Here is a 144,179-nt window from a genome sequence, read left to right as displayed (position 1 = left end):
TCAGTTTGGTCAGGATGGTTTCTCTTTACAGACAGGTGCTGACGTGGTCCCTACTCTGCACATATTGGGTGATCAGGTCAGTCCTGATTCTGGAAGGGAAGAGATCTAGGTTCAAGCAGTTCGAGTCTTTACTTCATCTGTTGGCAGATCTTGTCTCTTACAGGGGTGTGCAGGTGACCAAAGTCACAACTTTGTCATTACCTCTGCATCACTCCAGATTAAATTTAACTAGTTCTTTTTGATTCCTTTGAGTAATTATGTAACAGAGTTAAGCCTAGGTCAGACAAATACTTGTTCCATAACTGTGTACATAGGTCAAATACAGAGTCAGAGGTAGAATCACCTTGGCTTATAATGCTGCACTTTCAGAGGAAGAATCATGTGGCCTGATTTTAAGCACGTGATGCCAGAGTTGCTGAAGATCATCTTTCTACACAATGGAGAGAGACAGAGGTTCCTCCAGAGAGCAAAAGGAGGAGCTAGCCATTGTACTAGGCCAATGGAGACTACAAAGCTAAAAGAGGTGTCTAAACCTAGTTGGTGACTCTTCCTAGGATATCTTTTTCCAGTATACTGAAGTGGGTTACTTAGTAATAGTAGTTTTGGCATTTCCCTAATGAAAAATTATGCAGAAGCTATAAAGCTGAGCCATTTATATTTACTGTGAATGCTTGTTCTTGTGTATTTGTGCTAAATTATTTAATTATCTCAGAAAAGCCTGATTTTAAATTATGGTTTACTTGGGAACATTACATTTATTTCTACCCTTCTTTCTAGAGCAGTATCTATGTTTAGCATTATAAAGAATGAATTTTTACCATGACAGAGCATGAATCTGTGAAAGGTCAATCACTGCATGCTGACTTTAATGGCAAATACATGTTTTTATTTCATTTACTGTTATTTGTCCTGAGCTAATATGATCAGCTAGAGAGAGCTGCTTTCTATTCCTTCCTTTGCATCTTCAAAAGAATTGATTATTGATTTTCAAATAGTTGCCGTTATTTCATCTCATTGAAAGTGATGAGGTTTTTATATGTGGTACTGAGGGCATGAATTGAAGACAGCTATATATTCATTTACAAAATCTTTAAGAAAAGTGGTAATGTTTGCAAAAAGAAGACAACCCAGTCTGATGCAGAGAACACAGTCTTAGTATGCAGGAGTAGGAGTTTCAAACAGAAAGCATAGTTGTTTTTTTTTTCCTTTTCTCAGCTGATTTGATTTGATTCATAAGTCATTGAGACATAAGAAATATGGTGCTCTGTAATGCCATTGAAAATAGAACTGCAGTACTTTTCAAAATAGCATTAGACTTTAATTTCTGGCTTACAAGTAGAGTGTTCTGGATAGAGTGGCTGTAAAAGTTAATCTGTATATAGAAATATGTACATGTATATATACATGTATATGAGTGTGTGGATTCAGATATAATTTTCTTTTCCCTCCCTAAGGTTTTTGACAGCGTTGTATTACAGCAAAACTGAGTAAGATGACTGGCTGACTTTCATCTGAAGTACCTCTTGTTTGTGTTTAATATCTTCTTTTGGGTAAGTATGGTTTCTTGGTAATGCTAGGAAATCCCTGTTTATAAAGTCACATCTTGCTTCCTTCTTTGCTTCTACTTTTCAGGATGACCCAGGCAAGGGTAAGAAAGGTTTATGGAAGCCATACTTAAGCTGGTAGTACTAGAGTGACTGACTAGCAACCATATTTAAACAGTTCCATGGTCATGTTAAGTTCCTTTTGTTTCTAGCAAGAATGTTGGATGAGACACCTGAGACAGTCTTGTTGATCTTTTTCATCACCTCCTATAGCTTGCCTATGACTTTGCAGTTCACTGAGTTTTATGTTGTGCTTGCTGTGTCTAATGTTGTGTCTAATTTTTTTCCTCTCCCAAAATTTTTTTTTGCAAATTCTTAGGGCATCAGAACTGTAAGCCTTAACTGAATTCTTATTTTTAGTCACTAGGAAGTTTTCCAGAGGAAACAGTGAAACAGTGAATGAGGACTCAAGGATCTGGCCTACTAAGCACTGTAGTTTTGTTACTAGGATATTTTTACTCTAGTGAATATCTCAGAAGTAATCACTTTACACACTGAATGTTTGGCACAGATGGACTACATAATCAAAGTTTTAAGTTGCTGTTACTTTTAAACTATTGTTATTTTTAAAATTAATTTCAAAATGAATTTGCAACTGTTTATTCCCCAAAGTGAGAGCTCTACTTGCAATTTATTTTTGGCAGTCACTGCATTTTAAGAACATATTCAGCTCTTAATAACATAAAGGGAGAAAACAGGAAGCAATTCAGGGTAGGGTCAGCAGGATGAAAGGATAATCAGCAGAGGCACATGCTAGTTTAACACAAAAGCATCCACTAATTTTGGGTATCCATTTTTGTGAGTTCCACCTGAAAACTCTTCAGCTTCATTTTCAGCAGCAAGAGAGCTACAGCTGCAATGACATTCATTTGGTCCTGTAAGGCTAAGTGTTTAAGTAAAGATTTAATATTAAAAATTATGTCTTGGAGGAGTCTAATTGAATGCTCCTCTCCCAAAGATATGCTCCAAATTGGATGGCTTTGAAACTATGGTCTTAATCTGTCTTTGCTCTGTTTAGTTAATTGCAAAAATGGAAATATGCACATGTTGCGAGGAGTTTCAAAATCATTTGATGTAAAAGCAAGCTTTGATGTAACAGCAAGTAGCTACTACATTAGGCTACTCTGTTGCACTTGTTACATAGCATTGGCTGAGATAATGAGACTGGTTTAAAGTAATTGTGGTCATAATCTAACACAGAGCATTGTAACTTGAGTTCAAACATGAGTTGCTTGGGAATTAGGTATCTAAATAGGAATTATGTGTTTAAATATCTTTGTGGATCTTGCAGTAAGGGTTCATACTGTGAAAGAGAACTTCTGAAAGTTGCTTTAGGGCTGTGCTTAGTGATTGGTGATACCCTCTGAATCTTTCATGATACCTATATAAACAGCAGTTATTATAACAGCTTGTATCACAGTAAATTACATGCATCACTTTGCTGGATTAGGAGAAGTCACTGCTTCATGAAGCTGGCAGCTCTCACCCTATCCTGAACACTCTCCTTCTGAATGAATTTGATCTCTTGGGGAGCTGAAATACATTCCTCAGAAACTTCCCCAGCCAATACCTATGAAGATTACTACACACACATTTGCCTCTGGCAAAGTCGTGGCACCAAGGAAGAGCTGTGTGGACTCCTGAAGATTCAGAGCACTAAAATCTGAAGGAATAAATGTCTCCAGATCAGTCATCATCCATCAGTGGATTATTTTGGTTTCAATTTTATGCTCATGTTTTTCTGAGTGGGACTGTACCCAAGATGACTCAATGAGGAGGAGGAACAGCTGAAAAGAAGGTAACTCATAATAACCTTGCCATTAAACTTTCTGAATGACTTCAGACAGCCCATGTGCCAAAGCCTAGAGACTTTAGCAATCAGAAAGACAAGTAAAGTTTAAATCAGAAAGACAAGTAAAGTTTAGGATGTTTTCAGCAAGCTGGAAAGAAAAAAGTGGGAAAATTAAACTTTCTAGACTCAACATGGATTAACAGCAGCTGATTAGGATATCTCATTAGTATCAAAATGGATATACACACAGTGCAGAATAAGGTTTGTGTGTAGAGTGGGAAAATGTAGGTGAATAGGAAGACCCTAAATGTCAAAGGCACCTGAGATGTAAAATACAGCCCAGGGCAAAAGAGAAAACAAGATGTAAGAACAATGCAAAAGGAATTCTGAAACAGAAATACCAAAAGATTTAAAGACAAATAATTAGATCTTTTTCTAAAGTGCAGCCAGGAATAGGATGCCTTCAGGAGAGGCAATGAATTTATTACCTTGTTGGTAGGAGGCTGGGGAAGAGGTTGCAGTTAAGGAGAAGAAGGAGTTTATTGAGAAGTTAAATTATTTTTTTGCATTTGTCCTCACAGCAGCAGGTGACAGGGAAATATCTTCCCCAGTTCTGTTCTTCACAAGTTGAAAAAATGATGGAGCATCTCAGGAAATTGAGTTGTATGCAGTCCCCAGGATACGACTGTGTCCGTCTGAACATTCTTAAGGAAGTAAAGACAGAAGTATTAGAGGTGCTAGTAAAGACAAGTACTAATATTTTAAACCCCAGTGCTGTGTGGGAGGCAAGAAAAATAGTCCATTTTATACACGGTTTTAAGGGCTTCCTTCTGGAAGGTTTTGCCTTACTTCAACTCCCATGGCTGCAGGCAGGACTTGAGGATGCTGAATATCTTGTGAAGACAAGTTTCACAGGAGCTGACAGCAGTAATGCTCAGCACAGTGCTTTTTCACCCCTAGATCTCTAAATGCTTCATTAAGAGGGAATTTAGTCTCAATCAAGGTCATGTAGGCAGACAGTAACAGAACAAAAATAGAAAGCAGGTATTTATATTGAACCTGGATTCTATTTTTGCTCTGCCACTCTCCTGCTACATAACCTTGAGAGTTAGGCAGCTTTTCTACAAATGAAGCTTGACTAGTGAACAGTATAGACCAGAAAACCCTCAGCAGCCATGGTGTTTGTCATGGCATAATGTTATTCAGAAAATTTAGAACATAGCTAAATATCTCTGAGTTGGGTTGTGTTCCCCAGTTTTGCCTATTTCTGCATTTTTTCTCCACTGTAACATCCAGTTCTTTTGAACTGTGAAGTCCTGTTGTTGTTTGATTTTTTTAGGCAAGGTCCCATGTGTTTTTTTCAGGTATGAGCTCTAAATTTCCTTTTGCATATTAGTAGCAAGCATAATAAATAAAGCAGAGCTGGGTACCAAATCCTATGCTACCTTATTAGAGATGTTTCCCTGTAGTACTCCTCAGTCGGGACTGGAAAGACCACAGGCACTGGAATTAACTTCCTAGATTCTCCCTCTCCCTAACAAGTGTGTAAGGACCTATCTTTCCTCTGCCAGCAAAAGTGTCTTTGCACTCTCTTCCAATCTGTCAGGTACCTACAGGTTTTTAATAATCAGTGACTGAATGGTATATTCTTTGTAAAACGTGTTAGGACCTGAGCAAGGTACACTTCACACTAGTGTACCTATTTACGCTTATTATTTATTCTAAAGTATTATTCAGGAACATCAGGTGAGATTAGGGCACATTGTTTCCAGGGAAGAGAGAGTCCATGCACTGAAGAATTTACAATCAACATAAATAAACTAGAGTGGGGGAATTGGAACACTCTTTTTAGAATGTAAACACAAAGGCCTATGTGGAATCCACATATCCAGTCCATATCTCCAGCACATTTTCCTATTTTGTGAAACACATAGCGACATGCTGTGTCATTCTATTTCAGTGTAAAAGTCGTCACTGCTCTGCGCACAAGATCATAAATCAACCAAGACATAGACTTCATCATTTTTACAGGCACATTTGCTTAGTAAAGCACAAGTTATGTGATTGAAATAAATCACTGTGTGTCAGGACAAAACAGATCAGAGTGGGGTGTTTCTGAGGGTGTTGATGATACACTGATATTGTGGTTCAGGTTTGTAGATCCTGGCCTTTTCTCTTAATCAGGGTAAAGAAGGGTAAAAGCTGGGGAGAGACCCAGTTTGATTGCAAAATGCAGATGGATGAAATATTCAAGAGGTAACACTGGAGTCAGTGTTTGCTGTAAATGTTGCTTTTCAAGGAAAGCAATAATTATTTAAAAAACTGATGCTTTGACAGTTAATTTATCTACAGAGACCATAAAATCCAATGAGAGTGATGGGGAAAAATCCATACTTCTAATTATATCTTTTAAGGAAATCCATTCTTCATCCATTTTACTAGCACAGTGTCTTTGAATTGCTGGAACATATACTGGTTCTTGAAAATCAGCTTGGAAGTGATACCTCTTCTGTAATAAAAACTATAAATCAGTCTATGGTAAATTTTGGAAATCCCACAAGACATGCCTTTGCATCTTTTAGCTTTTATCAGTGTTTGAAAATGCTGTCTTGGGATATGAGCTAGAATGTTCTCATACTAACTGGAAGACCTCCTTTGGTCATTAGAATTCGGATGAAGTACAGCATCTGTTTCCATCTCTTTGAAAGGCTGGGCCCCAAAGATCTTACCCGTCTTTATTAAGAACTGAAAACCTATTTAATTGGGGAAATTAGTTCAGGAAACTTCAGATATGGTGTCTGGCATAAGCTGAAGAACTGTTTTGATTGGCTGACTTTTGCACTTGTGGAAATGGAAGGAAATACTTAGCAAAATCTTGTTGGAGTTATATAGCATGCTGTTGGTTCTTTGCTGAAGCATTCCAGAGTTTCTCACTGAACTTTCAAATACATTATCTAAAAACTGCTTTAGTATAATAAACTGTAAAGAAAATGAATTAGATACTTTTTTCCTTGCTTCAATAATTTATTGTTGCCTGGTTTCTATTTTCTGTGCTACCTTGCTCTTAAGGAAAATTCGTGTTTCAATTCACAGAGATTTACCAGAGATCTTTATGTGCTACTTACTGTTTCCATATTATGATGCATAGATCTCATGTAGCGCACTTCCTATAATATGCTATTATGATTAAGCTGCACTTTAGTCTCTGTACCTTTATCAGTGTTTTGTTGAGATATTTACTCAGTTTTTAGCAGCACAAATTTTACATGGCATAAATCAATCTCTCTTCACTCTCATTTGTCATCCTGCTTTTCTTTGCAGTCCTGGTCTAACCACATCATGTATTAGATCTGTTTCCTCTTCACAGTTGCTGGGATAAAATAATGAAAATAAATACTCTGGGTGATAAAATTGTAAGCAGAGAGGCACTGTAGTTCCTTCTGCACCACTGACACCATTTCTGAACAACTAGCATTACAGGAGGGTGAAAAACAATCACTCTCTATTTAGCGATATTTGAAAAATTTGTGACTGCATTTGAATATGTAATGGATGCAACCTTGACCAACAGCCAGCAATACATTATCTGTAGTGTAGGATAGACTTAGCAAGCGGCTATGCTGAATTTTTCAATTATAAAATTTGGAAAGGATAAATTCATGTCCATTATATGAGCAAATATGGTAGTTATTCTATCAATACTTATTTATCATCATTTATTCACTGCTGATCCATTTGTCATTTATAAACTGCTTACTTTTGAACGGAGTGAATCAGGATCTTAAAAAGTGCATGAGAAATAGCAGTTGCTTCCTTGGCTTTGCAAGCCATGAAGGCACGCTATGCTCAGGGCAGGCTTTCCCTTATTTTTTAATCTTTGAGTAGCCGATTTGCCTTTTCTAGCAATTGTTTTTGCTAAATCTCTAGCTGTTAAAATAATTTTATTAAATAATTAGCATACTGGAGGAGAGTCACTGCTTCAGTATTTAGCAATACTGAAGTCTCTTTAGTTATAGGATCATAGAGCAATTTAAATTTGAGGGACCCTCTGGGGGCACCTTGTCCAGCCCAGATTCTTGGGAAGTATCATACATGACTACATAGCTCAGGGGATGATGGTCAGGGGTATGGGGGCCCAGGTGGTTTTGTCCTCAGTCCTGCCAGCGAGAGGGAAAGATGTGAGGAGGAGTGGACTGATACTGTGTTTCAAGAATTGGCTGCACAGCTAGTGTCAGCAACAGGGCTTTGGTTTCTGTGACCAGGGGACGCAGTTCGAGGACTGATGTCTGCTTAGGAGAGAAGGAATCCACCTCACTAAGAGGAGCAAAAGTATCTTTGTCAACAGGCTGGCTAACCTCGTAAGGAGGGCTTTAAACTACGAACAACAGAGAGAGTGCATTACCAGCAGCCGTGTGAGGGATTGATGGACAGGGTTGACAAGCAAAGGCCCAGGGGTGATGTGAACAAAAAGGAACATATAATCAGCAAAATAGGGTTTAAGTGGGGCACTCGAGCTTTTGCATGTAGGCAAGGTAGTGCCTACAAGACAGCATTATGGGGAAACCTCTCACACTTTCTGGGAAACCAGCACGCTTGGGTGACTCTCTGAGGTGCCTGAACACTAATGAATGCAGCATGGGGACTAAACAAGAGAAATTAGAGATCTGTGTGCAGTTTCAGGGCTATAATCTCATTGGGATCATGGACATGTGGTGGGATAGCTTACATGACTGGAGTGCTGTGTTGGATGGATATAGGCTCTTTAGGAAGGAGGGGCCAGGAAGGTGAGGAGCAGGAGTTGCAGAGAGAGCAGCTGGAATGCATGGAGCTCTGCCTAGGGGTGGATGATGCGCCAACTGAGAGCTTATGGATAAGGATTAAGGGACAGACCAGTAAGAGTGACATTGTTGTGGGGGTTTGCTACAGGCTGCCTGATCAGGAAAGTGAAGTAGAAGAGGCCTTCTACAGAGAGCCAAGTAGAGTAACGTTCACAGGCCCTGCTCTTCATGGGGGACTTGAGCCATCGCAATATCTGCTGGAGGGGCAACATATCAGGCCACAAGAAATCCAGAAGGTTTCTGGAGAGCACTGATGACAACTTCCTGACACAGGTGAGCGAGGAGCCGATGAGGAGAGGTGCTCTGCTGGACCTCATACTTACAAACAGGGAAGGGCTGGTTGTGGATGTGAAGGTTGTGGGGGGGCAACCTTGGCTGCAGTGACCATGAGATGGTGTAGTTCAGGATCCTGTGAGGAGGGAGCAGGCCAAAAAGCAGGATCACGACCCTGGACTTCAGGAGAGCAGACCTGGGGCTGTTCAGGGACCTGCTTGGAGGAATCCCATGGGATGGGGGCCTGGAGAGAAGAGGGATCCAAGAGAGCTGGTTGATTTTCAAGGATCACCTCCTCCAAGCTCAAGAACAGTCCCTCCTGATTAGCAGGAAAACCTGCAAAGGTGGCAGGAGACCTGCATGAACAAGGACCTCCTGACTAAACTCAGACATAAAAATGAAGCGAACAAGAGGTGGAAGCAGGGACAGGTGACCCAGTAGGAATACAAAACTCTGTCTGAGCATGCAGGGATGGGATTAGGAGAGCTAAAGCCCACCTGGAGTGGATACTGGGAAGCAATGTGAAAGGCAACAGAATGGCTTCTGTAAGTACATAAGCAGCAAAAGGAAGGCATGGGGAAAATGTGGGCCGGCTACCAAATTTGGGCAGGGGCCCTGGTGACAAAGCACACAGAAAAGGCTGAAGCACTGAATGCCTTCTTCACCTCAGTCTTTACTGGTCAGACCAGCCTTCAGGAATCCCTATCCCTTGAGACCAGAGGGCAAGGAGCAAGAAAGACTTTCCTTTGGTGGATGAGGATCAGGTTAGGGAATACTTAAACAAACTGGACATACACAAGTCCATGGAACCTGACGGGATGCACCCACAAGTGCTGAGGGAGCTGGCTGATGTCATTGCAAAGCCACTCTCAATCACCTTTGAAAGGTCATGGTGAATGGGACAGGCGCCTGAGGACTGGAAGAAAGCAAATGTCATTCCAGTCTTCAAAAAGGGCAAGAAGGAGGCCCCAGGGAACTACAGGCCGGTCAGCCCTGACTTCAGTCCTGGAAAGGTAATGGAGCAACTAATCCTGGACACCATTTCCAGGCACGTGAAGAATAAGAAGGTGATTGGGAGTGGTCAGCATGGATTCACCAAGGGGAAATCATGTTTAACCGTGACCCGAGAGCCCTCTGTGGTGGAATGACTGGCTGGGTTGATGAGGGGAGAGCAGTGGATGTTGTCTCCCTTCACTTCAGCAAGGCTTTCGACACCGTCTCCCATAAAAACCTCGTAGGCAAGCTGATGAAGTACGGGCTAGATGAGCGGACAGTAAGGCGGATTGAAAGCTGGCTGAATGGCTGAGCTCAGAGGGTTGTGATCAGTTGTACGAAGTCTAGTTGGACGCTGATCATTAAGGGTGTCTCCCAGGGGTCAATACTGGGCCCAGTAGTGTTCAACTTATTCGTTAATGATCTGGACGATAGGGCAGAGTGCACCCTCAGCAAGTTTGCAGGTGATATGGACCTGGGAGGAGTGGCTGGTGCACCAGAGGATTGTGCTGCCATTCCGAGGGACCTCAACAGGCAGGAGAAATGGGCAGAGAGGAACCTCCTGAAGTTCAACAAAGGCAAGTGCAGAGTCCTGCACCGAGGGAGGAATAGCCCCATGCACCAGTACAGGCTGGGGGCCGACCTGCTGGGAAGCAGCTCTGCGGAGAAGGACCTGGGGGTCCTAGTGGACAGCAAGTTGAACGTGGGCCAGCAACGTGCCCTTGCAGCAAAGGCAGCCAAAGGTATCCTGGGCTGCATTAGGCAGAGAGTTGCCAGCAGGTTGAGGGAGGTGATCCTTCCCCTCTGCTCAGCAGTGGTGAGGCCACACTGGGAGTGCTGTGGCCAGTTCTGGGCTCCCCAGTACAAGAGGGATGTGGATTTACTGGGTCAAGTGCCACAAAGGGCTGCTAAGATGATCAAGGGACTGGAGCCTCCGTCATATGAGGAAAAGCTGAGAGCTGGGATTGTTTAGCCCAGGGATGAGGAGGCTCGGGTGGGATCTTATCAACGTGTATAAATATCTGGGGGGGGCGGGGGTGTAGAGAAGACAGGGCCAGACTCTTCTCAGTGGTGCCCAGTGACAGGGCAAGAGGTAATGGGCGCAAACTGAAAGACAGGAAGTTCTGTCTGAATCTAAGGAAAAACTTCATTGCTGTGAGGGTGACAGGGCACTGGAACAGTTGCCCAGAGCGGCTGTGGAGTCTCCATCCCTGGAGATATTCAAAAGCCATCTGGACAGGGTCCTGGGCAACCTAGTCTAGCTTATCCCATTTGAGTCTCTAAGGCAGTGTGCTGGACTCCAGAGGCTTGACAGAAGTTGGATGCGGATTCACTTAGGAGCCTTGGGCTGGGCGGGGTGGGTGGCGCTCTTGAGATATCAGAGTCCTGGACCTGGCTGGTCTCTCAGGACCAGTTACAGGGGCATGGCCCTGCACAACGACAGGCCAGGCTTCATGGTGTTCAGCTGCTTTCTCAGGATGGCCCAAGCTAACTGTCAGGGAGCACTGAGGGCAGGCTGCTTCTTATGGGATGAGGAGTCAGGAGTTGAGCATGATAACAAGGCTGGCAGGGCCAGGGCTCCATGAGTCAGGGCCCAGCCCCACAGTACCTGAATGAGATGAGTCAGACAGACCTAGAGATAGTAGCCAGGTTCAATCACGAAGTCACATGCATCAGGCAAGTTTGTGCTGACGAGGCAGGTCTGAGGTCAATATGGGAAGGCAATCCACGTGTCAGGATCAGGCCTGGTGATGATCTCCAGGGTCAAACACAGTCAGTGATTACCAGGCAAATCCATAATGATGAGATAGATCCAAGATCAAGGCTGGAAGTCAGTCTGCAGTCAGTGTCCAGGTCACTGGGGTCCACAGCCAGGCACAGCTGTGGCTGAGCTGGAGACCAATATTCCTATGACGTAGTCAAGCAGGGACTGAATGCCCAAGAACTGAGGTTAAATGGAGCTCCTGGGCCCATGGGCAGGGTGTGTGAGTGGAGTCCCCAGGTTAGGCTGATCAGCGCCATGAAGGTTTATTTGTGCACTCAGGGCCCTGACACAGGAAAGGATTCTGCACTTTCTGGTTTGGTTTAGGAAAGAGAGAGGCAGAAGGAGAGGTGCAGGAACGATACGGTGGGTTCTACTTAAGTCAGTTGTATGGCACCAGGGGGCCGTTATGGGAGTCATCCAATGCTCCTGGAAGAACTGGCAATGTGACTTCAAGGCTTCTGTCTGTCAACTATGCAACATCATGGTAGTCAGTTTCCATCTCTTGCTGATAGATGGAAAAAAAAAGCTAACGCTACGTCCTTTTTTAAAAAGAGGGAGAAAGACAACATTGGGAACTATAGGCTGGTCAGTCGCACCTCAGTCCCTGGAATGTTCATGGAGTGCATTCTCTTGTAATCCATTTCCAAACTCATGAAGGACAAGAAGGTGTCAGGAATAGGCAGTGCAAACTTACCCAGGCCAAATCATGCTTGACCAGCCTGATTGCCTTCTAGGATGAAAATGTGGTTACATGAAAGAAGACTTCAGTAAGACTTTGGACCCACTCTCCCGCAGCACTCTTATTTGGAAGCTGAGGAAATATGGGCTAGCTGAACAAACCCCCAGATATGTTGAATATTGGCAGGACCACCAGGCTCAATGGGTAGTCATCAATGGCTTGATGTCTAGCTAGGGGTCTATAAGAAATGGGATGTGCCTGACTCAATATTGGAGCCCATACTCTTCAATTTTTTCATCAATGCCATGGGTGCTGTCACAAACTTCAGCCTCTGCAAATATGTGAATGACATTAAAAAAGGGAGACAGTCTACGTAATGAATTCAGGGCTTCAGTTTGCAGGACCTTGGGAAATTCGAGGAGCAGGCCAACAGAAACTTCATGAAGTTCCACAAGAAGTACAAAATTCTGCACCTGAGGTGGAATTGTGATAGTTAATTCCAGGTATCACTACAGGCTGGGGATCCCTGCTGAGAAGACCTTAAGGTTACAGTGGACACCAAGTTGCATGTGAGCCTGCACTCATTGCACTATCATTGCAAGTAAGACAAGTTGCATACTGTGCTACATTAGAAGGAGAGCGATCAACCAGATCAAGGGAAATTACCATCCCTCTCCACTAAATGGTGAGGTTGCACCTGGAATGCTGTATTCAGTTTTGTCCCACTCTCCCTGGTCCAAGAAGGATGCAGAGAAACTAGAAGGGTCCAGTGGAGGGTTAGTACAATCTCTAGGGAAGTAGAGAACATCTTATTAAGAGAGGTTGAGGGAGTTGGGTTTGTTTATTCTGTTTATAATTACCTGAAGGGTAGTTACAAGGGTGACAGAAAAACTCTCCTTGGTTGGAGTAGATGATACAACAAGGACCAATGAGCTACAAATTGCAGCTTGGAAAATTCTGGTTGGACCTTAGAGGGAAAAAATAACAAATACAGCTCTGGAATGCATCACCTAGAAAGGTTGTGGAATCTCCATCCTTGACCATTTTCAAGACTCGGGTAGACAAAGCCACAGTGACCCGATACAGTGTTGGCAATAGTCCCACTCTACGCATGAGATTGGGGTAGAGACCTCCAGAGATTCATTCCAACTACCAGTTCTGTGCTTCTATGATTAATGTATCTCCAGCAGTCACAAGAGCTCTGGAATCTAAGTGCTTGTTTATTACACTGAATCTTCTTCTTGTATTACATATAATGGTAGTGGCTTGGAGCTTAAAATTTTCTTACTTGCATCACAAATTCATAACAGAACATCAGTCTATTGGGCTCAGTGTGATGCCATAACTCATAATAGGTACAAAATAAAATGGATAAATGGTGTTTATGAAACTGGGAAGAAATGAAAATGGTTCATTTTTAAGTATGCTTATGAAAGTGTTACGAAAATTTCCACTATACTCCAGTTTTTGCAGAGGAAGAACATGCAAGGTCATGGCGCCCTGCAGGCAGAACATCTTATCTGACATTGCCTTAGCCCTGTTTGTCATACAAAGTTGAATATCTGCAAAGAAACCAGTTTAATCCAGCCAGCAGTACAAAAGTTGTTCAAAGGTAACACCAGAAAAGGTGAAAATCAGCTAATGAATAATTATAAGATGGACCATATAAGGCTGGCATGGAACTATCTCGTACCGTAATACGGCAAGGGGACTGGTAGAGCATAGATAGATCTGGTTGGTTATGTAAGCTAAAGTATTGAATATGTAACAGCTTACTATTGCTTAAAAGTTGTAACAAAAAGCTGCTCGGGGTCCCTTCTTGTGCTCCCAGCCAAGAGGCACCTTATTACTAGCAATAAAACTTTAAAAAATTAGAAATCTGACTCCTGCTGCTCATTACTGATGCTCGCAAATGAACAAAAGAGAAAAGATGATTTTAACAAATGAATTTTGAAATACCTTTGAACATTAAGAATATTCGAGACCCAAAAACCTATTGATTAAGTACAAACTTTAATATCAGGCTTTGGTCCCATTTAGTTCATGTGCCAAAGCACTCTTTCTGACCAGGATATTCTAAACGGAGACTTAGAAAAGTAGGTTAAGGAGATGGACTTAATTTTCTCCTAGCTCACCATGATGTAAGAATGGAAAGGTTTGATAGTGAGACACTAATAAACACCAGATCCACTGACCACAAGGAAAATGAAACAGATCAGCTAGCTTTATCTCATTGTCCATGTAGAGTGAATTGCAAAATGTAGGCTAAAATAAAAAAAAAGAAAGCATGAACAGTGGAGTGGTATATATTTCAAACTAATGTGTTCATCTAACACATTGTTATAGAATACCATAAAGGCTATCTGTTATAATATGCCTAAATAAGAGAGAGACCACAATATGACTCTTAGCTATCTTCTTTAGCTCCCTGACACAAAATATTTTAAAATTCAGCTTTTTATTGTAGAATATTTCAGTTTCAAAAGTTTCCAAGTGAAAATGAGAAAGGAACTCCTATGACAGAATATAAAACCTGCCAATATTTCTATTTTAGATTTAGGAATATTCTTTGACAGGTTGCAATCAATATTCCAGACTGATGCAGTCTTAAAACTCAGGATTTGCAATTTTACTATTAAGCTCACTCTGTTGCCAATGTATGTTAAGTATTGTCACTATATATTCTCTCCATGAGAAAATATCAGATCACTATAGCTGGATTCAATCACAGAAGTGCTGACAAGTCACTTTGCACCTTAACAGGAGAACATCATATTCCCAAAAGCAATGGAAAAATGCAAGTCAGGCCATGAGCACTGCTAAGTAGAACTGTACTGTGTCAAATTTTATTTGTAATTGTCAGGGTTAATATGATGCTTTTCTTGGTTAAATTTAATCCAGTAGGATATGATTTTAATTACTAAAGGTTGACACACCTCAATTTTTATTTCCATCAGCCCACAAGGCTGTTCCTTTTCTTGAGGACCTGGTAGATGTAATCTTCTGCTCAGTTTTGGTATCTGTTCCCTTCCCTTCTCCAAGCTTTCCTTGTCCCATGCAAAACCTCTATCATTTTTACAGTCAAAAAATATAACTAGAGATGAACAGCTTCATTCAAAAATAAGGGTTGATTTTAACTGACAATTGTAAATAAAGAAGAATGACAAATGCAGCAATCCTAATTAGACATGCAAGCCCTCATTCTCAAATCCTTTGAGCTAAAGGTACAAAGCACTGGTTCAAGAGCATGAAAATGTTTCCTCAGGGACATAAATTCCAGTTGGAGGTCAGTCATTAGGGGTGTCTCCCAGGGGTCAATACTGGGCCCAATACTGTTCAACTTATTTGTTAATGGTCTGGACGATAGGGCAGAGTGCACCCTCAGCAAGTTTGCAGGTGATATGAACCTGGGAGGAGTGGCTGGTACACCAGAGGATTGTGCTGCCTTTCTGAGGAACCTCAACAGGCAGGAGAAATGGGCAGAAAGGAACCTCCTGAAGTTCAACAAAGGCAAGTGCAGAGTCCTGCACCGAGGGAGGAATAGCCCCATGCACCAGTACAGGCTGGGGGCCGACCTGCTGGGAAGCAGCTCTGCGGAGAAGGACCTGGGGGTCCTAGTGGACAGCAAGTTGAACGTGGGCCAGCAACGTGCCCTTGCAGCAAAGGCAGCCAAAGGTATCCTGGGCTGCATTAGGCAGAGAGTTGCCAGCAGGTTGAGGGAGGTGATCCTTCCCCTCTGCTCAGCAGTGGTGAGGCCACACTGGGAGTGCTGTGGCCAGTTCTGGGCTCCCCAGTACAAGAGGGATGTGGATTTACCGGGTCAAGTGCCACAAAGGGCTACTAAGATGATCAAGGGACTGGAGCCTCCGTCATATGAGGAAAAGCTGAGAGCTGGGATTGTTTAGCCCAGGGATGAGGAGGCTCGGGTGGGATCTTATCAACGTGTATAAATATCTGGGGGGGCGGGGGTGTAGAGAAGACAGGGCCAGACTCTTCTCAGTGGTGCCCAGTGACAGGGCAAGAGGTAATGGGCGCAAACTGAAAGACAGGAAGTTCTGTCTGAATCTAAGGAAAAACTTCATTGCTGTGAGGGTGACAGGGCACTGGAACAGTTGCCCAGAGCGGCTGTGGAGTCTCCATCCCTGGAGATATTCAAAAGCCATCTGGACAGGGTCCTGGGCAACCTACTTTGCATGGCCCTGCTTTAGCAGGGGAGTTGGACTAGATGATCCCCAGAGGTCCCTTCCAACCTCAACCATTCTGTGATTCTGAGATTCTTGATTTAAAAAAGAGTAGAAACTGATGTGTCAGTGTGACTGGGTATCTTGTTGGTGATTCATTAAGAGTCAGAGTCTGAAACTAAACTGGATATGACTGCTCTCTCTACTGTGATGGGTTTCTTGCAATTGCATTGAAGGAGCTAATTTAACTTAAATATCGAGTTTAAAAAGTCCTGTTAAATGAAAGCTTCTCATAACTCTGAGAAAGAAAGTATTTCTTTTCTCCTCCGTACAGGAGAAAGAAATATTAGCCTTTCTTCAGGGCGTTAAGGCAATCATGTATACGTCTGAGACTACTATTCATTCAGTAGTAAGGAATCTCCTTGAGCACTGTGCATAATAAAGCTTGGTGAAATAGGCTTACTCATACTTGGCTATTAAATATTTGGTTCTGGTTTACCTGGTCTGAAAGTATATATATGAGAAGTTCTTTGCAGGACATTAATAGTTTAGCTTTTATGCTAAGTAGAAATTTCCTTGTAAGAGACTGAGATTGACAGACCATCAACTCCAGGCCTGGATGGTATATTTATTCTCAACTCTTATGTGTAATTTCTTTTAACATTTAATGTAGGCATAATCCCTTCTTACCAGGGACTTAATGCTAGTTCCAAAGCACAATAAGAATGCTTCAAGACCACAGTTGACTTTAATGGGTTTTCAGCAATTATTTAGTGCTTTGCCCTAGTTTGTCGAGCAACATAGATATATGCTTAACTTTAACACGGGTAATCCCACTGGTTCCAGTGAAATCATTTTTTCTGTAAATTGTACAGAGGGATGAGGATATCCTGCCAGTCTAGGACTAGATTCTACAATAAATAATCATACTGAATGCTACTGGCACACATGAGCAACCCAGTGTGCTCAGCATTTCTTGCATTAGTAGTGAAGTGCTCAAAAATCCTCGGCAATCTATGTTAACTCCAGTAGGTTCTGAACTGCATCCATTAAAAGGTATCTGCTTATTGCATTTCAAAAGCAGTTGTTGATAACAACATAAATACAGGCATACCTCGTTTTATTGCGTTTTGCTTTATTGCGCTTTGCAGATATTGCTTTTTTTACAAATTGAAGGTTTGTGGCAACCCTGCGTCGAGCAAGTCTATCGGCGCCATTTTTCCAACAGCATGTGCTCACTTCAGGTCTCTGTGTCACATTTCGTACATTGTCTTTTTAGACATAATGCTATTGCACACTTAATAGACTACAGTATAGTATAAACATAACTTTTATATGCACTGGGAAACCAAAAAAGGTTTGTGTGACTTGCTTTATTGCGATATTCGCTTTATGGCAGTGGTCTGGAACCAAACCCACAATATCTCCGAGGTATGCCTGTAAGGCTTTTATAGCTCTGTGTTAATAAGAGAACAAGATTTTTCTATTTCAGACCCATCTTTTAACACACCTAAGATAGGGATACAAGAAATTATGCTGCAAACACTTTTATACAATCATGAAACAGAATGCAGAAAAATGAATTCTTTAACAAAAACACTGCTGATTCGTCCTTTTTAACACACTCATTACATAAACATGTGAGCTGATTTTGAATCTGTATAAATCACAGATAATTCTGCTGAAATTGATGCATTTACACGAGGGTAAACCTGCCTTGAGATCAGAATGCCTTTGTTTCCAGCAGGCACAGCTAGAATAATCAGTTGCACCTTTTGGAAACAGATCTTGCAAGCAAAAATACTTCTGTCTTCCGCTTCATAAGGTCACAACTTAAAGACATATTTTACGGGCACTGAGGGCATTATTGGTTCGCTGTTGAGAAAGGAACAGACCTATCAGATAGAAAGAAGGAATGAAGGGGACTTTTTTTCTTCAACAGAATAATTGACTTGAGGCTATATGAAAGTATGTCTTCCGCAAAAGAAAAAAAAAGTTCTAGAATAGTATGGTTTCACATTTTCATGAAAACCCCACAGTCATGAGTGAGAGCACTTCTTTGCTTAAAATCCTTATCTAACTATCTTTGTCTCTCATTAAGTGCACTGCTTAAACAAACATTCTCTAAAGAAAGCAGGACAGAAATTGAAAGTCAAATATAAAGAAAACAGAAATATAATACACACTGTCACAGCACTACTTCCTTTGCTCTTAATGCTTAAGGGAGTAATAGCATCTAGGAACATGGACAAGATAACTGTGCATAAAGAAGAGAGACTGGCCATCTATAAGTAGTTCACATTGACATCAATTTGGGGCATTTTTCTATTGCTGTTTTTGTTACTGTTACATTGCCATATTGCAAGTAGGAGACACTGTTATAGATCAAGATGCCATTATCCTAAACGTTAGGCCCCCAAAAGCTTCCAAGACACTATCGAACCGTGGGAGAAGTTAGATGATGAAGTGCAAGGAAACAGTCATGCAGAATTGGTCTTCATGTTCATGTATTGGTCTGTGTTTCTCAGTAGCCTAGCCTTTGTGAAGCATACTTGGAGATATAGCAAAGGACAGATTCCAGAAAGGAACTGAAGTGGAGCAATGAATTATGGTGACTGAATGGTGTTGTTCTCACATATGATGGAAGAAAACATTAAAGTATGTTTGAAAAAATCTAAGAAGTGTGAGATGGAGTTTGGCATTAGAGGCTTGAGTTAACTTCTTGATGCTCAGTGAGAGGATAGATAGCAGGAGACATGCTTTGAAAGGCCTTGAAAATGAAGACAAGTAGCTTTTTTTGGATTCAACAGAGAATAAAGATTCAGCAAATAGATGTAAATAGGAGGGTAACGTAGTTAAAACAATAAGCTAGGAAAATGATCTTTTCAATAATGTTCAGAATAGATACAAGATTGTCAAGACTTTGTGTCAGGTTCAGCAAGGAAGATGTGATTGTGATCAAATATATGGTGAGAAGAGCCAGTGTGAGCGTTTTATATGTTTGGATGGACAGGACAGCTGGCATCATAAAGATCTTATAGAAAAGGCACCTGTACAAGAGTATCATGGCATCACCTTGACCAAGAGCTGGTTACAATGCAAATAGGGGCTAAGTGTGGTAAGCCACAGCCATCAGGACAATGCAAACAAGCACTGAGTGTTGGCGTGGACCATGGATCAAAAACTGACAGGATAACAATGCCTGAAATTGCTGGAAAGGTGTACTGTCACATCATGATGGACTGATTTGATTGGTGGTCTGAACTGATATCTGTCTATCATCCTTGTGATAGAGACTGTGTGTATGTGTGTGGGGGTGGGGGGCACGTTTTTATGTGAATGTCTGAGACAACATGGAAGCAGAGTGCCTGAGTTGGAGCTGTTGCGTGTTGGAGCCAAGCTCCTGCTCAAGAGCTGGACGCTGACACTGGTGGGAGGGAGTGTTGCATTCTCTCCTGGCTGTACTCACTGGAGTGGTTATAGAGCTGGGTTTCAGCAAATGGTATGCATGTGTGAATGGATGTGAGAGTGAGTGAAAACCTTTCCCTGACAGTCTATCCCTCTCTTAATACATTGAGTCTAGCAGTGTCATGTTGTTGTTGTTGTTGTTGTTGTTGTTGTTGTGTTCCTTTTGCCCCTCTGACAGCAAGACTAACGTGTAGTTTGGAATTGAACACCTAAAAAGAGACCTGAGTTGAATGCAATGCCTGTGCTACAGGTCTGTGAGATAGGAGGAATGTACGATCAAGGAAAGAGGAAGCAGGAAAGGCTTGAGAGAAAGAGTAAGATAACTCCAAGACTGAGATGATGGCTAGACATCTTTATCTAAATGTCAGAGAGAGAGGCCTAAATTTTAGTTTGGAGACACTATGAATCATCTGTGCATCATCATGAAAAAGATGGTCATTGATTTCCTGTTGTGGAGAAGAGGAGGAAGTTATAAGATATACATGAAGAGTGAGTACTCTCCAGGCCATGGACTGGATCCATTTCCTGCTGCCCCTTCTTTTGTGGGTCTTTAAACATGGGAAGGAGCATGCTGATTCCAGATGAATTGCTCTTAAAGCTCACTGCCACTACTCTGTTTCCTGAGGATCTTAGAGCCCTTCACATGACTGAAATTTGTTCTAATAATAATAACTTTCAGATATTAGGTATTCCACAACCTCTTGTGTTCAACTACGTTGCTTAAGTGTTCTTGCAGTTTCTCAGGAGGTTAATGTCTCAGCTTTCAGTTGGTGGCTAGTAATGAACATCCTAGGTGTTGACGCTGGGGACGTCATTCAACATTGTCATCAGTGGCCTGGATGATGGCACACACTTCACCCTCCACAAATATGCTGATGACACTAAACTACAGGCAGTGGCTGACACAGTGGACGGCAAAGCTTCAACGCAGAGGGACCTTAAGAAATTTAGGACTGGGCCAACACAAACCTCATGAACTACCTCAAGAAACCTGAGGTGAAATAAGTCATTTCCATGCATTAGTACAGACTGGGAATGGTCTGGCTGAGTAGCAGTCCAGCTGGTAAGGAATGGAGAGTTACAGTGGATGGTAAATAGAATATGAGCCAACTGTGTGCTCTCATTGCCAGTAGAACAAACTCAGTACTGGGCTACATTAGGAGGACAATACCAGTAGAGTGAGGGAAATTACTAAACCCTTTCACTTGACACTGGTGAGGCCACACCTGAAATACTGTCTTCATTTAAATGATTCACACATGCTAAAATTGTTCTGTGTAGTCCAAGAGTAATAGAAGCACTGGCAAACACACAAAAATAAAACTTGCAAATGCAATTATTTGCTTCTTATTTAGATTTATTTCTTCTGTGCAGTATTTCTGATTTCAGAAACATCTATGAATAATTAGGGCAACATTCTGAAATTTTAGTACCTGCAAGACAGTTCTACTAGGAAGATACTTGATCTTTCACATTTTAACATGTAATTTTGTATGGAAAACTAAAACTCGTGCTTATATAGTTTACACCAACACATATATGTGTCATAGGCATAGTTGTCTGGGTATTTATTTGAACATACAGTTTGTAAAAGTAATTTAAGTGCTTGTGGTTCTAAACATTCGGTCATTTTGATCTTCAGTTTTTATGCAGTATGACACAATGGGAAATTTCTGATCCATTTGTGGTTTTGTATTCCATTGGTTCTCCTTTTCTGGTACTCAAGTCATTGCAAATCATTTCTGTTTCACTGTAAGGTCACAGGGTACTTTCAAAAATATTTCATTACTTTGATGACTGCTCTTTTGTTCTAATGTGCTTAGTCAAAGCATGCTGTCAAGTAAGGCTGTAATGGCTGTTGCTGCTTCACAGAATCACAGAATGATTGAGATTGGAAGGGACCTCTGGAGATCATGTAGTCCAACCCCCCTTGCTCAAGCAGGGTCACCTAGAGCACATTGCACAGGATTGCGTCCAGGCAGGTTTTGAATATCTCCAGAGAAGGAGACTCCACAACCTCTCTGGGCAACCTCTTCCAGTGCTCTGTCACCCTCACAGTAAAGAAGTTTTCCCTCATGTTCAGATGGAACTGTCTGTATTTCAGTTTGTGCCCGCTGCCTCGCATCCTGTCGCTGGGCACCACTGAAAAGAGTCTGGTCCCATCCTCTTTACACCCTCCCTTCACATACTTGTACACGTTAATAAGATCTCCTCTCAGCCTTCTCTTCACCAGGCGGAACAGGCCCAGCTCTCTCAGCCTTTCCTCATAAGAGAGAGCTGCTCCAGTGCCCTCATCATCTCTGTAGCCCTTCGCTGGACTTGCTCCAGTAGTGCCACATCCCTCTTGTACTGCGGAGCCCAGAACTGCACGCACTACTCCACATGTGGCCTCAGCAGGGCTGAGTCAAGGGAGAGGCTCACCTCCCTCCACCTGCTGACAACACTCTTCCTGATGCACACCCCTCCCCCCTCCGCTCCCCCACCCCCAGGATACCATTGGCCTTCTTGGCCACAAGGGCACATTGCTGCCTTGTGCTTAACTTGGTGTCCAGCAGCACTCCCAGGTCCTTCTCTGCAGAGCTGCTTTCCAGCAGCTCAGCCCCCAGCCTGTCCTGCTGCAGGGCCTTATTTCCCCCCCCCCTCCTCGGTGCAGGACCCTGCAATTGCCTTTGTTGAACTTCAGGAGGTTCCTGCCTGCTCATCTCGCCAGCCCCCTCTGACCGGCAGCACGGCCCTCTGCTGCATCAGCCACTCCTCCCCGGTTTGTATCATCAGCAAACTTGCCGAGGAGGCACTCTGTCCCTTCAGCCAGGTCGCTGATGAAGAAGTTGAGCAAGACTGGACCCAGGACTGCCCCCTGGCGCGGCGACGCTAGCTACAGGCCTCCACCTAGACTCTCCACATCAGTGGAGCACAACCCTCTGAGCTCTGCCAGCCAGCCAGTTCTCAAGCCACCTCACCGGCCACTCATCTAACCCACGCTTCCTGAGCTTACCTATGAGGATGTTACAGGAGACAGTGTGGAAAGCCTTCCTGAAGTCAAGGTCGACAACATCCACTGCTCTCGCCTCATCTACCCAGGCAGGCATTCCAGCATAGAAGGCTGTCAGATCGGTTAAGCATCATTTCCCCTCGGGGAAGGCACGCTGACCACTCCTGCTCGCCTTCTGGTCCACCACAGCCTTAGAGATGGCCCCCAGGACGAGCTGCTCCATCACCTTTCGAGGGATGGAGGTGAGCCTGACTGGCCTGTAGTTCCCTGGGTGCTCCTTCTTGCCCTTTTCGAAGAGTGGGGTGACGCTGGCTTTCCTCCGGTCCTCAGGCACCTCTCCTGTTCTCCAGGACCTTGCAAAGATGATGGAGAGTGGCCTAGCAATAACATCCGCCAGCTCCCTCAGCGCTCGTGGGTGCATCCCAGCGGGGCCCATGGATTTGTGGGTGTCAGGTTTCACTAAATGATCTCTAACCCCATCCTCCTCAACCAAGGGGAAGGCTTCCTTTCTCCATCCTTCCTTTCATGTAAGATAATATTTTGTAAACAACCAGTGTAGTAGTGTAGTTGAACTCTGTTAAACTTACTGCCTAGGTTCTGACTGAAATGCATCAAATACTTATGTATAGAATAATGGGCAGTGATATTGCATCCAAACATACACGTGGAAGACAGTAGTGCAAGTAGATTATGTAGAACTCAGCTTAGTGTCTTTGTCAGCATTATGAAAATGCATTTTTTAGATGTTGGGAAAGACTATTGCTATGATCTCCCCTTGTTCTTATCCTGTTTTTAAAGTTGATTCACATGTTCTGTATGTTCTGTTTAAGAGAGAGATTATCTAGCAGACATCATTTTACTCAAATTTTGATCATTTACTGTCGCAGGATGACAGACTACCTTACAGTCCCAGATCGTGTGGGTTTCGTGTGGCGCAAGGGAGGGGAAGAGGGGGAGAAGGAGATTTACTGCACGACTCCACAACTTGTTTCAACGATCAAAATTTACTGCACAAGTTACAATGGTGCAAAGCAACAATTCTTATCAACAGAAACTTAGCTCAACTAGAATACTTACTTTCTAATTACACTAAAAGTTATGCTAATGGCAACTACTTAGTAAACAGACAAAGCTAGCTATTTTATACTAACTATAACTACCCAAATGAATGATCTGGGCAAACCAATTCTGATTGGTCTTACCCACATGTTGCCTCAGCAGCCAATGTACACTCAATCCCAGGGAAGTAACTGCGGGAGGACATCCCCATCCTGAGGGGTTCTGCAAGTTGGCAGACCCACTGTCACCCATGAAGAGCCAAAGATGGCCTCCGGGGCCAACCTATTTATACCCTTCAGGGAAAGGAGGAGGTGGAGTCGCTAGGCATGTTGCAGTTCTCTTCATGCAGGCGCAGTCCCTAGCTTTTGGCTGCTGCTGGGTTCAACTCTCCTCCGTGGTTGTTATGATGATCTCACCCACAGTCATGGGGTGTGTGTGGGGTGGCCGAACACCCCCAATGGCAGGCTAGCTGCCTTGAGCACTCTTCAGCACTGAAGAAAGGAGTTTGAGTGACTGCGAATGACTTCTTTACTCTTGCAGTGGTGGTCCCAAGGAGAGATCCCATAGCTGGGATAAGGAGGAGTTAATTCCAGACTGCAATGATTAACACTGCCCCAGCGGTGAGAGCAAGTGTTGTCTCTCAAGGTCCCGACAAGGAGGAGTTAATTCCAGGCCACAGTAATTAACACTGCCCCAGCAGTGAGAGTAGGCTTCATTTCCCAAGGTCCTGACATCCAAGCAGGCCTTATCTCAAGGTCTTGACATCCTCCCTTTTGGAGTGTGAGGCACAGGAATGCAGACTGCTTGTAACTGGCACAAGATAGGGGGGAGGCTGGGAGCATCCCCCAACATTTACATTTCCTCTACCTTTTCTGATTGTGCAACATTCTTGCCACTACGACAACAATGGGCATGCAATCGGTAATAACACAGACCCTTATGAAGAAAATGAGCAACATTTCTTTTCTTGTAGAGTTACTGTATTCCAAATTTCTTTCAAATGTAGACTGGCTAGTCTTCTTCATTCCCTCTGAACTTGCTATAATTCTGTGCTGACTGATGCATGGATCTGAATTTATAGGTTTACAGGTATTGTTTATATGTATATCTCCCTAATAACCTGGTGATGCTGCTTTTCAATTGTATTTTTAAATAAGACAAATTTAGAAGGATCAACCTAAGGTTTCCTTAGTCACAAAATTATTAGCCTAGCATATCTGTAATATTCAGTTATTAGGGACAATTCCTAAATTATTACTGACCAGCCGGCAGTTCCCGGAATCCTCCTTCTTGCCTTTCTTGAAGAAAGGCGTGACATTTGCTTTCTTCAGGTCCTCAGGAACTTCCACTGATTGACATGACCTTTCCATCTTGGGAATGAACTTTGAAGCAAAAATTCATTCCTGTGCTCCTCCAATGTATTTTGGCTATTGAGAAGTTTTATTTTATTATTTCCAAATGAAGGAAGCGGACTGTGAGGGATAAACAATCTTTAATCAATTATACATTAAATGCTCAGTTTCTCTAGCTGCTCTAAGGATGAACTTACTCATTTCTAAAACTTTGTTAGGAGAGTTGTTATAGGGAAAGTAGTCCCTTTGAAAGACAAGGAGGTTCATGGGAAATCTCCCAGCCCAAGTAAGTTTTCAACACATGCAGCAAAAAAAAGACTCAAAGCTACCATATTCTGATGACTTAGGGTATCCCCCAGGATCTAGAGTTCCTTATTTTAGCAGGCTTTTCAGTTTTAACAACTTTTTTTTTTTCTGATTGTTCTATGTACTAATCAATTTGTGCTGCTAGAAGCCAACCCCGATTTCTTTAGTGGAACAGCTAATTCATCTGACTGAAAGAGGAAGAGCAGAAAGGATTGGGAGAAACTTCTGTTGCTTTCTGTACTCTAGATACAGATTAAATAGAGCCTTGTGATGGAGGGTAGTGTGACCATTCAGAAACACCTCAACAGACTGGAGAAATTAGCTGACAGGACCTCATTAAGGCAAATGCAGAGTCCTGCAGTTGAGGCTGAAGAATCTCATTCAGGAATACAGGCTGGGAGCTGACTGGCTTTGCAGAAAATGACCTGGGGATCCTCATGATTCAGCAGTGTGCCCTTGGAGAGAACACAACCAAGATCAGCATTACCAACAATGTAGCCGGGAGGTCAAGTGTTTATTCTCCTCTACTCCCTGCTTGAGAGACCACATCTGGAGTATTGTGTTCAGTTTTGGGCTTTGCATTGCAAGAAGGACATTGACATACCGGAGCAAGTACAGCGGCGAGCCATTGAGATGGTAAGGTTGCTGGAGCATACGGCACACAGGGAGAGTATGGCTGAGAAGTAGGTTTGTTCAGTCTTAAGAACAGAAGACTCAGGGGACATATTTTTGCTGTCTTCAGTGACTTAATAGGGGGATATAGTGAAGATGGAGACAAAATTTGTTGAAACGTGAGATATTCGAATTAGATATCAGGAAATCTTTTCCACAGTGAGGGTAGTCAAATACTGGTAGATGTTGCCCGGAGAAGTTTTGGAATCCCTGGAAATGCTAAAAATTTATGTGGATATGACCCTGAGCAAGCTGGTTTAACTTCATAGTTGGATCTAACTTCGAAGTTGACCTTTATTTGAACCGAGGTTTGTACCAGCTGACTTCTAGAGGTCCTATCCAATTTAAATTATTGTATGATACTGTTTCTGCACAGTATTCTGATTAGCATATGGAAGACTTCTGCATTATGCAGAATTTGTGCCTTTTACCTGCCTGTCTTGCTCTCTGCCTGAACAGAGTGAGTGCCCACTTGACAGGCCCTTTGTTGCCTCTATGTTGTGCACGACTTTTAGTCTATATTCATAGCATGGTTTCAAGCCCTTCTCTTTTCTCTTGTCTTCTCACCATGCCTCCTGAAAACGAATCCAGCATATGTTTCACATTAATTTGGTAATAACAAAAGGCCATGTCTTGAGAGGAAAGAAGTGTTGCATCTATTTAATTTTCTCCTTATTGGTCCACTCTTGTAGACATCTGTTTCAATGACAGTAGGTTATGGGTTCAGAAATTCCAGATGAAAGAGAAAAATGAGTTTACTGCAGCAGGCAAAGAAACTGCAGTATTACTACATGCCTGAGCATATCACCAGGCTCTATTTGCCCTTACCATCTTGAACTATATTTATCTCTAATCTTCCTCAGCAACTATTTCCCCCCACATGTTAGCTCAGGCCATCCTGAGCCCTAAGATGAGCACCCTGGAGTCTGGCCCCCAGGCTGGACAGGAGCCTAAGGCTCCCCCACAGCTCTGAACTGACCTCCAAACCCTGCAGGAGGCTCTGGCAAACATACCTAGGCAGGTCACAGCCACACAGGCTTTTGTAACAGCCCCTTCAGCTACAGTGACCCCCTGTATCCTACCTCCCCAAACCCTCCACTGGGGATTGGATGAGGGTATGGGGATTTATGTCAGATGTGGCTAATCTTTGCCACTTCTCTGGGGGTTACCTGACAGACATTAGACACAGCAGTAATAATCTCCTGCCTTTCAGGGATGGCCCTAGCTTGAGTCACTCCCTATGTTAAGCACAATGACCCATGGCCCTAAAATGTTATTCAGTGCTCTGCAGTTCTTTGGGAACTGCAACCATGTGGCCATGACTGTCTTGCTGGAGCTCTGGCTGAGAGCCAGTTGGCCCATAACTACACAGACTAGTTCACTAAGTAGGCTGTGGAAAGTAAGTGGGGCAGCCTGTTGATGCACACAGGGCCATGACACAACACCAGAGGTAGAGAGGCAGGTCGTAAAACTCAGGTGACATGTTATCCAGCATCAGTCTGTATTCAGACCAGCCTCATCAGTTAAATATGTTGGTCTTTGCTTTTTAACATTAAACATCCAGCTCCATTCTGGATATCTCTCAGGCCCAGGAGCCTCTAATGTTCTTTTGAAAATTGCAATTTTGGATTTTATACCATGTTTCTCTATATATTATCTAAACACTGAAGACAGGGTAGTGGTGAGAAGGACTGTAGACAAAATCCACTGACATTCGTGAATTCAAAACACTGCTCATAGGTAAGAGACAGAATTGTGAAGGGATTATGGTGAATGGCTAGAGTACTTGAAATCTGAAACTCAGAACATATAGGTTGTACTGCTCAGCCATATCTCTGAGTTTGTCCTGTGGTACCCTCCAGTATCCTTAAGTGTTAAGTTTGCACAGAATATTTTTCTCCTGGTTATAACTTTCTCCTGACTGCATCCATGTACACTTCATGGCAAACACTGCCTGGAAGACTTAGATGTTTGCTTGTCATACCTATGTAAAAATACTTTGGGAAACAAACTTCTTATATTTTAGAACACTCATAAATAAGCTGTGTAAGTTTAGAAAGAAGCTTCAGGGGCAGGGGGGAGAGGAGAAAGAAGAATTAGACTGGGAAAAACAAACCTATGTGACAAAACAAATTGTCATTCGTAACAGAGAGGTTGTCATTTGGATTCTTGCTACAAAGAAACAGGACTTAAAGCGTCATAGTGTAACTGAATCAGCCCATTCGTTCATAAATGTTCTGTAGCAAGGAATTTGTATAGTGTAGTAGCAGGCACCAAAATTGGATTAGAAAGAAACAATCAGTGGTGGGCCTGTTTTAATCATTGTTCCTGGCCCATTTTGTTGGTTCCTGTACTGCTGTAACCAGCAAAGGAAGAGTCGGCATAACAGATGGCCTCTGGTGATGTTACACTGTGCTTGCTGTGTGTCCATTTTTGTGGCACTGGTAGCTTCTACCCAACCTTTGCAGGTCAGCTATTCATGGGAGGACAAATCAGTAATAGGGAGCTTGAATGTACTCAAAGAGTAACTTTCTTTAGTCACGCGAGTATCTTTTGCTGAAGCTGGATGACTGAGATCATATAAAGCAACTTTTATCCAGGAATCTCTGCCTAACACCATTGTCCTTCTCTCAGAAAGCAATCCTGCTTCATTCTATGCAGAACCAAAGACAGAAAACACAGTCTTATTCATGCAGTGCCACCTGTTACCAAATTGCTAGTACAAAAAGCCTTGTATGGCCCAACATAAACAGCATAGCATATCTTTATAAAAGTCAAAACTTTCTTGCACATTAAGAATTTGGGAGACTGTGATCGAAAGTACCACTAGATGAGATCTGTTAACTCAATAGCTAATGAAGTAGACCGCAAAGCTAAAAACAATATGTGTGTTTTGCCTGATTGCCTGATTATAGCAATTTGTTGGGTGCATTTTCTTTTTGCTTGTGTGTCACAGGTTGGGGAATATGCAGTGATGGCAACCGGCATATGGACCCTTGTTGGGAAAAGTGATTATATGAATATCCTGGTGTCTGGTACATTTGTTGTTTCTGCTTATATCCTAATCTTTGAAGGAGGTCCTGAGGTGACTGGCTTTTCTGGGATTCTGTGCAGTCATCAGAAGGGAAAGGAACTGTCTTTCCACAGTGAGTTAAGTGGATTATATCTTTAATGAAAGCAGACTGCTAATGAGAACATGTGTAAATGGCTTCTCTGCCTAAAAGAGCGGAGATACTGCATTCTACGTGTGCCTTTACTTATGCTGTAGAAGGAATACAAGACCATAACAAAGAATGTCCTTCAGCAAAAACATAGCATCTTTTCAGGGCTGCTTCCAAATGTGCTGATATTTTCTTTTTTATTTGAGATGCAATGGAGAAGCTTTCAAAAGCAGATACTGCTGGAAACCCTTAGGATAAAGTTAGCTAAATTGTCTTTTAGTGATTTTTTTAAAAATCATGATTGGATTTCTAAAAGGTTCAAAGTTCCTCATTGAAATGGACAGAAAGGGCGCTAAAAGTATTGACTGCTGTGTTATAAACCTAAAGAAAAGTGACAGTATGAGACTGCCCCTTCTGAGTTGTTTGATTTGCACTATTTTTTTTATTCAAAAGGGGAGTGACAAAAACAGTTGCTTTTTGCTTTCCTTGTGGAGCCAACAAAGCTCAGGAGCCTGGATTTGTTTGGATTTGTGCTTCAGCAATTTCTTACATGTTATCAGTCAGTTGTAGCTGAGCTTGCATTTTGCAAAGTATAACTGCATAACTCATTAAAGACAGAGTATGTCTTCTATAGCCGTTGCTGCAGATGGAACAGAATGCATGGGACAGAAACCAGGAAGCTTGACTATTGCTTGAGTTGGAGGATGAGAGTTTTAGGGAAAAAGCAGTTTAGAAGCACATTTAGATGGAATTATGGAGAAATAATACACAGGGATCCCCTAGACACCATTTTCACAGTCTGTTTTCTAAACAAATCATACTTAACAGCTAGTCTCAGATAGGAAGTACCAGAGACTAGCACCTTGTACAGGTGATTAAAGCCAAGAGGCAAGTCAGCATGAATAGATCATGGCGTGTATAGGCTGAAATTTATTATGGGAGAAAAGATGGGAGGGCTGTGCTATAGTCACCACAAGTGGGAGGACTCTCCAGCCTCAGCCACAGAGGCCATTCACAGCTCTTGTCAGCCTGGGCTACCATCTCTCTCAGGGGCCTGTTCACAGAGACCTCATCAGAAGCTTTTCCCTGTCGCAGTTCATAGAGCTTCTCTTTCACAGCTTTACCATTTGGACCTGGAGTAGGTCATTCTCTTCTTCTTTTTTCCCCCTTTCTTTTCATTTTTCTTCTTACCCCTGAGGCATGATAACCCTCTTGATTTTGATTCCTATTAATTTTGCACATTTTTGCAGTGTAAAAAAAAATTCCCTTATAACTACAGTTGTTTTACAGACTCTTTCAGCATCAGAGCTTTGTAAAGGAAACAATATAAATCCAGATTAGACCATTTATCTCTGAGAAGAGAACATTAACTTTTGAAGAAGGAACAAATTTCTCTTTTCCAAGTATAACTGCTTATGTTATGACTAGTGCTTGACTTTGGTTAGCAATCAGAGGTTAGAATAGAGGTAATTTTAAGAATGAAAGGTCACATATTCATGAAGTGTTATGAATAATAAAGAACAGGAAGGAAATCCAAGTAAAATGTGATTATGTTCATTTCAGCCATCCAAAATGTATCCACAATTGCAGAATCATAAATTTATGTAGCAGTTAATCTCATGTATACATATCTGTAATCATCCATATTTATATATGTTTCAGAAAATAAACTGTATTTACCTGCCATGCTTATCATGTATTATTAATAAAAAAACACTTCTAAAAAATCATTAGATTTTAAAAGGTTTTCACAAGGTGCTAGCAGCTTTTATATAATTTTTCAGTATCTTCCGGTCCTTTTCCTCTCAGACCAGAGTTTTGTTGTCTTTTTGTATCACTATTTAAGGGTAGTGACCAACATTTATTTTAACCTAGCATGTTTCAGATGTTTTGTAAGCACAGTAGAAATCTGTGAGACGTACAGGGAGAGTGAAAATAACCTGGATCAGTCATGAATGTCTGAGAGTAGCAGGGATTTGCAGAAACAACCTGCAAATTTACACTCTTAAAATTTTGGGGAACCTTCTAACATTTATTACCTTTGTCCTTCTGAGATCACTTTCTCACTGGAATGTCTACCAGCATGGTCCACATTAAATAACATCAGCAATCCAATTCTAGTTGTTTATAGAAAACTTTGGAAATACAGAGTAAAGATAAAGAAATAAAAAATATGATTGCTACTCAGACACTGTGGGATAATTTGATAGACCTGTTGTATGCTATTTACTTAAAATCTCACTACATACATAGGTGTGCTGTCTCTCATGGGCTACAGTTTAAACTTTTGCTTCCGGTACCTCTCTCAGCTTGTCAGTCCAAGGAGATATGCAAAACAGGAAGTATTTTCCTTCTGTAGGGAGCCTACACTGTTCTCTTTGTGAAACTTGACTTTACTCTAAATAGGTCCAGTCTAAATTCTGTCAGTGACAATAGATTTTTACTTCCATATCCTTGGCAAAAATCTCCTCTGAAATCAATTACTACCAGTGCTGTGATTCTACTTTTGGAAGAACAGAGCAGTCATCAGTTCCCATTAGCCAAATCCCGCTCTAATCATTCAGATATAGGTGCCCTGAAAAGACAGAATCCATTGTCAAAAAAGATTGTAAATATTACTTCGTTTTATTAGTCTGGGTTTTATCATTTAAATAAATGAATCATGATTCCTGTTCAAAAGGAGAAGAAAAAGACAATAAGTAATTGAAAAATGATAGGAATTATATTGAAATGAGGGATTGGGTTTATTTTTTGCTTACCAGAAGCATGATTTAAGGCAAGCTGAATGTCAACAACCATCTCAATATTTGAGACACAATTTAAGGAAAAAAGTGAATAAATTGCTGAAGAAAAAAAAAAAAAACGTTTGGAGAAAGTTCTTTTCCAAAAATACTGATCTGCTCCAGTTGTGTGGGATTAAAGAAAGATAGAAGACTTCTGGGCTTGATTCCTTGACTTCAGGCATAAGCCTAAGCTCAGAAACTTTCGAGCAACTTTCAAGCTAGCCCACAAAATAGCTTCATTCAAATGGTCTGAGACCCTAGGTTATGTGATAAAAAGCTTGTCTGAAGAAACATGAAGGAGCACTGAGGAACAACGGCAGATGGGGAACCTGGCTACTCCCAGGACCATCACAGGAGAGTGGTCAACACATCTCACACAGATGATGGTGTGAAGGAGCAGATGATGTGAAGGAGCACAGAGAGACCGTGGCAGGTAGAGGAAACCAAATAACCCAGTGAGACAAATGGGCAAGCGCAAGCCCAAGCCCCAGGGCTGTCCCAGAAGAGTCATCAGCCCCATTGTCCAGGTGTGAAACCCATCAGATGAGTCAACAGGAACAGCTCTCCAGATTACCTTTCGGCCTGGGGGTATGGGATATGTTATGGGATGCATGAGAAGCGATCTTGGGATTGTGCAAGACCTATGGTATGTTAGGGAGGAATCAAAGCCAGGGAAAGGGAGGGATCAAGGTGGTTTGAGGAAGAACAAATGTGGGAAAACAGAGGGATAGGGGGGGTAAGAAGGCCCAGCTGCATGTAAATGGTGGTCAATATGCTTGTCTGGCCATGCTCTGCAACTGAATAGTGCAGTCTGTCCTATCTTCTAACTATTTTGCTGGGTGAGGGACTCTCTCTTCTTTGTGAATGTGTGTATTCAGGTTTAAGTGCCAGCAACTGGAGTCAGATCATGGGTTATAAGGCCTGCGTATCTGTGCTGCCAGCAACTGCAGAGACCAGAGTGAGTGAAATTAAGTGCCAGCAACTGGAGTTGGACCACAGGTCATAGGGCCCCTGTGTCTGTGTTGCCAGCAACTGGAGCGAGCAAAGATATGCAAGTCAGTGTGTGATTGGTAGCAAATTATCAAGCTGACTATCCAGTGAGTAGGTTAAGTGGCTTGGGAGCCAGGTATGCATGTGTGTCTCTAAGAGACACACATCTAAGAGATATCACAGAAAGAATTGCATGCTACAGGGACCAGGGGAGTCCTGGCCAACTGCCAGAGAGGGGGATCAACTGAGACCACTGTGCTTGTCTCTCTAAGGGTGCGACCACAGGAGGAGTTGGCTACCGGAGAGACCAAGAGGTCCAGACCAGCTGCCAAAGAGACCATAAGGTTAGGGGTTGAATGAGATCCATTTGTGTGTGTGTGTGTGTGCATCTCTAGGAGTGAGGCACCTGGAAAGAGCAAGGATCCAGGACAAGCTACGGGATAGGCTGAGTGTCTCAGCCCAGCTACTGGAGAGATCCACTTTGTGTATTTGTATATATTTCCCACTAATGGACCTTCATTCTGATCAGCCAGAGAGGAAAAGGATGAGGCAATTGGTGCTGTTTGTGTTTGTCTGAGTGCTACACGTGTCTGCCTGTGTTGAGCTGCATGGCTGGCAGTATATATATATATATATATATATATATATGTATGTGTTGTACATGTGTGTCTGTGTGTACTGGGAGTACATGCTCAGCCTCACTACTGTTTGGATCTGCGGGCATGGAGCTGCATCAGTCTTGCCTCTGTCGAGCCTCCCCTTAACATAACTGTTCTCTCTATCCCTTTAGAAAAGCCTGATAATGAGTCTGTGACTATTTAAGACCATTAGTCATGTATGATTACATATGACTGTGTTAATTAATAATGCTTTATAAGACCAAAGACCTAAGAATTTCTAAAGTGGTTGCTCACAAATGCCCAGAAGTTTCTAGATCTATTTTTTTTTGCCTGATAAATTGATAGAAGCACTTAAGGAAAGATTTAGAGCAGATATATTTCTAACTGGGATCATTGGCACAGCACTTTGATCAGACTTTTATTTCTAGATGTTGGTTTGTTATCATCTCTATAGCACTTTGTACTTGTAGATAATGAAGTGCATCATTACAGAAGATTCTTGACTCAGTCCAACATGTTATTACTCCTGGAGGCGATACTTTGGTGCATCTCAGACAATGAAGATAATGGCTTCAAAATTCCTAAACGGATCAAATTGCATCTGTTGCAAAAGTTAAAAAAAAAAACAATAATAAAAAGCAAATCCCCAAACACGTGGGAGAGACTCAACTGGTAAGAACAGAGGCTCCTCACAGTAGAGGGCGTTATACGGTTAAACAGTTGTTGACCTCTTGATGACACTTGCACAATCCTAAGAAAACCTTGGAGCTATTGGCAGAGAAGCTGTGGCCTTTAGACTCATTTTCTTTTCTGTCCACATGCCCATTACAAACATGTCTGTGTACAAAAGAAAAAGAACTGACAGACAACTATGTAGGAATGTTGAATAAAATCTTTAGCTACTGTGTGTAATGCAGTATATAAAAATACTGTCACACAGAACCAACGATTATCCCTATAAGTGGGGAGAATGGAGGGGAAGGGAAGAGAAGGATACATGCTTCCATTGAGAAAAATTACTTTTCAGTATACTGCAAGGCAATACTGAATAACTGTTAAAGTGAAATCCACAATGAACCAGAAAACAAAATGCATCTGCTGGATTTTCAATAGCAAGAGAGATTTCACAAAGCAGATGTCAAAAAAACATAGGAAGCTTTGCCTATCAGATTAATTGTGCTTCTAAGCTATGAAACTCCCTTAGATCTCTTGGCAAGTCAAGCAAAAGCATGCGTATATCAAAATCATCTGTCTGTTTTAAGTGATTTTTAGGGCTTGTGTCAAGCATTGACCTATTTGACAGCCCAGGAGGCTGAAATCATTCAACAGTAGATCAGGAAGCAGCTGCACAGAATTTCCCACCTTACTCCTGCTAATGTGTCATGTTTCTATTCTGAAAGAGCTGTCTCAATATACTATTCTTCAATTCACTCTCTAATTCTGTTTAATCCAAAACCTTTCTGATAAATAGTGTTTAATCCTGCCACTACACAGGGTCACACTGCACTTAGCATGGAGTGGGGAGTGCCAAATTTGTTGTTGAGATAATACATTGCATTCTTGCAAATCAAGCAATATGCCCTTTCTGAAACCATGAAAATGGATTTTCATCTGCTCTTACCCTGTGAGTAATTCTGTTTGAAACTTAGACAAGAATGATGTCTTAAATTTAGGGAAATGCAGCCTGTGCTCCTGTGCAAACCCTGGATTCCTGCTCATACTTTGTATTCCCACAAATGGAAGATTTTTATCAAGGGCCAGCACATGGAAATTCATGGGCCTCTTTCCCCTTCCCAGACTAAGCCTAAAAGTCACTCTTAATTTTAAACAGTTTGGAACTGGTTATAACATGATTTTGCTATCTAGCATTCCTGCTGAGTCACAGCTACAAATAGTTAAATCCACTTTATGTACGAATTACAACACCAGCATAAATAGGCTTACGTAAGTCACATTTGGAATTACATTAGTGAAATCTGCAAGAGAAAGTTGTGTTGTCTCATTTTGCAGAGTAGAGTAAAATAAATCTAGCCAAATGAAACAACTTATTTTGAGTCTAAAAAAAATCTGAAATGTTGATTCACATAATCTGATTTTGCATTTTGTACATTTTAGATACTTTCTTTTATAAAGAGGGCTTCTGAGTTGGTTTGTATAATACAGTCCTTTCTTTTGCTAACCAAGAAGACACATTGTCTCTGTGTAAATTTGTTACAACAGTCATGCCTGTATTCAGATCAGATTTTCATTTTTGACAATCTTAGCATCTTAAAAGTGGTGAATTTCCTATTTGGTAGATGAGAAATTTTCTTATTCATCATTTATGTTAAGCAGCATTTTGAAAAAAATTGGAATTCAACTCAAAATTCAAAGAAAGGATTTTAATTATGTTTATGTTAGAATAAAGCTGCTGTAAAGACATTGGCTATATAAGAATAAAGCAGTTTATCATATTATTTGCACTGAAAGTGAATTTTTAGTAAGAAAGATGAATATTGTCTGTAGTTATCTGTAGAAATACAGTGATTTTCATCAGCGTGCCTTTCAGAATTTGAAAACAAATGTATTTGCACCTCGTGTTTATACCTAAACCGGAAGAGAAAAAAACCTAGCTTTATTTTGGGTGGTCAACGCAAATGAAGTGACAGTTCTTTCTGTACCTAGAGGATGAACAAGTTGCCAAAGACAACTGCTAGATCAATGGGAACATGAAAAACCTGAATAGAAGAGAGTGCAATACAAGAACAGTGCACTGCCAGCTGACGTATTCTATACAGAATCTGATGATCACTGACTTTGAGGGATTTTATGAGGCTGAGGAAATCTTTTTTAAAGATCTCTATCACATTTTAAAGAGTTTGTAAGCAGAACCACTTAGTTAAATATTTTAATAGGATATGATGTTGGAAAGCATGGTATCACACGATCACAGAATCACAAAATGGTTTAGGTTGGAGGGGACCTCTGGAGACGGTCTAGTCCAATCCCTCTGTTCAAGCAGGATGACCTAGAGCAGGTCTCCTTCTCTGCAAAGAAGCTTTCCAGTGGGTCGGCCCCCAGCCTGTACTGGTGCATGGGGCTATTCCTCCCTCGGTGCAGGACTCTGCACTTGCCTTTGTTGAACTTCAGGAGGTTCCTCTCTGCCCATTTCTCCTGCCTGTTGAGGTTCCTCAGAAAGGCAGCACAATCCTCTGGTGTACCAGCCACTCCTCCCAGGTTCATATCACCTGCAAACTTGCTGAGGGTGCACTCTGCCCTATCGTCCAGACCATTAACAAATAAGTTGAACAGTATTGGGCCCAGTATTGACCCCTGGGAGACACCCCTAATGACTGACCTCCAACTGGAATTTATGTCCCTGAGGAAACATTTTCATGCTCTTGAACCAGTGCTTTGTACCTTTAGCTCAAAGGATTTGAGAATGAGGGCTTGCATGTCTAATTAGGATTGCTGCATTTGTCATTCTTCTTTATTTACAATTGTCAGTTAAAATCAACCCTTATTTTTGAATGAAGCTGTTCATCTCTAGTTATATTTTTTGACTGTAAAAATGATAGAGGTTTTGCATGGGACAAGGAAAGCTTGGAGAAGGGAAGGGAACAGATACCAAAACTGAGCAGAAGATTACATCTACCAGGTCCTCAAGAAAAGGAACAGCCTTGTGGGCTGATGGAAATAAAAATTGAGGTGTGTCAACCTTTAGTAATTAAAATCATATCCTACTGGATTAAATTTAACCAAGAAAAGCATCATATTAACCCTGACAATTACAAATAAAATTTGACACAGTACAGTTCTACTTAGCAGTGCTCATGGCCTGACTTGCATTTTTCCATTGCTTTTGGGAATATGATGTTCTCCTGTTAAGGTGCAAAGTGACTTGTCAGCACTTCTGTGATTGAATCCAGCTATAGTGATCTGATATTTTCTCATGGAGAGAATATATAGTGACAATACTTAACATACATTGGCAACAGAGTGAGCTTAATAGTAAAATTGCAAATCCTGAGTTTTAAGACTGCATCAGTCTGGAATATTGATTGCAACCTGTCAAAGAATATTCCTAAATCTAAAATAGAAATATTGGCAGGTTTTATATTCTGTCATAGGAGTTCCTTTCTCATTTTCACTTGGAAACTTTTGAAACTGAAATATTCTACAATAAAAAGCTGAATTTTAAAATATTTTGTGTCAGGGAGCTAAAGAAGATAGCTAAGAGTCATATTGTGGTCTCTCTCTTATTTAGGCATATTATAACAGATAGCCTTTATGGTATTCTATAACAATGTGTTAGATGAACACATTAGTTTGAAATATATACCACTCCACTGTTCATGCTTTCTTTTTTTTTATTTTAGCCTACATTTTGCAATTCACTCTACATGGACAATGAGATAAAGCTAGCTGATCTGTTTCATTTTCCTTGTGGTCAGTGGATCTGGTGTTTATTAGTGTCTCACTATCAAACCTTTCCATTCTTACATCATGGTGAGCTAGGAGAAAATTAAGTCCATCTCCTTAACCTACTTTTCTAAGTCTCCGTTTAGAATATCCTGGTCAGAAAGAGTGCTTTGGCACATGAACTAAATGGGACCAAAGCCTGATATTAAAGTTTGTACTTAATCAATAGGTTTTTGGGTCTCGAATATTCTTAATGTTCAAAGGTATTTCAAAATTCATTTGTTAAAATCATCTTTTCTCTTTTGTTCATTTGCGAGCATCAGTAATGAGCAGCAGGAGTCAGATTTCTAATTTTTTAAAGTTTTATTGCTAGTAATAAGGTGCCTCTTGGCTGGGAGCACAAGAAGGGACCCCGAGCAGCTTTTTGTTACAACTTTTAAGCAATAGTAAGCTGTTACATATTCAATACTTTAGCTTACATAACCAACCAGATCTATCTATGCTCTACCAGTCCCCTTGCCGTATTACGGTACGAGATAGTTCCATGCCAGCCTTATATGGTCCATCTTATAATTATTCATTAGCTGATTTTCACCTTTTCTGGTGTTACCTTTGAACAACTTTTGTACTGCTGGCTGGATTAAACTGGTTTCTTTGCAGATATTCAACTTTGTATGACAAACAGGGCTAAGGCAATGTCAGATAAGATGTTCTGCCTGCAGGGCGCCATGACCTTGCATGTTCTTCCTCTGCAAAAACTGGAGTATAGTGGAAATTTTCGTAACACTTTCATAAGCATACTTAAAAATGAACCATTTTCATTTCTTCCCAGTTTCATAAACACCATTTATCCATTTTATTTTGTACCTATTATGAGTTATGGCATCACACTGAGCCCAATAGACTGATGTTCTGTTATGAATTTGTGATGCAAGTAAGAAAATTTTAAGCTCCAAGCCACTACCATTATATGTAATACAAGAAGAAGATTCAGTGTAATAAACAAGCACTTAGATTCCAGAGCTCTTGTGACTGCTGGAGATACATTAATCATAGAAGCACAGAACTGGTAGTTGGAATGAATCTCTGGAGGTCTCTACCCCAATCTCATGCGTAGAGTGGGACTATTGCCAACACTGTATCGGGTCACTGTGGCTTTGTCTACCCGAGTCTTGAAAATGGTCAAGGATGGAGATTCCACAACCTTTCTAGGTGATGCATTCCAGAGCTGTATTTGTTATTTTTTCCCTCTAAGGTCCAACCAGAATTTTCCAAGCTGCAATTTGTAGCTCATTGGTCCTTGTTGTATCATCTACTCCAACCAAGGAGAGTTTTTCTGTCACCCTTGTAACTACCCTTCAGGTAATTATAAACAGAATAAACAAACCCAACTCCCTCAACCTCTCTTAATAAGATGTTCTCTACTTCCCTAGAGATTGTACTAACCCTCCACTGGACCCTTCTAGTTTCTCTGCATCCTTCTTGGACCAGGGAGAGTGGGACAAAACTGAATACAGCATTCCAGGTGCAACCTCACCATTTAGTGGAGAGGGATGGTAATTTCCCTTGATCTGGTTGATCGCTCTCCTTCTAATGTAGCACAGTATGCAACTTGTCTTACTTGCAATGATAGTGCAATGAGTGCAGGCTCACATGCAACTTGGTGTCCACTGTAACCTTAAGGTCTTCTCAGCAGGGATCCCCAGCCTGTAGTGATACCTGGAATTAACTATCACAATTCCACCTCAGGTGCAGAATTTTGTACTTCTTGTGGAACTTCATGAAGTTTCTGTTGGCCTGCTCCTCGAATTTCCCAAGGTCCTGCAAACTGAAGCCCTGAATTCATTACGTAGACTGTCTCCCTTTTTTAATGTCATTCACATATTTGCAGAGGCTGAAGTTTGTGACAGCACCCATGGCATTGATGAAAAAATTGAAGAGTATGGGCTCCAATATTGAGTCAGGCACATCCCATTTCTTATAGACCCCTAGCTAGACATCAAGCCATTGATGACTACCCATTGAGCCTGGTGGTCCTGCCAATATTCAACATATCTGGGGGTTTGTTCAGCTAGCCCATATTTCCTCAGCTTCCAAATAAGAGTGCTGCGGGAGAGTGGGTCCAAAGTCTTACTGAAGTCTTCTTTCATGTAACCACATTTTCATCCTAGAAGGCAATCAGGCTGGTCAAGCATGATTTGGCCTGGGTAAGTTTGCACTGCCTATTCCTGACACCTTCTTGTCCTTCATGAGTTTGGAAATGGATTACAAGAGAATGCACTCCATGAACATTCCAGGGACTGAGGTGCGACTGACCAGCCTATAGTTCCCAATGTTGTCTTTCTCCCTCTTTTTAAAAAAGGACGTAGCGTTAGCTTTTTTTTTCCATCTATCAGCAAGAGATGGAAACTGACTACCATGATGTTGCATAGTTGACAGACAGAAGCCTTGAAGTCACATTGCCAGTTCTTCCAGGAGCATTGGATGACTCCCATAACGGCCCCCTGGTGCCATACAACTGACTTAAGTAGAACCCACCGTATCGTTCCTGCACCTCTCCTTCTGCCTCTCTCTTTCCTAAACCAAACCAGAAAGTGCAGAATCCTTTCCTGTGTCAGGGCCCTGAGTGCACAAATAAACCTTCATGGCGCTGATCAGCCTAACCTGGGGACTCCACTCACACACCCTGCCCATGGGCCCAGGAGCTCCATTTAACCTCAGTTCTTGGGCATTCAGTCCCTGCTTGACTACGTCATAGGAATATTGGTCTCCAGCTCAGCCACAGCTGTGCCTGGCTGTGGACCCCAGTGACCTGGACACTGACTGCAGACTGACTTCCAGCCTTGATCTTGGATCTATCTCATCATTATGGATTTGCCTGGTAATCACTGACTGTGTTTGACCCTGGAGATCATCACCAGGCCTGATCCTGACACGTGGATTGCCTTCCCATATTGACCTCAGACCTGCCTCGTCAGCACAAACTTGCCTGATGCATGTGACTTCGTGATTGAACCTGGCTACTATCTCTAGGTCTGTCTGACTCATCTCATTCAGGTACTGTGGGGCTGGGCCCTGACTCATGGAGCCCTGGCCCTGCCAGCCTTGTTATCATGCTCAACTCCTGACTCCTCATCCCATAAGAAGCAGCCTGCCCTCAGTGCTCCCTGACAGTTAGCTTGGGCCATCCTGAGAAAGCAGCTGAACACCATGAAGCCTGGCCTGTCGTTGTGCAGGGCCATGCCCCTGTAACTGGTCCTGAGAGACCAGCCAGGTCCAGGACTCTGATATCTCAAGAGCGCCACCCACCCCGCCCAGCCCAAGGCTCCTAAGTGAATCCGCATCCAACTTCTGTCAAGCCTCTGGAGTCCAGCACACTGCCTTAGAGACTCAAATGGGATAAGCTAGACTAGGTTGCCCAGGACCCTGTCCAGATGGCTTTTGAATATCTCCAGGGATGGAGACTCCACAGCCGCTCTGGGCAACTGTTCCAGTGCCCTGTCACCCTCACAGCAATGAAGTTTTTCCTTAGATTCAGACAGAACTTCCTGTCTTTCAGTTTGCGCCCATTACCTCTTGCCCTGTCACTGGGCACCACTGAGAAGAGTCTGGCCCTGTCTTCTCTACACCCCCGCCCCCCCCAGATATTTATACACGTTGATAAGATCCCACCCGAGCCTCCTCATCCCTGGGCTAAACAATCCCAGCTCTCAGCTTTTCCTCATATGACGGAGGCTCCAGTCCCTTGATCATCTTAGCAGCCCTTTGTGGCACTTGACCCGGTAAATCCACATCCCTCTTGTACTGGGGAGCCCAGAACTGGCCACAGCACTCCCAGTGTGGCCTCACCACTGCTGAGCAGAGGGGAAGGATCACCTCCCTCAACCTGCTGGCAACTCTCTGCCTAATGCAGCCCAGGATACCTTTGGCTGCCTTTGCTGCAAGGGCACGTTGCTGGCCCACGTTCAACTTGCTGTCCACTAGGACCCCCAGGTCCTTCTCCGCAGAGCTGCTTCCCAGCAGGTCGGCCCCCAGCCTGTACTGGTGCATGGGGCTATTCCTCCCTCGGTGCAGGACTCTGCACTTGCCTTTGTTGAACTTCAGGAGGTTCCTCTCTGCCCATTTCTCCTGCCTGTTGAGGTCCCTCGGAATGGCAGCACAATCCTCTGGTGCACCAGCCACTCCTCCCAGGTCCATATCACCTGCAAACTTGCTGAGGGTGCACTCTGCCCTATCGTCCAGATCATTAACGAATAAGTTGAACACTACTGGGCCCAGTATTGACCCCTGGGAGACACCCTTAATGATCAGCGTCCAACTAGACTTCGTACAACTGATCACAACCCTCTGAGCTCAGCCATTCAGCCAGCTTTCAATCCGCCTTACTGTCCGCTCATCTAGCCCGTACTTCATCAGCTTGCCTACGAGGTTTTTATGGGAGACGGTGTCGAAAGCCTTGCTGAAGTGAAGGGAGACAACATCCACTGCTCTCCCCTCATCAACCCAGCCAGTCATTCCACCACAGAGGGCTCTCGGGTCACGGTTAAACATGATTTCCCCTTGGTGAATCCATGCTGACCACTCCCAATCACCTTCTTATTCTTCACGTGCCTGGAAATGGTGTCCAGGATTAGTTGCTCCATTACCTTTCCAGGACTGAAGTCAGGGCTGACCGGCCTGTAGTTCCCTGGGGCCTCCTTCTTGCCCTTTTTGAAGACTGGAATGACATTTGCTTTCTTCCAGTCCTCAGGCGCCTGTCCCATTCACCATGACCTTTCAAAGGTGATTGAGAGTGGCTTTGCAATGACATCAGCCAGCTCCCTCAGCACTTGTGGGTGCATCCCGTCAGGTTCCATGGACTTGTGTATGTCCAGTTTGTTTAAGTATTCCCTAACCTGATCCTCATCCACCAAAGGAAAGTCTTTCTTGCTCCTTGCCCTCTGGTCTCAAGGGATAGGGATTCCTGAAGGCTGGTCTGACCAGTAAAGACTGAGGTGAAGAAGGCATTCAGTGCTTCAGCCTTTTCTGTGTGCTTTGTCACCAGGGCCCCTGCCCAAATTTGGTAGCCGGCCCACATTTTCCCCATGCCTTCCTTTTGCTGCTTATGTACTTACAGAAGCCATTCTGTTGCCTTTCACATTGCTTCCCAGTATCCACTCCAGGTGGGCTTTAGCTCTCCTAATCCCATCCCTGCATGCTCAGACAGAGTTTTGTATTCCTACTGGGTCACCTGTCCCTGCTTCCACCTCTTGTTCGCTTCATTTTTATGTCTGAGTTTAGTCAGGAGGTCCTTGTTCATGCAGGTCTCCTGCCACCTTTGCAGGTTTTCCTGCTAATCAGGAGGGACTGTTCTTGAGCTTGGAGGAGGTGATCCTTGAAAATCAACCAGCTCTCTTGGATCCCTCTTCTCTCCAGGCCCCCATCCCATGGGATTCCTCCAAGCAGGTCCCTGAACAGCCCCAGGTCTGCTCTCCTGAAGTCCAGGGTCGTGATCCTGCTTTTTGGCCTGCTCCCTCCTCACAGGATCCTGAACTACACCATCTCATGGTCACTGCAGCCAAGGTTGCCCCCCCACAACCTTCACATCCACAACCAGCCCTTCCCTGTTTGTAAGTATGAGGTCCAGCAGAGCACCTCTCCTCATCGGCTCCTCGCTCACCTGTGTCAGGAAGTTGTCATCAGTGCTCTCCAGAAACCTTCTGGATTTCTTGTGGCCTGATATGTTGCCCTTCCAGCAGATATTCTTTTGCCCTGCTTCATCGGGTCGATCACACCTCATCAATCCTTGTCATTGACACCAGCTGCGCAACCTGTTATTGACCCACAGGAACTTTTTAATTCTCCTCAAACCCTTCTGTTTCCCTGTTAAGATTGAGGAAAAAAACACCTCGGACCCGTTACCCTGCACCATCACCCCGAGCCCTGTAGTCACTCTTGATGTGCTCCAGGTTTCCCCTGGCAGTACTGTTCTTTCCCACATGGAAGAGCACCAGGAATTAATAGGCTGGTGGGCTGGAGAAGTGCCAGCAGCCTCTCCACAACATCACAGATCAGAGCCCTCAGCAAGCAGCAAACCTCCTTACATAACAAGTCAGTTCAGCAGATGGCAGCCTCCGTCTCCCACAGCAGGGAATCTCCTGCTACTAATACTTGCCACTTCCTCCTGGTTCTTTTGTGTGAGCTTCCCTCCCTCAGAGAACACTCAGTTTCTGGGACCCAGTCAGCCAGTTCGGAGCCTCCCTCCCCTTGAGCCGACCTGGCCTCCGGGGCCCAGCAGGGTGCCTTAGAGCCTCGCTCCTCTTGAGCCTGTCAGGATAGCTTTGAGCCTCACTCCCCTCAAGCCAACCCTATCTCCAGGACCCAGCAGGCCACCTTCGATCCTCACTGTTCTTGAGACCGTCCAACCTCTAGGGTCCATTGGGGTGGCTTGGAGCCTTGCTCCCTTCCAGCCCACCTAGCTTTCAGGGCCCAGCAGGACAGCTTAGAGCTTTCCTTTCCCTCGAGCCTGCCTGGCCTCTGGGCTTGTCTCTTATTAAATGCTTGTTTAATGAAAGATAATGAAATTAGTAATTCAAGTTTAAATGTGACTAGGAGAAAATTAATTAAAAAGGAAATACAGGTTCAGGAGCCCCACTTTAAAAGTCTGTTGATCAAATTCTAACAAGTTTGGTCCTGGGTTAGTTTTAGGGAAATGGGCTGCAACAATGATGTGAGGGCCATGAAGTCTGAACATGTTTATGGGGCTGGGGACCAATCCTGTGAGGTCCTCTCAGCCTGAAACGAGATCTTCTTGTTCTGGTGGGTATTTAATTTAATGTTTATCAAGTTTGTGTGCTGTCAGTTCTCTGGCACGTAGAATGACTTGTCATACATCACTGTAATGATCTTGTTTTTGCTGGCAGTTGGGACACAGTGCAATAATGGAACCAAAAAGTCACCAGCCAGCCAGTGCTCCACAAGATCCATGTAGAGGTAGAGATGTGAGGTCTGCTGCATATGGAAATTTCTTAGTGGCAACCCACAGACAAGCCTCAAAAATATGTGCTAACTCCCCCACTGTACAAAAAATGTAGGAATTTTGATCTATTTTAAGCTTTGTTTTCCTGGACAGAGGCTAGTAGACCATCGTATAGGAATGGAGAGATAACAGCTGAAGCTTCATACATTCCATCAACGTGGAGAGGGACAGAGAATGACCTCTCTGCAAAGTATAGTGCCATGTCTTAGCCAGCTGCCATATTTCAAGGGCGATGTCTTTGTTGATGTTATTCAAGCTGTGTATTGTATTTCTGCCAGCCCTCCTTCTCACTTGCCAGAGAGCTCCAGGGGCTTCATAAGCTGTATGGTAAAATTTAAGATGGTGTTTTGTGGGAAAATCCTGGTGCTGGTGTTGCTGGGCAGCATGATACAAATCCTTTTTTTCCCCAAATGCTAAACATTGTAAACCTGGTAAGCTTCTATCCAGCTGTTACTTTTCTGGGGCAAGCCACATTACTTCACCAGCATCTATTTCTTTCAGAGATGGCAAAAAAGTCTTCTGACACTGTGAGTAATCTTAAAGAAGCACCTAGAGCTAACCACCTGCAAGTACTCTGAATTGAGAATGTTTTTTCTTTGCAGAAATGACAACATTCGCTGGCTGATTGTAGCACTGTGTTTTACATTACTCAAAATAAAATAGGAAAAAAATGTGTAAAAAATTCTCTAGCCTCTAATTTGATATTGATCTCTTCTGTGCCAATATTATCTTGTCAGTGCTGAGTATGGCAAGTCAAAATATTACATGTCCATTTATATTATCTCAGCAAACGCTCTGCCCTCTTAATGTTGCTTCTACAAGCCAAACCCTTGCCTGCTTATTAGCCTGAAAACCTTCAGTCAGGGTTCACCAAAGAGTATTGCAAGAGCATGCTGTGATTCAACTTAAACAGCCTCCCCACCAAATGGCACAGAAAGCAGACAGTGCTATCAATCTTTCCAGTAACTCCTTCATATCAAAAATAGTATCTATAGCTGTACTTTCATAATTAATGAAGGTTTAAGAGATACAGCTTGAGGAAAAGCTCACAAATTTTGCTGTTGCAGAATCTGCAACTGAGAATCAAGTCTTTGATGTGTTTGATGCAGTCCCAAGATGACTCCTGCCTAGTTTGAGCATACAATGACATGTCATTAAAGATAGGTTGGGGAAGATTATTGAAACATGGAGACATTATGGGTCATTAGAAATATAAGTGGCTGTAGAGACACAAATACTATGAGGAGGTAGGACATAAAGAGCTTGCTGGATTATTAAGCTCAGTGACCTGAATCACAGGTTCCACATTTTATAACCATTATCATAATATAGAGTGCTGTCTCAAAACCAGGTAGATTGTTTGCCCCACTGTCCCCAGTAGCCCATTGTTCCAGACTCCCTGCTCAGAGGGTTAGAAGATAACTACTAATTATTAACCTAAATTTAGCCATGACAAGTTTATACCTTTTTGTTCTTGTGACAACATTGTCCTTTGTCTGAGCTAGCTCCTTCCTGCTCTTCTGTTTATTCTTAATGTATTTATAGAGTAATTGTTTTCCCTCTCAGCCTCTGTTTTGCTGTGCTAAACAAACTGAACTCTTTCAGTCTCCTTTTGTGCAATAATGAATACTGGTCTCTACATGGCTTTGTAATAGATGCCATGTCCTTGAGGATATCGACCCTCTCTTTCTCTCCTGTCTAAATTCCACATTCACTTCTTATCCCCAGGAATGTTTGCATTGTTGCTTGACACAATTGCATATTTGACACCTGAGAGTGTGCTAATATTTGTTACCAGGATTTTTCAGGCATAAGATTCAAGTTTAGTGCTCAGCAGTTTCAAAGATCTGGCAGATGTCTTCACTGTGATTTAGAAGCATAATATTCAGGTTCTGTTTCTGAATAAAAAAGTGACCTTTACTTTTCTGTCTGCCAACTGAACGTTTAGTCCTCAGTTTAGTTGTGCATGTCTACTTAGAAATATATGGCTTGCTTTCAGATCAGTAGGCTCCCAGAATTTATTCTATGCTTCAGTTCTCAGCCAGTGAAGAAACACTTTAAATAAAATGCTTTCTATTCAAGAAATGTATGAATGGTTTTATTACTTTGAAAAAAAATTCCAGCAACATTTCTACTTCAGAAATGTAGTTCAAAAAGAAACTGCTCTAACACTATTCAATGGGGCATAATATTATTCCCGCTCCACTTGGTGCTGCTTAAGCAGCCATAAATTCTGACTCAGGTAAGTTCCTGTACAGAGAATCTTCAGCAGGCTCAAGGTCTCTTGGGAAACATCAACATGTAATATCATTTAGAACATGCTTGTAACGTTCTAACCTCTAACTGAGTACCTGAGGAAAGTTAGAGGAGCTTTAAATATAGTCTCTAAGGCCATAGGTAGTCCCTTAAGTTATACAAGGGGACTGAAGAAAAGACAGCATGTCTTCAAACAGTTTGAGTTTTCCTCAAACACCATAAACCTGAGGATAGGATGAAGGCATGGGGGGTATGCTTGGAGATCTCTGTCACCAGGATCTCCCATCCTCCACACAGAGATTCCGACTCTGACTATATGACTCAGGTTCTATAGAGGTAAGAAGAAGGCATATGAGCCTTCTCCTCCTCCGCTATTTGTTGGATGACCCTGTGCCTTGCCCTTTGGATCTATCCCTCCAGCTGGTTTGTGCTAGTTCTACTCTTTGTGCAGCCAAACAGTGAATTGATTTAGCAAACTAAAATAGAGTATAAATAACCTCTACAAGAGCAAAATGTCCCTCCCTGTGAAAAAAACAAACGAAAGAGTATTTGTAATTATAATCAGTTCCCCTGGCTGGATCAGCCTGCAGCCAGACAAACAAGTATGCTAGCAAACAAAAAAGTTAACAGTGGACAACCAACCTTGCTGTTGAGAAAATTGCCTGGTGGAGCTGCATTTTGAGCTCATTAGTTCTTTTCACATGCTGACTCAGATAAATGCCCATTAGAGGACAACAATTCTACAACAAACGACTTCAACTAAATCTGATTCTGTGATGTAGGGATTAAAAAGACAGTATTCTTTTGATAATCTCTTGAGCCTTCTGTTCCACTCTGGCATGCACACTCAAATCAGCCCTTGTGATGCTAAGGCAGGAGGATGCACAATGGAAATAATTGCAAATGTCTGTCTGGGAAAGAGGCCTTTCCTTTAAGCCAGCACAGATCCCCTCAAAAGTCTGCATGGGATTAATACAATACACCTGTACAAAAAACAAAATTACAAAACAACTTGCCACTTTCTCCAGAACAGAGTGCACAGGATTTTGTTGTGGTTAAGGTCAGGGCAGACTAAAGCACTCTTTAATTGTTATGCAATATTTGGATGTGTGTGAAGGAGTTTGGATATTTATTGTCTCTGTGAAAGAATGGTTACTGATACATAGAACTCTAAAAAATTACAGAAAAGTGGTTATCCCCACTTCCCCTTTGCTGCCAAGAGCAGCAGTTGTCAGTGGTCAGGAGGAGTAGGGTGTTAAGTATGTCAGTTCTGGTCGTGCAAGCTTGGTCCCAGGCATCCCTGGAAGTCCTCCATGGTCATGTGTCCCTGAAGGTGGGGGGAAGGTCATGCCTCTCCCCTTCAGACTGAGGAGGATGAGTTTTATGAGTTGGAGAGCCCTTCCAGATTGTTTGATCTTTAGTCAGTGGACTGTTCTGAGCTATTGCTGATTGACTGGTGTAGCGACTCGCTGGGCAAACATTCTTGTATAAGTTTAGTTCTGCTATTTCTACCAAATACATGTGTTTTTCATAACATCTATCTAATAGAAGTTGCAACCCTAACAACTACATAGCAACATATAAGGCCAGGAACTAACTGGGGTAGTCTCTGGGACAACAACATGCTAATAATGTCTATCAGTTGGCCTGTGCAGTGCAGGAACTGCCTGGTGGAACCTCCAGGACTGTCTGAAATTCCCACATGGAGAGCTTCTGTAACAGTTCAATACTTCATTGGAAGGCAACTAGGAGTTCAGTCAATCTCCTTGTCTCCAGTTAGTCCATTATGTCAGATCAGTCCATTGTCTCATCCAGGTAGAGACTAGCTCTGAAGTTCCACAGGGAAACCCAGGGAATTAAGGACTATGCTGGGTATGCACACTGTCGCAGGCCTGTTACCTAGCTATACCATGACTGTAACTCATTTCAAATGAGTGTATCTCACGAATATATATATAAATATGTATCAGTTAAGGCATTACAAATTGCTGTGATGGGAGTATTTAGAAAACTGACAGATCAGGTCAGTTTTAAACTGTAAAACTAAACTTTTACTAAATTCAGTCATCAGCAACACACTTGCTAATGGTCAGTTCTTATACAATACTAATCATGATCACCACATACACAAAATTAGCTGTGAGCATACAATACCACAGAGCTGATGCTGTATAGTTAGCACTGATGGTAATGGTCATAAATAGTTCTTAGAGAGGTCAAGATGACCGGGTTTGGGAGCTCATAAAGTTGGAATATCTTGATTAGTACATCTATAATTTATAGGTTTCACAGGCTCTACATTGGCCACAAACTTGAATTTCATTATTATATCACAATTCAATCTTTAAATTCCATAATGGGATTGCTTTATTTTTAGATGTGAGAGTTTTTTTCTCTTTGCTTGCCTCTATACTTGTGCTGAAGATAAAGCACCTTTTAGGTACAGTAGAGTATCACTCAGAGAGGCAACATAATTAAAAAATCTAATCTAAAATCATATAAAACACATTCAGCCCAAGGGAGTAACCAAGATGAAGGCTACTCTATTTGAAAGTGCCCTCTACTTGACCATGCCTTACATCTCTTCTGCTCTTTTTCTCTTGTAAATTACAGTTTGAGAACTTTTGTTTGGTTTTCAGTACTGCAAGTTGTAAGATCATACCGGGCAATGAAGCATTTTTGATTTGCAGTGTATGGGTGTTTGTATGGAATAAGTATTTGGTAAATCATTATAATATATGATGATGTCCTATTAGAGTACCTAATATGATAATCCAGGTGGTTTATCCCCTCCTTCTGTTCCATATAAGGAAGATTTTAAATAATACTTTGCATTTAGAGAGAATTGTGTATAATACAAAGCATGTACAGACACAATTAATTAATCCTTTCCACGGGAGGATTTATTCACACAGGTGAATAAATAGTCTAATATTATACATTAAAAAACTGGAACAGGGAGGAAATCATCACTAATCAGGGGCAGAGACAGGATGAGAATATAACGCTTCTAACCATGTATGTGTTTCACCCATATATGTTAGAAAGTTCAATAACTTTTTCTATTAAAAATGGCCTTCAAGGTTCATTCTTTTGTTTGACCATACTTTACAGAGAACATTTTAGGATCAATGTGGCTTAAGTTTGTTTTTTTTAGTCATCCTGACAGCAAAAGATGAAGATTAGCATATTATTTTTGACAACAGTATGTCCCAAATTTCTCCTGAGCTTATACTCTCACTGAATGAACATGACCTTTCAGATGCCATTTCAAAACCTTGCCTTAAATTGACTTGTAACATGAATCTTCTGTGTTTTAGAATCCCCTAGGTTTCCTTTCTCCTCCTCACCAAGTAAGTATTTCTTTGGAAGCTGGTACACATATGGATTTACTGAATAATCATTTTTATTTTTTTCCAGGACAAATTAGGTGCAAAGGAAAGTTTGTGCCATTTTCTTATAGTTTTTGAAAAGCTATAGTTTTTTGAAGAGATTTTGTTTGTTATCAAACCCCTCACAAACCCCAGGATTTCAGTGAAGATAAGAATATTTTTATTTAGAGTTTTGTTGGTTTAGCCATCTTTTTAACCCCAGCCATTCTGTTCTTCCCTTTTGCGCACTGAAGTAGGCAGTGTTCCTAAAGAAAAAGAATGGATCACACAAACTAGCTTAGTGGCAAGAAGATTTCTCTGCAGTAGCACAATATTTCCAAATCCTCCAATTTTGATTATGTGCCATTTTCATCTAGCAGTCTGAATTTTGTTCCCAGTTTTTCCAGCTTGCTAGGAAAGTCATGCCAGTCCAGGCAGATCCTGTCTACTACCAAAATAGACCTAGCAACAGTTACTGGCTTTGGTCCAGCTCTCCTGGAATTTGTTGTACATTATATATAATTCTCATGAGTTCTGTGACACTAGCATAAAACAAGAAACAGGGAAAGAATGCTATTCCTTATCACTCTCATCTACTTAGATAGCAAACTACCTGAAGCAGAACCTGAAGGGAAATATTCAGACCACTGGGGTCCTGACCATGATGAGCTTCTCTGAGCTGCTACTGTTACAAAAGTAGCTGCTATCAAAAGCTCTCCCTTTAAAGAAGCTTTGCCTTGCCTTTAGTAGTACTAGCTATGATCTTGCTCCACTTCTCCTTCCCTTCTCAGAAGAAAGCTTTCACAATCATGCAAACTGTGACTAACTACTATACTCACTGGCTATACTCTAATTTCCGCAAATGATACTCTATACATCTGTATTCCCAGAGATTCTTTATTATATCCAGCAGGTCTCTGAACATTCCTAGCAAAACCATAATGCACTGCTCATGAAGTGTTTTCTCCCTGAAAGAAGATACAGGAATACTACATATAAAGTTCATGCCCTCCTCAAGTGTGGCTTTTTTAACCTTGCTGCTACCAGCTTTTATTTTATTTGGTTTGAAGAAGGAGAGATGGGCACCATTAACACAAAGATCACTATGATATACCTGTGTTATGCCAATGTACACCATTAGTAAAGGTTGTTGTTTACTGGTTTCTTTTATTGAACAGACAGCCCTTAACTGATCTGTTAATCATCTGATTCCCAATAGGGCATTCAGAAGACTGGAGCCATATCACCCTGGTGTTTTGAAAGGCGAAAGAAAAGACAGAGTTCGGTGTAAATAAATCTATCTTCCTTCTGGCAGGGACCACAGATGAACTAGCAGAATCTCCAGATCAATATTGCCAAAGTCCACAACATGATCAATTAACCTGGAAGGCTGAGCTCTGTTTGCAGCTAGAAAGATCATCATCTTAGGCATCTCAAAGTGCTGACTACACACTATAACCTGGCCAAAGCCTGATTGGATTTAATATATTGCGACCTTCATCAGGCAGTACTGTATGACCTAGCTTTTGCTGAGTTTTATACTGGTTCTAGAAAATAAGTTACATCATTCCCAGCCCATGAAACTCCCGTAGTACTGATCAGAGTTTCTTATTTTTTGTGCTTTAATAAGATGCAACAGAATTTTCAGTTTTTCTTAGTGGAAGAGGAAGGGAAAAATGAACTGGAAAGAAAAAAATTCCAACCCACTATCACTGCCTCACTCACTGGCTTGTCAATAGTGATGGCTGAACTTGTATGTGTTGGAAGGAAACTGTTTGTAACATCAAAAAGTGAGACACATAGCAGAATGAGTTAGTATATAAGACAGTTATACAAAAGGAAGAATGGAGAAGACAGACTGCAGCTTGCTGGGCCTGACAGAGCCCTCTGTTTCTTGTACATCTTCTGTTTAAAATGCTCTCCAAGAGTGTTGTCTAAGCCTTATGCATATCACTGAAAGAGGCAAATATATAAATCTGTCATTTTTCAACCTATCAAGAAGTCTGTATTCTATTTCCCAACAAAAGTGAGAGAAAAAGAACAGAAACTTGAGAATGGGTGAAAAACAGAAGGTGACAGAAACTGATACGATATACGAAAGTGCCAAAAATTGGGCAAAGAAAGAAAGGAGTAATCTCAACTGTTGTAACTTCATCTGTGATCTAGTTAAATTCCTTTAACCCTGTGTGACACAGCAATTAAAAAGATTAACCATAGAGAGTAGCCTAAGAAGAAAAAAATCTACTAAGATTTTATATTTACAAGGCAACAAATCATCTTGCTTGAATTAAATCAGGACAAGTTTTTTCGTATGTTTAAATAGAATTTCCTGTATTTCAGTTTGTGCCCATCACCTCTTGTCCTTTCACTGGATATGACTGAGAAGAGTCAGGGTTCATTTTCTTTACTCCCCACCCTTGTCAGGTATTTATCCACATTGGCAAGATCCTCTCCCCCCAAAGCCTTCTCTTCTTGAGGCTAAATAATCCCAGCTCTCTCAGTCTCTTCTCATAAGAGATGCTCCAATCCCTTAATCATCATAGTAGCCCTTCACTGGACTCGCTCCTGTATATCTGTATCTTTCCTGTGCTGGGGAGCCAATTCCCAGTTCCTTCCATTCCTTCTCAGCTCACTCAGAAGTTTTTGGCTATCACCAGGCTGGCAGTTTCTTATGATTTGAGTACAAGACTGACATGAATGAAGCTCAATTTCTACCTTCCTTCTTTGAAAGCCTCTGTCTTGGATCTATCAGTGATGATAGATGCTGCCGATAGGACTTTTTTGAAGTGTCTCTGGGTTTTAAAAAAAGAAGTTATATTCCCTCTTAATTTCAAAATATATTCCCCGGAGTTCACCTTCCTTAAAGGCTGATCCCCAGTGAAAAGTAGGACAGCAACATTTGTTCCAGAAATGCCCATCGAACTCTGTTTAACAGATGTAAGTTACAACCTTACTCCACAGTGTGCAGAAATATACTGAGTGCTCCACAGCATCACAGTAATCAATACCATTTTAGATTTTATACTGTTACAGTTCAAAGCTTGTCAAGAATCATGTGTGAAATTTTCAGGGTCAAAAGTTGGGAAATTGCTGATCTGCATATGAGATGATAGAGAAAGAAAAGGAGAGAATATGCATGAGTCTACATATTCAATGTGCTAATGATAGGAAGAAGACATAATACTATCATTAAGACTGTTGTGAAGGAGTTGTTTGGGTAAGGATTTAAAAATGAAAAACCAAGAACAAACAGACCTAAAACTGCCATGAATCCTCAGTACAAGAGCTAAGAGCCAGTGTGTCTTCCTAAGATGATGCTCTGAACTCTGAAGTTTAAATTGCAGGCTGCAGCAGAAATGAAAAAGGGAGAGGGAAGTGAAGGGCATTGTTCAACCCGTTAAAGTTAGTAGGAGAAAGGATTCATAAGAAAAGTGACTTAAAGCTATAGCTAAGGACATTAGTAAGGCTGCAAGGAAATTTTATTTATATGTCAGGGAACATAGAAGTAAAAGGGAGGCTCAGATACTACAGTAAATTAGTGAAGATTTGGAAATGGCTAAGACAGTAAGCATTCTTCAAAAGTGAAATTCAACACACACACCAAAAAAAAAAAAAAAGAGAGAGAGAGAGAAAATCACACGGAAAGTTTGAAGGTTGAACAAATAAGGAAGAGGAACTTGCAGAGCCAAATCCAGATAATGATCACATAGGAAACTGCAAATATTCATGAATCATCAGGCCTCAATAAGCACCCTGGAAAATGAAAAAAAGTAGTTGGTAAAATTTCTGTCTCAGGGATAGTCACTTTTGAAAAATCATAGACAATGAAGCTGTGCTGAGAAGTTTAAGTATGTTTCCAGTTCTCAGGGACAGAAAGACTTGATTCTGATAATTCCATCTTGTTATTTTAGCTTTACTTTACTAAACACCAAATGCACACAGTATGGGGAATAAAAAGGAAGAACTAGAGATCTCTGCGCAGTCACAGGGCCATGATCTCATTGCAATTACAGAGACATGGTGGGATAGTTCACATGACTGGCGTGCTGTCCTAGATGGCTACCTGCTTTTTAGGAAGGACAGGCCAGGAAAGCGAGGTGGTGGAGATGCTCTTTAGGTGAGAGAGCAACAGGAATGTATCGAGCTCTGCCTAGGGGTGGCTGAAGAGCGAGTCGAGAGCTTATGGGGAAGGATTAAAGGGCAGGCTAGCATGGGGGACACTGTGGTGGGTGTTTACTGCAGGCCACCTGATCAGGAAGAGGAAGCGGCGGAGGCCTTCTGCAGGCAGCTGGAAGTAGCCTCACGATCATGGGCGCCGGTTCTCATGGGGGACTTCAACCAGCCTGATAGCTGCTGGAGACACAACACAGCTAGGCACAAACACTCCAGGAAGTTCCTGCAGAGCATTGGTGATAACTTTTGGACACAGGTGGTGGAGGAGCCAACGAGGAGAGGTGTGCTGCTGCTGCACCTCGTACTAACAAACAGAGAAGGACCGGCCGAAGATGCGAAGGTCGGGGGCAGCCTTGGGGGCAGTGACCGCGAGATGGTGGAGTTCAGGATGCTGCGAGGAGGAGGCAGGGCAATAAGCAGGATCGCAGCCCTGGACTTCAGCAGAGCAAACTTTGGCCTCTTCAGGGACCTACTTGGAGGAATCCCATGGGTTAGGGCCCTAGAAGGAGCGGGGGGTGCCCAAGAGAGCGGGTTACTAGTCAAGCATCACTTCCTGCAAGCTCAAGGTCGGAGCATCGCTATGAGTAAGGAGGCAGGAGGCCTGCATGGCTGAGCAAGGAGCTCCTGGCAAAACTCAGCCGGAAGAAGGAAGTAGAGAGAATGTGGAAAGGGGGACAGGCCACTTGGGAGGACTATAGGCACGTTGTCAGCGTCTGCAGGGATGCGACGAGGAAGGCCAGGGCCCATTTGGAATTAAATCTGGCAAGGGATGTCAAGGACAAGAAGAAGGGCTTCTTCGCATACATCAGGAGCAAAAGGAAGACTAGGGAAAATGCGGGCCCGCTGCTGAATGGGGTGGCTGTCCTGGTGAGAGAAGGCAGAGTTACTGAATGCCGCCTTTGCGTCAGTCTTTCCTGCTCAGGCCAGCCCTCAGGACTCGCAGACGCTGGAGGCAAGAGAGAAAGTCTGGAGAAAGGAAGCCTTCCCCTTGGTTGACGAGGATGGGGTTAGAGATCATTTAGTGAAACCTGACACCCACAAATCCATGGGCCCCGCTGGGATGCACCCACGAGTGCTGAGGGAGCTGGCGGATGTTATTGCTAGGCCACTCTCCATCATCTTTGCAAGGTCCTGGAGAACAGGAGAGGTGCCTGAGGACCGGAGGAAAGCCAGCGTCACCCCACTCTTCGAAAAGGGCAAGAAGGAGCACCCAGGGAACTACAGGCCAGTCAGGCTCACCTCCATCCCTCGAAAGGTGATGGAGCAGCTCGTCCTGGGGGCCATCTCTAAGGCTGTGGCGGACCAGAAGGCGAGCAGGAGTGGTCAGCGTGCCTTCCCCGAGGGGAAATGATGCTTAACCGATCTGACAGCCTTCTATGCTGGAATGCCTGCCTGGGTAGATGAGGCGAGAGCAGTGGATGTTGTCGACCTTGACTTCAGGAAGGCTTTCCACACTGTCTCCTGTGACATCCTCATAGGTAAGCTCAGGAAGCGTGGGTTAGATGAGTGGCCGGTGAGGTGGCTTGAGAACTGGCTGGCTGGCAGAGCTCAGAGGGTTGTGCTCCACTGATGTGGAGAGTCTAGGTGGAGGCCTGTAGCTAGCGTCGCCGCGCCAGGGGGCAGTCCTGGGTCCAGTCTTGCTCAACTTCTTCATCAGCGACCTGGCTGAAGGGACAGAGTGCCTCCTCGGCAAGTTTGCTGATGATACAAACCGGGGAGGAGTGGCTGATGCAGCAGAGGGCCGTGCTGCCGGTCAGAGGGGGCTGGCGAGATGAGCAGGCAGGAACCTCCTGAAGTTCAACAAAGGCAATTGCAGGGTCCTGCACCGAGGGGGGGGGGGGGGAAATAAGGCCCTACAGCAGGACAGGCTGGGGGCTGAGCTGCTGGAAAGCAGCTCTGCAGAGAAGGACCTGGGAGTGCTGCTGGACACCAAGTTAAGCACGAGGCAGCAATGTGCCCTTGTGGCCAAGAAGGCCAATGGTATCCTGGGGGGGGGAGTGGGGGAGGGGTGGGGTGCATCAGGAAGAGTGTTGTCAGCAGGTGGAGGGAGGTGATTCTCCCCCTCGACTCAGCCCTGCTGAGGCCACATGTGGAGTAGTGTGTCCAGTTCTGGGCTCCCCAGTACAAGACGGATGTGGCACTACTGGAGCAAGTCCAGCAAAGGGCTACAGAGATGATGAGGGCACTGGAGCATCTTTCTTATGAGGAAAGGCTGAGAGAGCTGGGCCTGTTCTGCCTGGTGAAGAGAAGACTGAGAGGGGATCTTAGTAATGTATATAAATATCTAAAGGGAGGGTGTTGAGAAGACAGAGCCAGACTCTTTTCAGTGGAGCCCAGCAATAGGAGAAGAGGCAACAGGCACAAACTGAAACCCAGGAAGCTCTATCTGGATATGAGGAAAAACTTCTTTACTGTGAGGGTGACAGAGCACTGGAAGAGGTTGCCCAGAGAGGTTGTGGAGTCTCCTTCTCTGGAGATATTCAAAACCTGCCTGGACATGATCCTGTGCAATGTGTTCTAGGTGACCCTTCTTGAGCAGTGGTGGTTGGACTAGATGATCTCCAGGGGTCCCTTCCAATCTCAACCATTCTGTGATTCTGTGATTCTGTGATTCTGTGAAAATAATAGACAAGAAAAGAAAAGCAAGATGTCTGGAAGGTAAAAGAAACATGAAGAATCAACAGCCCAGTCATGAGATTTATGAGAAGCTTCACATCAAGGACCTGATCCCTATGTTAAGGAGATCATTTAGAGCCATTCAAATTATCTCATGTGGAATTTGGATATGCCTTATAAAACTGATTTTCAATATCCACCCATGAATTTCAACAGAAGTAAACTGATATCCCAGAAACTGAAAATTCTGCATCACATCCCAGAAGAAAGGTAATCTGAGAACTTTGAGAAGATAGGAAACCAACTGTATTATGTGGAAAAGTATTTTTCATAATATATCTTATCTCATAACTAGTCTCATCTCTGTAACTTGAGGACAACTTTCGTATCAACCTTCAGAGATATTTTGTTGGTCATTCTGAGTGTATGTGTTTCAGAATGGTTAGACAGGAATTGAACAAGGTCATATTATGCAGGTCAGCATTTTACATTTCAGGATATTATGCCCATTTATCTCTGCCATTGGAGGTAATTTCAATTCTCAATAGCCATCCAGCTCCTCTAAGCATCCTAACCCACTGAGGATCGGAGACCCACTTTGGTGGCCTATATAAGAGTTTTCAGAATAGAACTTTCTTTCAGCAGAATCTTTAAGCTGACCCAATTACAACTTTTCATTGCTTTAGCACTCATTATGAACAAAATAATGAAAGGAATATTTTGGTTAAATTTAGATTAATTTTCCTTTTTTTGAATGCAAAATACAGTTTCTCTCCCTAAATAAAATGAAGCCTACAACTTTAGAAAAAATATAAAAATTCTGGAAATGAGTCTGCAAGGGACAAGGTGTTTCATCCCTGTATGCATAGCTATGGGTTCAGTTCATGACTAGGTTTCCATAGTTTAACAAGTTACACTGAATTAACAGAGCAATAGTAAGTGTCTGTGTGTATACTCTAGGCTTGTGGCAATGGTGAGGTAGCTCAGATCAGCTTAGCTTTTGATAGACCTTTCCTCACTCAAATTTAACATCAGTGGTTAAAAACTAACAACATAGTTACAAATATTTCAACCAAACTATTAGAGATGTTGAAGATCATGCAATAGTATTTAAGGAATCTGTGTAATGTGTAACACCACTTAATAGGGACTAACATTGCTTATTACCAAAAAAATCCCCAGTGTTAATTACTACAATTAAGGTAAAGCTAAACAAATCCAGCAAGGACAAACAGACAATAATAATTTTGAATGGAAGCAGAAAATTGAATGGGAAGATGGCAAGTGATGAAGGATTATGGAACAGTGGGAAATGTCTGGGTCCCCTTAAGTGCTGAATTTTATATTTCTCAAAGTCTGCAGCACAATCTTTTCAAAGACCTGAAAATATACCTAGGATAAACTGAAAATGCCTATTAGCAGAAGAAAATGCTGGGAGAATAAAATTTGGCTGAAAAAGAACAAAATAAATATGTACTGTAAAGAACTGTAAGAAGAAAAGGGAGAATTTTGAAATTTGCAGTGGAGGATATAGCCATGGAAAGAGTAGTTTGATACAACTCTGAGAAGCAGTAATGCCCAGAGCAGGTTAGAATGTGTTACTATTCATAAATAAGGAAAAGAAGATGATATTTTAAAAAGTACTAAGAGTAACGAGGAAAGCTGAAGGCCCAAGAGGAAACAACATAAAAAATATTTACAACATAAAAGATATTTACATCCAGTGTTTATTAAAATTCACCTCAGAATCTTCAGGATGAATATGGGTGATTTGCAGGATCTAAGAAATCTATCTGGACTACTGGCATTTCTGTGAGACACAATTTGTTTAGAAGAGGCATCAGGAGATTGGAAGGTTTGCCAAATATTGTGTGTATTTTGAGGCAAAAGAAATCACTGTGACTTTCTGACCAGTAATATTAATTTCAATAACAGGTAAAGAACTAAAATCACTGAAAAACAGTCACTTTCTGAAGATTCCATAAAGAAAAAAAAAAGTTGATGAGAACTAGTCAGCCTTGACTCATCAGTTATGGCAGTTTTTCACTTGAAGGGCAGAATCTTCAGCTGGCATCAGTTAATGCAGGGCTACTAACTGGAAAGAACAATACAAAATAAGACTAGATGAGGACCTGCCCCCTGTCTTCCTTTGATCAGATAACAAGCAAAATTTTGGGGGGATTTTGGAGCAGGAAGAAGTCAGTGCTACAGTATTTTATCCTCCACTTAGAAAGATGAGTTAGAGCACAGTGATTGCTCCCAATCCTAGTGTTATCCCCTTCTTCTCTTTTCCAAATACAACATGGAAGAAAGGCAGCTGATGCACAGTCTTTCTGCTTAAGTCTGAGGTCAAACAGAAGAGGGAGAAGTCTTTTCCAGACTGATTTTCTTCTGTCTTCTTCCTTTTATCAAGATGCAAAGTATTGAGAATAGTGAAATTGCCTGGTCTAATCTTTCTGTGACATGTGCAGAAATGATTGGGAAAGAGACAGACAGAGTTGCAGAGTCAGGGGAGGCAGGAGCGCTTAAAAGACCCAATGGAAGGAATCTGTCTTATTGACTGAACATTCCACTGCTAAAAACATAACAATTTAATACTGATCCAGGCCATGTGAACACTCTCTGTGACCTTAAAGTGCTTTCTTATTCTATCTTCTTTTGTCTTCAGCCTTTCTATCACTGCCTTTATTTGCCTGCCATGGCTACCCTGTGCTTCTCTATGCACATCTTCACAGATTTTTTTTCACCTTTTCTGCCAATCCTCCTCTGCCAATCCTCCACCTGACCCGCTTCTTTATTCCCATTTTCTTTTGCTCTACTTATTCATCTTTGTATTTCCTATTTATGTTTTAATGGGAGCACTGGCATTAGCTCCTACTTGAAATGATACCAAATTGTATGTGTATGAAGTACTTTGTACATACTCCAGCAGAGCACATGACAGCAGCAACCTTCTTCCCAAATAGTTATTTTGGGAAGAAAGCTTTTATCAGAGGAAAAAGGTGATCTCCTATTCACATATGTTTTTAGCTTCATCTTTAGCAGTTCACATACTCTAGTGACATCATCCTCAGGCACACAAGTGCAACTGAAAAAAAAACTGTCCTTGAGGTTTAAAGCCCGAAGAAGGGTTATTTTTTTAAACTGAAGTGACATTTCTTTTGCTAATATTCAGTCTGAACTTCCCAAGCCACAGCTTGTAGTTGTTGCCGCTTTTTATATCATCTGACACTACCAATAAGAGTTTGGCTCTGTCATCTTGGTAACTATCCTTAAAGATAGTTATAGGCCACTATTAAGAGTGCCCCTTATCCTCTTCTTCACTGTACTCAGCAAGCACAACTTTACTCAGAGGTCATGTGCCTGTATGGCATGATGATCTTTGTAGCCCTCCACTGAACCATGTCCAATGTATCCACCTCTATCCTGAACTAGGGGACCCAGAACTGGATACAGAATCAAAGGCGTGGTCTCACTAGTGTCAAGTAGCAAGGGAATCATAACTTCTCTTGATCTGCTGGCCACATTCCACCTAATGTAACTAAGTATATAGTTTACTTTTTTTTGCAGTGAGAGATCATGATGGGTCATATTCAGCCTGGCACCTCTACCACCCTGTAACCCCTACGTACTTTCCGTCAGGACTGCTATGCATCTCAGCCAGTACTGATGCATGGAATTATTACACCTCAGACACAGAACTTTGCACTTCATCCAAGCTAATGACAAAACTAGGAATGAGTCTGGGTTTCCTGAGGACCAGCACAGTATTACTGTCACACTCAGCAAGCAGCAGAGCATCCACAACTACAGCTGCTGTTATCAGAATTCTGAAGTAATAAAGCTTCTCTTTTTATTTTCTCTTCAGCATCACCCCACCTCCATTTGTAATGCTTTGTGGCCTTCATATGCACTTTGCATATGATGTATTTAAATTTAGAATGCTTTTGACATCTTCTGGCTGTGTTACAAATATAGTCATGCACTATGACTATGGTGAAATTTTCCTTATAAGAGTACTGTTTTACTTGACTTTTAAAACAAATCAGGGGGCAAAAATATGTTCCCCAGCTCAGTTCCAATGGTCAGCTATCATCCTTAGATAAGGACAGATTTGTATAAATGGTATTCACATGTCTGAGGGCAGAATTTGTCCCCTAAACAGTATGAAAGTTCATATTGCTCAGGTTCAGTGTTCCTGTGTATTTGTCCTGAAGGACATATCATTTTCTCTTTGGAATGACATGTGTTTTGAAAGCAGTTTCCTCAATCAAATCTACAAGGTAAAAGGAGGACTGGGGGAGTGACGGCACCAACCATTTGTCAGATTTTCAAAAGAGCTGAGGACCAAAACTCTCTTTCTTCCCTATGCTAGAAACTAGGAGACTGGAAGGCTTTCCTGGTATCTGACAAGCACCTGCAGCCGGTTCAGGGTTGAGCAGTCAGGCATCATGTATTTTGCCACAGAGGTGGAGAAGGACAAGGGTAAGTTAGGTGCCAGGGTATGTCACACAGGATTTGAGGGGGAAGCAGGAAGGATCCATATCAAATCTCTGCCTGCCAGTTGCTGAGTGCTTTTGAAAATCTGATGCCTCATTTAACTGACTAAAGAGTGATTGAGCTGTACTAGAAATACCGACCCAGTTGTCAAAGAACACTGGAAAATCTGTCCTGGAGTTCTTTTGAAAAAATCTGCTTCTTGTTTTCTGTACAGAGTAATGTTTTACTGTAAATGGTATAATCAGGCTAAGTTTGGCTATGTGTATTACCTGAAAATAGAGAAGCTACAGTAAAACATGTAGGTCAATCTAAATTCATGCTGACTAAAACTTCATACACTCACCACCAGATATTCACAATATGGCAGAAAAAAACATGTGATAAAGATTGCAGAGACTTAATTTTTATTCATTAGATTTTTTTCCTTATCCCTCCACCTAGAAATCAAAGCACCTCATAACAAATAGTTTCATAGTCCAAGACTGTGAGGGTGCTTTTGGAATACTCTAAAATATTTTCTATGGACAGCAGCTGGAGGATTTTTCATGGCTTGTAGGTTTTGAGACCTTTAAGAGCGCTGTGAATGTCCCAAAGAAAAGAGAGAATCCTCTGCCTCCTCTTCTGTGGTGGTTTGAACCTCATGCACAAAAGTTGCAAAAATTACTCTACATATAAATGAAGGAGGTCCAGAAGATGATCACTGAAAAAATTAGCTAAGGTGAAGCTAATGAAAGGTTTTGAGATGTTAGAATAAATGTGAGATGAAAGTAATAGCAGGAAATCAGACTTTTGAATGATCAAATGACTCTGCAAGATATCTCATGGAGGTCCAGTCTCCGGTCATATGGCATGTGTCTCTAAAACATACTCTCATATTCTGAGATGTTTTTATATGATACCATCACTCTCTGAGTGGCATATTGTCATCTGCCATTTGCCATTTTAGTGTATCACATCCCCTTATGCTTCCCTGGGTTGCTTACTTTTATGTGATTTATCACACATCCCTGAAACTTATTTTTATACCTACTGATTCCACTGAAAGACTGTGTGCCTCCAGACACAAGTATCTGAAGGTCATTCTCAAGCCCAAAGGAGAAATTTGCTCATTTGATTTCTTTGGCCCTGCTCCTTCATTGGTTCAGGGTGGGAGGATAATTTTGCTCTCTGCTCCTTAATTCACGTTCCCTGTCCCCATTCCTGAAACCCCAGGAACAGTTCAGCCTCCTATGTGTGCAGGAACCTCCTGTTCCTCTGGCAGTTCTTCATGGGATGCCAGTATTCTAGAGGTCAGCTGAGGATAAATTCTTTTTAAAAAAATTTTTAAATAGGAGATAGGGGACCAAAAAATCAAAAATCCAAATCTATCATAATCGGAGATTGATATAGCATCTGCACTGGATATGTGCTTAAAATATGCATTGAAAGTAATCTTTCAGATTTCTTCTTTGGGTTTGCATCAGCACTCCCAGAGGAAATGATTTTGAATGGTTCAGAGAGCAGCAATCCTGTTCTGGGCCTTGAAATCTTGAGTGCAACACATACACACACACCCCTAGCATTATTTTCTCACCTCCTCCATATAAGAACAACAACAACAACAAAAAAAGTGAGAACAGTAGGCTGAAGACTGAGCTGGAGAAAGTGAAGGTGGAAGGATTAATTATGTAATACACCCCCTCTCCCTCCCTTACCCACAGCAAAACAAGTGAGGTAAACCTAGCCCTCCCAGCTGACAACTCAGAACCAGAAAGTGCTGGGGGAGCAAGAGCAAGACAAACATTCTTGGAAGGTGGCAGTGCATGCCCAAGGAGAAAGATGTCATTAGGGAAAGGCTAAAAAGAACTCCAAAACACCTTTACCGCCTTTACCCCCTTTCCTCCCCAGCAAAACCTCTTCCCTTCTCTCCCTCCCTCCCTCCCTCTCCCCCTCCTCCCCCCCCCCCTTTTCAGCAGGAGCTGTGTCCAGACCGGGACTATATTTCTGCAGTCCAGGACTACTGACGGAGTGTGGCTCCTGCTGAAAAATTCAAGTGAAACAGAAGCTGGAAATGCGCACTTACATACACAAGAAGAAAAAAGAAAAAAGAAGGTTTGCTCTTTAACTCGGAGAAAAGAAGCTGAAGTAGATTTCTTCCACTGCCCCATAAGATCCTTGCTGAGAGTCTTTGCAAAGAAAACTGGTGCTGATTCAGAAGGGGGAAGGGAGGGAGAGATGGGAAAGAAAAAAACTGTGAATGTCTATGCGAAAGAGAGACAATGTGTGTGTCCGTGTAGATGCATGGGTGCATGCATGTGTGAAAATGTGTAGCAATGGCGGGGGGCGGGGGAGGGCTTGGTATAATTTTTTTTTCTAGGAAAGACACGTGAATGCAATTCCTGGAGAAGGGCATCGAGCTCAGCCCAAGAGCAGAAGGGGGGAGGAAAAGGAGGGGGGGAGGGGGGAGGGGGCTGCTGTTTCTAAAGACTTTCATGGAAAGAGGGTGGCAAATGCTGTGAGAATCTTTAAAGGAAGCTTCCTGGAGATCTAGAGAGAAAGAGAGAGAGAAGCCCAAAGAAGGAAAGAAAGGGGCTATGATTTCCCTGTCCTGTTGCTTTGTCTCTGGCTCCCTCTGGCTCTGGAAGATTAGCCACAGGACACAAAGATGCCCAGCTGGTCACTGTATGCCCAAGTTCAGTTTAGCTGGTGTTTCTCTCCTATTTAGCCCAACTGCTTTCTCTGAAGGGGAGGACTCTCAGCCCGACAGCCCTTTAGTTTAACCTGAAGAGCGTGTGCCGCCTCTCTGCCCATCCTAAAAGCTTGCTGGAGGTGGAGGAGAGAGGGAAAGAGGAGAACTCGAAAGTGCCTGAGGAACGCTGGATGCCAGGAGGAGACAAACATTCCCGTGGACGAAGCAGAAAGGACAGAGCAGACTGATTTAATTGCTGTTTCCATCATTTTTTTCTCCCTGTCCTTTTGGAGATTTTTGAAAACACAATACAAAACAGAACACCAACCCCGAAGCCCCAACCCCTTGGCTAGCTCTTATGGGAATGAAACACTCCTCCCGCTGCCTGCTCCTGAGGAGGAAAATGGCGGAGAACGCCGCCGAGAGCATCGAGGTAAGGACGTGAGCAGAGCCCTGCACCCCAGCTTCCCCAGCCCTGGGCATAGATCCCTCAGCAGAAGCTGCAGTAAGTGCAGATAAACTTTCCCAGCTCCTTCCGCTTTCCCCTGCCTCCGATACTGCTGTGATTTCCTGCATGTGCCCCCCTTACTCCCTCTAGTTACTTCCTGACAGAGAACTTTGCACCCGGTGGACCCTCTGCTCGCTCTGTTCCCTGGGAAGCTCTGGGTGGGCCATCGCAGTCTGGGCAGAGGTGATGCTCTGTGTGGCGTACAGGGCCCTGGGTGGGGTGGTGGTGCAGGCGGTAAGAAAGGGGGACGGTTATTTTGAGGGGCTGAGTGAAAAAGGTTTATTTCTGCAGCACCTTGGCCAGCTCCCAGTGTTTTTCGCCTGGAAGAAAGCCGTGGAGGCTTTTTGGCAGGACCGTTTGAGGGTGTTGCGGAGAATCTGTGTCTCTGCAGCACCTTGGATATCACAAAGCAGAGCTGCCTGAGGCGGGGGAAGGGCACAGGAACTTCCCCCCTTGCGCCCGATCGGCCCGAGCAGTGCAGAGGAGTGCTTTGCGTTGCACTAGGACTGAGAGGGTGCCCTGAGAGCTCTCCAGTTTTCTGCAAGAAAAGAGAGAAGTTGCATAATTCCCCTCTCGCATTACCTTCAGTTCCCTCAGCCTTTCCCATCTCAACAGCAGGGGAGTTGAACAGCCTTTCCTGGGGCTTCCTTGACTTCACCGAGGCTTCTCAAGGGACAGGTCAGTTTGCAAAGCCTCTTGGCTCTGGGAATGTGGAAGGAGGCAGGATGCAGTCCCAGCCTCTGGGAGCATACGAGAGGGAGACAGGCGAAAGCGTGAGTGCATGCCAAACTCCCTGTTTCTATTAATAGGCTGTGCCTATCATTCTGCCTGAACATTTAACATACGGTTACCAGATAGGCAGCATGGTCATGTACAGACTCCCAAGGACATTGCACACCAACCAGTTTCAATAGCTTTCTCCTCACATGCATAAGAGACACTGACCGCCCTCCCCAGTTGCTCTGCAGAGGTATTAAAGAGCAGAAGTACCACTCCTGTGTGACTGAGCACTCAACTATTCCATTCTTTCTTCTTCCAATGTACTGAGTCTCTGCCAAATGCCTCTTCCTGTCACATAGTCCTCACAGTGGATACCCTGCTCCCTTTTGAATCCCACATTTCACCTCCTAATACTACTATCTCTGTAAAGGAAGACATACTTCACCTTCATAAATATGCCTCCTTTGCCATGCCAGGTGTAGAGCAGAATTAATGTAATGTAAGCAATAAATAAATAAATGAATAAAAATAGATAAATAAATAAAGCAAGCAAGCAAGAAAGATCATGCTTGTTACCACATTACAACCCTCTCAAGTACTGTCTGCAGAAGAGGCATCTATAAATAGCAAGGAGTCAGGCTGCACATCTGTAAACTGTTGTAGTACTGACAGCACATATTGTATTAAGGGTCCCAGGATCGCAGGCAGTATTGCAAGTAGAAATGTAGAAGCACAGACAGTTGTTTTCAAAGCCCTTCTTCAATGGAAATTGTCCTTAGACAGCAACAGGGGAACAGGTGAGAGGAGCTCTTTAAATTTTCCTCTTCTATTTCAGCTCAATATTTGTACATACCATTTGTCTTTCTGTTTGTGCAATGCTGTACACACTGCAATATGCTTTTTTACAGAGAAGGTTTTCTTAACAACAGCAGTTTCATTCCAAGGCTGTATACCAGTCAGGAGAATATGCAAATGCTGTGCTGCTTCTCCTTAGAGTATTCATCAGTGACAGATTCATGAAATGAGGATGAAAATATTTCAGATTAGGCATCTTCTGCTGTGCTTCTACATTTAGAAAGGCAGAGTCAATATGCTCAATAACACCTGACAGAATGTTTTCTAGTTTATTAATTTTCAGCTAATTGATGTTAAGTTTTGTTCTTCTATTGAGAGATTTAGTCTGAATAATTAGAAATGTACCAGAGAAAATATGCCAAGACCTTTGCAGCTCTTTCACTCGTCAAGCATCTCTATTTAGCAGAATCATATGATACCAATTTGACCCTCAGATCTGTATTTCCCTAACTTTCTCCTGAAGATAACAAATGTTGTGTGACACAAGGAATGTGGGACAAAACATCTCACTTTTGGATTTATCACAGTGAGGACTGTGTAGGAGGAAATTAGGAAATGGTATAAACTGGGTTCATTTGAAATCAATGGGGTTTCACTGATACACATGATCTGATACTTACTAAATTTCTAAAGTACTTTGATGCCATGGTGATAGGTATGATTTGAAAAAGGTCAGCTACACAGACAGATGAACCATTAAAACATTTAACAAATGGTCAAAATTCTCCACTGCCAAATCATTGCAAAACCTTCTGGATCTTACTCAGATTGATTTCAAGTTCCAAATGAGACAATTAAGTAAGCTTCACAATAAAAATATATCAGTTTATTGAAATCCAGCACAATTAAAAGAGCATTAACCAAGCTTTTCAAGTCAAATATGGCACGTATTCTGTTTCAATAGTTCACAAAAATATATTAAGACAGAGAATATGGATCCTGCATCAGAAACTTTTTGCTCACTTGACTAGCTCCTCTGTTGACCATAGTGTGAGGTTATTAGCCCAAAGATCTTAAAGAAAAGGTAGCAACAATTACAGACAAGGGAAAACCAGACACTGTAAGAAAATACTCACTGTGTCCTGCAAACAAGGATATGAACGAACAGGAAAGCAATAATTCATTAGCATTACTTCCCAGTCAAGGACGACACTTAATGTTAGCAGGGAACCTACAGGAGCGTGCTTCCATGCTCTGAGATTGTACAGACATTTATATTATCAATATACTCATAGTCTTATATCTTGATCCTAAGCCTCATTAAGTGAATGAAAATCTAGCCGTTAGTTCTGCTGGGCCTTGAAATAGGCTCGGAATGGTTTTGCAATTTTGTTCAGCAAGTATATTAGTCAGTGTCTGCAAGCATTTCAGTCAGGACCCTAAGTTTCAGTGGTTTTTTTTTTGTTTGTGATTTTAGCAGCCTGGCAACAGTGCTTTGTGGAAAAAGTAAAGTCAAGGGGAATAAAGCCATAAGTTTTTTTCTGTTTAGAGTCTCACTGAAGTCTTTAGAAGTCCCACTAATGGCAAACTTGCAAGAATGGTTTCATATCCTTCTTAGAACAGTGCACAGTGTAAAAGAAAAAGATTCTGAAAAATCTTTGTTCCTCCAGATCATCCCATGAACTTCAAGGGGAGTTCCATTGGAACAAAAGCTGTAGAATCTCTCCTCAAAATATAAAATTGATCTTCTCTATCTTTAGTCATGAAAGAAGCCTTGACTACATAAAACAGGACTATCTGCATAAATAACAGATTCAGAATCAAGTCCTCTGGGAGTAAACAAAGACACTCAGACAGAAGACAAAGTAAAAGAGAAATTTCTTTTTGTAGAACATATGCACAAAGATTCCCCAAAATTCATAATGCTGATCTGCTATGGATTTCAATTTATGTTTTTTTTTTCTTATTTTTAATGTAGCTGGGCAGGTAGGCAAGCCATATTAATACTAGGCCTGATATCAGTCATGGGAAACAAATTGAAAGAAGTGAGATTTCAGAAGCAGTAGTGTACATGAGTGTGGCTTGGGAACCAGGTGAAGCGAATAGCACAAAACTCCGCAGTTTGTATACACATCCAAGAGAAATATGCATGTAACAGGTTAGTCTCTGCTGGAAACCACCATATGGAAAAAAACTAGATTCTAGGACCTGAAAATGGGCTCTTTTTGTAGAATGCACTTTCACAATGACATAATAAAGGGCAAGTCTTATGCTGAAGATTTTGCAAAGTCTATAGGGAGAAAGGATGCCTGTTGCACAGCAGAGAATAGAGAAATTAGACAATTTATGAATGGTAACGAAATAAACTTAGATTTTCATCTAGAGTCCTACCCGAATGTCCTATTATATAAGCCTTCTTTTCTAGATAGAAAAATGTCCATTTTTCCTTTTGAAGGTTTGGGATATTGGGTTTAATAGAAGAGCTGTAGTTCTTCCCCATACAAATGAATGTAACCTCCTCACAGAACCCAGGTCTGTGAAAGTAATTGCACTGTCATCGGAAATGGGAAGATTACGGTGTCCTGACTGCAGGAAAGCCAGCCATACCACTACTGAGGGGAGAAGAGGTCGTAAAATATGTTGAAATCATGAGCTCCTGTTTGTGATTCATGAGTAGGAAAATGGTTTTCCACTTAGTAAGTTATCAAAATATAACTTAACAGAAGCAGAGCAAGAGAAAGGCAGTGTGCCTAACAGAGAATAGTGGACTTATTTTATTCAGTAAATTTTTAAGTTCTGTTCCCAGTTGTGTGAATGGATGATCTTAGGCATGTAATTTAATCCCCCTGTATCTGAGCTTTTCCATCCATACTGTAGAATTCTGGGATCTCTTAGTAAAAGGTCCTGTAAGAAATTATTACTTAGTGTTATTAAATTGCTAAGAACACCACAGATGAATGAACAATGCTGAGTGGGTGTTGTTTACCCAAGAGACAAGGAGCTCTGGTATGTAGTGTGCTTCTCAGGCTAGTGGAAGTCATGACATATCTGGCATGGTGCCAGATAGCCAGCTGAAGAAGTGGCTTATGACATGCCCTTCAACTTCACTGAGTGGTGTTCCACATGTCAGCATCTCATATCTTTAAACAGCAAAAGGTTGTGGCAGCTGTTGGTATGCAAGTACTATAGCTGAGCTATAGAGACCAGACCTGTGGTTCAAGCTCTAGATGTTTTGCACTGCTGACAAAGCAGTCAGGAAACTGACCCATCATGTCAGTGAAGAATGGTGTCACTGTGTACAGTCAAATCTCCAAGTGCTATAGAGTCAGCTCTGAGTCAAAGAAGGGTGCATAGCACTTCACTATGCACTGATCCTGTGCAGTGCTTCTGATAGGACTTCTGTAGCCTATACTTAGGCTAGAAACAAGGCAGTTCTAATGTAGTCATGGGGGCTGTTTTGGTTTCTAGCCAGTTCAGGAGTAAGGGAACAGAAATATGACTCTGAGCCATCTTCTCCTACCCACTTCAGCTGTGCAAAACATAAATTTAGCTCAGCAGAAGATCTTCCCAGTGTAGTTAAATGCATTCCATTCCTTACTCAAATTTAATACCAAAAATTCAAGACATTGTCCTACAATATTCTTTTGGCTCCATTGCAGAGGGAACTTACGGTTTGCGTTAATAATAAAAAGAAAAGCCCCAAATGCTTATGCTTAAATAAAAAAATAACAGCAATCACTCAGATCATGAGTCTCATGATAAATGTCTCAGCTTGGATTGTCCACCTCCCCTACCAGACTGGTATTTTTTTATAAAAGGCATGGTTCATCTTCATGGCATCATGGGCCAGGTTATATTGTGGCATTGTGGCAATGCAACCCCTGCTAAAAGAGAGATCCAGGGAAGACTGTGCTTTAAGAATCAGTGGGGCTAGTGAGCTGTCTGTACAGGACTTGTCATGATAACTTTTTGTCCAGCCTCTCTCTGTGAAAAGCACTAAATTCTTCAAAGAAGAATGCAAGAAATTCTGTAGGTGGCCACCTTTTTGATTGTTCTAGCTGCATGCGCAGATGAAGTGGGGTTAAGAAGTCTGACTCACCTGCCTTTCCAGGTCTTCCCATCCAGCCTGACTGTGAAAGATAAACACCTGTGCCTTAAGAGGTTCTGGGTGAGGCAGAGAGAGCAGAGGCAAATGCAGAAAGGTGAAAAAGCACTGAACTTAATTTGTTCATAACATTTTGCCTCAGTCTTTCTGAATCTGCAGGAAAGTTCAGTCCATTGACAGCTGAGGTGATCAGCAGTCAGAGGGGGTGAATGGCAAAAGCAGTTGCTCTTGCCTGTGATTTCACAGAGCATCCTGCTGCATGCTGTCCTGCTCACTAGCTTTAATGACAGCTTTACTTTGAGCTAGACTTTAAGGGGTAGGATGGGATTGTCCTTTCATTAATTTTCTTTCTTCTTTGGAAATAAGCCCTAAACAAAATAGACAAGATGCACTCATCTCAAGGAAGCAAAGATGAGATTCTCCACTAAGTGGGTCAGTTGAGGCGACTGCAAGGATGTCCTCACCATGCAGGAATGGAACAATCATTGACTAATCACAGCCATGCCTGGCTTTTTTGTTCATAAACAGGCTCTGACTGACTGCAAGGAGTCCCTCAGCATGTTATTGCCAAGCTGTTGTGTGGGAACTGAGACAACTTTCCTACTTCACAGTAACTGTAGGAGGATGGGCACCTCTCACAGTATTTCAGTTCAGTATTTCAGCTCTAAACTGAGATTTAAGAGGAATATCCAGATGGAGGGTGATGGTTTATACACTAGGTTTTTCAGGGCCCAGTTGTGAAAAATCTTTTTATGTGAAAAACCTCAAAATTTAAAAAAATTCTAAAATTCTGTCTTTTCCATAATCTGTGCATATATAAAAACGTAAAATCAGTTTGAAAATCTGGAATATAAAATGGATGTATTTTGGTTTAATTGCCTCAACAATTTGCAGATTTAGATACCAGAACTGGAAATAAGGTAGATCCAAGCAGGCATTTATTGCCATATTTGTTTTTCTGAAAATTCTGCTAAGTGCAAAAATGAAAGATAATTTTTCTTTATGTTCTCAGTCTGAAGTGTAAGATGGTCATAAATAAGATCTTAATGTCTTCAGTTTCCAGAATGAAGAAAAAATTTCAGTAACAACATTTCCTTACAAGGAAATCATGGAGAGAATAAAATGCTTAGCTAAAATTTTAAACAGAGATACAATAAAGAAGGTAGGGAGAATACGCTTCTCCCTCACTTAAAATATCCTGTCCTGCAGTTAAGACATGCTCTTGGAAGCTTTGTTATGTTGAGGACTGTATTTCTCATGGGCCTTTCTTTCCAGAGTGGACTGTTAGGAAGGGGCATCACCATCTTTTCTAGCTGTTACTCAGAGGAAAGGAGTTCCCTATGATATCTTTTCTAAGAAGGGATGGTATACCAAAATTTGGGAGAGGAACTGTGAAGATACGTGTTTACTAAGACATTATTTTATACCACTGTCCTCCTCAGCTTTTCCTAAAGGCAAGCTCTTCATCGTACTGCAGTTGGAGGCTTCATACTTAGCATGCTGTCCAGGTCTGGACCATACTCTTAAGTGCCTAGTGCTCTCCTTGTCCTGTCCAGGGTTCCAGGTGTATCTGAATCATTCTGTCACAGTTCCCACTCCCCGTTTTAAAAGAGACAGTAGCATTTCCCTCTGTGGTAACAGTGTCATGAAAGTAAGCATATACTGGTCGAGAAGCAGTGGTATTCTCCAAGGGATGGTATCAAAGTGTTCCATCAGTGCCCACAGTATACACTTGGACCATATATGTCCTAGCAGTTCTTCTGTCCCTCTTGCCCTTTTCTGCCCATATAGCTTATGTTTCATTGTTTCTAATAGCAACAGAAAGCTCAAATCTAGTCTCAGAGCCCAGAGGAATGTGTGACCAAGTTAAAGTCTTCCATCACTAGCCCACCAGTCCAAACTTATTTCTGTTGCAGACCTTCATTTCCCACTTAGGAGAGCCTGCCATCTGTTTTAGTTTCTAGTACATGGACCTGCTGCTTCTGCCCTACCTGTTTATCATATCCATCCTGGTACAGTTCATCTGTATGTCCTGAAGCTTGATCCCTGTTTTGGGATGAAGACCAGCTGCTACTTTCCCGTTCCTTAGTCACAAATAGGGAAGTCAATTAAACCTTCTGTTAACACTTTCTGAACTAGTTCTGTCTGGGGTCCATATACCTCATCATTGTGCCCTATATTAGACATTATACTGTCTAAAGTATGGGATACGTACATTTTATTTGACTCTAAACTCAGTTACATTGAGATATATCAGGAGTAACTCCACTGAGTCCTTTATAAATAGGGATTGCTGCAGAATCATAGAAGTGTTGGCTAGAGAAATCCATGGCCAATATGTTCTAATGTTGGTGATTCTTCTACCTGAGTGGCAGGTTGATCTCCCGATGTCCTTTCTAACCAAGTCTTGAAAACCTCTAAGGACAGAGTTTCCACTGCCTCTCTAGACAGCTCCTTCAAGTGCTTTACTAACCTCTCAGTGAAAAAGTTTTTCTTAATGTCCTATCTGAACCTCTCAAGCTCCTAGCAATGACTTTAGCCCTTTCTTATCCCATCTGCTGCTACCAAGAAAAGTTTGGCTCCATCGTCTTTGTAACTATTCTTTGAGGAGTTGTACACTGCTAATAGATTGTGCCTTAGTCTCCTTTTCCACAAACTGAACAACCTCAGCGCTCAGTAATCGCTTTTTGCATGTCGTCATCTCAGGCTAATGGCCACTGTATTAGTATCTTTCTTACCTCCTTTTTAATAAAAGTTCTGTGGAAATAAGGTGTGGAAAATGGAAATTAATAATTTTTTTTTAACTGAAAGAACCTTATAGCAGAAGGCTCCCTGATTAAATGCATATGGCCAGGTAGTGTTAGCCAGTTTATTCTACAGAAACCCTTTTGACTGAGCTCAGCTATGTATCTGGCATGTTGTACTTATTCCTGCACAAGTCAATGATTTTCCTTACATGATTTAAAAATGAAATCTACTACAACTACTTTTTTAAACACTAATACTGAAATCTGAAATCTATATCAAAATGATCTTTTGGGTTAAGGATTTTTGTTTATTTATTTCCCCTAGAAAGAGAGACACAGCAGAAGTAATGCTGGTTCTTAACTGCAATCACAGTTGGCATCTTGCATTGCTATACAGCTGAGCCAGATGATTCAGCTGGAAATCAAATGAGAATAATCTCAGTCAAATCTTGATATAGTTGCCTCCTTAGGAGCCATGGTGTTCTAAACATAATCAGGTGTAGCCAGATTTACAGATAGCAAGGGGTACTCAGGTGCTCAGCAATTGTCAGGGATGCTGTGTCCATTGTTACACTGATACTTAAAAAAAGATAAGAACCACCATCCCTTATATGAATGGATGATTAATCTGAGATATCACTAGATCCTAGAGCCTCTGCAAGACTGAAGCAGGCTAAGCATTTTAAAGAATGAAACTGAGACACAAGAATGGTTTTTAGGCAGAGAAAACAAAAAAGGAGCATATTTTATTGGGCAAGGAAGTACATTGCAGACTCTAAAATTTCAGATGAACCCTTTTTAGCTCTGGGTAATTCTGTCTTGATCTCTGACATTTCTGGAGTTAGAACTGGCAAACATGAAGCCCCCCTCAGGTGAAAAGGCCTGTTGTGAAAAATAATGCATTTAGTCATGAAACAGAATGTGTTTTATAAATTTACAGGAGGATAAAGATCATATTGAAAGTATTTTGTGAAGGTGGGAAAAGAAAAGGAAAGAAGGAAAGAGGAAGGAAGGAGGAAAGAGGAAGGAAGGAAGGAAGTGGGAGGGGATGGGGGGAGGAAGTAAGAGAAGGTTACGGAAAGATGGTCAACACAACTTCCATAGAAGCTGCTAACTACCATAGAAGTAGCAGCAGTAGAAATATATAATTCCCTTCAATTTGCTGTCAGAAATATCAGGAACCAAGAAGCTGGAGGCTGAGGAAACAGGTGAGGCTGTCAGGAGAGAGAATCAATTCACCTTTTGCAGCTTGTATAAAGAAGTAATAGGGTTTTTTTTGCAACAGCTGTCAAGGTCTTGTGCAAAACTCAATTCCTCTGTACTCAAAGGAGAAGAAAAACAGTGTTTACTAGCTTTTGACTACATGAGGTAGATTACTCAGTCATAGAATAAGAAGAGGTAGTATGTCGTTCTAGTCACATGATCCACTCCAACCAACCATGAATGAGGAAAGAACCTGAGAGTCAGAAAAGCACAGGACATTTGTTTTAGTTGTTTAACAAGGGGAAGTGTACTAAATCTTGCTTCAAATTCCTCATTGAAATTTGTTTTTACCAGATCCAGCACTATCCCACAAATGGTTAATCAGTGCTAAGTTTGGTAAATTCCATTTGACTCATTTAGCATATTGTGTGCTGAGCACAATGTTTCATTGATCGTTAACCAACAAGGCCAAGTGATTCAAATGACACCATGCACACCATTTTTTTCTGGAGAATTTGCCTTTTGCTTCAAGTTTCAGCCCTAATGACTGCTTTTCTGTGCCCCTCACAAGAAGCTTCCCTCCTGCACTGATTTTCTGTGGGCCACGCATAAGGATGCTGTCCTTAGCCCCCATATCTTTTTCTTAGTAGTAGAAAGTTGGGATGGGCCACATAACCTCTCAGAGAGGCTCTGAAGGGTTTCATATGCTTGACTGGAGGTACATCTTTTCAAAACATGCTTTTCCACAGCATGTGATAGGTAAGCATCTGGGCATGTAAAAGGGAATGACTGTATTTTAGACATCTGACAGTGTGCATCTCTAACTACATAACATGACATGTCCTCATCACCTGTTCAAGAATTCCCCTTCACATGACTAGCATGTATCTATCATGCAACCGGTTATGTCCAAATTTTAGTCATAATTACTACATTTCAGTCATGTGAAGGGCTCTAAGATCCTCAGGAAACAGAGTAGTGGCAGTGAGCTTTAAGAGCAATTCACCTGGAATCAGCATGCTCCTTCCCATGTTTAAAGACCCACAAAAGAAGGGGCAGCAGGAAATGGATCCAGTCCATGGCCTGGAGAGTACTCACTCTTCATGTATATCTTATAACTTCCTCCTCTTCTCCACAACAGGAAATCAATGACCATCTTTTTCATGATGATGCACAGATGATTCATAGTGTCTCCAAACTAAAATTTAGGCCTCTCTCTCTGACATTTAGATAAAGATGTCTAGCCATCATCTCAGTCTTGGAGTTATCTTACTCTTTCTCTCAAGCCTTTCCTGCTTCCTCTTTCCTTGATCGTACATTCCTCCTATCTCACAGACCTGTAGCATAGGCATTGCATTCAACTCAGGTCTCTTTTTAGGTGCTCAATTCCAAACTACACGTTAGTCTTGCTGTCAGAGGGGCAAAAGGAACACAACAACAACAACAACAACAACAACAACAACAACAACAACATGACACTGCTAGACTCAATGTATTAAGAGAGGGATAGACTGTCAGGGAAAGGTTTTCACTCACTCTCACATCCATTCACACATGCATACCATTTGCTGAAACCCAGCTCTATAACCACTCCAGTGAGTACAGCCAGGAGAGAATGCAACACTCCCTCCCACCAGTGTCAGCGTCCAGCTCTTGAGCAGGAGCTTGGCTCCAACACGCAACAGCTCCAACTCAGGCACTCTGCTTCCATGTTGTCTCAGACATTCACATAAAAACGTGCCCCCCACCCCCACACACATACACACAGTCTCTATCACAAGGATGATAGACAGATATCAGTTCAGACCACCAATCAAATCAGTCCATCATGATGTGACAGTACACCTTTCCAGCAATTTCAGGCATTGTTATCCTGTCAGTTTTTGATCCATGGTCCACGCCAACACTCAGTGCTTGTTTGCATTGTCCTGATGGCTGTGGCTTACCACACTTAGCCCCTATTTGCATTGTAACCAGCTCTTGGTCAAGGTGATGCCATGATACTCTTGTACAGGTGCCTTTTCTATAAGATCTTTATGATGCCAGCTGTCCTGTCCATCCAAACATATAAAACGCTCACACTGGCTCTTCTCACCATATATTTGATCACAATCACATCTTCCTTGCTGAACCTGACACAAAGTCTTGACAATCTTGTATCTATTCTGAACATTATTGAAAAGATCATTTTCCTAGCTTATTGTTTTAACTACGTTACCCTCCTATTTACATCTATTTGCTGAATCTTTATTCTCTGTTGAATCCAAAAAAAGCTACTTGTCTTCATTTTCAAGGCCTTTCAAAGCATGTCTCCTGCTATCTATCCTCTCACTGAGCATCAAGAAGTTAACTCAAGCCTCTAATGCCAAACTCCATCTCACACTTCTTAGATTTTTTCAAACATACTTTAATGTTTTCTTCCATCATATGTGAGAACAACACCATTCAGTCACCATAATTCATTGCTCCACTTCAGTTCCTTTCTGGAATCTGTCCTTTGCTATATCTCCAAGTATGCTTCACAAAGGCTAGGCTACTGAGAAACACAGACCAATACATGAACATGAAGACCAATTCTGCATGACTGTTTCCTTGCACTTCATCATCTAACTTCTCCCACGGTTCGATAGTGTCTTGGAAGCTTTTGGGGGCCTAACGTTTAGGATAATGGCATCTTGATCTATAACAGTGTCTCCTACTTGCAATATGGCAATGTAACAGTAACAAAAACAGCAATAGAAAAATGCCCCAAATTGATGTCAATGTGAACTACTTATAGATGGCCAGTCTCTCTTCTTTATGCACAGTTATCTTGTCCATGTTCCTAGATGCTATTACTCCCTTAAGCATTAAGAGCAAAGGAAGTAGTGCTGTGACAGTGTGTATTATATTTCTGTTTTCTTTATATTTGACTTTCAATTTCTGTCCTGCTTTCTTTAGAGAATGTTTGTTTAAGCAGTGCACTTAATGAGAGACAAAGATAGTTAGATAAGGATTTTAAGCAAAGAAGTGCTCTCACTCATGACTGTGGGGTTTTCATGAAAATGTGAAACCATACTATTCTAGAACTTTTTTTTTCTTTTGCGGAAGACATACTTTCATATAGCCTCAAGTCAATTATTCTGTTGAAGAAAAAAAGTCCCCTTCATTCCTTCTTTCTATCTGATAGGTCTGTTCCTTTCTCAACAGCGAACCAATAATGCCCTCAGTGCCCGTAAAATATGTCTTTAAGTTGTGACCTTATGAAGCGGAAGACAGAAGTATTTTTGCTTGCAAGATCTGTTTCCAAAAGGTGCAACTGATTATTCTAGCTGTGCCTGCTGGAAACAAAGGCATTCTGATCTCAAGGCAGGTTTACCCTCGTGTAAATGCATCAATTTCAGCAGAATTATCTGTGATTTATACAGATTCAAAATCAGCTCACATGTTTATGTAATGAGTGTGTTAAAAAGGACGAATCAGCAGTGTTTTTGTTAAAGAATTCATTTTTCTGCATTCTGTTTCATGATTGTATAAAAGTGTTTGCAGCATAATTTCTTGTATCCCTATCTTAGGTGTGTTAAAAGATGGGTCTGAAATAGAAAAATCTTGTTCTCTTATTAACACAGAGCTATAAAAGCCTTACAGGCATACCTCGGAGATATTGTGGGTTTGGTTCCAGACCACTGCCATAAAGCGAATATCGCAATAAAGCAAGTCACACAAACCTTTTTTGGTTTCCCAGTGCATATAAAAGTTATGTTTATACTATACTGTAGTCTATTAAGTGTGCAATAGCATTATGTCTAAAAAGACAATGTACGAAATGTGACACAGAGACCTGAAGTGAGCACATGCTGTTGGAAAAATGGCGCCGATAGACTTGCTCGACGCAGGGTTGCCACAAACCTTCAATTTGTAAAAAAAGCAATATCTGCAAAGCGCAATAAAGCAAAACGCAATAAAACGAGGTATGCCTGTATTTATGTTGTTATCAACAACTGCTTTTGAAATGCAATAAGCAGATACCTTTTAATGGATGCAGTTCAGAACCTACTGGAGTTAACATAGATTGCCGAGGATTTTTGAGCACTTCACTACTAATGCAAGAAATGCTGAGCACACTGGGTTGCTCATGTGTGCCAGTAGCATTCAGTATGATTATTTATTGTAGAATCTAGTCCTAGACTGGCAGGATATCCTCATCCCTCTGTACAATTTACAGAAAAAATGATTTCACTGGAACCAGTGGGATTACCCGTGTTAAAGTTAAGCATATATCTATGTTGCTCGACAAACTAGGGCAAAGCACTAAATAATTGCTGAAAACCCATTAAAGTCAACTGTGGTCTTGAAGCATTCTTATTGTGCTTTGGAACTAGCATTAAGTCCCTGGTAAGAAGGGATTATGCCTACATTAAATGTTAAAAGAAATTACACATAAGAGTTGAGAATAAATATACCATCCAGGCCTGGAGTTGATGGTCTGTCAATCTCAGTCTCTTACAAGGAAATTTCTACTTAGCATAAAAGCTAAACTATTAATGTCCTGCAAAGAACTTCTCATATATATACTTTCAGACCAGGTAAACCAGAACCAAATATTTAATAGCCAAGTATGAGTAAGCCTATTTCACCAAGCTTTATTATGCACAGTGCTCAAGGAGATTCCTTACTACTGAATGAATAGTAGTCTCAGACGTATACATGATTGCCTTAACGCCCTGAAGAAAGGCTAATATTTCTTTCTCCTGTACGGAGGAGAAAAGAAATACTTTCTTTCTCAGAGTTATGAGAAGCTTTCATTTGACAGGACTTTTTAAACTCGATATTTAAGTTAAATTAGCTCCTTCAATGCAATTGCAAGAAACCCATCACAGTAGAGAGAGCAGTCATATCCAGTTTAGTTTCAGACTCTGACTCTTAATGAATTACCAACAAGATACCCAGTCACACTGACACATCAGTTTCTACTCTTTTTTAAATCAAGAATCTCAGAATCACAGAATGGTTGAGGTTGGAAGGGACCTCTGGGGATCATCTAGTCCAACTCCCCTGCTAAAGCAGGGCCAAGCTAGACTAGGTTGCCCAGGACCCTGTCCAGATGGCTTTTGAATATCTCCAGGGATGGAGACTCCACAGCCGCTCTGGGCAACTGTTCCAGTGCCCTGTCACCCTCACAGTAATGAAGTTTTTCCTTAGATTCAGACAGAACTTCCTGTCTTTCAGTTTGCGCCCATTACCTCTTGCCCTGTCACTGGGCACCACTGAGAAGAGTCTGGCCCTGTCTTCTCTACACCCCCGCCCCCCCAGATATTTATACACGTTGATAAGATCCCACCCGAGCCTCCTCATCCCTGGGCTAAACAATCCCAGCTCTCAGCTTTTCCTCATATGACGGAGGCTCCAGTCCCTTGATCATCTTAGTAGCCCTTTGTGGCACTTGACCCGGTAAATCCACATCCCTCTTGTACTGGGGAGCCCAGAACTGGCCACAGCACTCCCAGTGTGGCCTCACCACTGCTGAGCAGAGGGGAAGGATCACCTCCCTCAACCTGCTGGCAACTCTCTGCCTAATGCAGCCCAGGATACCTTTGGCTGCCTTTGCTGCAAGGGCACGTTGCTGGCCCACGTTCAACTTGCTGTCCACTAGGACCCCCAGGTCCTTCTCCGCAGAGCTGCTTCCCAGCAGGTCGGCCCCCAGCCTGTACTGGTGCATGGGGCTATTCCTCCCTCGGTGCAGGACTCTGCACTTGCCTTTGTTGAACTTCAGGAGGTTCCTCTCTGCCCATTTCTCCTGCCTGTTGAGGTCCCTCGGAATGGCAGCACAATCCTCTGGTGCACCAGCCACTCCTCCCAGGTCCATATCACCTGCAAACTTGCTGAGGGTGCACTCTGCCCTATCGTCCAGATCATTAACGAATAAGTTGAACACTACTGGGCCCAGTATTGACCCCTGGGAGACACCCTTAATGATCAGCGTCCAACTAGACTTCGTACAACTGATCACAACCCTCTGAGCTCAGCCATTCAGCCAGCTTTCAATCCGCCTTACTGTCCGCTCATCTAGCCCGTACTTCATCAGCTTGCCTACGAGGTTTTTATGGGAGACGGTGTCGAAAGCCTTGCTGAAGTGAAGGGAGACAACATCCACTGCTCTCCCCTCATCAACCCAGCCAGTCATGCCACCACAGAGGGCTCTCGGGTCACGGTTAAACATGATTTCCCCTTGGTGAATCCATGCTGACCACTCCCAATCACCTTCTTATTCTTCACGTGCCTGGAAATGGTGTCCAGGATTAGTTGCTCCATTACCTTTCCAGGACTGAAGTCAGGGCTGACCGGCCTGTAGTTCCCTGGGGCCTCCTTCTTGCCCTTTTTGAAGACTGGAATGACATTTGCTTTCTTCCAGTCCTCAGGCGCCTGTCCCATTCACCATGACCTTTCAAAGGTGATTGAGAGTGGCTTTGCAATGACATCAGCCAGCTCCCTCAGCACTTGTGGGTGCATCCCGTCAGGTTCCATGGACTTGTGTATGTCCAGTTTGTTTAAGTATTCCCTAACCTGATCCTCACCCACCAAGGGAAAGTCTTCCTTTCTCCAGAAAAGAAAGTTATTCTACTTACCATCTTGAATAAGAATAGGAATAACAACCTTAAGGTTGTGATCGTTTGTCATTGCAATCAGACAGAAAATGATACACAGCACACATCAATATACTTACTTACAAAATTGCTTATCTTGTGTATATATCTTTTTATATATATATATATAACAAACACGCACCTGCACACACATTATATATTTACATGAAATTAAAACTGCAACATACATAACAGAATCAGTTATAGTTTCTTATATATATGTTCATAATATATTCAATAACAACCTAGGAACTGCGTATTTAGATTGCATATTTTGCTATGGTTTTCATTTCTTTCTGCACACAGGCTGTCAGTGTTATAGAACTATGTCAAAGAAGACACATCTATGTCACTGTGGGCTGAAATCCTATAGAATGATAAAATTGTTGTTCAAGTTTGTTATCACATTGAAAGTTAATTTTTATATATATATATGCATGTATTTCTGTTTACATTATGATGAAATAACTTGAGTAACTGAAACTTTATGTTTAAAAGGCAGTTTCACAGAAAAGACCTGGCTTTTCATTCAGTAGCATCCTTTGCATTGACTGTCTTCCTTTGTATAGGTAGATTTTCTGAAAAATTCAGTTTAGTTGTGGAGAATTACAGGAAGATGTAGCCTTCCATTTCAAATTGAGAAAACAAGCTCACATTTCAGATATAACACTAACAACATTCTAAGTTATGTTTAGAATGAATTGACTTGGTGAGATGTCAGGAATACAAACTCCCAATGCAGAAAGGGAACATTTGAAAATATTTGTCTGTTTCAGTGTAGACCACTTCCAAGCCTTTACGCCTTTGCTTCAGCAATTGTATATAACTGGTCTTGTTTTCTGAAGTTCTGAACCACCTACAAATCTCTCAGAGGTCAGAGAAGGAGAAGACACTTAGCACACTTCAAGTGTTATCGCAAGTCAGGCCAACTTAATTAAAATGCATAAAATGCAGTTTAATTACTTTCACAGAGGTCGCTTAGATTTGAAAATTTTTGCCATGTAAGAATACATTCAGAAATATGGAAAAAGTTGATTCTCAAAAATATTTTTTCTTAAAACTTCTTCAGCAGTTTAGGCACTGTTACTATCATTCTCTCTGAGTCACTTTGTTCAGGCACCTTTTGCCATGCCCAAGGTATCTCTTAGGCAGAATATATACAAATCCAAAGGACAAAGCAAGTAGTTATTGGCTAATATACCAAAGATAGCTAGGATTAGCAAGCTACTAGGCTAAGCACTAATGTGCTTATCATTCAGAACATAAGACACCCAAAGAATCTTTGCTCACCAGATAACCATCAAGCAGGTGGGGAAGGGTCAGCTTCTGCTTCTCCCTAGAATGGATTCTTCAGGTTGTTCATGCCATCTTTAAACTCCATTAGGATGCTATACCCTTCCACGTTAGTGTTTTTCTTCCTAAATACTTGAACTGCTAATGATCTCAGCACTGAGAAATATCCTAGCTCAGCGGGCACTTCTGAAAACCATAGATGTACATTTCTGAATATTTCTCTGCCTATGTACTTTTGAAAGCCTGGCCTTAGCTATGCTGTAAGTCCATACTTATTTAGACATTTATTCCAGCTCTGCAGAGAAATCTTGTCTAGGTTAAAGTTGAGGATTTTGAAAGGTTACCTGAGATTATACTCCATTTGGAATCCCCAAGTGAATCCTATTTCTTGAATTAAGATCTTTCTGCACACCACAGATAAACTAAGTCTGGGATTCACTGTGCCTATAGTACAGTAAGTTTGATGCCTCACTAATGTGCTGGATTCTGTGTATACAACCCCCAAATGTCTGTGCAGCAGGTCTGGCATTTTCTGAAACATGTATACATATTTCTGTCCATGAAATTGCAGACAAATATGATAACCCTATGTTAAGTCACTCAGGACTGTAAGCGTCAGTGAAATACTTCGGATAACTATAGATCTACTAAGAAAATGACATGGAAAAATCAGATGTACCTTGTAGATTAACTGAGCCAAATGTGGATGATATATTAAATCATTAAAGTTTTAAAAAAATAAGATTTCGATTTTGCTTCATTTACAATCTTGTTGTAGTGTTAATCATGGGGTCACTGTCATCCTTTTCACTATATATGAACAAGACCTGTTACACTATTCTTTCTAAGAAGACAAAGTTATATTCCTACATATATCCATGACCAGTGTAATGTTACAAGGATAGATAAATGCACCAACTACCTAATTGTGGTGAGAATTTTTGAAAGGATTTAGCAATTCTGAATTGTATGAACACCATACTGCATGCACACAGTACCTTTCAAATAAAGACAAGAACAATTCTCTAGCAGCTAAATCATTACCAATACATTTTCCTGTGATATATATCATGATAATGAATATCTACATTAATCATATTCTATAAAGCACCATTTTTATTTTCCATGCCATATGGAATATTTAAGGCCTCTTGACTGCATCTATACTGTTCATTACTTGCATGCTTTTCAGAGATGTGAAATTGTAATCTGCATTAAAAACACACAGGCCACTGGGAATCAAAGTTTCTCTTAGAATCCACTGGCACTTACAGCCCCAATAAAGGAGATGTAAGTTATACATGTATGGGAAGAGTAAAATAGCACAAAAAATTAATGTTTTGGTCAGAAGGAGGATATCTGGTACATGATTCCTATTTCTACCCATTTCCTGCTTTTGGTGATCTCAGATCATGGGGAAAAATAAAAAATAAAATAGAAAATAGCCCAAACATTGATTTTATATTCAAATGGAATTTAATAAACAAAACAAACCCAAAATACAAAATAAAAATGGAAATCTAAGAGTTTTAAATATGCATTTTATGGATTGCATTCTTTTTCTTCCCCTGGTTGATATTTAAAAATTCTAGTAAATTTAGGAATCTGCAACACAGGAACCCAGTCCCTTGTTCTCCTCAAGTTTTCTGTCCTGTGAAATGTTGAGTATGTTCACATCTCTGTTGATTACACTTGCTTTTACTTACAGCAATATGCATCTGGAGTAATTCAACTGAAATAAAACATTTATTCTGGCTTCAGGCTTACATCACAGGGCTAGACTTTGACCACTAACATCAGTTACTAACTAACTCTGCTCAACACTTGACAAAATGAGGTCTCAATAAAATGAAAAGGATGAATTGTATCTTACAGTCTCAATTGTGATAATCCAGAACAATGGAAATCAAGGCAGTTAATTGCTTAATCTATCTGCCATCATTCCCATATTTAGCTTTTACCACTTCCGTTCAGTTTAAGTCTCTTAACTGCTTCATTATCTCTGACATCAATTGAAGATCCAAATACTACTTAATAAACTTTTTTTTTTAGTTAGGAATCCTAGGTGGAATCAAGATGGCATTAATTATTTGGACCTGTCTAAGGAGGTAGGGAAGTTGCTGTTGTCAGTTTCCTTTGTTCTACCTTCTCCTTCTTCTCCTTCATCTTCTCCTTCTTCTTCTTCTTTAATATAGACCTTTCTTCATGGCATGGCATTCAAAAGAAAGCTTATTGCTTGTGGTATTTAATTTGTGTCAATCATGTTTCTGGTGACAGAACAGGTGCATTCCTCTGAATCTCATCATGCTTCATAATTATTCTGCTGAAAATGAGTGTGTTGTCATTAAAAAGGAGAAAAATAAGGGCTGTTTTTGATTTGATGCTGAATGATTTTACCTCCAAGGCTTCAATGGCTCAAGAAAACCCACTTTTACTTGTCTTTTGCAATGCTTAAGCTCTTGAAAGGATTCAACAATTATTTGAGCCCCTGTTTTGGGATCTTCTTGATGTCGATAGGTTGTTTTCCATGCTATTTTAACAAATATGCACAGCTCATTTCTTAGGGTCCGGATGTCTTCTATCATCTAGTCAACGAGCCTTTATTATCATTTTATTTTAAATGGGCGAACAGGAGCCTGGATTCAGCCCACATAACTCCAAATGCTCTAACAAGCTGCCTGAGTTGGTGGCCTACTTGTCTTGTCTAGTCAACAGAGACAAGCACCTCTGTAGGTCAACTCTGCCCATCTCAGACCTGAATTACCTTTTAAAGGAGCAGCTTTCTTTTCATTGCTCCTAGATAGAAACTCCGGTAATCAGGCTGCCAACCTAGAGGCCTCTGTTAAGTGTCTAGAGTTAGTGTGATGTTCTGGCTCATATGGACTTCTGTATAAACAAATTGATCCAAGATCAGGTGCTGCGCCTTCCTTATATTAGCATTCAGTACAGAATATCTAGTTCATGTGATTATAACTGCAAATGTGCCACTTCACTGCTGAGGTCCCTGCGATAATATTAACAGACCAACCACTGGTATTTTCATTTACACAACAGTTCTGAAAACATATTCCCCTAATTCACCTAATTTTTCCTGTGGGAAATCCATTTCTTGTGTTTTGCAAATTTTCTTTCAGAATCTTCTCCCTGCCAGAAAATTCTCCCTTTCCATTACTTTTAAATGTGCAGTCAGTTCAGCAGTGAGAGCTGATGCCTCTCCTCCTCTGTCCCACTCAGCTGACAATCATTCTATGTACAGGAGAAATGTTTAAAGAAACAAGATCCCAAGAGGCTTGGTATGTTTCCAAAAAACCCCCCCTTCAGTCTCAATAACATCTTTATTCTTTTCATATTCCCCATGTTAATTTACTGTAGCTTCCAACACTGTGTAACAATCACCACTCTACCTAATGGGAAAGAGGTTTTTGTCTTGGGAATGAGGTATGAGTAGTGGTGGAGTGACCCAAATGCTGTTCTTGGGGTCCTGAGATTCATGAAATAGAGAAATCAGCTTTGGCAGATCTGAATCCAGTGATACGTCCCACAGCATGGTATAAGGAGAAAAAAGTATTTTTACTTCTATTGGCTTGCTTGTTTATGTTTTTTTTTGTCTATTTCTTAAGTCATGTTAATGTCCAGGAAACTAGCAAATGAAACTTTCATTCCTATCCTTTGAATCACAGTTATCCTAAACAATGGACAGAATTTCTTAGCATTTTTTGACCCTTTCATCAGCACTTAAAACAGAAAAACTGAAGGCCTAGTGCGATATCTGAACACAAACGGGGCAGGTGCATTAAGAAAATTTGCATCGTTGCTCTTCATGCTGTACCCTTACTGTAGCTAAAGAGCGATAATGCCAACCTCGTATGTGGAAAGGTGATGAAATTGGCTAAAAAAAGATATTGAATTTGTGTTAATAGGTTTCTTTTATAGGCCTTTCAGTACCAGGGAACTCATTGTTTTCAAGGTTTTCTTCACAACTGTGAAAGTTAAGAATTTTTATAAAGCTGAGATTCCCTGACTAACATTTTCAAGTTAACAAAAGGCATGTGAATAACAGTGAAAATCACAAATCAAAAGCACTTGAATCAAGGAACAACAGTCTTCATGCTGATCGACCTATTTACACAGGCATCAATGCAGAATTAATTTGAACAGAAGCCCAGTTATACAAATTTTTCTACTGTCAGCTACATTTTCAACTCACATTGCCTCTAATAATTTCCTTTTAGCTCTATACTTCATCTCAGTATATTTCTTCTCATTTCAGAAGGACTTCTTGAGTCTGCAGTAATTCTACAGCAATCGTTTGAATACCTTCTCTATTATTTCACAAATAAAAGGGAAGAGGAGCCACTCATGCATACATATGCAGTCTTGCTGTCCTTGTGCTCCTGTGAATGCAGTAGACAGAGCCAAAGCTTTTCCTAACAAGAAGGAAGAATCAGACCACACACAGGATGCCAACAGAAAAGCATGGGAGGGCATGCAGCAGCTACAGAAATGGTGTAGCAGAATGCAGACAGCCCTTGCATGCCTGCAGAAAAGATTATTCTGTCTATATGGCCAATACTGTCTGCCCTTTATATCTAGGGAGTGAGGAGTACAGCTAAAGCAGATGGGTCAGGCAGTTGGGTTGGTTGGCCGAAGGCAGATGTTTTAGAAGGGGAGGCAAGGCCTTCTGCCCTATACAAACAAACATTTCCCTCAATTTCTGCCTTGCTGTCTCCCTTTGTTCTTCCCTGATCAGTGCTCCTCATTTATTGCTTTCAGTACATGGCTATGTCTGAAAGACCTCTGGGCCCATCTGTCAGTATATTTGGAATATCTTCCACCCTCATCAATGGTAAGAATATGCTGATTGGGTTTCACATTGTAAGAGCAACTTAGGAAAGCTATTCAGATAAATATGAACCAGCCAAAATCTTCACTTTCCTATGAACCATTTGTGGTCTCCCTTTCACTACTGATTGTGAAGGTAGAAGACAGACAGTGCATGTTTATTTCATGTGCACTCTTGTGAATATGCTAGTCACATTATAACTTTGTTTTTTTCACAGTAGTTGCTTCTTCAACTGCCACTGTGTGGTGCAAATTGCAGTTGCTTGTTGCAAAGAGGCACTGATACTTGTCAGGACAGTCATAGGCTGGCATTTGTGAAGAAAGGGTTCTACATTAGGTCCATAAATCAGGCAAGGATTTCTATTCAATTCTAGCCAAGTGTGTGTCCTCTGTCAGCACACAATAACATATGTTGCCTTATGAAACAGCATCAATGAAAGCATCATCTGAGACAAAACACCCTGCCCCTTATGAAAATGGAAACAACAAGTAAGGGAAAGCAAATGGCAATAGCAAAAGCCAAGATGGAGACAGCTCCCTAGCAAATAGAGATGTGCTTCAGAGTAGACTATGTGTGATAATTTAACCAACATGCTCAAACCATTCAGTGTAAAATTAAAATATTCTCACTCCAGGAAAAGTCTGGAGAGAGAAGAGAAGGTGCACTCTCCCTTGTAAATCCTGAAGGGAAAGTGTCTTCCTGAACTTTCCAGTGCCCAAGACACAACCACCGCACACCTACCCATGCTTTGTGAGGCAGAAAAGCTCCTCTCTTTGCGTTAGCAGCTAGGGCTCCTAAGCACAAGGTAAAGGCTTTCTGCCAGTCTTCTCCCCAAGGATCTTTCTACAGTTGGGCCCTTTACATCTGATAACAAATTAAGATTTGAATCCTCACAAGTGATTTATTCTAACCATTACCAACAGAAATACTGAGTTGCAGAAAGGATGTAATACTCAGGTAACCTGCATTAAGATATGGCCGACTCCTTCAAAGTCACACAATGAAGTGGGCTTAGGCCCAACATTGAGGACAAAGGACTTCTAGCCTGGTTATGGCAGGAGGTCAAAAGAAAACCTATGCTGTTATATATTAAGACCAGTGAGCTACAGTTCCAGAGGAGAGGGAGGATGTCTTTGCTCTATGCAGGGAAACAGACTATTTTTTGACTCTTTGACAACTGAAGGTGGCAAATGTGGGACTTCTATTCAATGTTGATGTGTATTTGCTGGAAGGTCTGAAGCTGCACTAAGCCATGTAAATCAGTGTATTGATTTTCTCTGGCACTTCAGCTCAGGAACTGTCATTTCTCAGCCCTGTTCTCCTTTCTGTCCTCATTGTTCCTGCAGAAGTTAAGAAGTAATAATGGATAAATCTAGATACACCTTAGGCTGAGTCTCTTTTACAGATGAGCTAAATGAGAAACTTAACTGAAATAAGAGCAAAAGCCAGGCTAGGATGGATAGTAGGCAACCATTTGGAAATTTTTTTCCCCTCCCCCATCCTAAAGCTTAGCAAAGCCTACAGGGTATAATGTCTTCCTAGAGCTATCATTCTGAGGTGTCTGAAGCTATACTACAAAGAAAGAGAGTGACTTGGATATCAGATGCAAAATGACTTTCAGGGCATTAGAGATTTGCTAAGCACATGGAGGACTGTATGCACAAAGGCTATTAAAAATGAAACAAGTTGCCTGGCTCCCTCTGTTAAAATAGCATGGTCACAGCAAGTATGGGGAAACAGCAAATATGGGAAATTTGAAACTCTCAGAGGTACTATAACAACTCCACAGAAGAAAGTAGATGCTCAGTATAATCAAGCCTGAAATTCTCTGTGTACCAGTTACATCATAACCTCATTCATAGGGATCAATTTAGCATGCAGCTCTAAGGAGCATCAGAAAAATGACTTTTTTGTAAAAACAATCATTTGTCTTTCTAAGAAGTTTTTCGGGCACATGAAGAATTTAATAATTATGAGGAGGCACTTCTCGTTCTACTGAGCTGACAGAGCACAGTGTTCTCCATAGCTGAAAACTTCCATGCATCTGATCTGGCAATCTCATTGTTCTACAGCTCTGTATGTGAGATGATCATTTGGTCAGGAGTTCCTCTCCTCTCCCCCATTTAATTTTCCTGACAGAATCTGAACAATGCTTTGTCTTTGAGTGAACACCTATGCTGCACTAGAAGTGCTATTTTTATCAAACAAGGAAGTAGATGAAGCTAAACCACATAGGGGCACTTTTGATTCAGCATCAGTGTCCACATGGAGAGAAAGAAATGAATAAGCATTATGCTTTGAACTTTCATCTTTATTTTGTGGTAGCTTCCTGTCACAGACAAGAGGTGCTGCTGATGTCCAGCAGGACTGACTGTTTGCTCTACAGTTGGGTTACCCAGGTCTTATGATATGTTCTTTCTAGTCTCCAACCTCTAGGTTCCTATCACAAATGTAATGGCATTGCTAACACTGCATTCATTACCCATCTGATATTCCCTTCCTCATAAAGTAATACCATTCAAATGAAGATCCTATTTGCCTGAGTAAAGTCTGATGACTGGAGTAAGAGCTGTAGATCTTGGACCTTATATGTGGAGCATGCATCAGTAACAACCTAATGGTCTTGGTAGTCTCAGTGCAGGCAAGGGGTCTGAGGACTAGTCAGGGCTCTCCACTCTCCGTTCACATGGAGATTCAAACAAGACTGAGGTACCTTGGCAGAGGAAATGGTAACTGTTTCTGTTATGAAGATAAAAGTGAGGACTTTATTCTTCAGTGCTACCAATCTCCTGCCTTTCATGAACAGTAAATATCATTTCAGACTTAAAAAAAAAAAAGCAAACAAAAAGGCAGCTGATCAGATTTGAAAACACTGGGGAGAGGAACCAAAACATGCTATACACATTGGATTCAATCTTCCCTTCTACAGCCACCACCTACTTGAGTTATCTACCACACCTATAAACCAGCAAGGTGTTTAAGTCCAGCTGAAGTCAATAGGCCTTAACTATTATCTGCCCAGGACCCCTTTAAGTAATTGGCTAAATAATGCCTGAAAACTTATTTGTATTTCTTATACAGAGGCTTGAATTAACAAAGGACCTTGAAAAGGACCTGGGAGTGCTGGTGGACACCAAGTTAACCACAAGGCAGCAATGTGCCCTTGTGGCCAAGAAGGCCAATGGTATCCTGGGCTGCCTTAGGAAGAATGTTGCCAGCAGGTGGAGGGAGGTGAGCCTCCCCCTCGACTCAGCCCTGCTGAGGCCACATCTGGAGTAGCGTGTCCAGTTCTGGGCTCCCCAGTACAAGACGGATGTGGCACTACTGGAGCAAGTCCAGCGAAGGGCTACAGAGATGATGAGGGCACTGGAGCAGCTCTCCTCTGAGGAAAGGCTGAGAGAGCGGGGCCTGTTTAGCCTGGAGAAGAAAAGGCTGAGGGGGGATCTTATCGATGTATACAAATATCTAAAGGGAGGGTATCAAGAGGGTGGGGCTGGACTCTTGAGTGGTGCCCAGCAATAGGACAAGAGGCAATGGGCACAAACTGAAACACAGACAATTCCATCTGAACTTGAGGAAATACTTCTTTACTGTGAGGGTGACAGAGCACTGGAAGAGGTTGCCCAGAGAGGTTGTGGAGTCTCCTTCTCTGGAGATATTTAAAACCTGCCTGGATGTGATCCTGTGCAACGTGCTCTAGGTGACCCTGCTTGAGCAGGGGGGTTGGACTTAGATGTACTCTAGAGGTCCCTTCCAACCTCATCCATTCTGTGATTCTGTGAATTAGGCCCGGAGTTTATTTTGTAAAATGGTTATACTAATTAATTGATATTGCCTATCATTTTATTCTAAACCAGCTGTAAGCTGTTTCCTTATTTTAAGTGAGACCTGTCTTTTTAAGAGTTTGGTTAGTTAAGCATTCTATTTGTAGTGAAGGAAAGGCTTCCCTTAAATTTGACTTGCCTTTCTGGTAATCTATGAAAATAATTTGTACAGCTAGACTACTCTAGTTATTTTTATTGATAATTAGCCTCTGAAACTAGCAGGAGTCTATTTTTTTTATGCTAATTTCAGTTTACTCCCTGACAAATGGTCTAAAAATAACTGTTTTTTATAGTTTTTTACAGATTTCTGGTTCTTATTCGTAGGTCACAAAACATGATGATGATGATGATGGTGTGGGGAAGAGGCTGCTAGTGGTACAGCTACTTCTCCACCACAAGAGATAGATTATGAGCAGTGATAATAGGGTGCTTGCACCTATCCTCTTTTCTCCACGAATCTTGCACCTATCCTCTTTTCTCAGCCGAAATTCCTGCACTTGTCAGGGTGATGTAAAGCGACTTAAAGATTCCTGTTTCCTTTCTACTTTGTGTCTGTCTTGAGAAGTTTCTCAGAATGGGGTATAACATTTGCTATGCATTTATGCATCATGTAGCACACTGGACCCATGATTCTGTTCAGCAAGGCAGGCACTAATGCAGCAGCAACAATAATAGAAACTAATAAGAAAGTCATAATGCAGGATCTATACAAATGTTCACACATCTCTGGTTTCATAGATTTGTAACTGTTTATCCGATGAACTGCAACAAACTCTTCCTCTCCACAGAGTACAATTTTGGTATTTTCAGTAGAGGATCCTATAGCCTCTGCTTGCCCTTTCGACAACCATCTGAGCCTTGTGAAGCAAGGAGTTTAAAAGTAATCTGGTATATGAATGTCTGTCTTCACTTGGAGTTTAATAAAAAACACCAGTCCCATTAACATTTCTACTCACTGCTTCCAGATTAACAGCAGCATTTCCTCCCTGGCTCATGACAAAGTGAAAATGACCTTGTCCTTAAGAAAACTTTTCTCACAGAAAGACCTGAATTTCCTAGTTATCCTTGAAGTACAACTAACTACCACCTGTTATCAGGGCCCTAGTGTTCTGACTATAGATCTCTATGCACCATTCATGGCTTCATAGCTTAAGATGATAAATAGTCTGTAGTTCAGAATTTATGTGGAGTTACATCAGCTTCCCAGGATGACCCTCCACAAACCATGGAGGCTTATTTTAAAGGGCCTAGTGCACTGGATGTTGATCTCTTCAGAGAAGTGAAACGGCAGGCTTTTTATTCTCCAGTGCAGTCTATCTACGCTGTGAGTTACACTGTAGAAGGGAAGTATTAAGTGTACATTGATGAGTTCCCTCTGATGCACACAGAAGGGAAGGGGCCAACAAAAGCAGAATGATGAGAAGCTTAGATCCTCCTCTCAGCTAGTCCAAATAGGTTTGTACAATGTAGGATTAAAGGCAGACTTAGAAAACTGCTTGATTTTTTACTGATTGATTATTTACCCACACTCCAGGAGGAAAAGGTACTGAATTATTACTTGCTGGATAATAAATCAGGCTTTGAGGTACTCTTGGGAAAAATAGCATTGAACAATTTCTTCCTCCTATTTGATTGCAAAGTGCCAAATCTAGCCAAGCAGCAGGGAACATCACTAGGAACCTTAAGCTATCAGGATTCTCATGCACATCAGAGGATGGGAAATACTGTCCTCGGGCCAGCTACTACCTCATATTGCCCAGGTGCTCTAGAATTAGTGCTGAATGGGCAGAACTTGAAGACTCCACTCAGCCACACATAAATCCAAGGGTTTCCATCCTATCGTAGGGCTCAAAAAAACAAGGCAAGGCTTGTGCTTGTTGACTACCTGCAGCAATTGCACCGGCCATTGCAGAAAAAGTGCAGTGACACCAGTTAGACAGCTGAGGCTTCATGATCTGAGGGGAAGGGAAAGACTGACACTTGCAGTTTAAGACAGTACAGTGTCAGCAGTATTACACCTCCACAACCTTCTTGCTCAGCCATACCAAATCTGATTATGGGAGTTTGAAGTGGCAGTGTGAGTTTGGTCCCTGAACAGCATGGCATACCTGAGTGTTATTTTGTTGTTGGTGTAGAAATGCTTGCCCTTGAAAGATCCACACGAATCAGGCCAGATGGGACATCAAAATGTCTGTATCTGTGCAAGTAATATACATTTTATATTAGCAACTGTCTATACTAGATTTAGAGGTGACTTTGCAATGAATGCCCAGGAATGCAATTGGTATGGTTTGTTTTTAGATTCCCTGGGACTCTGACCAACATTTTAAAATCAGCTGGAACAGCTGATGCATTTTAACAGTGTAGAGATATTTCTTTATCTTGTGCAATTCCCTGAATGCAAATCAGAAATAAAATGATGCTTAACTTGGAGAGCTCTATTTCCCAGAATCTATAGCCTAATTCAAAAGGAAAATTGTGCTATCATCTTTTCCCCTTTCCTGATTTTCAACAGATAGGCAATAGACATACCTCAAACCTTCGCCTGAACTCGGACAACAGCTGGACTCTGATAGCCCTTTCAGAACATCAAGCTGTTTCCCCTTCTTGTATCTGTAGGTCTTGATTGCTTTTGTTCTAGTAAGCTTTGGATGTATTGCTGCAAAAGTCTGGTATTTCTGGTTGTGTCAAGACTCCTAAGAACCTCAGGATGAAATCATGTTCCAGGAAAACATACAACATGATTCATACCTACTTCTTTTTTTCTGGATAATTGAATGGAAGAGAAGGAAAACTATTCATGGTGATCAATCAGTCAGTTTAAGTGCTCCCTAAACTTTAACAGCTATTTTAAGTATTAAGTGTGCCTCAAATTTTGATAGCAGTAAAATCAAGTATGTAACACATGGCTGGTAACATCATTCTTGGTAACATCATTCTTTGCTCTCACAATTGACCTCCTTTTTTAATTTTAAATTCCCATGACCATTTCAGAAGTTCACCTGGTCAATTCTGATAGGTTGAGGACTGCTCATTAAGGTACATTTCTGTACTTCCTTGCTGTCCTGTCTCATCTCCTCCCACATGAATGAAGAATGATGAAATTAAATCAAATTCTCACCTTCTTTTGCCAGAAAGACCAATGTTGTCATCTTAAATCTGTATGAGACCAGAAGCTGCAAGCTGTCAGAGCCTCTGGCCTTGTGAAAAATTTATGCTGCCAATTTATGCTGTTCTATGATCCACACAGCAGAGTCAGCTGTTCAGTCCAGTTTCTGAAACAGAAGAAAGGATGTTGTAACCTGCAACAACCAGAAAGCCCATGCTTCTTAGCAAGACACAAAATTCAGAAGAGCTCTATAAGAAATCTTTCTGTTCCTAACTGTCCTGATACATGGTACTGAGCCAGAAAAAGGCTGAGAGTTCTGGAATGTCTCTCCTACACACAGCAGCACTGATTATCTAGCCTGTATTTTCAGTCTGCTGGGTTTACTTATAGGTGTAAAGCTAGTGTCAAAATACCAGAGCGTGCACGAGTGGAAACAAAACGTCAGAACATTCAGCCATAGAACCTCACAGCTGGTCTCCTTTATGACTTTTAAAATTCACCTCTATTTCAGTCTCTACAATTCAGATTCTTGAGCCATGTGAATGAGACCATTACACTGTAACAAATACATATGCTGTATATTTGGAGGGAAACAGCATGGCTGTTGGTGAAGATTCATTTCCAGATTATTTGTTCCAGTAACTCAGCTTCTACTGCTTGAAATGAAGACTGGATTTGCCAATCTCTCAACTATACTTCACTTTTAATGCTATTCACCAGAAGGCAAAGGTTCTAAATCCTGATTCCCCACTGAGATGAAGCATGCAAAACTCCCTTTTACTCCAGTAAAAATGGTTTTGAGACCTTAGCCATCATGTGTCAAACTCTTCACCGCACAATTTAGCTCATCCCACATGATGCTCAAGGGGCTTTCAACAAACAGATCGGCAACAGAGTCTAATGAATTCATATTTTTGCTGAAGAAAACAGTTTATGTTGTCGAGAGGAAAGGCACTGGGGCAAGAACTGGGTGAACATAAAAGAGTATCATTCCTGGGAATTTGCTAAAAAAAATCAGCTCAGCAATTTCATTTGCTCATACTTGTCCTCATGGACATTGGGCTGAGCAAACTTTTACTTGTCAAAATGTACACTGAACACAAAATCGAGACAGATAACTTTGTGCAATTATTTATACTGGAAATGCTCACAGGACAGTCAGTTATCTTTGACATCCTTTGTAGAAATTGCCAGACCAGATTGGACAAGTACTGCTTCTATGCCAGTACTCTGTAACATTAAACAAAATTATTATAACAGACGTTTCAGACAAAAATGAAAAGGAGTTCAGAATGGAGAGAGAAACAGTAATCTGTGCAACAAGTCTTTGTGCTCACAGTCAGTTAACACCTGTGATGTGCCACCAAGCTTCTAATATTCTTTTTTGAATTCCTTGTAGGGTTCTTTTATTCATATGTATACATCTAACACTTGCCTAAATATACTAAGCTCCACATCAAAATTATCTTGCTTTTCCAGATATTAATTATGCACTTTATGAGATAGTATTTATCTTTAATTGTTTTGCATCTTTAATTTTATTAAACTGTTTTTATGGAACTAGTGAATAAGATCTAACTAAGGAAGAGAGGTGTAGTCTTATCCTTTTGGTCTAATCGTTTCCCTTAAGCTCTTCTGTTCATAAATGCCATCCTAACACTGAGGAGAAAGTGTATCATATGATTTCATGAAGAGTCAGTAGCCACTTGTGAACTCAAACAATTTGCATAGCAACTGGCTGTAGAAAGGAGCTCATAGCAACACACGCAACCCCCCCCCCACACACAGATGCATGACAGATCCCCAACTCTACATGATATTGTATAGGTGAAAGCACAGGTATTTTTCCAGCTGTTCCTTGTAACAGGGATCTTGTGAACCAAGAAGGTGTAACAGTAAGTCTAAGACAGTAACAGACATTAGGTTTGTCAAATGCCAAAGATAATCCCAATGCGACCCTGTCCTAAGAAAAAGACCTCTCAACATTATTCAAATGATGCTTTGCTATCCTTTATTGAGGTAGTTTGCAAAGACTAAATTTCTGTTAATAGTAATACATTTCTCTTATCATTTCTTCTGCTCTGTGCTCAAACAGGGACTGTCATAAGGTATTGCTATTCATGCCCTACATTGGACCTTCTGCTCTACACCCATTGCACATTCTCTGTTTTTATAAAAAGAAACACAACTTGAATTAAACCTCAGCCTTCATACAATTTGCAACCTGAACCTGTCTTTGGCTGCTCTATCCCAAGTTGCACTGGGCAAGAGGACAGGTTGGATGTGTAGTATTTTTAACTGCACCAGCACATAGCATGATCTAAGGCTGCTCAGGTATTTATAAATGCTACAGATATTTAACATCACTCCCATCCTTGCTTCCTGTCATCTCATTTCCTGTCACTTCAGACCAGTTCTGTTACATATAGCTTCAGAGTCTCTCCATTCCCAATTCATTCATTCCAGAGCGTCATGTCCTCCTGTTCTCCTGATAGTTTGTACTCTTGAATTTCCTGAGAAAAGGTTCTTTATGTGTTCGTATTGAATGTGTAAATTTATAAATCTGGGACATAACATATCCCCTAGTCTCCACAAGGCTCAGGTTTACAAGTTTATCTTGCTAATGCTATCTGTATCTCCTGCATAGTCCATATCTTACCGTCATAAAATAATACAGGTGGAAGGGCATCTGGAGGTCATGTAGTCCAGCATCCTGCTCAGAACAAAGATAATTTCAAAGCTTGCTCAGGAACTTCTGCAGCTGAGTTTTGCAGTCTCCAAGGATGAAGATCCAACAGCATCTCTAGACATTTGTGGTAATGCTTAACCACTCTCAGGGGGAAGAAATATTCCCTTATACCCAATTGGAATTTCCCTTGCACACAGCATAGGTGCTGTCAGTGGGCACCTATGAGAAGAGTCTGGCTCCATCTTCTCTGTAAGTCCCTATTAGACAGTCCCCATTAGGAATCTTGACAGTATGTAATATCCCTGGGTCAGATTCACAAAGGTATCAAAGTTCCTACCTTGTGTTTGTATTTTGATACTTAAACATTTTAACTTTTAGTAAGTAATGGATTTGCAGACTTTTGTGGTCTTTGCATTCTTTCTCACCAGCCAGTGTTATTTCTGCTGAAGCCCAAATATGCTAGCATGCCTTTATCGTACTGAAGACCTGACTGCATCTTTTATTTTGTCCTGTTTGGGATTTGACTGCTTACTGTATAAATAAGTTCCTTGTATGTCTGCTCAGTCACAGTTTTTCTAGACTGAGGCTTTATTCTAAAGCAAACAAAGGAGCCTTGGATTTCAGAATATGTGTCAGGGTTTTCACAATATTCTTATCATCACAATTAGCGTAAGGATAACATGAAGCAACTGCAGTGCTCTCTGAACTACACTTGTCTGTAAAGGACAGTGAATTAACTGCTGAAAATAAGTGGACAGGTTTGTCTATGATAGGTTCATCTGACATTGTGCATTTCAGACACTCCATCTGGAAAGTTCAGAAGAATGTGTGGCTTTGAAATGACTGAAAAAGTAGTAGCTTCTAAACAAGCAGTTTTAAGAATAAGTTCTCTATCCCATTTCACAGAGTGTATTTGACTCCTGAGAAACTCTTAACATTTATACATAGTGGACAGATTTGCAGTTGCACTAAACTCATAGTCACTTGCAATTGTAAATAAACTGACTGAGCCTAATTTTCATGAAGCAGAAAGCAGATTTATGGCTGCTGAGGAACTGGCTATTTCATGGTGATTTTGAAAAATATCACACAACACAAAGCTTCCACTAGGAAAAAGAAAATCCACCAGGAAAGGCAGATTCTCTTTACTGATCTTTCAAGGCTCTAATTCTTGAAATATTTACCTAATGTATAAGTATGTAAAGTCTTCATTGCCAACCAGTAATATCTGTCTACATTTGAATGCTTATCTCACCTGGTCTCTCTCTCGGTACCCCTTTGTCTTTCTCCACACACTCCTTGGAGACTTCACATCCTTGACCAAAAAAAAGAGTTTTCCATGAGCAGGGAAACTAATGAAGCTTTGTTTCCTGCATGTGTGTGCACTTTATTCCCTCATCTCCCAGCTCAGTTCTGAGCTCTCCCTAGATTTCCTCCTACATCTTCATTACTGATAACACTGTATGGTTACATTACACATGTAACATACACTAGTTGGCTCAATTAGTTGCTAGCAAGTAGAATAACAAGTGGAATCTGTGTGCTTTGCTTTCAGTGGATCATTAAATTGGGCCTCCTTCTACCTAATTTCTGCTTTTCAAGAAATGTGTAGGAATACAAATGTGCTTGAAATTTCCACTGTTCCCTCACATTAGGCTGGGTTGGACAAGTTCAAAAGTTATCAACCGGAGACCCAGACAAGACACTGTGACAACTTAATTTTCTCAGAAAATAGATTAAAATTTTCCTTGCTTAGATAATGGACCAGATTCCATGCTTAACCCAAAGATCACTCAAGATACGCTCCCACAAACCTAGGGCAAGACTTATTCCAAGAGTATATGGGTCAAAGGAACTATGGGATGTTTTAACTTGTGCCACTGGGTAATGTCTTCCAAGAAGCTGTTGTAAAGGTAAGCCTCACGTTTGGCAAGAGGGTACCAAATGCCTCTCCTATCTGGCTATGCTCTTACTCCTGCAGCAGGAAGAGGCTGTACCATTGGAGCTGCTATGGCAATTGCATATCAGATGATAATCTTTTCCATGCTAAAGGTGCATATTATTAAGTTCAGACTGATGAAAATAGTACTAGGCATACTCAATTCTAGTAGTTTGACATGGAAAATTATCTGGCCCAAGCAAGAATTGTTTTTAACATTCAGATGCTATAAAGCCATTTGTTTTTTTTTAAAAATGAATGCTGAAGTTGATTCAGATTAAACTATAACACCATCTGCAATCTGAGTTTCTTAATGAAAGGGTAGGAGTTTCCAGGCAGAAGTTGTTACTAACCTCTTCAATGCCCTTGAAAATATCATAAATATCTAAGAATTTGAAAAGGAGAAATCACTGCAGCTTGAACAAAAGTTTTATGAGGATTTAATTTTAATCTTCAGTCCTGTGTCTCCATTGTAATGTCAAGAAACTGACACTGAAATGTAAGTTTATGTTTACTCTGCATACTTCAGTTTTTGTCACAAACCTCTTAAAAAAGGTTCCAAACCTGTCTTGCCTCTCTACAGGCAGATGGATATACCTCAAATTTTCAAAATAGCCTGTGATTTTTGAATACCCTGTTTTCTTTTGCATTATGGGAACTGTATATCCAGCTAGCCTCCTAAACCTGTATTGACTTAAGTACCTAAAATCAATAGGTCCAGTTTTCAAGAAAGAAGAAAGAATTTCAACCATTTCCATTGCAGATGGGCACCTCCACATATCTGAAAATCAGATCACTGTTTTAAATGACTATCTATGTTTTATAAACTTACGTTGAGATGTTCAGATCTGAGATTGTGAGAAGTGAATGAGGGTTACAAATCTTGCCTTTTGCAGGAACTCAAAGGTTTTTAAAAAGTGGTCCTATTACTAATATCTCACCCATCTGTAATCTACCCTCCTTGCCCCCAAAGAAAGAGGAAATAAATTTCATTTAATTTTTAAAAAGAGGAAAATATTTGCATAATTTCCTTCTAACTTAAGTGTTGAAATGGCACACAACACCAGGATCTAAATCCCATAGTAGTGGTGGAAAAAGATTGTTTCTCAGATCCTCCAACTCTATTTGCGGTAGGAAAGGGGGATGGAAAACTGGAGGGATGCTTATTTAGCACACAGATGAATAGTTTCTGAGGCAGCTGCTTGCATTCTTTCAAACTTCAGCATCAGCAATGGTCAGTGTTCTGGAGTCGTGTGCAGCTGACTGGAATCCATATTTGTAATAAGCTTGATTAATTTAGATAGAATTGGTTAGATCCTCTTGACTGATGTGAATTTTACTGCCAGTCCAGGTACCTTCCCTTTGTGGGAGTTATTCAAAAGATTAATCATTTCTGACAGGCAGGATATATATATGTACTAAACTAGTAAATCATATCAGGGATACTTTTCAACTCTGGAAGGGATTCAGGAAGCTGTCTTTCCTTAATGGCTTTTCTCTGGAGGCACGTTTTCTCCTCAAGCAGCTAAACCATGTTCCTAAAAGCTTAGTCATTTCTAGCTCAGCAAGCACAGAGGTGTAGACCTGAGGACTTTACTCTTTCTGATAAAACAGCTTTCATCATATTTCTTTATTTTGTAATAGTCCACTATGCTTATGTGTTTTCCCATGATGTTTGCTGTCATAGGCCACGAGTTACTCTCAACTGAAATTGTTCACAGTGTCTGTAGCAAACCTTGGAATGGCAGAGCAATTTCCTGAGCCCCACTCACAAAACTACATTTGTGATTGTGACCTTGTCTTACATTTTCAGAATTAAAGTGCTACACACAGAAATTATTAGTGTCTATTGCAGGTGCTGCAAAAATTGCATCATTTGAATTTGAAATGCGTGTGCTGTACTCTTAATGCCTAAAGCAGGACTGAAGCAGCTGATTTAAAGTCTCAATGACATAGTGTGCTGCTGGCTGAGAACGTCATCACTTTCCACCCAGTTTTCTGGGTTTCCCAGTTTTATGTCCTCCTCTGAACAAGGATATGATACCCATAGCATCAGTGACAGATGGACAGTGCATGAGTTAAAGGTGTTCCAGCCTAACATTTTCACACAACCACCATCAATGCATTTTACTACAGAATTCTGGGCTGCAAAAGACAAGTGGGAAGCAGACCTGATAGTCTTCTGCTTTTTCCACTACATGGAATATCTACCCTCTGGCAGAGAGGTAGATGGACTGTTGAGAGCAGTAAGTCTCCAGGCACTGCAGATAAACCTGAAAATTACTGTGAGTTGAAGTTCTAGTACTGCCTCAGTGGTATAATCAAAGTTATCTTGCCACTCCTTAGCCGTAGCAGAATCAGCAAAAAACTTGCTGGAACCTCTAAAGGAAAAGTATGGCTGTCTTGCAGACCATGAGATAACAATGTTAGTTCCTTTACAGCAGAAAAAATCAATTAGACAGGCTTCCTTAGCCTGAACTGATGAATTAAATTCATTTTATATCTTTAGTCAGAATAAATCCAGTTCTCACAACCCTATCTAGGCAAACTCCATTCAGCTGGGAACAGAACTGATACTGCCTGAGAACCAGTCAGATTATCCACCTTCAATTCTAGTTCCTTTTCTTGTGGAAAATGCTTTCTATTGGACAGAAAATCACATATGAGTTTGCAGTTTGACAGCCATAGAGATGCTAATAGTTCTTTGGCTTCATTTACAAAAACTGACAGATTCTCTCCAGTAACATAGATAGCTTTTGTGCAATTGCCTACGTTGTCTTATATTCTGTCTGGAAACCTTATTACCTAAGAGAGGAACAGAATAGAGAATTCAGTGAATGTTATATTTATATTTTTTGCTTGTAAAGTGATATGGAAACTGAAGGACATGATTCAGGAGAAAAGCGTAAGACCTTACAGAGTTCGTATTAAATTAAAACACTATTCTGAACATCCACAGTTTAAATCAGCAGACAGATACGGAAAGGACTGGAAGGCAAGATAAGCAGAAAAAAATGAGTATATACACCAAGTAGAGAAAGAAGTTAGTTAGGGTATAACCTCAAGTATACAATTAAAGTATCAGGATGAAATTTGGAAGAGAAGAGCATCACAAGCAACACCTTAACAGAATGAGCTGTGTCTGGCAATGAAATAATCTCCTAAGAGAAATGACTGTGCCTAGACATTTTAAAACCAGGCAGAACAAAAATACAAATACCAATTGGGATTAAGCATGCTGGCTGGGAGGTGAACTGGGTGAGATGACAAAGTCAAAAAAAAAGAAATAGAAAAGACCTATAATTAAACCACTTCTATAGATCTTTTGGGATGAAATGTGTTACAGGAATGTAAATCACTAGTATTCATGGACCAAGGAAATCATCAAAAGATGACACATTTAAATCATCAAATGAGCAAGGGAAGAAAAGGTCAAAGTGATTTTTTGTATCAAAGTAACTAGGCTAATTGATGCTATTCAGAAAGTGTACAAGGGATTGTTTTCTCACAGTATCAAACCACAGAAGATAGCGTAAACCTTGTAAAACTGTCTAGGAGAGACTGAGGCAAATCTGGTTCCCACTGGGAAACTATTGAATTTGGAGCCAGAGAAAAGTAGAAAAGGTGTGACATAGTTTAAGCAGAGTCAGCTTTCTCAACACAAGAAGTTGTTGACCCATAGTTTGCAGGTGACTTCATGCCCATGTGAAGCTGTGCTGTCTCACTCAGTCTTCCTCAGCTTTCAGCACTTTGCTTCATGCTAAGAATGAAAGATGGAGATACTCTATGGGCCCTGCCATGTTCTGTGTCTCTTTCCAGCTAAATGTTTGTGAAACATTCTGTCTTCTGCCTTATAGACGATAGGTGTCAAATCCAAGTCAAGGAGGTGTTGTGTGTATTCTGGTTCTATTGAAGTTTTGTTGTTGGAGGCATAATACCAAGGAAATATGAAGTGTGGTGGGGCAGAAGGGTATTGGTAACACAGGAATCCTACATCTCCAACAATAGGAAACTGAAGTAAGGGATAATATATCCCATGCAGCTCCTCACAGTACTTTCTGTGCATGCTGAGGGACTATTGGATAGTGTGAGGGGCTTTGTGAGCATTCTCAGACCTACATCACTGATAACTCAGATGCATAACCTGACTATTAAGAATCTACTGAGAGTCCTGTCTTTCTTGTCAACAACACTATATTCAAAATCCTTTGATTATCAGCTCTTCTTTTTAGGGGAACCATTTATTACAAGTTGTGTCTCATAAAGCTGTGGCAGTTTGACAGAAAAGGCCACTACTGGAAAAAACTCAGCTTTTAATTGCTTTGTGTCAACAGTTAGGTTAGTCAGTGTGTGGTTAGAATCACCCACTTCAGCCAATACCAATATTTTGCAATTATTTTGCACTGCCATAAATAGCTGCAGAAGGGCGTTAAGCAAAAAGCCATTAAGGAAATTTTCCAAAACAAGGTAAATAAGTTAAAGAGCCAGGAATAGAAGGCAGTCATTTCCCTAAATTCCACTTATGATAACCGAGGTGTCCTCTGAGTTACCATCTCACAGCTAGTTACAATAATATGCCAGAGCCAAGGGCTAGGTATAGATAGAAATGTTCTGTTTTAATGATGCCTCTTAACAATATTACATGTTCTCCTAGGCTTGCCCTGTCCCATCCCAGCCTCCTCAGCCTATTGTTGTTCCAAAGCCAGTTCAATCTGTCATACATGTCCCATTGCAACCAAGCTGCCCGGGCCGAGGCAAGATGGCAAAACTTCTCAATCCAGAAGAGATGACATCCAGGGATTATTATTTTGATTCCTATGCTCACTTTGGAATTCATGAGGTAATACTTATTTATTTACTTATTTTTATCTCATTAATCATTGCAGAAGAGAAAAAAGCTTTCTGTGATTTGTTAGTTATTTATCCCCCTCCCACTAGCTAACAGTTGTATTCTGTCTTTCCCCAGTACATTGGTCAATCTGGTTAAGTGCTAAAGATATCACCTACTTCTCTAGAGCACCCATACTCAATACTTAAATCCTCATATATATATATTAGTTCTCCACAGAGCTTACCTTAGTTATCTGCACAGTGGTAATTTTCATTTGAGTACATGCAACTTAGCACATTGATGAGGCTGCAAACTAACCCAACCTCACATGCAAACTACCTTATTGTTAAGTTAGGTCCTTTGCTCTCTTGCACATTTGAGCACAGATGCCAGCAGAACAGCTGCTTAACTGACATGGGGAAGCCAAGTAGTCTTTTGGCTCCTGGCATGTTATTTGAATGAACAGGCTGCATTAATGGGGACATATAGGCCTATAGCCTCCAGAAAAATCACTCCTGGAAAGAATTCACAATATACAGTAGACCGTATTCTATCATCAAAAAGTTGATATCAGACCACCTCTAAAGAGGACACCGATATTGTATACTTACATGACCCAAGAGGATGAGGCTGCAAAAACCCAGGCTGCAAAAAGGTAAGCAATGTGAAATCAGTGGTTCTTTCACACAACACATCTATTTCTTTACTCTAATTATTGTATGTGGGGCTTGCACATGAACAGGAAGTTTCTATCCGCCATTTGCATCTTGCTAGTCTAGCTTTCAGAGTTTCAAACCAAGAACGGAAGAAGACAGATGAACAGCTGAGTGGGGGAAGGAGACCACAGACAGATACTGAAAACACTTTTCAATCTGGGATAAGGACAGTGGAATTGGTCATTGTATGAAAGCTATATTAGAATTACAGAAAATTGCACAGCAGTGGCAATATATGAATTAGACAGGATCTTGTGTAACTCTCGGATCCTAAGGTAAGTTTGTAGTGCTGCTGAAAAGTACCATGTTTGATCGAGAGTCACTGGCTCTCCCTGACCTAAACATCTCCACTATCTTTTAACATCCAAAGTCACACTGCTTCAGATTCACTGTCTCCCCCCCGCTTCTAACAGCTGGAATAAATGGCAAAAATGTGGGAGACATGCCTTTAGTTAGACAGCATCTGGGAACAATCGTCTTCTCCATCTGCAGAAAATCATGAGAACATTTTGCAAACAGAGGTACCCAAAGTTAAGCAGCTAATTCCATACCTAGGCACTGAAGATATCAAATGCAATCTAAAGAATAAGTATCTAAATTCTTATTCTAGTACCTGAGTGTTAGACATTCAAATTCATGTAGCAGCTTTGGATGTGTCAGATCTAACCAGCACTATTTGCAGCAGTTCACACAGAAGCGTGCATAGAAGGGGACAAGAACCTCTGCTGAGAGCAGTGTTAATGTGCTCAGTAATGGTGGTGATGGACCACAGGGCATGTTCCCCAGTGCCAGCTGTAGCAACTACCCTGGCACACCAGAGGGTTTGACTCAGATCCAGATCCCAATGGAATGATACAGCTCTGTAAGTCTCAGGATGCAGGGAATGCTTGGGGCCTCTCACTGAGGCTGGAGCAAAGGGACATAGTCTCCTTGCCTTTAGGAGGTGTGCGCTGCTGGCAAGTGCACTACTGTCACCAAGTAAAGGTACTGCAGGAGTAGGTCAGCAGACTTTGCATCATCAGAGGTGACAAGAAAGAGACTGAACGGATCTTCTCCAAGACCCTGCAGGTACAAGAATCTGAACCCCTAACTGTATTGAAGGAGATGTAACCAGAGTCTGTGCTTATTGAGTTGGGAAATGGAGACTCCTTTTACAGCGAAGGCTGGAAGCTTGTGACTTCTGGCAACAGGAGGAAGACTCCTGCTCCACCTTCAGCTATGGAATAGGTTCAGTGCACTCATAGCAGATGAGGGGTTGGAAGTGCTGGCCAATGAAGCAGCAGAGTTGGTTGGGCCTAAGCCATGCAGGAGCACCAGAAGGAAGTGGGAAGTGATGGTAGTGGGAGAATACCTCCTGTGGGGCACAGAGGCCCCCATATGTTTACCTGTCATGCTGTCTAGGGAGGTTTGCTGCTTGCCAGGAACTTGGATCTGGGACACTGTGGAGAGACTGCTGACACTTGTCCAGCCCTCAGATTATTATCCCCTGCTGCTCTTCCACATGGGCATGAACAATACTGCCAAGGGGGAGACCTGAAGCATATCAAGCATGACTACAAGGCTTGGGGGTCAATGGTCAAGGGTAAGGGGCTCCAAGTGGTTTTTTTCCCCAATACTAACAGGGAAAGAGAAGGTCTTGAGAAGAAGAGGAAAGTTCCTGTGGGTCAATAACATGTTGTGCAGCTGGTGTCAATGACAAGGATTGATGACTGCTAGGAAGAGGTGTGATCCACCTGACCAAGCAGGGCAAAAGAATATCTGCTGGAAGGGTAACATATCAGGCCATTAGCAATTCAGGAGTTTCTGGAGTGCATTGATGACAACTTCCTGACACAGGTGAGTGAGGAGCCAGCTTGGGGAGGTGGTCTGCTGGACTCGATACTTACAAACAAGGAAGAACCAGTTGGGTATGTGAAAGTCAGGGACAGCCTTGGCTGCAGCAGCCATGAGATGGTGGAGTTCAGGATCCTGTGAGAAAGGAATAAGGCAAAAAGCAGGATCACAACCCTGGACTTTTTGAAAGCAGACTTAGGGCTGTTCAGGGATCTGCTTGGAAAATTCCCATGGGAGACTGCTGGAAAGAAGAGGGGTCCAAGAGAGCTGGTTGATTTCCAAGGATCACATCCTCTAAGTTCAAGAATGGTCTATCCTGATGTGCAGAAAATCAAGCACAGATGGCAGGAGGCATGCATGGATGAACAAGGTGCTCCTAATGACACTTAAACAAAAAAAAGGTGCATACAAGAGGTGGGAGCAGGAACAGATGACTCAGGAGTAATTTGAAGACATTGTCGACATGTGCAGGGATAGAGTTAGGAAAGTTAAAATGCACCTGGGGCTGAATTTGGAGGGGTGTGTGTGAAGGGCTTCTATAGGTACATCAGCAGTATAAGGAAGACTAGGGAAAATTAGGGCCCACTTCTGAATGGGACAGGGGATCTGGTGGCAAAAGACATGGAAAATTATTTCTTCACTTCAGTCTTTACTGGTAAGATTTGCCTTCAGGAATCCCAGGTACCTAAGAGCAGTGGCAAAGTCTGGAGTGAGGAAGACCTACCCTCAGTAGAGAAGGATCAAGTTATGGAACATTTAAACAAACTAGAAATACACAAGTCCATGGGACCTGATGGGATGCATCTATGAGTGCTGAAGGAACTAGCTGATGCCACCTCAAGACCAGTGTTGATTATCTTTGAAAGGTCATGGTGACTGGGGGAGATTCCTGAGGACTAGAATAAAACAGTTATCACTCCTATCTTCAGTAAGAGCAACTACAGGCTAATCATCCTCACTTCAAATCCTGGGAAGATGGAGCAAACCCTCCTGGAAACCATTTCCAAACATATTAAGGACAAGGTGATTGGTGGTAGTCATCATGGATTTGGTCATACCTGACTGACATGATAGCTTTCTATGGTGAAATGACTGACTCCATGGATGAGGGGCGAGCAGTGGATGCTGTCTATCTTGACTTTAGGAAGGCTTTCAACTCTGTCTCCCACAACATCCTCATAAGTAAGCTGGTGAAATACGGCCTGGGTAAATGGATAGTGAAGTGGCCTGAAAACTGGCTGAACTGCTGGGCTCAGAGGGTTGTGATCAGTGGCACAAAGTCCTGCTGGAGGCCAGTCACTAGGGGTGTCTCCCAGGGGTCAATACTGGGCCAATACTGTTTAACTTCTTCATTAATGACCTGGATGATGAGACAGAGGTCATGGTCAGCAAGTATGTAGATGATACAAAACTGGGAGGATTGAATGATACACAAGATGGTTATGCTGCCATTCAGAGGGACCTCAACAGGCAGGAGAAATGGGCTGATAGGAATATCATAAAGATCAACAAGGGGGAAAAAAAGTCCTGCACCTAGGGAAGTATAACCTTATGTACCAGTACATGCTGGGGACCTACTGTCTAGAAATCAGTTTTGCATAAAAGGTCATAGGGGTCCTGGTGGACAGCAATTTGAACATGAGTCAGCAATACACCCTTGCAGCAAAAAAAGGCCAACAGCATCCTGGTCTGCATTAGGAAGAGTATTGCCAGCAGGTTGAGGGAAGTGATTCAGCACTGATGAGACCACACCTGGAGTGCTTTGTCCAGTTCTGGGCTGCCAGCACAAGAGACACTGAAGCAGGTCCGGTGAAGGCCTAAGAAGGTGATTAAGGTATTGGAGCACCTCTCATATGAGGTGATTCTTGGAGGACTGGGACTGTTTAGCCTGAGAAGAGACAGCTCAGGGAGGATCTTACCAGTGTGTATAAATTCCTGATGAGTGAAGAAGTAAAGAAGATGGAGCCAGACTCTTCTCAGTGGTATCCGTGAAAGAACAAGAGGCAATGGGCACAAACTGGAATACCAGAAATATACCAGAAATTCCTTTTAAACATTAACAACCCCCCCCCTTTTTTTACTGTGAAATTTGTCAAACATGGATTGTAGAGTCTCCATCCTTGGATATTCAAAACCTGCCTGGATAAGTTCCTGAGCAACTCGCACTAGTTTAACCTGCTTTGAGTGGGGGCAGGGGCGTGAACTATATAATTTCCAGAGATCCCTTCTAATCTCAGCAATTCTCTGATTCAATAACAGATTATGTAATCAGGGAATATTGTAGCTTTGTAAAAGCAGGCTCTAATAGTGTGCCATTTGGCAATAGTAAGTGATGCCATGATGTTAGTAACAATCCTATGGAAACATGAGAAATGGAAATTGAACCAGAAAACATTCCCAGGGAAGCTCCTACTTAGGACAACGCATGGTTAGCCTTGGACTATTTCTCTGTCTCTTTCTTCGCCTGATACCAAACCATGCTTCATAATGATAAAATAGTCCTTTATTCGTCTACAGTTATGAGTATAGTCTCCTGCCAAAACAAATAAATGAGCAGATGATACATGTAACAATTTGGTGCACTAGTGCTTCCATCTGCTGGGCAGTGGGCTGATTCCTTTTATCCTGAACTTCAAAGAGCCGTTTGCCTGCCTGCTTAAACTATGAAGTGATGGCAGTAGTACAAGCAAAAATTCAGCTCTCTAGAGCTAACAGTTGAATTTTGAAAAAATATTACAGTGTGTACCGAATGGCCTACATTTCTCTTAAAAATGGCGCCCAGATCTTGACCTCAGCACTTTCTGTTGATAGTTTTACTGATTATTGTAATGCTTGGTGTCAATGTAAAGAAATATGTATACACTGCTAACAGTGAAGTAAAAATCAGCACCTAACAATGACAGCTTAAAATAATGAGATAGTGATCTAGGTTACACATTAATGGCTTCTGGAAATTCATAGTATAAACAAATGAATAGGAGAGTAGCATGGAGTCCAGAAAGAGCATGCTGTTTCCAAGCTCTACTGTGGACTTACTGCATCACTTTTGGGCAAGGTTTTCAAGCCCACCTTTTTATAATGCTTAAGGGAGTGATTTTTTTCTGTTGAAAGAGGAATCTCAGAAAGCTGAGGTGCTAGGTTTTGCATGATTTAGGAGATTTCCATCCATGCTCAAAGCAGTACTGTCAGATTCTTTTTTTTGTTGTTGTTGTTATCATTTGTAACAGTGAACTAATACTTAGAGAAATAAAATCTTATGAAGGAAGTCATGCTTATTCTTAATATTTCTATTCTAAGTAGTTTGCATTTTAGAGCTGATTTGATGTGTGCACCCCAAAGTAATTGGAATAACTCTTCAGGTGGGATTTTAATAATGTTTGAATGTATAATTTTAACAGGGAAATGCATTCAGCAGCAATGTTGAATGCATATAAGAACTGAGAATGAGCACACTGCTTTTTTTTTCACCACAGGAAATGCTAAAGGATGAAGTGCGCACATTAACCTATAGAAACTCCATGTATCACAATAAGCATGTTTTTAAAGATAAAATTGTACTGGATGTTGGAAGTGGCACAGGAATCCTCTCCATGTTTGCTGCAAAGGCAGGAGCCAAGAAGGTATATGGGGTAAGAAGACTTTCCCTCATATTTTGGTTTTTGTTTGTTGTGTTTTGCCTGAGAAGGAAAAAAGCAAAATGAGTTTTGGCTTGGTGATTCACCCTGACTTCCTCGTCTTCATTTGAAAGTCTTCCTTAGATCTGGAGCCAAGCTCTTGTATGGCTCGAGTCACAGTGACTCCAGTGGAGTTCTGTTGTTTTCTATCACCTGGAGTAGAGTGTCTTTTCCAGATTAAGAACTAATTTCTCTTTTTGTGTATAATCTTTGGTGATCTGTAGACATACTTGCATTTTATTTTGACTGCAAAAAAATGTAGAAAGGACTCATACCTATTCAGAGATGTCAAAGGAACTATCTATCTTGCCTGTTTTTAATTCTTCTTAAGGTCTGAAACTTTGAGGTCCTGGAAACAAATTTCTTTAATATGCTCTGTCCATTACAATTCAGAGAACCTGAACAGAACAATGCTTTTCAGAGAGGGGAGGAAATTATTACCTTAAATACATTGAGCTGTACGAACCTTAAAGTGCAGTTCTTCACAGAGAACTTATAGAGGGATAGCATTTTATTCTAAAGATTTGCTCCTTCAGTGTATTCAGAGTTATTTGTACTGGCTCTAAAATAACAAACACAAATTCTTATTGCTTTTGACTTCTGTTTGCCCTGCAGAGCCAACACAGCTCAGACAAAGGGAATTGTGTTTGATTCCTCTGTGTACTTCATCAACAACGTTTACTAAAACTCAGTTGGCTACAGCCATACAGTTGAAGACACAGATGTCACTGAGTATCTGAACTGTGCATTTTTATTTCTGATGATGATGCATGAAATGCAAAGCCTCCAGCTTGATTCTCAGGCTCATATTTTCAAAAGCCAGTGCTAATTCTGAGTTCCTCATCTGCTTATCAGACTAGACCATGGAAGTACAGATAGCCAAAATCAGAAGCTGCTGGCAAAAGTTTAAGCATGAGACTTACCGTGCAGAACTGGCAGCTAGATGTATTTCTAGTAAACCAAGTACACAATTTATTATCTCAAAACCTTATGGAGAATTAACCTGGAGCCTTCCCTGATGCAGACCTCATGCAAAGGTGTCATGCAAAGGCAAGTGCAGGGTCCTGCACCTAGGGAGGAATAACCCCCTGCACCAGGACAGGTTGGGGGTTGACCTGCTGGAAAGCAGCTCTGCAAAGAAGGACCTGGGAGTGCTGCTGGACACCAAGTTAAGCATGAGGCAGCAAGGTGCCCTTGTGGCCAAGAAGGCCAGTGGTATCCTGGGGTGCATCAGGAAGAGTGTTGCCAGCAGGTCGAGGGAGGTGATCCTGCCCCTCTACTCAGCCCTGGTGAGGCCACATCTGGAGTACTGCGTCCAGTTCTGGGCTCCCCAGTACAAGAGGGATGTGGCACTACTGGAGCAAGTCCAGCGAAGGGCTACAAAGATGATTAGGGGACTGGAGCATCTCTCTTATGAGGAAAGGCTGAGAGAGCTGGGCCTGTTTAACCTAGAGAAGAGAAGGCTCAGAGGAGATCTTATCAATGTGTACAAGTATCTGAAGGGAGGGTGTCGAGAGGATGGGACCAGACTCTTTTCAGTGGTGCTGAGCGACAGGATGTGAGGCAATGGGCACAAACTGAAACACAGACACTTCCATCTGAACATGAGGAAAAACTTTTTCACTGTGAGGGTGACAGAGCACTGGAACAGGTTGCCCCGAGAGGTTGTGGAGTCTCCTTCTCTGGAGATATTCAAAACGCGCCTGGATGCAGTCCTGTGCAATGTGCTCTAGGTGACCCTGCTTGAGCAGGGGGGTTGGACTAGATGATCTCCAGAGGTCCCTTCCAACCTCAGCGATTCTGTGATTCTGTGAAAGGTGTTACGGTTCTGTAACAGAGTAAATTAACCACACCACAAAATGGTGCTGCAGTGCTACCACCTTCCCATCTTCCAGATCCCCAGCCACATGGTCTTCATACCTCCCATGTGCTGGCACTGGTGCTTATCTGATTCTACAGTGAGACAGCTCAGCATGCTAAACTAGCAGAAAATTCACCCAGAAAAATAAAAGTGAATACTTTTCCACATTTTTTTGGTTTGGAGCATTTGCAGGGGAGGCTTTTTATTATTATTTTTTTTTTGGACTTCTTTATACTTAGGGTTCTATCTCAAGCATTTATAAATCTCAGTGCCACATCAGGGTCAGCTTACCCATGGACCATTCAGCACTAAAGATAGGGTGTGTGCCATCTAGGAAAACCTCGCACTCAGAGGGACTTGACTGTTTGGGAAACTCCTCTGCTACATCCTAAGAGTTTCAATCTTCTTCTCACATGAGCTACCTCATCATGAACTCTGTCACACAGCAAGCTGCAGAATTGTATCTTGCACTGGAACAGCAGGCATCTCAGAGATCTGGCAGTGGCAATTTTACAGTCAGGTTCAAATTGAACTCTATGATCCTACAGCAGTGGCAAAGAGTTCCAACAGAACTCTGTGTTCCTATTAAAAAGAAAACATTTGACAAGAGTTATTACACAGAGCTGAGATGTCCCAGTTTCTTCTCTACACTTAGATGTGATATTTCAATAGTATGATGTGGGAACTGTTGACAAATGCACAGTGTTGATTTTCTGACTACATTGCCACTGAAATCATTCTTTTCTTCCTCATTCTTCAGGGTCAAATTTCATCCATTACCCTGTCTGGTTCTCCTCATCCCCTCCCACTCACTTTTGGAAATTATTTCTTGCGGCTACTCAACCAATTGCTAGAATCATCTCTAGATCTTCAAGTACAAATCATAGAATTGGTTGGGAGACATCTGAAAGTCTCTAATCCAACCTCCTGCTCAAAACAGGGTTGACTTTAAAGCTAAAACAGGTTGCTCAGGGCCTTTGTCCAGTTCACTTTTGAAAACCTCCAAGGCTGGAAACTCCAAATCCTTTCTCAGGCTGTTCCAATGCCACACCACTGTTGGGGTGAAACTTCTTGAATCCCTTGAAAACCTTGAAATCCTATCCCATGAAAATCTATCCTATCCTTGAGAATTTATCCCTTGAAACCTCAGCTCATCTACTGCATTTAGTTCTACAAAATTCAGGCTAGTCCCTTCAGTAGAACTATCTGAATTCTATGCTACTTTCAGATAAACAAGACAGTATAAGTAAGCAGGAATTAAACAGACACATGACATGAAGATATATGGAAGATGGTAGTTGAACTGGATGATAAGGAAGTGATGAGGACCCAGCCAAAGGGAAAAGGAAATCTGGGAATGCAGTAGGTGGTGACTGTATCAGAAAAAGACCCAGAAAAACACAGCAAGCACAGTCTGGCTTTTAGAGGACAAATTAAATACACAGGAATTAGGGAGAAAAGGGTTATATTAAGTATTATTGACAGTTTAATGCCATAGCTGGAAGAGGTAAATTAGGAATTGATTAGGTAATTACCAACAACATTTGGCTTCATGATTTTGAAAGGGCACAAAAATCAGAGAGATTAAGGGAGAGCAGCATTTCTCTAAGAGATGTCAAAAGGTCTTTGCAAATATAGGCAAAAATCACTTATGCTAGAGCTCAGGTTTTAACAAAGTTAAGGGCAAATCTAAAACCAGAAGACACTGTAATTCTTTTCTTAGTAAAAGATTAAAGCTTTTAATGAAAACCAGAGAGGGTGGAGAAATGTGGTGAAAATACGTGATTTAGATTAGACCTATCCAGTTATGCAAGAAATAGAAATGTCCAGGAATATAACGAAGATAAAGACAGCAAAAATCCCAAAATTCGTACTCTTCAACATGGGTAAGAAGCAAAGGATTATCTGCCATATGAGATCTAATCCCTTTTAAAAGTGAAAATAAATCAGTGATTTAAAGTGTGATGCTGATTCTTCTCGTCCTCTTTTGTGATATTCTATGTGCACACACTGATTTCAACACATATGTTTCTGTCAGTCCTTCTAAGTACTGACACAAAACAGAAACCAATTAAACACACTATAGTAGAAATCTGAACTAAACATAATCAAGGTTCTTGCCTCTCTGAACAAATGCTCTTTTTCCAATATAGTCATTTGACATGTTAACTCATTGGCATTAATTTGCCTGTATACACTTTTCTGACACTGTGAATTTTAAAATAAGTGTGTATCCTGTAGTTGCCTCATACAGAAATTAAGTAAAATATTGCAAGTATTATTACGACTCTTAGACTGATAAGACAATGAAGAAAGCTGACTGGGGAGATGGCTAGTTAATGTAATCCTGCTATAATGTTGGGGGATGGTCTATATGGTTTAGTTCAAGGTCCTTTCTACCTAAAGAAATCTTATTCTAAATATAACATTTGGCCTGATCAAGGTTGCTCTCTCATTTTCATAATGTCCCATTTCTTAGCTGATTGTCTGTATGTGACAGCAAAGTAGCATTCCAACATCAGATTTGGTAACTGTTGAATAATCAACAACTTCAGAAGAAAGGTTGCAGAGTTTCTAACCTGAAGAAGGCCTTTCTCCTGAATAACTTATCAGTTCTACTGGAGAGCACTGAAGACCCTGTAAGAGGTGTCAGCAAGTATTAGCTGCTTATATTTATGAAAGACAGTCAGATTGAAGGGTTGTGGGAAAACTTTGAATATCTTACCGTAGAACTGGAGAACTTAAGTACAGTTCCCAGGTTAACACAGAAGAGAGAACTTAACCAAAGCAGATACCCTTGTATCTGCAAAACACTGTTCTTCATAGTTTGCATTGGTTGACTGCCTATGCCTGATCCCCATGTAGAATTTGCTCTAGAGGAAGGGTTTAAAAGCAGTCTCCATTCTTGAACAGAAGTGCAGGGGCTGAGGCTTATGCTACGCTCCACTGTACTTTGGGAACCACTTTCCAATTGTTCTCATATTTGTGGGGAGACTGAAGGACAAGCAAGGGCAGGACTCCTGCAGGAGACAGAAAACTAAGAGGAAGCCACATATGCGCCTGCTCAAGTTCTTCAGGCATACAGAGCATGTCTATGATTCTACCAAAGGTCTGGTCACTGTTTCATACCTCCCAATAAACTATGTGCATGTCTATATCACGAGACCCAGGAACACTTGTCAGTTCCTGAGTCTGGGTGTATAACTCACTTTGTCTTGAGTCCATGTTATGATGAGGTTCAGCTGAGCTCCATCCTTACCCATGCTTGGGTTTCTGGAAGGGAGCTACAGCATGCTCCAGGAAATCCCCTGATCTTAAGAACTGGAGGACCTAGTGAGCATGTGCTTCAGAGCACAGCTTCCTGACCACACAGATACAGTCTTAGACACCTTTCCACCACAGGAATACTGGTGATTACTCTGCTGAGGTTAGTGGACCTGATTCACCTCTGATTTAATGGTCCAGATTTAAATATAAAGTATTTGCAAAAGAAAAAACAGACCCAATAGCATGAAATGTTTATAAAACCAATGTGACAGCCAAATTAGATTCTGGATCTTTGAATGAAACATAGAAAGTGATACAACATTTGTCATCGGAAAAGACAGATGCAGATCTGGATGTTTTTGGAAATACAATAACTTCAGAAATTTTTTATGTTAAAAATTTCTTAACTCTTTTTCGATAGCATGCATTGCCAAAAATGATAGACTCTCATGGAGAAAAACAATAGTTTTTTGAAAAGGACCAGAATTGGCATGATTTGAAGTTTAGCATAATTCACAGAGTTGGGATGCATTTTGTTTTAAAGTAGGTGAGGAAATGCAGCATCATGCTAATCTATTCGCTTCAGCAGTTTTGGGGGGAAGGGGAGCAATACTCTGAGATAGCAGGAATAAATTAATATGGTTAATAAAGTATGTAATTTTGTATGTAAGTATATAATTAGGACCTCTTCTTTCCACATTTGAACCGTTTTAGTAACAAACCTTTCTGTATGAGCCAGTTTAGCTCATACACAGGCTTCAGTTTAAATATGATACTGCACACATATTCCATACAGTGTTTGCTGCCTTTAATAGAATTTGTTTCTATTCAGATATTTGATGTCTGTAACACACAACTACTGATCCTCCTGTTTTTCTTTTTTTCTTCCTAGATTGAATGCTCAAGCATATCTGATTACTCAGAAAAAATCATCAAGGCCAACCACTTGGACAACAGTAAGACATGCATAAGTATAATTTCTTCAGGAGAAAGGGATGCTAACTGTTTTTTGCTTTTTCTGCTTAATTTATGTTGTGTAGTTTACATGTAAATGGTGAGTTTGTATTATTTATGTAAATATAAAACTAAAACAATACCTCATTCTAGACACCCAACAACTGCTCACAGAAGTTTCTTCTAGGCTTACAGGCAACAGAAGTAAATGGAACTCATCAGCTGCTAGTTTAATTTAGCAAAGCAGATAGCATATTAGAGCTGAACAGGCATCAGAACTGCCTTTTCAAAGAAACTCTGCCATTTCTTTTCCACCTCATCTCTTAAACAGAATCAATACACACACATATACACACATACTCTTAAATTCAAACTGAAATGAGGTTCTGAGCAAAAAGTATTCCAAGTCCATAAAGATTTATCATTAACTGGGAGTTTCTTATGATTACAACTTCTAAAAAACTAAAAAATATTTTTTTCAAAAAGCCATATTGAAATACACACACACACATATATATCAAAACTTTCAATTCTAAAATGACAGTGTCATTGAAACACTTTTCTTCCTTGAAAGGAAAACTGTTGAAATTTCCAGGGATTTGGAAACATTTCAATTAAAAAAAATTTTTCTTAAAGCCTACTGAAAGCTGTTAACAAAAAAATCTCCAACCAGTTCTATTTTATCATCTCTTCAGTTCTCCCCCTAGCCACAGCACATAAGATATCTTTGTAACACCCTGAAGAAATCAAGCTTTTTTAACTGAGGCTGTGAGCTAGTTCCAGTTTCAAGATGCTCATTGTAAAGAGCTTGTCTTTGCTGCAGAGCAAGGCAGATCCTAACTGGCTAGGCTACATCCTGTGCCACCCCACTCTGTCTGCACTGACGCTGTGCTAGCACATGTGCAGGACTGGATTTCTGTTCTGTTCTAGATCTGCCCTAATTTTTACTGTTATCACTTAAAGCTTCTGACCACCAAGTAGCTTCTTGGGGGGAGGATTTCTCATGCAGCAATATTCAAATGGTGTGAAGGAAACAGAAGGAACATAACAGTGACATATAAGTGGCCAGCCAGTGTATGCAAATTTTGGTTCAGAGAAAGGAGGAAGCAAAGGACTTGAAAATACTTTCCTGCCACAAAAGGGAGAAGGCATTAAAAGAATGTTAACACTTCAGCTTGATTAACCTGCATTCTTGGTGCAGAGCAGGTAGGTTCCCAGTATAGCCCTGCGTGAAATAGCTGCACAAACAACATACTGGAAAACCATTCATATTAGTTTGTATTTCCAGCACTCTCCAACCTGGTTGAGGAATTGTTATAGGTGCAGGAACCATTGTTAGAATTAATAGTTAATTTAGAAGTCCACAGTGACAATTCCCTGGAGAATGTGCAGCTGAAAATGTTCTTGATTTTATACCAAACATTGTACTCTCAAGCAAAACTTCTGTTGATTTTTGGTTTTGTTAGAGTGAGGGTTATTGAAGGATCATTCTCTCAATACTATTTAATATATATACTAAATATATTTAATATTTATACTATATTTAATATTTATTTATAATATTTAATTATTTTTAAATAGGAAATACATACAAAAAATTACAAGAATGACTGGTAAATTGCATAGTGATCCTGAAAGGAAATAATTGTTACAGCTGAACTACATTTGAACCAGCCTTTCATTTTCCTTTAAGCAAATTATCTATTCTAGTATCAACCAGTTCTGTTCATTGCTTGTTGACCTGCTTTTGCTGTCCCATCCTTCCCCTGTAAGTAGTGTATAGCATTGCCATATGTATAGCATAGCATTTAATGAACTATATTGTATGTCATCTCTGAGGGTCTGGTATACTGCCACACAAAACTTCTAGCAACCTTTTTAAGCTATATTGAACTAATGAGCTGACATACCTGACAAGAACATTTTACAGCAATCACTTTAGATAACTGTGGAAAGCCATCCAAATCTAAACTGGATAGAAGATTCAGAATGAGAATGCCAGTATGTTATGAGGGATTTAATCATGAAGCAGAAAGGAATGACAAATGATTTTTCATAAGACAACCATGTTTGTACAGACTTTCATGTTCGTATACTGTCAAGCTAGAACTGCCTTTCTCAGTTGAGTCAGAATTTATAGAAAAATTGGTCTCTGTCTCCTCTTTGTGAAACCAGCATGATGTGTTTGAAAAGCAGATGAGAATTAGATCCTAGTTCCATAAATCTCTACTATTGTATGTAACCCTACATTTATGATAAAGGGTGTTTAAAGGATTCTAGGTGGATTCTTTGCATTTCTTGGTCAATGACCTACAAATTTCCAAATTCTAAGGTGCAGGTAAAATGAGATCCTGCAGGTAACCAGGTAAGGCTTGTTGTTTTTGATATATGGGTTTTACTTTGTTTTCTTTTATACTGATGCAATATTACACTCAGCGCAGAAAATTTTAAAGTAGTCAAAAATTCATTGACTCGTGTGGGGTCATGCCTCATCTGTAGGGGGTCAAGAAGAGAATCATATTGCAAAGAAGGGTCAGCCTGACATTCACCAGTAAGGAACTTCTAGTCAGGTGTTTTATCATGTGAAACATATTTCTTTGGATTCTTCTTTCAGTAATCACAATATTTAAAGGTAAAGTGGAAGAAGTTGAATTACCTGTGGATAAAGTAGACATCATCATCAGCGAGTGGATGGGTTACTGTCTTTTCTATGAGTCAATGTTAAACACAGTCATCTTCGCACGAGACAAGTGGCTGGTAGGTGCTCTGCATGTCATACTCCTTGCTGGAGCAAACATCATTTATTTTCTAACTACAAGCCTTCCCTCTCCTACTGTCACCATAAAAAAGACATACCTCCAAGTGCCATTTCTTAGGCTTTAACGGAAAGACTAACAAAGGGAATCTCAGTGATATGGGAGACCTGTAATTTAAAAAAATCTATGCTTTTGAATTATTGTTGGTGCAATTCATATAGACATTATTTATCTATGACATTGCCACAGGCTGCAAGAATTGCAGAATTATTAAAGCTGATATGACAATCTGAAGGAAAACAACAAAGGCATGCAAGGGGTGCTTGTCTGTTTTTTGTACGTGCAGTTCAAAATGTGATATCTTTGTCAGGTGAATAGATTACGAGATCCATTTCCCCACAATTCATCAACAGAAACCTGGAGGGCTAATGTTTCCTGACCGAGCTGCTTTGTACGTGGTAGCAATAGAAGACAGACAGTACAAGGACTTCAAAATTCACTGTAAGTACATGCCTAATAATAATCCTCTTCTATTGTCATTTCCTTATAAATATTTGATATGTAGTAGCCTGCTGTAAGTTCTTGTTTGGCAAAGCTTTGCAAAGAAACAAGAAATCATGTTGGCCAGGCCAGAATTACAACACACACGTGAACACTAAGAAAACTATAGTCTGGAGATTAATTCAGGAAACTTACAGTAATTTAAAATGCATAAGGGAAAGATGCATGAATAAAACATTCTAGACTTTCCTTAAAGTTATAGCGGTATCTCTACCCCTATTTAAAAATGTGGATTTTAGGAGATTTAGTTTTGTTGTTGCTTTGATAAATACATTATCGCACATAACTGCCATTAAAATCTGTAATATTCTCTTGGCATTTGGGTGCTATTTTTTGTTTTTAAATTAACGAGAACAAGAGAAAAATTAATGAAATGCAAATGAATTGTAAAGGTTAAGAAATAAGACTATAAGAACTTATATCTCACTAATACATTTGTCAAGAAGAAAAAACAAATGTAATGCTTTTCTAACTTTGTATTTAAATTTAAGTGAGACTTTTTAAACAAAAAATAAGGATCAGAGTTTTTCATTTTTCTTTGATGGGAAAGGAATTATTATTTTTTTTAAATTCAGACATACAAAATTGACTTTTCCTTTACATTTAAAATGTTTTTTCCTTGAAGTTTCAAAGAATAATTTTTGTTGGAAGTGATCTCTGGAGGTCATCTAGTCAAGCCTCCTGCTCAAAGTAGGGCAGATTTCAGAGTTAGATTAGGTCACTCAGGGCCCTGCCCTGCAGAGTCCAAAGATGGAGATTCCAAAGGCTCTCTGGACACTTGTTCGAATGCTGAACCACCCTTAGGAGGAAACACTTTTCTAAACATCCAATCAGAATTTTTCTTGCTGAAACTTGCATCCATTGTCCTTTGTCATATCTGAAAGGAGTCTGGCTTTTTCTTCTCTTAAGATAGGGCAGACAGCAATTAGATCCCCTCTTAATCCTTTGCTGCCCCAGACTAAGCAAATCCAGTTTTCTGAGACCCTCCTCATATATCAGTATGTGGTTCACCCTCATCACCACATGGTATTACTGCCAGCTTATGTTCAACTTGTTGTCCCTCAGATTCCCCAAGTTCTGAATTTATTTGGTCATAATATTCTTGATAAAATGAACAAGTTCTACATTACTTCACTTTTTTATTTTTGCTTTTTTTTATTTGCTTTTTAGAACTGGTCAATTTGACTTAAAGGCATTTTTTGTTAGGGAAAAAAAATCATTCTCACAAAATTCTGAAGCAGCTTTATTAATTAAAGATACATGCAAAAGCTTGGATAAGTGGTTTCAGCCAACCTATAGATAAAAATACATAACTTCTCTTCCTTTTCCTCTCATTTCCTCTCAGGAAAGAAAGCTTAGTGCTTCTCTAATCAAATTCACTGACAATGTTCATGTACCTTTTCCTCCTTACAAACACGGGCTACACAGAACTGCCAATGCATGTGCCAGAGCCACCTTGGGTCAAAAGCAAACCCAGTGTGGTGGGGCAGTGACAAAAAGTATCTATAAGTGTCAGAGAGAATTATGTCAATTCCTCCCTAAGCACAGCCTAAATTCTTTTGTCAGTTTTATTGGGACCTTGATAGCTAAATTCCTTTAAAAAATCACAGATTCAAAAGGATGTATGAGGCACTCTTTCTGTAAAAGGATCAAGGCCATTTTGACCTAAAAAATTCCCATATACATTCTTCTTTCTTTTGTCCTGCTTCCTTTCTAGACCTTGAGCCTTTTTCTTTTCTCACAGACAAGCCACCTTTTTTCCCACCCGTTCACTTTTTCATCCTTTTAAAATATGTTTCAGATTCTTTTTGTCTTCTAAAATGTTGTTTTTCTTCAAGACACTTTCTTGTCTGATTTCAGCTCTCATTCACCCTTCACTTTTTATACCTCCAGCATTTACTCTTTATCTTCTTTAGTTATTTCTGTCTCACTCCCTAACTTGTCTCTCTTTTCAGTTTATAACTTCTTGATAGTGTCTCCTTACATGTCAATTTTTCGTCTTTCTTTTTGATCTTCTTTCGAGTCTTGCCTTCACATGAAATGCAGGGCCAAGCATTTCATAGGGCACTCAAGAACCACCAGACTGGTTAAGAATTAATGAAATATGAGGCTTCTAAAAAAAAATCTGACTTCTGATTTTTTCAAACTTTTTTACTGCCTCAGAGGACTACTATAGTCATTTAGTCTAATTTCCTACAAAATGCAAAATGTATAATTTTATCTCATAATTCCTGCATCAGGTCTCTGTCTAACAGGGACCAAGGTATTCCGTCGAATAAATGAGATCTCAACAACTCTGTTAAAAAATTCTTTCCTCTTTAATCTTTTCTGAGTAAAATAATCTGAAGTTCCCATATACTCATAATGCCAGGAACTAATGTTTTGATCATCAGCTCCCCTTAAAAGCTGAGAAACTGACAGCCCAATAAAAAGATAACACATAAAAGAACCATTCGTTTCTATATTTGTTGCAATTTAGAAATATGCTCATATTGGTTATATTACCTTTTTGTTCATATCCCACTGGGAACACCAGTAGCTCAAAACCTATGCTCTGAAAAAAAAAGATATTTTAAATTTGCTCACTATTGCTGTTTATCAGTTGCTTGTTTTTTTAAGTGTTCACAGCATTTTTCTAAATGTTCTTCTATTCAGCACAGGCTGTAGGCCACAGCAATGTTTGCGACTTTCAGTTCACATTTTCATATAGAGCACTATTTGAAATGGAACTTGACTTGTATGATTCACAAGACCATAAAAAGATTTCATTTTTTTGGAGGCTTTTGTTTTTATTTTTTTAACAATCTTAGCAGCAGAGCCAGTGTACTTTTCCCCACAGGACCATTTGTTCAAGAAAGAAAACTCAGCAAGACAAGAGGCATTTCTTCGTGCAATAATAAGAATAGCTCAAGTATAGAAGATCAGCACGGCTCTTAAATCATTTAGAAGGAGGATATTTTGCATTTTGTCATGATGTACATGCAGATTAAGGGCTTGATTCCCCAAATACTTAAACAGATCTGTAATTCTACTCCACCCAGTAGCTCTCTTGATGAAACTAAGGCTACTTAAATAATAGAGCATGCAAACAAATGGCTGATCCAACAAATACCTACAAAAAAAGGAAATATTATCCAGAATGGATATGAAAGAGCAGAATACTCCTGATGGCTATTCCCAAGTCTCAATATGAAGTATGGTATGATTCTGGGCAATACTCTCAAATGTCTAAATCCCTGAAAATCATCCACAAATTTCACAGAACACAGTTTTGGGGGTCACCCAAAACCTGAGACCAAAAAGCAAGGGCCACTTACTTGTGAAAAGATATAAATTGATAGGTCATTTTGCCACAATTGCTTCACCTGTAAAATGGCAATGGTAACACAAGCCACTGGGACAGGGAGCAAAGGGTTGAAGAGGAGAGCTGAAAGTTAGCTGATGGTAGAAATACTTTCAAATGGAAGATGCTTTGAAAAATGAAAAAACATTTTATTATTACTACTTATCTTTGACACATCCATTTGCATTGACAGGGTGGGAGAATGTGTACGGCTTTGACATGACCTGTATTAGGGATGTTGCCATGAAGGAGCCTTTGGTGGACATAGTAGATCCAAAGCAAGTGGTGACCAATGCCTGTTTAATAAAGGTTTGGTAATTCCAAATATACCTAATTATGAACGTTTACATCTAACTGTAGCATTCTTTGGAGACCTACTGCTTTTGCTTTACTACTATCTTTGTGTGCTTCTAACCAGCTGCAGAAGCCATCATCATAGAATGCTATCACACTATGAAAACTATACATGTGTTTTTTAAATAGCCAGTACTAATGTGTTGCAAATGCCAAATACCATCAGCTGAGCTAAACATGAGTGTTAATGCCCTGATCACTTATGGAATACCCAAATACAAGATGCTCCTGTGACTTTATACTCATCTGGCTACCATTGTAGTGAAACTGTAACTTCAGACTCTCACAAATTATAAATGTGAAAACACTGGATAAAGTTGTGTTTAGATATGCATTTTAATTGTACTAACTTCTTGTAAATAGAGGTTGAAAATTACTGATGGAAAGATACTGAGGAGAAGAGGTAAATTAATTCTGTTTGCAGTAAAAAGGCTGAAGCATCAGTTTCTGATTTGGTTGGCTGGGATGGAATAATTCTAATTTACTTCAGAGCATGAGATCAGAATTGGACCCTTACTTATTTGTGTAGTCTCCTGATTCATAGCCTTATCCAGAATGTTATTGTGCTCTCCCAGCCCCAACATGTTCCATCTGCAGCCAGAGCTTAACTTGGACCCTGTTCTACATATAAGACAGAAGGGCCACAGCTCACTGTTCACAAGCTCAGTCTAAGAATCCATGGCCTTCAAGAACATATGAAAACTCTGAAATTCCTCCCATGTGGAGAAATCCTCCTCACAGGGAACTACTCACATGAGTAAAGCTATCTGCTTCAATAGCAGTTGTAGGATCAGGTCTGTGAAGCCAAGATGTCACTCATTCATCCCAAAGACTTAGTTCCATTTTTTTCCATGTCACCTTTTGACAGTAACACAGCATCAAGTATTCCTATATATAAAAAGCAAAGATTTACCTTGTTCAAAGCAGCAAAAAAAGTAACAAAAGTAGAAACTCTGCATGAACAGGCATGCATGCACAGTCCTCACTCAGAGAAACACAAGATGGTTGTCTCTAAAAAATGCTTAACGCAAAGCAATTTAAAATCACAATACACAGAAAATAAGAGTTATGTAACTAGAATGACTACATGACATTTATGACAGTTTAAATCAATTTACCACTCTTAAAAAAAGATTTTTAAATGGACTGCATAAAATATGCCTAGAGAGTGAGAGATCAGGTGGCAGAATGGGTTGGCTTCTCTGTTAATAAAAAGTTATGAAAGCTGCATGCCCTTAGCTAAAGTGTAAATCCAAAACCTTTCTAAAAAGGTCTTTGAAAGTAACTGGGTATAAAAAGACAGACAAAATTGTTCAGACTTTTCCTATTCAGATTTTACATTTAGCTCTACAAGGCCTGACATCTTCTGTCCATACACTGAATGATGTTTTATCATGTAATAGCTCCTTGGGAGCAAAAAGGCTTATTACACAAGCAGTCACCGCTCTCAGAAGTTCCAGGATATGTCTCTAATCTCACAAACTGATCACTAAAAAAGAGAAAAATAGTCAGTGTAAGGCAGGAAGTGGGGAGGCTTTTGTTCAAGCTAGCAATATGGAAGTAGAAAAATTGAGGTTTCATTTCTTTTTAAAATTTAGTTTACTTTTGCACATCATTTATTTATATAAAGTGCATTTCTGTGAGCCTGAAAATATCTGTGAATTCAGGAAATAATTTCAGCCTAAGAAATTTGAGAAAAAAATGAGCAATAATGTTTAATTGTCCAAATGTTTTATTATGTCATTTCAAGATGGCATGGCTTATTCATAAGATTAGATTCACAAAGGGATTTTTTGGAGGTGTATTCAACCTGCTTGTTTCGGTGAGCTGACTTAGGGTGCCTACCAGAAGAGTCTAGATCCTCTGCACATCAGTCAGTAGATGGACCAGTCACTAGATGCATTCCTAATGAACGAGTCAGTGATCTGTGCTTCTGTAGTTATTTGAGCTGCTAATTTAGATGTTCTGAATTCTTCTACAAAATCAGTAGAAGATGGCATCATCCACCTGCATGCTATGGTTTGATGACACTCATCTGGAACGTTGGAGACTCAAGTAAAATTTCCCCCATCCTCTTCCAGGGTGGGATGTAATCCAAGTCTTTGAACCTCTCAGGGAACTCTCTAGCAGGTGACCACTAACCCGCAGGTGCACTGAGGGGGATGGAGGAGGGGTGCAAGAAATATGTCTCTCTGATGTGGAAGCAATTCCCCTTTGAATGGTGTCTTAAATATTACCCAGGTTGGTTAGATAAGGAAAATAAATTTCTATCCCAGGGGCAAGAGATTTCTTCTGGCAAATCAGAGCCCTTTCCTTGAACTCCTATCCAAATCAGGCAGGGAAGGCACTGGAACTAAAACATCTTCAATCACAGACAACCACCGAAATCATTAAGGTGTGGGAGGGAGCACCAACATCCTCTCCTGATCTCAGGAAAAGTGCACAAGTCTCCTTCTGAGTGCCTACTGCTCTGAGCAGCACTGCCTGAAAAATGGAATAGTTTGTTTCAGAATGAATGAAATAATTGGGTTCTCTTTTCTGATCCCCTTGTACATTACAGAAATATATTTGGTTTTGGGTTGACCCAAAACATATTTTCCCTTGTTAGTTTTGGTGTCAGCATCAAAAACAACAGCAACAACAACAAATCAATTACACAATTGTAGAAAAGCCTGCAATGAGAAAATGTGGCAAAAACTCACAAAAACAAACATGTAAGAACATGCCATATTCGGTTTACCATAGAAAATACTGTGTGAAAATGCTCCTGAATCTCCTCCCCTATATAACCACACAGAAATACAAAATGAAAAAGCTACCCTTGTGCTCCCATTTGTTCCACACTTCCCAGGAAATGTTTAAAGCCCCTACAGGTCACAACACTACTTTAAGATGTTTAATGGTGTTTAAAGTACTGACTGCCTTCCCTGCACAAAATCTTTCACACAAGTGGTGATTTTTAATGTACATTCTTGTTTATCTGAGAATATAATGCAGTAGCAAAAAACCATGATCCTATATGCTCAAATATTCAGTATTATGAGACATTTCCACCATTCTGGAAATATCACAATTCACCTATATGGAGCCTGATTTCAAAGGATCAACAGTATTTTCTGTAGAAAAATTACTGTTACTCAGAAAGGGATTCAGCCACACAGGTGAGGCACTTGTCCCTGAGCTCCAGTGAATCACATGTTCTTCTCCCACAGTAATCTTGACCCAAGAGGTTTAGGATGAGTCATTCCTCTTTACACTCTGAGACTATCCTCTTGCTTCACTGCAGCTTCAGAAAGCTCCCTAAACACATTCCTTTCTCCCAGGAAAAGCAATCTTCTAAAGAAAAGCAATAAGTACCTATATCACTCATTCTCTGTCTTTTTTATTCTAGGTCATTTTGACTTGTTTCTAGTCTTCAAACACTGTTCTTCGTTTCTCGTTTTTCTCCTCTACTCTTTTCTCCACCTGAAAGGCTCTCTCCCCTCCCCTATAGATGACTTTCTTTGTCACTCTTTTCTCTCTAGCTGTCCTCCCCAAAGTCTTTCTTCTCAGTGTCCTCAAATTTAACTCATTCCCAGCTCTCTCTTGAACAAGCTGCTTATTACCAGTTTCTTTCTCTACTTCACAGACCCTCCATTATCCTCCCAGCTTCTCATGTCATGCTTGCAGGCATCGAAGGGAGAGGAGGAACAGCCCTCTCCCCCACATCTTCCCCCTTCCAAACACTAGTAACTCTCAAGCATTTCCTCCTGTGCAGATGGGAAGGGCTGTCAGAGGAGGGACCCTGGTGAGGAGGCTGAGGCCTCTATTATCTAGAGGCTGTAGCTATGCTCGTTTCCCAGTTATTACATTTACTAGAAAACCAGCATATGCTGCGCCATTTAGTCAAAACAATGTCAGATACTCCATTCTCCACTTCACTGCCCCCACCAAAACAGCCAAAAGTTAATGTTATTCCTCCTTTCCCTATATTAATATCACCAGTTTCCCCACTCCAAAGAAAGAAATGTGTGAATGTGTTTTGGGGACTGACTATTGCATTCTCCTCTCCCCTCATCTCTGTGTGTTTATGTGCACATGACAATATAGGTCATTTTCTCAATTGTTCTCAGTAAAATGGGTTTGGCCCTTTCCCCTTCTTTCCCTGGCAATTAATTTTGCTTCAGATCAGTCCTGTTCCTGAAGCTGACAATACTGCTCCTGCAGATGCTGCCTGTCCTCCAGCTTCTGCTCAACATCTTTACCTCCCATGAGAAGCACTGCCTTCACCATCACACCTTCTGTTTGGGTGGCCATCTCCTCTTTGTCCAAACCAGGACAGGCGGTACAAGGGGAGAGAAAAAAAATAAAAAAATCCTACTCCTCACAGGAATAGACAGGGAGAAAGAAGGCAGTTCACTGAGATTTGAATTGTTACTTGATCTCCCTGCTCACACAGTCCTAACTGAGTAAACTAAGTAGCTGGAAAGAGGATCAAGAAAAGAGGTCTACTTGCATCCCTGTAGCAACCTTAATTAGGACAAGCATGAGGAAATGGGTCAGGCAGCCAGATAACATTTTTCTCATAGGCAAATGAAAAAGTCAGGACTGTTTCTCCCATCAGTTAGGCTGCCTTTAGCTAGGAACGATACCATTGAATCAAGAAATACATAGCAGCTGGCAACACCTCATCTCAGCCTCAGTGTAATCATCCTTATGATTCTAAATGATCTACACATCAATCAGTCCTAAAGCAATTAGTACCACAGGACAGCCCAACAACCATTCTTTATGCTCTTGTGAATATAAAAACTGAATCTCTGACAGTCTCTGTGACAGAGAAACACAGCAGGGGATTATACAGTGTCAGACTCAGTATTTAGCTTATACTTCTAGCACTTTTAATGTTGCTCATCTTAATATCACTTTCTTTTTTTTTCAGTGTTCTTAAGAACAATATTTTGACCAGATCCCTGCTTAAGTATGCCCATTTTGTTATTGTTGTTTTTCCCATAAATTATTTATAGTAAAATGTGATAAATCATGACTTTTCCATTCAATGTTATGCACAACAGTATTTATCCCATTTATCCCCCCTGGGTTATTAGCTGTAATTAAGTAACATTTAATGAATGGTAACATTTAATATAAGAATATATAGTAACCAGAGAAAGTTTCAAGGGAGCACCAAAAACAGAGACCAGGCCAGTTTCAAAACTCTACAAATTAATCAATAAACACATTCATCTCCTATCCTGCATAGCAAAAAAGAACTTGCTTCTATTCTTACAAAAAATGACTGCAAAAATGACACCTCTTACCCAGCACATCTGTTCATTATTTCTGAGACATTTCATCCAAATTCTCTAATAAAAATATTTCCTACTGCTTTTGATTACAGTTTACCCTGCAGAGCCAAAATAGCTCAGAAAGAGGGAGCTAGATACCTTTTTTATGTCTCATCAGCAGACTTTACTCTAAGTTCTCCACTGTCATACCACTGAAAAGCCACCAAATATGGTGGAAGTCAACAGCTACAGCCACCACTCCAGTCTAGGTTGTTAGAGATAATTTTGCAGGGTGCTATGGATTTTTAACCTCTGCAACCTGAGCAGATTTCATAAATTCTCATTCCTGTTCTGTTTTTTTCTTTCCTTGTTTTTTTTTTTTTTTTGAGGAAAAAATACGTTTTGAGGCTACCACAGCTTTAAATTAGACCACTTGTAAGTATGAGTCACTTGTAAACACTGATGATGCAGTTTGCCATGACCTTTGCAATATAATAGAATCATTTTCATTAGGGGAAAATTTTTCTTGAGCAATATTGCTAATCAAATAGGCCAAAACAATAGCTCACTTAAGGAAGACATAAGCTGTCTTACCATAAGTTTTCAAACTCTCAGAAATGTAAGATATGTGGTCCATGCAAAGAGTTCAATAACTGAAATATAGTTGCATATTTTGGTGTCTATTGTCATAGACTTCTCTTGGATTATAGAATGTAACTGCCGAAATAGAGAGTCCTCTATTCTACATGGACGTTCTAGATTCTGCTCTCCATTACCCCAGTATAAGTCTAAAGTAATGCCAGTGAAGTCAGTGATTGATTTCTGGTTTATGCTGGTGTGATAGAGGAAGTTTGTATTTTTGTTTACAGAACAAACATTTATCTCTCTGTATGCAAGAACAGTTCTGTTGTTAAAACTGACTTTCTTCTTCCTGATAATAGAGAGAAAAATATTTTGGGGATATCTGGCTCTTTCCAAATGTACCCTGACAAGGGTCCACAATAGGGACAGTGAAGCCAGGTACACCTAGGAGGATATCAGAAACTATACCAGCAGGAAAGATTTCCCATAGACTTAATATACTCCCTGTCATGAGTACTGGTCTTTGAAGTATCCCAGACAAAAGCAGCACTGTACATGAATGGAGAAAACTCAGATCATTCTAAAGCACTCAGCTTAAGCCTTGGTAAAGCATTCAGTTTAAGCCAACAATAAGATTTAAATATCATTGGAAGTAAGCAATCTTGGAGACTGCATCATTGCTCCCAAACACTGCACTCAAGCCATATTAAGATTTACATGATTTGCTTCTGTGTCCTTGAAGAGTAAAATCCTTAAGTCTACTGTATGGAATCCATATTTGACACCAGATTAAAAAGCATGACCAGCAGACAGCAGGGCCTGTCATGCCTCAAATGTTTTGACTGCTTAACATGACACAGTCAATGCATATTCCTTTCCAGAGGAAGTAAGAGATGCCCACATCAGAAGCTTATTTTTATTAAAAACCCAATTCTGCCATCTTTCCTCATGCTGAGTAAGGCTGACAGTCCCTGGTGATGAGAGGTCTTAGAACTGGGACCCTTCCCACATCTGTTTTGCCTCTATTTGTCAAAGCACATTTTTACCTTGATTTCTGCTAACTCTCACAACTCCTCCCTTCCATCCCAAAGGGCACACTCGCTTCTCTGACTAGCCTTTCTGTCATTGGCTGTTTTTTCTGGTTTAATAATTTTCCCTTCTGGGTCATTTACTGATGATATGATACACTCAAATATACCACTGATTTCTTGAAGTGTAAAGGATTGCCTGTTGTCTTTATTGCAGATCATTAAATAAAATGCTTAAATACCTCATTTAACACTTGAAACAGATAAAATGCCCTAGCCTAGAACAGTCACAGACATCTGCATGTAAATGATCTTTTTATTTCTTCTCAAAATAGGAAGTAGATATTTATACAGTGAAGACTGAAGAATTGGCATTCACTTCTGCATTCTGCCTCCAAATTCAGCGTAATGATTACATTCATGCCTTGGTCACCTATTTTAATATTGAATTTACAAAGTGCCACAAGAAAATGGGATTTTCTACAGGTAATCTGTACTTCTTTTCATTTCTATTTATATCAGTATATTGATGCTATTGATCAGATGGTACATGAGAATTTACTGTACCACTAAGTTTTTATTTCAGTAATAAAAACTATTGTCATTTGGGAGGAGTGGGAGCAGGATGAGGAAAAGACAACTGCTTGCAGGAATTCTGCAAAAGCAGTGGCAGCATTTCACAGTGGCTATCAGCTTAGAACTCCATGGACATTATGACCCAGGAGTTCATGCCCATCACTAGGTGGATCTCGACGCTATGAGTGGCCGGTTTCTCAAACTAGACAGGGGCTGTTGCCTCTGTAAGAGATATCAACTCTGGTCCCAGGTTCCCCCAAATCTGAAACAACAAAACTCTTGTTTCTCTCAGAGTCTACAAAACCACCATTTTTTTCCAAGATATAACCTCACACATACTACTTATGTAATTTGGCTCTAAGAACCTAAATGCGAAACTCTTACTTACCCTGGTGAGCAGACACTTAATGGAATAACCCCATTCCTGTGAGTGATTGCTTACCACAGTGAGTAAACCAGCCAGTGTTGCAGCACACATAAAAAGTTCATGATTGCTTTAATGAAGAGAACAATAAAATATAGTTGGCTCTGATTGTCCTTAGTACCATTGTACAACTCAAAGTAGTGTAAATGGGGTCTGATATAAGTTAAATATGATTAGAAATCTCTCTGCTTTTTTTATCCCCCTCAAAGGACCTCTCAACCCTTAATTGAGAAAGGTCAAAGCTGAAAGTACTTCGTTAAAATACGTATTTATATTTGATTCTAAAAGTACTGCCATATGGATGATGTTCTTTGGTGCCTCGTATTCTTATCTTTTTCAGTAACCATACTTCCCTGGTCATTCTATATAAATATTATGCCATAGTATTTCCCACACCATAATAGACAGCAGTATGTGCTGGGAAATGAAGTGTAATCTGAAGTATTACTCCTGTGAGGCACACCAGTGGCATCCTGAAGTGATAATTTTTTGAGTTCTTGCTGAAATATTTCATGTAATTTTGAAAACACTTTGGATTTTAGGCATTTGTTTTTCCACAGAATGCTGACTTTTTCAGCAGAAGGTAGCCCATTAATCTTTTCTAAAAGGTAACATAATCAAACCTCCAGTTTTATGTAAAAAATAGCTTTAAAGAAGGGTGTAATTGCTGTGTTGTGATTTTTAACTGAAAAACACGTTAGCAAAGGAAGTCTGCTTATATTGCCAGAACCACATGAAAGGTCTTTAATAGCAGCGAGGATGTGGCTTTACCTGTAAAGGAATGATGGAATGTGTTTATTTATGTGTGTGCATATGAACATATATGTGTCTTTTAAGACACATCTGTTGAATAGACTAGGAGATTTGGTTAAGGCTTGCCAGGCAAATGTGTCCAATCAGCAAATCTGGCTCTCAAACCCAGTCATTCTTTGCTTGACTGTTAGGCTTCCCAGGGAATAGGTATCAAAAACAGCGAGGAGAAGGACCCGCAAGACCAGTTTAGACATCATGAGTGCTCCCGCAAGGAGTTGCTTGTTCACAGAGTAGACTGACATGGATTTGCTCCAGTATCAGTGTAGCAAAGGGTGGGAGGGCTAAAGACTTTCTTGATTCTTGGGTGTTTGGAGTAAAGAGGGTTCACTCTGGAATGGGGACAGAAAAAAATCTGCTAGACCACCAGCATGCCCCAGGCTGGCTTAGCTTCCCTTAGCACATGGGAAATGAGCACTTGAGGAAGAGGAGAAGATAACCAGTATCAGGGAGAAGAGACTGAATTTGAACAAAAACTTAGAGCAGATATCAAGTTTTCTTAATGTTTTCCTTCCTCCAATTGCAGAGAAGTTTTTGCATACTCACCACAACTTGCAAAGTTATATGCATGGTGTTATGTGCCTGCCTTTCACAGAAAAAGAGGAGAAAGGATTCGCACACTCCAATATTTCTGCACTTGCATCAAGAACTGGAATCATCATCAGTGCTTGAAAACCTTGAGGAACATACCTAGTTCCTCTAATATCTGTAGCTTCCATGGGCTGCTACTTCAGAGGTTTTGGATGCTTATTCATACTTCCATGCTAGGATTCCTTCAGCTTTGATGCCTTGCCCTTTCTCATCGTTCTTTCTCCAGCTGGATCTTGTAGCTGCTGGTGGCTTAGCATCCTTGGAAACTTGCTTGGAGAGGCTTCCTATGTCTCCAAATTCTATCTCCAATCATTTAGCAAGTGCTACGTTTCCCCTGTTGAATGCTTCTCTTTGGTTGGTTGCCAGTTCCCTGAACATCTTACCTTAGCAACTATCGTCTCCAGTGGGCTGTATGGCCCACCAAAGTAGAAAGGCTGGACACCATTGCTTGCCAATGAGGAAGAACCGCTAACTACATATCCAGGCAAAGTTAATTCCTTAAGATTTCCGAATGCATGGCTGAGTGTTTTGTGGTTTTGATGAGGATTATTTATTAAACCCTGGCCCTCTTTGGTGCCAATGAGGCTACAGCTACATCACCAAATAAAGCAGACCCAGGAACCACTCCGGTCTTGAAGTTAGGGGGAACCAATGGGCCCATACTTGGTTCAGGGTCTCCTCTGGGTCCCCTGTGGTGCCTCTCCAATTGCCCTAAGACAATTATTATTTGGTTGGAGAGGGCTAATTTTTATTCAAAGTATCTAAAATAATGGGAGATCTGTTCTGCAGCCCATTGGACAGGTAGATTTGTTATACTGTGAAACTGATAAGAGTACAAGAGTCTTGCCTCAGGGTGTGCCATGAGGACTACAGGGACATATATAAATCTGTGGGACCAGACAGGAGGCACCCATGTGCTCTGAGAGAGCTGGTCAATGTCATTGTAAGGTTGCTCTCTATCATCTTTAAAAGGTCGTGGTGATCAGGGAAGGTTCTTGATGAATAGAAAAAGCAGATGTCACACCCATCTTTGAGAAGGGCAGTAAGGAGGATGCAGGGAACTTCAGGCTGGTCAACCTCACCTCAGTCTCTGGAAAGGTTATGGAGCAAATCTACCTGGAAACTATTTCCAGCTATATGAAAGACAGGAAGGTGATTGCGAACAGGTAGCATGGATTCACCAAGGCCAAATCATGCCTGACTAACCTGATGCCTTCTGCCATGGGATGACTAGCTGTGTGGATAAGGGAGAGCAATGGATATTGAAGCCCTTAACTTTAGCAAGGCCCTAGACACAATCTCCCACAGTATCCTTACATCTAAGTTAGTGAGATGCAGCCTGGGTAAGTGGAAAACTACGTGGGTGAAAAAATGGCTGGACTGTCGACTCAAAGTGTGGTGATTAGCAGCCAAAGCCCAAGCAGAGGCCAGTTGCTAGTGGCTCCCACAGGGGGACAAATAGTAAGGCCAATATTGTTCCACATCTTCATTAATGACCTGGATGATGAGCTGGAGTGAACTCTCAGCAAATTTGTAGAGGAGCAGTTCACATGCTGCAGAGCAAGAGCTGCTATTTAGAGGGACCGACACAGGCTGGAAAATGGGCTGACAAAACCCTTATGAAGTTTAACAATGGCAAATGCAAATTCCTGAAACCAAGACCAAATGACCCCATGTAATAATACAGTTTGGGGCTGACTGGTTAGAACATCTTTGGATAGACTGTCTCTGGATAGAACAGCTTTGCTGAAAAAGACCCATGGGTCCTGATGGACAACAAATTGTACATAAGTCAGCAGTGGGCCATTGCAGCAAAGATGGCCAATCACATCCTGAGCTGTATTAGCAAGAGTCTAGACAACAGTTAAGGGAAGTGATTCTCCACTTCTGCACAGCAGTTATGAAACTGCATGTGAATTACTAGATCTGGTGTTGGGCTGCCCAGTACGAAAAGATATTGGCCTATTGGAACAAGTCTTGGGCAGTTACCAAGATTGTCAGTGATGGGAGCACATGGCACACAAAGAAAGGCTGAGAGAACTGGCCCGTTCAACCTGGAGAAAAAAAAAAGAGAGGGATCTTATTGCTATGACTTCTTTATGGTAGAGAAAATGGAACCATTCTCTCTCAGAGGTACACAGTGGAAGAATGAGAGGTAATGGACACCGGTTGGAACACAAGAAATTTGATATAAGGCAAAAAAAAATTACCATGATGGTGATCAAATACTGGAACAGGTGTCCAGGCAAGTTGTATAATCTCGATCTTTTGAGATATCCAAAACTCAGCTGGAGCAACCTGTTCTAACTGGTCCCAGTGCTTGATTTTGCTTCCTAGACCTATTTATTTAGTGACATAGATGAAGGTAAAAGAATAACTAAACAAACAGTGCTACCACCCTACATTTCTCATGTTGCCGTACCTCAGCTGTGCTATAGGGGCAGCTGTACACTGGTCAGAGGTGGCACTTCTTATCGGGAAACAGAAGCACATCATGATAGAGTGAGGTGCAGAGCAAGTCTCTCTGTAGAAAGGCTGTTTGATTCACTGCGACAGAAGGAATAGACACCACTGTCTAGAATACTGGTCTAGATCTTCAGCCAGTGTCCATTAGCAGAGTTCTACTGAATTCAGAAAAACAATGTGTTTTGATAGTACATGGAGAAGTGCCACTTCACTTTTTTTTTAATTACAAGGAAAATAAGTGTGTGATTTGGAGCAGACTTGAAGGTCTATGCCTACATTCCACACACCCCATTCATCTAGCACAAGCTTCCAGATATGTCAGACTTTTCTAAAGAAGATAATTCTGCATGAATGCATGAACATGTGTGTGTGTGTGTGTGTGTATGTGTGTGTGTACAAGGATCCAGTTATGTTCTAAAAGAAAATGTAGGTGAAGGTTAGTTTAGCTCTAGCGTGTTTCCACTTAGAAATTTTACAGAGACAAGTCTAGTGGGAAAACGGCATCTGGATCTGAACTCCTGCATGCAGACGTCTCCATTTAGCAACTGAGTTTAACAGTCTTACCAAGGAAGAATCATCACCATTAAGACTGTCTAGGTGCAAAGCCAGGAACCATTTGGTAAAATAGTTTTCCTTTGGAAGATATCAGTTTGCCAACACAGTTCCCAACAAAACTTTGGTTTGAATCAGTCTTCTGATTCTAGATTTTTGCAAAAAAGATTTTTTAAGAACCCATATCTTGGCAGTTTTAAAATGAAATACTTCATTTTTTTCCCAATCACAAAGGCTTTTCTAAAGTAAAACAGTTTTTTGAAAGGCTGACATTAAAATGAAATGGTTCTGCTGGAAGGCCTTGCAAACATGGGCGCAAGCTCATTAGTATTCTCGTAAGTCAGACTTCACCCTGATATGGGATTTGGGCATGGAGAAATTTTGCAGATGCTGATAGCACAAGGAAAACAGTTCCCATACAGATCTAATTAAGACTTTAAAAGTTCCATTTGACTTCCCTGGGGTAGTTAAAAGGCACACATTTCCTGGTATAGATGTAATTGCATCACAATAAACTTACATTTAGCACTATAATCTATTTCTGTAGGTGAATAAACTGTATTCATACCAAGCATGTTTATAGAGGTGTAACTGCATGTACACCAGGGCAGGTAGCAAGGTAACTATCCCAGAAAAAAAGGAAAAATCAAATGATTAATTGAAAATTTAAATAAATAGATAAATACAGTCTATGTTTGTACTGGGTCTCAAATTTTTTTTCCCTTCACCACATAAATTTGATTATGTTGTTGGGATCTCACTGAATGTAGGGTAACAACATTGGAAGAAACTCAGTTTGGCTTGTCACAGGCTGTTGCATGTTTTTGCTGAAGAGCACACTGAATACAGGTCACTGTCCTCAGCAGATGATAGCAACTTAAATTGGATCGTCTTAGAAAAAAGGAAGATTCTGGCTGCCACAGTCCAAATGATAGGCATTTATCTATCTTTTATAGAATAACATATATACAATAAAAAATTTATAACATTATAGAATAGAAATCCTTGAATTCTTAAGTGGCTCTCTTCTTTCTGTCTGCTCTCACTGTCCTTAGCCCCTCCAAAAGCACAAGCTTTGATTAAGTTGGCAAGAAAAAAACAGATACAGATATATAAACAGCCCTTGTGACATTCTAGGATTCCTAATATTCAGGGAAATGAACTTTGGGATTCCTTCTTTGAATACAGTATTGAATATAGGGCCTAGGTAACTTTTACTGTGCTATGCTTATAAAGCAAGTCTCATTGTAGTTTATATCACCTCCTTCTTTCAGAGAATTGTCTTTCCTGCCTCCCTAATATTACTAGCCTCTTACCCCAGGATAAGAACAGAGTGATTTGTTTGGAATAAGTGGATCAGAACCACTGAACAAGACTGATTACCATGAATCTCAACTATGAGAATGCATGGTAGTTTACATAGGTAGCATCTCTAGGGAAGCTATGCAAAAATGTTAAGGGAAAGCCTGTTTAGCTCAGTTTGCCAGGTTTTTGTTATTTTAGATTTCAAAGCTACCTCCATCTACCTCATTAGGTGATTTGATAACTCCATGCATCCCACATCATCCCACACCAGTTTTATGTCTGTTTGACTTCGATTACACATTATTTACTCATGTTAGGGAATAGCCAGCTCTATGTGCTTTGAGATGGATGAAGATAAGTATCCACTGTCTATAGGTGCTATCAAAACTTAAAGGAAGTAATTAGATGCTGAATTTTAATAGCATAAGATCAACACAGATGTTATGATAAACAGAAATTGACAAGTTTTTAGGATAGAAAAGTGATTGTTCTTTTTATTTATTAATCAGATTTTTTTTAGCCAGAAGAAAAAAAAGGAAGTGGCTCTTAAGATGATACCAAAAGCTGAAGAGTCCCATAATTAGTTAATTCTTTGCATTATATTACTAACCAGAGACAAATGAGAAACATTTTCTATTTAATGCTTCTAATCTGAGGCCTGTAGATGGTTCTATGATATAGATTAAGGGAAAATCTCTCCCCCCAAGTTTTACAGCGTAAATTGACTGCAAAGAAAAAGAATGAGAGAACAGAAATATTTTGCAATGGGAAACTAAATCAAATAGATTCTACCAAGTGACTTTTTTAATTTCCCAGGTGGTTGTTCTATTAAATATTGTTAAGAAGTTATTAGCATGATTCAAGATAGTGGGCCCATGTCAGCATCAGAAAAGTGATTGGGGAAAGACATGGAAGAAAAATAAATTCTTCAGGGGCTATTTCCCTAGGTCAGGAAGTCTCTGTATAGCCGTTCTTACATTCCTAGGTGCTCAGAACTACAAGAATGCTAGACATGACATAACCAATGCAAGTTCACTTGGCACTGCTCAAAGATCTGAATTTAAATCAGAAATAAAAACAAATAAGTAAAACAAAATCCTAACATAACAAAAGAGTAAGGATAGCCAAAATACATGGCCCCATTCAGTCAAAGTTTTCAAGTATAGCAAATAGAGAATAGAACAAATTAAGTCCTGATAAGCCAATCCTACATAATCAATAGGGAAAAGACTGTGGAGATCAAGTACCTAAATAAGCTAACACCGCAAGGGCGTTATAATAAAAAGACATTTCCTGAGATCTGCTACTATAGAACAGTCCATTAAATATCATATAATCTTATTATATGGTATTAAAAACCATATAATTCTATACTACAGCTCTCTCTGGCTTGAAAAGACAAGCTTTTCTGAACAGAAAGTAGGGCAAAATTGGAGGTCCAGGTTTGAAGTGGGAGTGCAAAGTGTGTGGCTGTCCTCCTCAGTATCTCTAACCTACTTAGTCCTCTTCCAAACATATTGAGCAGCACTGGGTTTCGGGGGGAAAAAAATCTGGATACAGAATAGTTGTCTAGTGCATGCTCAGGCCTGAAGACAGATATGAAGTGAAGAGGATGTATTCACCTCTAAAGACACAGTTAAATACCTGAAATACTTCTGCATAAGCAGCCCAGATTTAATCAAGACAAACATTTGGCAGAATTTATCTTTCACTTATAAACTTAAAGGACATAAAATTTATTCTACTGGAAATTCGTTTAGACTAGTATCCATCTCTGGCAGTCACCCATGGCATATGACCTTAGAAAGACTAAAAACAGATCAAAAGGGCAATGCCCTTTTTCCCAGATGTATCCTCCTGGAAAAATAAAATCTGTTGTATCAGGATCATGAGTCAGAGGTTTCAGCCGTGTGATTCTTATTAATAGTTTTCGATGGACCTTTCTTCCATGGTTTTGTGTAATTGTTTTTAGAACTAATTTAGACTTCTGACATTCAAAATACTTTGTGGCAAAGATTTCCACAATTTTAATGTGTTTGTGTTGAAAAGAAAGCAGTGTCCAAAATACCCAGTAACCTTTTTTGTGGAATCTTTATTGCTGAGTGTGACTCACTTCTGACATATTCCAGTAAAAATCCTAAGACAACCCACTGAAAGTCAATAGAACTGTGTTGCTGTGAAGTATGTTTGTTATTGTAGTGTATGAGTTAAAGCGTCCAATGAGAAAGGGAGCTTTTTTCAGTTGTTTCACAAGTCTAATTTGATCTGTAAGACAATGACCAAATTTCTATAAATAATGCCCATATTTATTTTCTAGCACCTGATGCTCCCTATACCCACTGGAAGCAAACTGTCTTCTACTTAGAGGACTATTTAACTGTGAGACGAGGGGAAGAAATCTATGGGACTATATCCATGAAACCAAATGCAAAAAATGTGGTGAGTCAGCATCACTGCTTCTAATTCTCAACTCTATTGATGACAAACTATAATCAGCAATAAATAAAATGAGTATAAATAACACAATGAGCATGATAAAGGCTCTAAATTCATGTTAATTAATAAGAGCTCTAGTCACAGCCTTAACCAAGGCTGGTGAAAACAATGGTAATGCAATGTTAATGATCCAGAACTCAGCTAGCAAACAAGCTAGCAGGGGAAGGAAGAAAGGATCCAGCTACATCAAAAAATCAGCTAGCTGTCCTCTGCAGTCAGTCTGGATCATGTTTTGTGACACAGGCAGGAAAGGCTCTCTTTAAAATCAGTGGTAATTCCTCCCTGCCAACACAGGATGATCAGGAGTAACTACTTTCAGTTCAACATCTGTAGGCAGATTTCCAAAAAAACTCAGTGCCCAAGAACTCTCCTTTATGGAATTAAGAAAAAAAAATTTCAATTCAACTTCTGTATGAACTCACCAATCAAATGACATGCTTGATATCTATTTTTCATTGCTGAAATAAGAGTCTCTGTGATGAGAACATTTACTAACACATTAGGTGCTTTTGTCTTATGCAAACATCATAGTATCACCATTGAATGTTATGTATATGTACCGGTAAATGCAAGCTGTAATAATGAGCAGTCAAATTTTCAAAAAAAGGATTTAAAATTTTTTGTTTTTCTTAAAGGTGGTTGCTGGCCCATGAGTATTTTTTAAGGCATGCCATTTCAGAATCTGTCCCTCATGACTGTCAGAATGCAACTCACAGGACCTAACTGAAGATGTAAGAAAAGCAGTGAAACAGCCCCCAGTGGACTAAACATTTCTCTTGTAGAATTGGTTGAAAATTTTCTGTGGAAAAATTCAATTTGCAATTGCATCAAAATTTGTTTAAAAAAATTGACTTTCCACAGAAAATATTAATGTTTTATTTAAGACTAAAGCTAAAACATGACGCATATCATGCTGTAATGACTGGTGACAGCTGTAGTTCCACTTTCTCAATTTCTCTGCTAGGGTTCAATCCTTTCCCCTCAGCAAATATGTCACTGATTCAGCACCTCTTTTACCTTGAGGGGACTGTGAGATATGGTCTGATGGAAGACCTGTGCCGATATAGGAGAGCAAGACATGAGAACTATGACTCCTGGGAGAAACAGTGGCGTCATTTTCTGCTGAAAAACTTAAGTAAAACTCCTTCATTTTCTATTACAATATGCAACCAGCAAAATAACTTAGTAACAATCCACTCATGCAACTGCTACGACTGTAGGAATCTTCCATTCCTTGGCTGCAGCAAATCTTAACATTGCATTACCTTCTTCTTTTGCTTCTATTTTGCTTTTCTGTACCAAAAATGTGATATTAGATACTATAAATACTAAAAATATCATATTAGATACTAGAATGTTTACACTGATGGCAAGTGGCAACCTGATCTCTCTTGCAGGTGGTACAGAGGGCTGGGATCCCATTGTGAATGTACAGTATACAGATCCATAGCTTTTGTCAAACATATAGGCAAAATAAGCAACAGTCTTGAGTATTCTTGTTTTCACAGTAGTGGCGATACAGCTGAAGAAATAAACACAAAAGAAATGGCATTAAAACACATTTAAGCCTGAAGCTTACCCCTTACCACAACAGTAGAGGAGAAGAATCTGTTTCCCACTGTATGCTGTCCTTGGGGACTGGATTGTTTTCTTTCAGGCTGAATGTATTATTACTCTTTTCTTTTGGGGGAAGAGAAAGAATGCACTTCAAATTGGCTTGCTTAGCAGTAAGCACCTGAGAACAGATTTAGGTGCTTGTATAGAAGTGTTCTTAATAGTTATCACAAGACTGACCACCTTTCAGTTCTCTTGGTTTCAAAACAATTTGCTAGTGCTAGTGGTTTGTTCTTCTGAAGCACAAGTCCTTTTAGAAGCCTGTACAGAGACAGCTTCATTCTGTAGGGCTATGTAGTGTCTCTCTCCAAACAACATGTGAATATAAGATAAAGAGCAACTGACTGAGGGCTTGTCTACAGTTGGAAATTTACCAGAACATCTATTCTGGAACAACTCTTAGTGTAGATGATCTATGCCCTAGAGTGAGAGTCTCAGTGGGGCAAACCCTTAAAGAATTATTCAAGCATACTTACACTATCATAGCATTGCAGGAGCTTCCTAGTTGTAGCCAGGCCACTAAAGCAAGTTTGAGAAGAATATGCAAAGATGCCATAAACATAGATTATATGAGGAATGCTTCCTACATCCTGCTTCTTCAGTGTTAGCAACATTTAAAAACAAAAGAAATTTAAAAACACAGTAGTCATCTGAGTCTGCAATTTTCTTCAGCCTGAGTAATCATAACTGAATTCATACACCAAGCTACTTACAGTCTTACTTACAAGTTACATTTAAATCTTATTACAGCGCGACCTGGATTTCTCAGTAGACTTGGATTTTAAAGGACAGCTATGTGAAACATCAGTATCTAATGACTACAAAATGCGCTAGCAAGAAACCTTTCAGAGAGATGAAAAGGAGAATGGCATCAAGTCTTGAACTGCTGAACTTCAAGCTAGGAATAACGGTTTGCAAGACTATCATATTAGATACCAGAATGTTTAGTCTGATGGAAAGTGGTAACTTGATCTTTCTTGCAGGTAGTACAGAGGGCTGGGTTCCCACTGTGAATGTACAGTATACAGAACTATAGCTTTTGTCAAACATATAGGCAAAATAAGCAACAGTCTTGAGAATTCTGGTTAGCTTTAGGATGGCAGAAGATGCGTATACAAATTGTACTACTTCCTGTGAATTTCTGGTTCTTCCAAGCTTTGCATGTTACAGGCGATTAGGGCAGTCTCTTTACTGTAGAAGACCACTACAACACATTGCCATGGTAGTATTATTGAACTTATATTTAATATAAATATACTATATATATATATGTATATATATATATATTGTACACGAGAAAAATTTTGTTGCTTCATAATAGGAATTAGTTTTGTGATTATTTACTTCTCATTATACAGTTACAGAAAAATAATGATGGTACTTCTGGCGCTACTTTAGGCACTGGCATGGTCCAGCTTTCATTCGCTGTCTAAAATTATAGCTATGCAAAGTATAAGAGCTGCAAGTTAATAGAAAGATGAACAGCTATTTTTTAGAATATCATTTGGAAAATATGGATCATTAATTTTAAAATTTATCTTCACAAGTGGATGTTTGCCAGAGCTTTTAAGAGCATTAGCTTTTTATCCTTGAAAATATTTTGTGGTGAGTTTTTATAGCTGGATTTTGCATTGCATGAGACCCTCTGAAATCAGACACTTTTGGTATTTAAATGTGATGAATGTAAAGTCTCTAAAATGGTGAGTAATTCATGTTTCTTGGCCATGCCATATTTCAGTTCTCCTTTCCACAAGATTCTTAATACAAAATCATCTTCAAAAAACAATAGGGAATTGGTGTTTACTTTTGTTGATGATTTAGATAAGTCAATTTAAATTGCAAATACTAGTTTTAAGAGTGCAGTGGTTTTTCTTGTTGGAACAAGATAATGTCTTTCAAAAAATGTCTGTAGCTTCTGATACTACTAAAATGTCTGTAGCGTCCCCATTCCCTTAAACTCATTGTTTTTCTTTCAATATCTTCTGCTTAGCGCTAAAATATTAATTGTTTATAACCCGTGATATGTATCTATCAAGTTTTTTTACTATATGGATGTTGACCATTTAATCACATGTAATTCATCAAAAACTGCGTCACTGGCCTTATCCATACATCTGCCAGTCTCCATGGCATTAGTCACTAAATCATGTTCTCATCATGTATTGGATGAGATTGACTAGCTTTTTGCCTAAAAAGTCTTTGCAATTACCTGAAAATGAAGCAGACTAGAAGATGTGAGGAGGATGTGAGGAATGCTGCTCATTAGTAAGTTTTTTGTAGGTTCTTGTTTTGCCAGTATAAGATCGCCAGCTTTTCACTTTCTAGAAAGCTATTTATATTGCTGTTCCTGTCATTAAAAAACTGTACAGTACCTCCATTTTCTTATGGTCTAAAGATTATGGTCTAGGGATCCTAGTACATGGTATCTATCTATGTAGAATGAAATTAAACCATAATTCAGCAGCAAAGTACACTGTTTGCAGCATAGTTCATCACAGTTCTTTTAAAGCACTTTTCTTTCATTTGCTTGGGATGGGGATAAACATATTTCCTAACAAAATGACTAGGATCTTATCCTTCAAATATTATTGTCAGTTTCAAGGGATCACTCATAACTAGGTCAGCTGCTTTCTGAGCGGTAGGTTGGATCAGAAAATGTCCAGAAGTCACTTTCCACCAGCATTTCTGTGATTCTAGGATTTCAAGGTAAGAAATTCTATGGGATTTCTTTCTCTGCCCCCTCCATTTATATAAAGATATATGATATTCGCTGTATATAATGAAGAATTAGTCTCTGCTTTAAGAAAGACAATGAATCAATCACTCTCTTCTTTACCTTAAAATATGTTTCACCTAAAGTTGCAACTGCAATAATTTGTCAGTGTTTTAGTTTAATGCACAACATGCATCAAACCCTGACATTTAACACTTACTACTCATATTAAAAATACATATTAAAAATATTAAAAATACATATATATGTTTTCATTTCAACCTTTTTCTGACAACATTGTAGGTGGCTCAATTTATATGGATTAAACTCAGTGTGACAGAAAGGACAATCTGTCTGTGTTGTATAATCAGTAACTTCAAGTACTGTGCATGTTGGCAGATGGTAGCATGTTCTTTGTGATCACAAAGCACTACAAGCCAAATTTTTAAAAATATATAAATAAAGCTTAACAAAAAAAGATTTACTTATCAAAAGCATGTTCCAGCATCATTCATATAATAGACAAAACAACACTGTGTCATAACTACTTTCAAATTAAAAGCCCCATAAATTTATAGAAATGGGGAATTATCTTTTAGAAGACTCTCTTCATTCATGAGCATGCCTTCCTTTTACAGAGACATGGTAGGAGTAGCAGGAGAGTGGGGTGGTCCTG

At 40.8% G+C, this 144,179-nt stretch overlaps 1 protein-coding gene across 1 annotated transcript; it reads left to right on the top strand.

Moving 5' to 3' along the window:
• The first annotated feature begins 64,889 nt into the window (after positions 1 to 64,889).
• Positions 64,890 to 141,687, top strand: PRMT8 (protein arginine methyltransferase 8). The gene is made up of 10 exons (XM_013956219.1): positions 64,890 to 64,964; positions 103,584 to 103,769; positions 109,783 to 109,938; positions 116,004 to 116,067; positions 118,680 to 118,822; positions 119,235 to 119,322; positions 122,919 to 123,034; positions 130,292 to 130,442; positions 138,998 to 139,119; positions 141,541 to 141,687. Exons 1-10 carry the CDS (start codon positions 64,890 to 64,892, stop codon positions 141,622 to 141,624), a joined length of 1,185 nt encoding a protein of 394 aa, XP_013811673.1. The 3' UTR covers positions 141,625 to 141,687.
• Positions 141,688 to 144,179: the final 2,492 nt, after the last annotated feature.

Source organism: Apteryx mantelli, chromosome 1, assembly GCF_036417845.1.
Source record: "Apteryx mantelli isolate bAptMan1 chromosome 1, bAptMan1.hap1, whole genome shotgun sequence".
Lineage (NCBI taxonomy): Eukaryota > Metazoa > Chordata > Aves > Apterygiformes > Apterygidae > Apteryx > Apteryx mantelli.
The sequence above is the reverse complement of the archived record's forward strand: the minus strand, read 5'-3'. Positions and strand labels throughout refer to the sequence as shown.

Excerpts from the sequence above, each read along its gene's own strand:
- PRMT8 (XM_013956219.1), top strand. The coding sequence starts at position 64,890 with ATGGGAATGAAACACTCCTCCCGCTGCCTGCTCCTGAGGAGGAAAATG. Across the intron at positions 64,965-103,583 it reads ACGCCGCCGAGAGCATCGAG|GCTTGCCCTGTCCCATCCCA; the intron begins GTAAGGACGTGA and ends ATGTTCTCCTAG. Across the intron at positions 109,939-116,003 it reads GAGCCAAGAAGGTATATGGG|ATTGAATGCTCAAGCATATC; the intron begins GTAAGAAGACTT and ends TTTTCTTCCTAG.